Source organism: Aquarana catesbeiana, linkage group LG01 (genome assembly GCF_042186555.1).
Source record: "Aquarana catesbeiana isolate 2022-GZ linkage group LG01, ASM4218655v1, whole genome shotgun sequence".
Taxonomy (NCBI): Eukaryota; Metazoa; Chordata; class Amphibia; order Anura; family Ranidae; genus Aquarana; species Aquarana catesbeiana.
The window spans coordinates 563,506,956-563,651,134 of NC_133324.1; the positions used below are offsets into that span (position 1 = coordinate 563,506,956).

Below are 144,179 nucleotides of genomic sequence, written 5' to 3' on the forward strand. Positions count from 1 at the left end.
AAGCTACTGAAATGCTACTAGAAGCTGGCACAAAAATGTTATTATCAGCATTTTTCATCCAACATTTTTTTTCTAGCATTTTTTTAGCTTATGAAAAACGCTAGTGTGCACGGAGCCTAAGCTTTAAAGCAGAACTCAAAAAATCTATCTTTTCTAGCCAAAGGCTTTAGCTTTAAGAAAACTATCTTTGTTTCCAGCCATGTGACTGTTATTTGTAAAAGAGTCTACTGGCTTTCAGCTGAAAATAGCTGTCATTTTTTTTTTAAATAAGGGTTCTTTTTATGATGCGTTAGCTTTGTGAAAAGAGTCTATAGCGTGTGCATATAATGATCATACAACTATAAGGGTGGTGCCTGGTTTTAAAAAAAAAAAAAAAGGATGACATGTAAACAAATTTGAAGTGAAATGAAAGATGCACACGATGATAATGGAAGAGACGGTTGGTTGCAGGGATACTGGTGATGAAACAGTACAGTATAGAGATGCTATAGTTACACTGGATGAGAGGAGGAGGAATGTGTTGAGGGAAAAGAGAGGAGGGATTGAGGCGTACAGGGAGGGGGAGGTGAGACGGCTGGAGGGAGAGATTCAGAGGAAGGGTTCATGGAGGCAGCTGAGAATACAAGAGATCTGAGCATCCCTCCTGATTTCTGCATCCTAGCAGGTGAGTGCAAAGCAGGTATTTGATGCTACTTTACTGGCCGTCAATTAAAAACAGATCATTATTAAAAAAAAAGCAATGGGTGGGGTTATTTATTTACCATCCTTGATTTTTTTTTTTTATGATCCATATTAGGAAGCCTGTTTCCAGCAGAAAAACATTATTAAAATGATGTCACATTCTGGTTGAATAGACAAAGTGCTGAATGCTTCAAACAGGGAATAAAAAAAATGGTGGAAAAGAATGAAAGAATGGGGGATATATTGGGATTTAGCATGCAGCGGGCTTAGTGACGCTTTCATTGAACCAATCTATTACACTATTAAACAAAGAAATCGAGAGGTGAGGAAGGGGGCCTCTAAACGATTCAAGAATAACAGCGGATGCTGCAGGGCCATAGCATGGCAGAAGAAAGCACAGAATAGCAGATTACGCTGTGTGCATTTATTTTTTTTTATGTTTGAGTCTATGGGGGGTGCGGGTGTCTATTACCAGAAATAGCATGCATATGATTGCAAGTGCAAACTCCACTATGGCATATATTGACGTGTCGCTGTATCTCTAAGGTAACGAAGGTATTGAAGATATGGCTTAGTGGGCTTGGAGGCTCCTGATATCAATCATGAAGAATTAACCGCATGTCAGACAAACAATATTCTATATGTTTGCATGAAAGAGCAGAGATTCTTTAAGGACATTTAACGGTATGCCACTGTCACAGACAAAAAGCGATGTATAGGGCCTCTGAATGATCGAGACGTATATGGCGCGTGTGTAATAATGTAAAGTGTTTGACACCTTACTGGTTTTTACATTTTTGGAATTTTTTTTTTTCTTTCCAGAATGAAGACCACGACAGATTTGTTTTGGATTGTACACTGAGAGACAAGCTGATTTGTTGTGTCTACAATGGAGGTATGAGGGAATAGGCTATAGACAGATTTCTGCGATGGTAAAGACTACCGAAATTAGCTGAAAGAGTTTTCATCTTATGCTCAAGATCAGATACTGAATTTATTCTTGATTTGTTTTATTATTAGGTATTTACTATCTTATTAAAAAAAGTACAGATTTTTGCAGAAACATCATTTTCTATGTAGTTATGGCTAGTTTTGAGAAATGCTTTGTGGACTAGTATGGACGGGGCTTTTTTTCAGCAGGAATGTGGGGGAATGCAGTTCCGGCACCTCTAGCACTGAATGTATGTAATGGCAATGGGTACTGGGGTATGCTGGCAGGAATTTATTTTGTGTGGGGGGTCTATTGTTGCTGGGAGGGGAATTGTTGAAAGAGAGGTCTATTGTTGCTGGCTGCTGGAGGGTCTTGATGCTGGCTGCTGGGAAACTTGTTGTTGTTTCTGGGGGTTTATTGTTGCTGGGCTGGATCTATTGTCATTGGGGTGGTATTTTGTAAATGGGCAGTCTATTGTTGCTGCGGCAGACAGGTATAATGTTGTGTGGGGGATCTATTGTTGCTTGGGTGGGTCTAGTGTTGCTGGAGGTATCTATTATTGCTGGGGGATCTATTGTTGCTGGGGGGGATTTAGTGTTGTTGGGGTGAGGTCTATTGTTGCTGGGGTGGATCTAGTGCTGCTGGGGTGTCTATTATTGCTAGGCGATCTATTGTTGCTGTGGTGGGTCTAGTGTTGCTTGGGGTATCTATTATTGCTATTTTTTCTGGCTGCAGAGGACCATACAAATATCTTAGCACCACAAAAGATACTTGGTTTAGTATTCTCTAAAAGGGCCGGTACTGGGAGGCGGGTAGGGGTGAAACCAAGGGACGGTGCTCAGGGGTGGGTAGGGGGAAAAGGCAAGGAATGACTCAGAAGGGGAGAGTTCCAGCACTTAATCTCTGAGAAAAAAAGCCCTGAGTATGGATAAATCAGGTTGTTACAAATAAAGCAACTCAGGTTCTGAAAGACTGGGATAACTTAAAGAAAATCTGCAGTGTTATTAATATGTTTTAGATATGAATGAACAAATGAATGAATGAATGTGATAAACCCAATGTTACAAATCTTGTAAATGTGTGTGTTTTCCAATTCGTGCTTGCTAAAATAGTTTGTAATTATGTAGGTATACAGCAGCAACTATGTTTTCCTATCACATGTGTACAATGTTACATAGTTACATAGTTGGCGAGGTTGAAAAAAGATACAAGTCCATCAAGTCCAACCTATGTGTGCTTATATATTAATAGTACATTGTATACCCCTGTATGTCGTGGTCGTTGAGGTGCCCATCTAATAGTTTTTTTAACCTCTTTCTTACTGGGCACTTAAACCCCCCTCCTGCCCAGACCAATTTTCAGCTTTCAGCGCTGTCACACTTTGAATGACAATTGCGCGGTCATACAACACTGTACTCAAATTACATTTTTATCATTTTTACACACAAATGGAGCTTTCTTTTGGTGGTATTTAATCACCTCTTGGGTTTTTATTTTTTTGCTAAACAAACAAAAAAGGCAGAAATTTTTGAAAAAAAAAACAAAACATGTTTCATAGTTTGTTATAAAATTTTGCAAATGGGTAATTTTTCTCCTTCATTGATAATTCGCTGATGAGGCTGCACTGATGGGCACTGATGGGCTGCACTAATGGGCAATGGTGGGCACAGATAAGGCGACACTGATGGGCACTGATAAGACGGCACTGATGGGCCCTGATTGGGTGGCACTGACGAGTGGCACTGACGGGTGGCACTGACGGGTGGCACTGACAGATGTCACTGATGGGCAATGATAGGTGGCACTGATGGGCACTGGTAGGTGGCACTGGTAGGTGGTATTGATAGGCAGCACTGGTAATGATGCACTGATTGGTGATTTATAGGCGACACTGTGGGCACTGATAGGCGGCACTGTGGGCACTGATAGGTGACACTGAGGGCACTGAGGGCACTGATTGGTGACACTGTGGGCACTGATGGGTGGTACTGTGGGCACTGGTAGGTGACGCTGGTGGGCACTGGTAGGTGACGCTGGTGAATTTCCACGATCGGGACCGATGTCCCTCTCGCAGCCGCCGGTGATCGGCTGTTTTTTTAGCGCGAGGAGGAAAAATAGCCGATTACCGGCTCTATTTACATCACATGATCAACTGTCATTGGCTGACAGCTGATCACGTGGTAAGGGGTCGAAATCGCCCCCTTACTCCGATCTGTGATCAGGCGAGTCTCATAGACCGACTGATCATAGAGCGCGCCGCATGCGCCCTGCAGGGGCGCGCAGGCCGCTCAAGCACGGGAAGATGTCCAGGGATGCTCTCCCGGCAAATTAAATCCCTGCTGTAGCCGTCTTTCGGCTATAGCGCAGACGGCAAGTGGTTAAATTATTGATTCTCCCCGCTTAACCCACTGCTTGTGGAAGAGAGGTGTAGGTTCTGCTTACTGTATAATAGATGTGCCTGCACAATGGATGTGCTTTATGTCTTCTTAAAGTAATATTAAACTAAAAAATATATATATATTGGAGTTTTACTTTTTTAGGATTTGTTCTGTTATTTTCACTTGATGATCTGGCCAATATTAAACTTCCTGTCCTAGGGTGTCTCTACTCCCTAGGATGGAAAAGCACCTTTGGACAGCAGCACTGTCAATCTGGGGAGAGGGTAATGTTGGATGGACTAGAAAATTTTAGATGGACTTGACTAACAAATTAAGGCCCATTTCACATGTTCATCATCCGTTCAATTACGTTATTTTAAAGAAAACAACAATTCCGTTTACATCAGATTGCGCTATAGTTCAGTTTATATCAGCTCAGTTCAATTCAGTTTGCACCCATTTTTGCATCCGTTTTTTCTTGAGCCTAGTACACACGGGCCGTGTACTGGAGTCGATTGGCCGGCTTCTGTCAAAGGGACATGACTGAAAAAGGTCTGCCCGTTTTCTCCAGATCAGATCACATTGGCTGAGAGCTCTGACCGACGTGTTCTGGCGGGGGGCCGTCCTCCTGTCAGAACACAATAGCAGAGCAGGCGAGATCGCTGTACTAACATTGTTAATACAGCGGTTCCAACCTGAACTGTCAGTTTTTTCAAAAACTAGTAGTGCGTACAAGGCTTAAAGTGGTGTTCCGGCTGAAATTATACTTTTTAAATAAAAATAGGCCTATAATACACAAGCTTAATGTATTCTAGTAAAGTTAGTCTGTAAACTAAGGTCTGTTTTGTTAGTTTATAGCAGGAGTTTGTTATTTTATAAACTTACAGCAGCCCGTGGCCATCTTAAGTCTGGGCATCTGAAGCCAGACTGTATTTCTTCCTGGATCTCATCCTTGCAGATCTCGCACATGCTCAGTGCAGCACAAGCAGTGTAATAGGTTTCAGGTCAGGTTTCCATAGCAACGGCAGTTTCAGAGGAAGTTGCCGCCCCTTCCCAGAAGGCATTGCAAACAGGAAATGATGCGATGGGCCGCGGCCAGGGAGGAGGAAGTGAAAAATGAATACAGCAGATATACAGTAGGTGCTGAGAAAAAAAATTTAAAAATATTCAATTTGTTTGCAGTGCACAGTTTAGTGGGGGATGCTGAAGAGTTGTAAAAGTGGGTGGAACTCCACTTTAAGTTGTTGCAGAGACCAATCAGAGGTGGCAAAGGTGTAAACAAAAAATGTTTCTTCCCTAAAAACAGCCATAAACAGAACAGGTGGTAAAGGATGTAATTTGTTTACATCCATGCAGATCCGTCTAAATGGAAAAGGACACAGCCTTGTTCCTTTTAAGAAAAATACCTGAACGGACACGGATGCAGACTGATGAAGACAGATGATCATCTGTTTACTTCTGCCCACCCATAGACATACATTATGGCTCAGTCTGGATCCGTCTGAAAAACTGACAGACAGATCTGGACTGAACACCCTTGTTAAAGGGGCCTAAATCTGAACTATACTTACCAATTGAACTGTTTAACAAAACAATTACATTTATGCCATGCCTTGAATGATAACTGTAAGGGCTAGTTTACACTTGCTATAAAACATGGCTTCGGACACGCTTTTTTAAAGCACTCTGAATGCCAGTCAAAGCTCCTGTCACTAAATAAAATGGTTAGCTTATAGTCCTGTTTACACCTTGCTTTTGCTTGGTGCTTTGGTGGTGCTTCGGTGGTGCTTCGGTGGTGCTTCGGTGGGGCTTTGATGAGCCTTTGGTGGGGCTTTGGTGGGGCATTGATGAGGCTTTGGTGGGGCTTTTGTGGGACTTTGATGGGGCATTGATGAGGCTTTGGTGAGGCTTCGTGGAGCTTCGATGAGCCTTTGGTGGTGCTTTGGTGGGGCTTCGATGAGGTTTTGGTGAAGCTTTGGTGAGGCTTCGTGGGGCTTCGATGAGCCTTTGCTGGGGCTTTGGTGGGGCTTCGATGAGGTTTTGGTGAGGCTTTGGTGAGGCTTCGATGAGCCTTTGCTGGGGCTTTGGTGGGGCTTCGATGAGGTTTTGGTGAGGCTTTGGTGAGGCTTTGTGGGGCTTCGATGAGCCTTTGCTGGGGCTTTGGTGGGGCTTCGATGAGGTTTTGGTGAGGCTTCGATGAGGTTTTGGTGAGGCTTCAGTGGGGCTTCAAGCGAGCTTTGCCATAGACTTCTATGGGGGCTTTGAAGATGCTTTGAAGCACAACTAAAGCAACATGGGGTATAATTTTTGAAGTGAAGCCAAAGCAAAGCAAAAGCAAGGTGTAAAGAGGACTGTAAGCTAACCATTTTATTTAGTGACAGGAGCTTTGACTAGCGTTCAGAAAGCTTTAACAAAGCCTATCAGAAGCAAAGCCTTGTTTTGAAGCAAGTGTAAACTAGCCCTAACAGTTTTCATTCAAAGCATGTTGAATGAGCCCTTACAGTTACTAGTGTGCGTATGTTAGTTTTCAACTGAACTGTCAAACCATCAAATGACTGGTGTCATAACTGATCACATGTGCAGCACCATAGCAACTGCAGATCTAACAGAAGCTAAGTTGGCAGCTTCCTTGGCTTTAAAGGTTTGGAGGGTTTAGTTCCACTTTAAAGCCAAACTCTAGTTAACACTGTAGGGGGTTACAGCAAAAAAATGTTTTACCTTTGGGATAAAGGTTTTACATAAATGAATAAGGCCCTGTTCACATCAGTTCTATTAGAATGTGTGTTTTTGTGAAAGTGCATCAAAGTCCTGTATGCAGTATCTTTGATGTGCTTTCATAAAATGTGTGTTCTAATAGAGTTTAATATCAACCCACCTAAAAATGAAAGTACAACATGCATACAAACGTGACACAAGAAAACCGCTCCGCACTGATGTGAACCTTGCCTAAAAACTGATCATTGTTAGCACCAGTATCAGTGGTAGATGGCTTGTGTCATGCCTCTAACTGCTATATTTGCTGGACAGATTGGTCTGTTAAAGGAAATTGTAAAATAACAGACTAACTAGCAGGATCTACAGGTGAAAATAAAGGAAAACTGTCAAAAAAGAAAACCAATGCAGCTATGGTATCTAAAGATTGATAAGTATGCCTACTTATCACATACTTTTGTGAGTACAATAGATCCTCTGCTTGAATAAATTGTTTACAATGCTGCACTTAGGGTGGCGCTTTGCTTTCTCTCCCAGCTTTCACAGAGTTCCACTTCTAATCTCCACCGAGCTGCATTCTACAAGTGCTTTACTACAGATTCTATGGACTGTATTTAGTCATAAATTATAAATAACATTTTTTACCCCTTTTCTTTTCATACTAAGGTGTGTAATAGACAGGTGGATCTCACCAAGGCTAATGTAAAGCGCCAACTTTTTTCCTTACTCTAAAGATTGGTAAACTATGATATAATTCATTTTTGTTTTTGGGTTTAATACTACTTTAATCTCAATCTATATCTATAAACTTTGCGTATTGCAAAATTGTTTATGGCCCATCATTATTTTAGCCATCTGCTGATTGGTTATATGCTGCATTTCTTTGACTTGGAATTCTGTTTGGCAGAGAGAGTTTTTTGGGGATGGACAGCTATTTTCTGTTTTTTGTGTTTCTCTGACAAACACGACATATATGTGTTTATTTATTTATTTATTTATTTTAGCATCTGTGCATCGTGAATATCTTATCATAGTTACTCTTGTTTAACCGCTTTACACCTAGGACAATTCTGACATTTCTGTCATACATGTAAAAATTAGCATTTGTTTGCTAGAAAGTTACTTAGAACTCCCAAACATGATATATTTTTGAAAGCAGAGACCCTGGAGAATAAAATGGATGTTGCAATTTTTTATGTTGCACGATATTTGCGCAGCCATTTTTGACACACAAATTTTTAGGAAAAAAATACACTTTAATGAATTTCAGTGCACACAAACACAAAACCAACATTTTTGGTAACATATAAAAAAAGATATTATGCTGAGTAAATAGATACTTAACATGTCATGCTTTAAAATTGTACGCCCGTGAAACAGCACCAAAGTACAGTGCCTAAAATCTCAATAGGTGATGTTTTAAAAGTCTTTACAGGTTACCACCAGTTTACAGTGGTACAGTTTACAGAGTTACACAAGAGGTCTAGAGCTAGAATGATTGCTCTCACTCTGACGTTAACAGTGATATCTCCCATGTGTGGTGCGATCACTGTTTACATATGCACGTTGGACTTACGTATGCACTTGAATTTGCGTGTAATGCCTCGTACACACGATCGCACATTCCGACAACAAAATCCATGGATTTTTTCTGACGGATGTTGGCTCAAACTTGTCTTGCATACACACGGTCACACAAAGTTGGTCGGAAATTGCGAACGTCAAAAACACGGTGAAGTACAACCTGCACGACGAGCCGAGAAAAATGAAGTTCAATAGCCAGTGCGGCTCTTCTGCTTGATTCTGAGCATGCGTGGAATTGTGTACACACGATCGGAATTTCCGACAACGGATTTTGTTGTCGGAAAATTTGAGATCCAGATCTAAAATTTTGTGTGACCTAAAATCCAATGGAAAATGTCTATGGAGCCTACACACAGTCGGAATTTCCGACAAAAGGCTCCCATCGAACATTTTCCGTCGGAAAATCCGACCGTGTGTAAGGGGCATAACACTTTTTTTTACACTGTCCCTGTACTTTTTTTAAATCAACTTTATTGCTATCACAAGAGAAGAACAACGTCCCTTGTGATAGCAATAATCATGACAAGTCCTCTTTATGGAGATATCTGGGGTCTATAAGACCCCATATCTCTTCTAAAGTACATGTAAACCCTGAATAACATTTAGTTAGCTAAAGCGCTAGATTTTTTAAACTTTTTTTTATAAAAAGAAAACTTTCAACTTTTTTTTCCATCCTATGTTTCATCTTAATGCTGCTAATCTCAGACAGCTTCTTTGCAGCCAATTTCTATCTACATGCTGATACTCTAGAAATGGCTGCATGGCATTTCCACATCAGTGGAACATACCTGTACAATGAGTGTAGGCTTTGCCACTTTTGTGGCCTCTGTTGGGATAAAACATGACTGGGTGAAAATGGAGAAAAACAACTGAGAGAGAGGGACAGAGCGTTGTCACCCCAGGGCCGTTACAAGTGGGGGGGAGGGGGTGTTAGGGGTGGATGCCCTTGGCGACACCATTTACTGGAGGAAGGGGGGCGCAGCCAGGGGAAGTGCTTCTAAAGCCTGTGTGTGTGTGACTAACACACCGGGCGGGCCGCTGGCCGGCAATAGCTGTAACGATCGGATGTGCCCAGTGTGATGAGTGCGCTCCTGCACCCGGTGTCCTATCAAAAAGAGTCCTCCATCGGATAGTGTCCGCCCTGTAGTGCGCAGGCGCTGGGGAGACTCCGAAAATCTCCGAACATCAACAGCTGATCATGAGCTCTACACGGCGCAAATGCACTTAATACTACATTCTGTCACACGCTCCCGCACGCTCCTGATGCTCCTACAAGTTTGCAAGGGGCGGTGTGCCTACACAATGCCCACAGCTGGGGCAGTGATAAGGGCGGGTACTTCAATTTTACAATATATGTTAACCCCTTCACGAAAGTACAGGGCAAACAACCGCCCATTTCACAAATCCACCCCCTGGAGCATTGGGAGCGTGTGACAGAATGCAATATTAATTGCGCAGGCGCCGTGTAAACCTCATGATCAGCTGTTTTTCTTCGGAGACTTTCGGTGTCTCCTTTGTCCTCCGTACTGCGCAAGCGATGCGCCTGTGCAGTACAGGGTGGACACTATCTGATGGGGGGACACTTCTTGTCAGAACACCGGCACAACATCAGCATAGCCCAGCCCCTCACTTCCCTGTCAGTGGAGATACCCCGCCTGACAGGCACTCTATAGTCCTGGCCTGGTGTGACATCACTGAGTGGCCGGCCGGAGGCGGGATTAGAGAGGACCTAAAGGAGTGGAGCATAGCTGGAGCTGTGACCTAAAGGAGCCGCTGAGCTGAGGAGGATCCAAGCACTTGTAATCCCACAAGTAAGCAGATTTCCATCTGCATATGGAATTAACTCTTTAGATTGTAATGTTGGGGTGAGGAGGTGGTGGGGGGGGCTGAGGGGATGTTAATTACCAATGGTATTTGTAATATGCAGCATGAGGGGGTTAATGTATTGCCACTGGTCACTGATGCATTAGTGACCAGTGGCAATTAATCAACACCTTTGTGCTGCATTAGTGACACCAGTGTCAATGTTAACACTGGTGCCACTAATGCAGCACAAAGGGGTTAATTAACTGCCACTGGTCACTAATGCATCAGCGACCAGTGGCAATATATTAATCCCCTCATGCTGCATATTACAGATACCATTGGTAAGTGACCACTTGCCGACTCATCACAGTACATATTCTGCGACGGGGTGGCAGCTACAGGCGTATGTCACTACCTGATTGGGGCGCATGCTCCCACCCACCTACTCCCCTCTGATTTGACACAGCAGGAGACTGTCAGCAGATCCCAGCCAATGATTCATGACCGGGACCTGCTGATCAGCTGTGTTAAGTCACAGCCCAGAGCCCTGTGTTGACAATGAATACAGGGCTCTTTACAGAGGGAGTGATCACTTTTTTTTCTTTTCCCTTCAAAGCAGGGAAAATAAACAAATCTGTCTGTAGTAAAAGGCAGCACACATTGCACATTGCTAGGCACACATTTAACCCCTTGATTGCCCTTAGATGTTAACCCCTTCCCAGCCAGTGTCATTAGTACAGTGATAATGCATGTTATTAGCACTGACCACTGTATTAGTGTCACTGGTGATGTGACAGTTAGTCAGTTCCCACTAAGTGTCAGTTAAACCGGGTCCACACCAGCCAAATGTCGGGAGACAACGGGCAGTTAAAAAAAAACTGGCTACCATTTGGCCCGTGTGTATGTCGGTCTGTCAGACAGAAGCCGGCCATTTGGCCATCCTGAGGAAGGAGGCCATGCCTCCGAAATGCTGATGGTTTATATTTTATTACCTGGTCAGCTTCTTAAGTATCCCTGAGCGCTACAGCATGGAAGTATTAGCTCAAAAAGCTGCAGCTGCTGGGTGGGGCTGGAGTGGAGTTCAAAGTAATATGCACCCATTGACAAATGGCCAGAATGCAGACTGCCTGCGTTACTTGCGGGCATTCACCTCTGGGTGCATACTGCCTGTACTTTAGTACCACTAATAGAGTTTAACAGGCTGCCGACATCAGGGCTGGATGGTGCACCTGTGCATTTTGCCTGCACAAAAACACCCTAAAATGCCTATAATGCCGCGTACACACAGCCGGACTTCCCGACAGAAAAAGTCCGATGGGAGCTTTCGGTCGGTCAGTCCGACCGGGTGTATGCCCCATTTGACTTTTTCTGTCGCCATTTCCGATGGACTCAGATATAGAACATGTTCTAAATCTTTCTGTCGGAAATGCCGACGGAGTTTAGCCCGTTGGCAAGTCCGGCCGTGTGTACGTGGCATTAGAATTTATTTTTTAGGCTAATTACGCAATCACCTCAATACAATTAAATTACCAACATGTGGGTAGCTGCCAACATTGATATGTGTCCCTGTACCTATACAAATGCAACAGAAGAAATGCAGCACTACCAAAAGTTTAATAACAATATATATATATATATATATATTGCAAAAAATGTATAGTGAAGAAACTATTTAAATGGTGACCAATAGTCAGGGCTGGCCCAAGACATTGTGCTGCCTGGGTCCAAAAATTAAATGCTGCCCCCCCCTCAAAAAAAAAAAAAAAAAAAACACACCTACTTAAAGGCCCCAACAACCATTCTTTTGTATCATGGTAATTAAAACTAAAATTAAATTAATCAGGAAGTCAGATTTACATGCAACAGCACCTTATCTATATCCAAATGTACATGACATTATGTTCAATTCCAAGGGGTGGGCTAGGGCAGTGTATAGACAAGATGGGTAGTAAATGAGCAGGCTAGGGTAGTATATGGACAGGCTAGGGCAGTATATAGACCGTCTAGGGTAGTATGTGGACAGGCTAGGGTAGTATATGCGCAGGCTAGAGTAGTATATGGACAGTCTAAGGTAGTATTTAGACAGGCTAGGGTAGTATATGGACAGGCTAAAACAGTATAGGGACAGGCTGGGGTAGTAAATAGACAAGCTATGGTTGTATATAGACAGGCTAGAGTGGTATATAGACAGGCTAGAGTGGTATATAGACAGGCTAGGGTAGTATATAGACTGGCTAGATTGTTATATAGACAGGCTAGGGGCACACAAAACTGCTTGAAAAAAAATCTTGGTCGTCGATTTGCTGTGTAAATAAAAGAGAAGGAGAGGCAACTGGGGTTTAATTTGCTGCCCCTCTCAGTGCTTCCTGGGTCAGATGGACCCACTGGGCCCATTGTAGGGCCGGCCCTGCCAATACTGGTGATACCCTCTCCATAAGGGTGTCCCAATCTATGTTTTTTTTACTGTGTTTCCAAATCACAATAATGAATAATATGTGTTAATATAAACAACCAATCTATATATAAAAAAAACAATTTAGTGACGTGACCCCCTTACATAAAATGCATAACATACGGTATATGTCTCTGAATGAACAGTCCAGAAATTAACTCCACTGTATTAATCCTTAGTAGTTCTCTTGCTACTTCCATATACGCATATAAAGCAATTCCATAAAGTGCCATTCTCCTTTAAGTGTGCTTGCAAATCTGTGTGGTAACTTAAAGAGTTCTATGTTAAAACACGCGTGACTCCTCCACTGGTGGTCTTAGCAGCTCCCCTTCAAATGTGGACCTAAATAATATTAGATTGGGACCAACCTAAGCTATGGCTGCAGGTTCTTGTGAAAAAAGCTCTTTTAGATGATGACCAAACCGACCAGCCATCTTCAGAAATCCACTCCTCACAATGTGGGATATAAAATGCTCAAAGGAACAAAATTGGAACCGTCATTGTGCAAACTGTATAAAAGACTCCACATTTATAAAAAAAAATATTTAAAATACACTCACATTTTAATGTGCACTGAATCTAGTGCACCTAGATTAAACTTGCAAAAGCAGGACACTAGCCCGTTAAGGAGCATAAATCATCGGCTTCACCTCTTCAGTACTGATTGACGTCACTTCGGTAATGTGATGACGTCATTGGCTCCGCCCCCTATTAGAGCTTACTATTTGCTGTGACCATTGTTTATTTATAATACTGGTTCTGTTAGTTATAGTGGCTTTTACATGTTTGGGTTCACTTCACTTAAAGTGGCCACATAACTCCAAATACAATTTAGAAAAAGCTTTTTTTGTGTGTAGAAAAACACTACTTATTGTGATTTTGGAGTTTGTATTTTAAAAACTGGCTTGGTAGTTATGAATTTTGTTTGCACACCTGCCTGCATGCAAATTTTCAGCGCTAATACCTTTTGGCACATACAGTATATCATATACTTTACACACCCAAAAATGGAATGGCACTTGCTGATTCTTTTTATTTTTATATACAAAAAACATTGAAACATTACAAACAAATTATTCAAGCAACATCTCATAAAACAGAACAAATACTACAGAGAACCCCCCCCCCAAAAAAAAACAAACAAAAAAAACAATACAACACCCACCCACACCCACCTACCCAATACCTTGGAGTATTGAAAAGGAGAAGTAAAGAAAAACTTTAGTGCTTACTGAAATAAAAATGGGCTAGACGTGGCCACAGAATACAGCTCTCACTGAAAATAAGTATATATATTTACATATAAATATATAGTCACATGGTCACACAGAGCCCAATATCTAATATAGCAATATTTATAATACAGATTGGGATATACCGAAACAGGGGACATAGACTTAAGCCATTGTCAGGTAGCATCAATTTTCCTCATGGAGTTCCTTAGAAAGAATGAAAGTTTTTCAAATGAAATAATCCTATTAAGACCTGAGATCCAGTCAGATACAGTCGGCGGGTGGGGAGAGGTCCACTTAAGCGTAATCTGTCTGCGGGCTACAAAAAAAGTGTGCGCCTAATAGTATTAACAATGGAAGAGGTATAGATAGACTTATCATAATAGCCCAATATGCACATAAGTGGTTCAACTGAAATACTGATATCCAGTAGCCCATTTAGAGTACCAACCACCTCCGCCCAGTATCTCTGGAGTTTAGGACACCGCTACGGAAGATGTATCAGCGTACCTGTATTGCCACACCTAGCACAAGCTGGCTCAGATCTCAAGCCAATGGCATGCAGAAATTGAGGAGTTCTGTATACCCTGTGAAGGATAAAGATCTGGGTCAGTCTATGTGATGGAGAGAAAGGCACCAAAGGCAGAGACAAGACAATACTGTCCCAGGGGCTGTGCCCTGTCAGAACACAACAGCTCAGCGGGGGAGATCAGTGTATTGTAAATAAGTGAAGTGGGGGGCGCTAGACCACTAATTGATAATTATGTCAATATAGTAGATGGACATATCCATAAAAAATCTCAAGTGTAACAGTGACACTGTACCTCTTAAAAAACGTTAGTGCATCTGTATTAAATAGAAGTTTACAAATAGTGCATATATCAAATAATTAAACTTGCCAACATATATTCACTACATATTCACAATGGGGCAGAGGAAAGGTTTCCCACACGGCTCAACCATCCAGTTGCAGCAAGTTTATTCTTGCTAAAGGCTATACCTGACCTTCTTTTAATTAATAAGGTCAACAACTTCTGGTAAGCAGACATCCACTTACAGAGCACTTTGGGTGTACAACGTAGTCGGTGAAGGTGGTTCATCTCTGCAGTGGAAGAAGCATTTTTTGTTATATTTATATATTTTTATTTTTTTGTTTTGCACATTGGACTTTCAGTTGTGTTTTTTTTCAACAGTTCCAAATTTTATTTTAGCACATGTAGTGAATATATGTTGGCAAGTTTAATTATTTGATATATGCACTATTTGTACACTGCTATTTAATACAGATGCACTAATGTTTTTTAAGAGGTACAGTGGCACTGTTACACTTGAGATTTTTTTATGGATATGTCCATCTACTATATTGACATAATTATCAATTAGTGGTCTAGCGCCCCCAACTTCACTTGTTTCCAATTTGCACTAGAATTTCTACAGTATATCTAGTTCGGGGGTTAGCAGCTTTATTAATTCACATATTAATTTTTTGGCTCAAGGTAATCACTTATTCATATTCAAGATCAGTGTATTAACTTCAGATTGTTAGTACAGCGGCTCCAACCGGAACTGTCAGTTTTTTTTTCGTTTTAAGCTGCTGGGTTGAACAAAAAAAAAACTAGTGGTGTGTGCGAGGCTTAAGGGCTTGTTTGGACTTGCAGTTGGGAGACATTAAAAATGCGCAGGTGAGTATGCGTGTGCAAGAGTCCTCAAAGTGAAATTCCAGGCTATAACTAATAATTCTTAAAATACTCCCTCCCCATCCTAACACCTATGCTATCCTAACCCGTGTAAGAAAGATGTACAGTATCTCACAAAAGTCAGTACACCCCTCACATTTTTGTAAATATTTTATTATATCTTTTCATGTGACAACACTGAAGAAATGACACTTTGCTACAATGTAAAGTAGTGAGTGTGCAGCTTGTATAACAATGCAAATTTGCTGTCCCCTCAAAATAGTTCAACACACAGCCATTAATGTCTAAACCACTGGCAACAAAAGTGAGTACACCCCTGAGTGAAAATGTCCAAATTGGGTCCAAAGTGTCAATATTTTGTGTGGCCACCATTATTTTCCAGCACTGCCTTAACCCTCTTGGCCATAGAGTTCACCAGAGCTCTGTGATGTCGCCACTGGAGTCCTCTTTCACTCCTCCATGATTACATCATGCAGCTTGTGGATGTTAGAGACCTTGCGCTCCTCCACCTTCCATTTGAGGATGACCCACAGATGCTCAATAGGGTTTAGGTCTAGAGACATGCTTGGCCAGTCCATTACCTTTACCCTCAGCTTCTTTAGCAAGGCAGTGGTTGTCTTGGAGGTGTGTTTGGGGTTGTTATAATGTTGGAATACTGCCCTGCAGCCCAGTCTCCGAAGGGATAGGATCATGCTTTGCTTCAGTATGTCATAGTACATGTTGGCATTCATGGTTCCCTCAATGAACTGTAGCTCCCCAGTGCCGGCAGCACTCATGCAGCCCCAGACCATGACACTCCCACCACCAAGCTTGACTGTAGGCAAGACACACTGGTCTTTGTATTTCTCACCTAGTTGTCGCCCCTCACCCTTGACACCATCTCAACCAAATAAGTTTATCTTGGTCTCATCCGACCACAGGACATGGTTCCAGTAATCTATGTCCTTAGTCTGCTTGTCTTCAGCAAACTGTTTGCGGGCTTTCTTGTGCATCATCTTTAGAAGAGGCTTCCTTCTGGGATGACAGCCATGCAGACCAATTTGATGCAGTGTGCTGTGTATGGTCTGAGCACTGACAGGCTGACCCCCTACTCCTTCAACCTCTGCAACAATGCTGGCAGCACTTCATATGTCTATTTCCCAAAGACAACCTCTTTATATGGTGCTGAGCACGTACACTCAACTTCTTTGTTCGACCATGGTGAGGCCTGTTCTGAGTGGAACCTGTCCTGTTAAACCGCTGTATGGTCTTGGCCACCGCGCTGCAGGGGTTTCAGGGTCTTGGCAATCTTCTTATAGCCTAGGCCATCTTTATTTAGAGGAACAATTCTTTTTTTTCAGATCCTTAGAGAGTTCTTTGGCTTGAGGTGCCATGTTGAACTTCCAGTGACCAGTATGAGAGCGATAACACCAAATTTAACACACCTGCTCCCCATTCACACCTGAGACCTTGTAACACAACGAGTCACATGACCCCGGGGAGAAAAATGGCTAATTGGGTCCAATTTGGAAATTTTCACTTAGGGGTGTACTCATTTTTGTTGTCAGCGGTTTAGACATTAATGGCTGTGTGTTGAGTTATTTTGAGGGGACAGCAAAGTTACCCTGTTATACAAGCTGTACGCTCTTTACATTGTAGCAAAGTGTAATTTGTTCAGTGTTGTCACATGAAAAAATATAATAAAATATTTACAAAAATGTAAGGGGGTGTCCTTACTTTTGTGAGATACTGTATATATTTACCTATTTTCATGCTGCTCCGGTCCAGTCACATGATTTTCTGTGTCAACCAGTGGTGGCTGCAGGGGAGAGGAGAGAACACTCAACAACAGCAAGTAATGCCTGGGAGCAGGGACATCACCCATAGGCTTCTATGGCCCATCCATTGTCGAGTGCTCCCTACTCTCCCCTGCAGCCACCACTGGCTGACATTGGCAAAATCACGTGACCAGACTGGATCGGGCTGAAAATAGGCAAGTATATACATCTTTCTTACACGGGGTAGGTGTTAGGAGGGGGGAGGGGCATTTATAAGATTAGATATAGCCTGGAATTCCACTTTAAAGTATTTCTTTAGCTAAAATGCTTTTTCCCTCTTTTGAATAGAACAGGGAATGTTTAAAGCAAATGTCAGGTTTTTGCTATCTTTGATCTATTTAGGACATTTCCCTGCATTTCTTATCCTGTAGACACAGGAAATTAAAGGAAATCTCTAAAGCGAGGTGACAGTTGTCACCTGAACAAGTGTTCCTATTTGGAAGATCTCCCCTCTATTCCTGTTCTGTGGACAACTCAGATTTTGGATTTTATCTCCTTAACAGTGGTCACCAGGACACATGTAGGGATGAAAAACTGACATGGGTTCTAACCCATCACCGTTCTGTCAAAAACCGTTTATTTTAGATACACATTAATAAAATGGCCGACAAAGACACAACCCATGTCAGGATCTTGGACTGCACACCCACGGCACGCAAAAACAGTAAAAGTGTTCTGTTTACGGATTATATATTGTGATTTCCTATTCATTTTGTAACTATATGCTTTTGCTCCAAAATACAAAACAAATGAAATTTTCTATTATCAGATAACCTTTCCTGTTTTTATCCTTAGTCAGGATAATACAACCTATCCATGTCATTTGGCTTACATCACTGTATTGATTCGTACAGTGCAACCACATCTGGATAATGTTCCATCCCATAACATCATCTTTACAAAAATAAGAATGATTCATCCTTACTCTTCTCCATGTCCTTTGCTATATCATAGTTGTTGCACACAATAAGATAAGTGTCATTATTGCTTAGAAAATGGGCCAAATGTATTATACGGACAATAATAAAACTAATCACAACATTGATGGTGCATTAGTGTGGGACTCAAAAATCACTGTCATGCCTAACGAGTGTAGAGGTGTAGAGTTGCATTTTTGGTACTCACTCCGGTAAGCCTCCTCACTAACCGGTGGTGGTTCTATTGTCTGTCTCTTCACCTCAACATCAGAGGTGGATCTAGGCTTTGTGAGGCCTTAGACGAAACTTACACATGAGGCCCCAATCACGCCCATAGTGGGGGAAAAATTCAAGCAATAAAAATGGCTGCAAAAAAATGCACAGATCTAGCACACAGTTCATCAGCGCCATTTCCAGGGCACCCTCCTCACCCACCAGACATATGCAGCCAATAAAATATCTGGGGCCCAGCAAGGTGGCAACCCCTCTAAGAATTTCCTGTGTCTTGGGAGAATGGGGAGGGGATGTCACTGAGTCATTCCACATCCACAGAGAAAGTAGAGTGGGGGGATCCCAGCACAGCGCAGGGGGAGCGAGAGAGGGGGAGGGTGAGAGAGAGGGGGGAGGGGGAGGGAGAGGGGGGAGGGGGAGGGAGGGAGAGAGAGAGAGGGGAGAGGGAGAGAGAGAGAGGGGAGAGAGAGGGAGGGGAGAGAGAGAGAGAAAAAAAGGGGGAGAGAGAGAGGAGGGGGAGCGAGAGGGGGAGGGAGAGCGAAAGAGGGGGAGAGAGAGGGGGAGGGAAAGGGGGGGAGAGGGAGAGGGAAAAATAGAGAGGGAGAAGGAAGGGGAGCGAGAGGGGGAGCACGACATTGTGAGTGAGAGGGGGAGGGAGAGTGGGTGAGAGAGAGGGAGGGAGAGAGAGGGGTAGAGAAAGGGTGCGCAAAAGGGGGAGAGGGAGGTGGAAAGAGGAGAGAAGAGAGGAGAGGAGGGGGAGAGAGAGAGAGAGGGAGGGGAGGGAGGAGAGAGAGAGAGAGGGAGGGGGGAGAGAGAGGGAGGGCAGGGGGGAGAGAGAGAGAGGGAAGGGAGGGGGGAGAGAGAGAGGGGGAGGGGAAGAGAGAAAGGGTGGAGAGAAAGAGGGAGGGGAGGGAGAGAGAGAGGGGGAGGAGAGAGAGGGAGTGTTGGGAAGGGGTAAGAGAGAGAAGGAGCGTGGTGAGAGAGAGAGGGGGAGGGAGGGAGGGAGAGAGAGAGGGGGAGTGAGAGAGAGGGCGGAGGGAGAGAGAGAGAGAGAGAGGGGGAGAGGGGGTAAGAGAGAGAGAGGGGGAGGGAGAGAGAGAGAGGGGGAGAGGGGGTAAGAGAGAGAGAGGGGGAGGTGAGAAAGAGGGGGGTGAGGGAAAGGGGGTGAGAGAGATCTAGGAGAGTGCTGGAGGGTGGGGGTCGGAGAGTGCTGGGGGCCAGAGAGTGCTGGGGGCCAGAGAGTGCTGGGGGGTGGGGGCCGGAGAATGCTGGGGGGTGGGAGCCAGAGAGTGCTGGGGGCCGGAGAGTGCTGGGGGGGAGGGGGCGGAGAGTTCTGGGGGTGGGGGCCGGAGAGTGCTGGGGGAGGGGCCAGAGAGTGCTGGGGGTGGGGGCTGGAGAGTGCTGGGGAGCAGAGAGAACTGGGAAAGGTGGAGAGCACAGGAGGGGTGGGGGCTGGAGAGCTCTAAGGGGAGCTTGAGAGGGGGGCAGAAAGAATTGGAGAGCAGGGGGGTGCTGGTGAAATGGGGGCAGAGCCAGGGAGGACAAGGATGGGCTGGAGAGCAGGAGGGGCAGAGCCAGGGAGCACACGGAGGGGCTGGAGAGCAGGAGGGGCGGAGCCAGGGAGCATAAGGAGGGGCCGGAGAGTGGGGATGCAGAAAAAGTTAAATAGGAGGAGCGGTGGGGAGACTGCACATAGTGAAATTGATTTTTCCATATTCCTCCATGCAGCTGCTGAATGATCACTTCTCCTCTCCTTCCTGCAGACATTCAGCGGCTGCATGGAGGAATATGGAAAAATCTATTTCACTATGTGCAGTCTCCCCACCGCTCCTCCTATTCAGGCACACAGGGAGGCTGCACAGGCACTCACCTTCTCTCCGGTCAGCCAGGCAGCATAAGAGCTCCTTCCTCTTCACACTCATGGGGCAGCTCAGCTGGATAGCTTCAGCGACCCCCGCCCCAACTGCAGAACCAAATAGAAGGAGGCAAGTGTGGAGAGGTCGTGTGAGCGGCACAGGCTGAAGGACCGGGATGAGACCTTGACAACATCAGTGATTGATCACAGACAAATTAGTCGGCCGCAAGACCCCTGTGACTGCGGGGCCTTAGGCGATCGCCTAATTTGCCTAATTAAAGAGCCGCCTCTGCTCAACAGTGATGTCACATGGAATCCCACTTCTAGTCACACAATTTGTTTTCACCGTCTGTTCAAAGACTGTTGTGTTTATGTTTCAAAAGAACCTTTATATGATGGCACATGGACTTTAATTTGGGTGTGAATTCCACATCTCTTTTTCATTATTATTGCAGTCATTGCACAGTGTACATTAGTTTGTATATACATTAATTTTTTTCATTTTCTTGAGCGCTGCACAAAATTTTACTGTTCATCTATTTTTTGATTTACACTTGTCTTAGTGTTGTGCTGGCTGCTATTAGATATATGTCAGCGCAATATACACCAATTTTTCTAATAATGTCATTCTCACTGGAAAAGTCTAGGCCAGTGATAGCGAATCTTGGCACCCCAGATGTTTTGGAACTACATTTCCCATGATGCTCATGCACTCTGCAGTGTAGTTGAGCATCATGGGAAATGTAGTTCCAAAACATTTGGGGTGCCAAGGTTCGCCATCACTGGTCTAGGCTGACTATGGACAGCCAGATATATCTCAAGAACATGGACTGGAGAGATGTATGCCCTTCTTCACATGAGTACTTGCACCACCGATTCCCCCATGATACTTGCCCACTGATGATGACAGGGGGTACATACTTGTCACTACAGAGCAATGCAAAAGATCAGGCCATTCTCCACTGTAACCATCATGAAACTAACACTGAGTATAACACACATGGCCAATTATAGGCCTCTTCATCTATCAGTGTGTAAAATCATAATAATGCCTACTTTTTGTTGTTCCCATTGCAGTCCAGTCATTTGAACTTGATTGTGGACACCATGTTTAGCTAGAAACATGTAAGGACAAATCTTGTAAAATACCAAAGGTTAGCTTTAGCATTATAATCTGTTGAGTTATGGGAACCATGAATTCACACATCATCGCAAGTGATCTGTGTGAATAAAATCACCTTAAGCCCCTTTGCACGCGACCGCTCTGATCAGGTCTGCCTGTCAGTTTTTTAGGCGGACCTGGTCAGGCAGTCCATTCATCCCTATGGGCCAGTGGGTGTAAATAGACTTGTATCCATTTATACCTGCCTACCTCCGATCTGATCCGGCCCGCAAAAACAAATGGAGGGGAATCCGTTTCCCTCCATGTAGGCGGATCAGATCAGACGTAGTCGGGTGTAAACAGACAGCCGAGTCAGTATACACCGAGCGGCTCATAGAGCAGAGCGGCACCCACTCTGATCTGATCAGCAGGGGATCTTTCAGCGGGTCGCCTTCTGATCAGAACAGAGTCCATCCCACATAAAAGGGGCCTAAAACATACCTAAACCGAAAAACAAAAATTTAATATATTGCAGCCTACCAATCCTTGGATGTGGTGGCTACATTCGTTTTCTTTTTTTAGAACATTTTACAAAAAAAAACTATTGACCTTGTCAGAAACGTGGTTAGCTGAAAAGACAACAAAAGCAATATTACCTTTTTTTTATTAACTAAAAATCACATCAACTACCTAGTAATTAAAATGTACAAAGGTGGATGTCTTTGAAGAGTGTTCATAACTACCCAAGGACAGCAAGTGTGTTATTTGCAGGATAAACAGGCAAAAAAATGGCTTTAAATCACAAGGGGTATTTTTTACTCATGATGACAAACATGATTTAACCTTTGTACGAAATCATAATACCATTTTTGGAAATAATGACAAATTCCCTGTTATACATAAGGTGCGAATTGTAATGATAGTTTAATTTTATACTATATACAAAATATATATTTTTTAAATATGTGTCTACAGGTTTGCTATCATATAATTGTTTTTCATTTGTATACTTTTATGCAGAGGTGCAGCATTTTATTTTGTTTCTCATATACTGTATGCATAATGCGATGCCCACAAAATTTGCAAACCTACCATGGTTTTATTTATTTAATTCTTTGATATGAAGAGTCACAGCTGCTAATTACTTATTTTCTAATTTACGGGCAATTTCTTTCTGTAAGTGCAAAGTAATCCACCACTACTGTGCTGTTCATCAGGAACATGGTAATGTGTGCGATAAAGCCAAAGGCACACTAGTGAATTCTTAATAGACTTTAATGGACAGTAAGTGCCTTTGCCTTCGATGCCTTGTTGTTTTACAGTGTTTTGTTTGGCACTGGCGATACAGTAATCTTTAATAACTGAGTATGTCATGTTGTGGATGAAATTTTTGTCACAGAATAAATTCTGATATTTAATGATAGGTGTACTGGTGTAAGGGTTATTTCTATATGCCCATCCATTTGAATCCCAAAAGATTAAACTTCTGTCAATGAAAATCAATATGTTTAGCTCAGAATGTGTTAAGTGTGATTGCGGTGCTGCTCCTCCCGTCAATGATCATTGCATTCCAAAAACCTTCCAGTGACAGTTTTATCCCCCCTCCCTTCTGACCCTTTGACTTCCCCAGAATGCTATTTGGTTATTATCCCCTTTGGGTGTAATTCATAAAAATAGGCCTTTGTTTAACGCCCCTCTATGTCTTTACATCATTCTTCTCATACTAAGATTACTTCCCTGCTTTACATGCCATTTTTCACATCTTATTTTTGGCAAAAAAAAGGAATACTACTTGTTAGGAAATTTAAAACGATATTAGTATTGTTCCCATATAGAGTATTCAAACTATTTATTTGTTAAGGGGTTTAAGGGATTAAGTATGTTAGGCCAGCTCTTGCATTATAAATAGATCAGATAGAAGAAAGAAATAAAAATATATAAAAAGTTCACATAGAAAGAAAGATAGGTAGGTAAGTAGGTTAGATAGGTAGATAGATAGCTAGATAGATAAATCAGATATATTAAAAAGAAACAAAAAAAAGAGAATAAAAGAGAAAGGGCTAGAGAGAAAAAAAGAGTGAAAAAGAAAGAGAAAGAAAAGAAAGAGGGAAAAGAAAGCAATAAATGAAAGAGAAAAGAAAGAGGGAAAAAGAAATAGAGAGAAAAGAAAGAGAAAAAAAAGAGAAAAAAAAAGGAAAAGAAAGAGAAAAAAGAGGAAAAGAAAGAGAGAGAAAAAGAAAGAGAAAATGAACGAAAGATAGACTGGGGCAATGACTACAGATTGACGATGTACAATCATAGCACATATTGTAGTTTTAGCCTGGTTTCACACATGTGCGGTGCGAATTGAAGCTCAGGTTTCACTGGGGAGATAACAATCTCCTGTTCAACGGATTCATTGCGTTTTTGCTCAGGATTAGAGAGCAGGGAGAGGGGGAGGGAGGGGGGGGGAGAGGGGGAGGTGTAGTGAGGAGAAAGAGAAAATCCTTGTTCAGAACGCAATGCATCTGCGAATCAGATGCGTTCCCATAGGAGATAATAGGCTTGTAGTTCGCACCGCAATGCCCAAAAAACGCACACGTTTTTTGTGCAATGCGCAGTGCGAATGCAACGCACATATGTGAATCAGATACATTCATATGAATGTATTTTAAAATGTCCTGCGAATTAGATGCGGTGTAAGCCGCATCTAATTCGCATAGGTGTGAACCCGGGCTTAATGTTATTCTTCTTAAAGTGGATGTAAACCCACATCCATATCCTTTCTAAACTACTGCCATAGTGGTTATCTATAAGGATATACATGCCTCCTGCATGTATCCTTACCTGTCAAATGTCTCCCCTCTGTCTGTTATGAGACCCTAAAAACTGCAGATTCTGTGGGTGGGTCTGTTGTCTGGAGCTCGGTGGGTGGAGTCGTGATATCAGTAGACTCCCCGCCCACCTCTACACTCCCCTTGTAAACATGCATTTTCTCCTATGTATTTCTTACACAGAAAAAAGTCACCAGAAAAGTCACCACATGACTTCAGCATGCCCAATCATGCTGAGGTGTGAAGTAGCCAATCCTGGGAGAGCTGGAGAAGAAAGGAGCAGGGGATCTGAAGTACACAGAATGTCTCTCTCAGGCTCGTGAATGAGATATGTAAATCACCTGTCACTCACAGCAAGGGAGAGAAACAACTACTGTCTGTTTTTATCTCACTGAAAAAAAATAAGAGGACTGCTCAGAACTGGATTAACTCTTCATGGCGAGACTGAGCACAGATGACATGGAATCCTATACTGTACAAGGTGCAAGCCTTAATTTAAAAAAAAAATCGGGTTTACATCCACTTTACGTATATATCATCATCTTCTGCTCTGTCCATAGTGCTGAACCAGCGAAGTTTCTTCTGTCCATCTCTTCCATTTCTCCTAGTTTCTGGATCAGCTGTGATTGATTCTACTGTAACCATATTATTATTTATCTGTCAAGCTGGGGCCAGGGAGGGAAAGTCCAGCTAAGCAGAATAGAGGCTGCCTGTTAAACAGGGGAAGTGGCTTTGACTGAGATGGTTCTGTGTTTGATATAATGGCCTTGTTGTTGTGCAGCCTGTGAAGACACATCTTTTCTGTGCTGGATGGAGCTGCCAGGAAACACTCACAGGGGCAGTGTGCAGAAATACTCAGTAACTGACAATATGTTTTTAGTAGGTCAATATTGAGTCTTATAACTCTGTAGAAAGGAGAACATGGCTTTGTCTGTAATGATTGCACACTGCATCACTGGACAATGTTTTATATGATGTACATATAATCACAGCACACATTCCATGATTTTCAGTTGTATTTGTTTCATTTACATAATTGTATGTTGCGGTCTACTCCCCCAGCACTCTGATTATACAGATGTGAGTCTCAGTGGATTTCTTGTATAAACAGCCAATTTGAGGATCTCATTAATTTCTGCATGTGCCCCAGATGGTCAGTCAGCAAGCACTTGTGTCGGCTTTTTAGATGTTCCTCCTGCATGACTGATTTTACCTCACGCATCAACAGAGCTGCAGGGTCACAAAGACATTGGCAGTCATTTTAGAATTTTAACGATGACTGGTTCTGTGCTGCGTCTTACCTCTGTGTATTCTTTATAGCTTTGTAAAAATGTAAAAATACATTCAAATACAGTCATACATTTATATATATATATATATATATATATATATATATATATATATATATATATACACAGTGGGGAAAAAAATGATTTGATCCCCTGCAGCTTTTATATGTTTGCCCACTTACAAAGAAATGACAGAATGTCAACCAAAAATCCAGAAAACACACATGATACAAATGTTATACACTGAGTTGCAGTTCAGTGAGTAAAATAAGTATTTGATCCCCTACCAACCAACAATAATTCTGGCTCCCACAGACTTTCTACAGTATGTGCTCATGTGGTACACAGATTAGTCTTGTCAATGTAAGATGGTGCTCCAAACAACAACTCGTTATGTGTAAAAAAGACACCTGTCCACAGAATCCCTTTCTTCCATTCAAAACTCACCATCATGGGCAAGACCAAAGAGCTGTCAAAGAACGTCAAGGACAAGATTGTAGACCTGAACAAGACTGGAATGGGCAACAAGACCATCAGCAAGAAGCTTGGTGAGAAGGAGACAACTGTTGGAGCGATTATTTGGAAATGGAAGAAATACAAAATAACCATTAATCCCTCTCGGTCTGGAGCTCCATGTAAGATTTTACCTCATGGGGTAAGAATGATCATGAGAAAAGTGAGGGATCAGCCCAGAACTACACAGGAGGAGCTTGTGAATGATCTCAAGGCAGTTGGGACCACAGTCACCAAACAAAGCATTGGTAAGTTAACACAATGCTGCCATGGTTTGAAATCCCGCAGCCCCCGCAAGTTCCCCCTCCTCAAGAAGGCACATGTACAGGCCTGTCTGAAGTTTTCCAATGAACATCTAAATGAATCAGAGAAGGATTGGGTGCTGTGCTCAGATGAGGCCAAAATTGAGCTCTTTGACATTAACTCGACTCGCCGTGTTTGGAGGAAGAAAAATGCTTAATATGACCCTAAGAACACTATCCCTACAGTCAAGCACGGAGTTGGAAACATTATGCTTTGGGGATGTTTCTCTAATAAGAAACTATACTAGGCACTGAGTGTGATAGAGAATGAAACTGCCAACACCCAAAATTCAATATATGAGAAAGTGCATCATACAGCAACCCCTCATGGATTTCCAAGGTAGAACAGCATGTAAAGTGTATTTAAAAAGCAACAAAGCCACTTTTATTAGTACAAACATAGTAAAAAGGACATAAAGCCCTAATAAAATGGCACAATGTTACAACACATACAACATTTCTACATATATACAGCATTCAAGAACAGTTTTACAAACTCCCTAATATCTTAACATGCTGTTTTGCCTTAAAAGTCTATGGGGTGTTTCTGTATGATGCCCTTTGTGCACTTTTTCATGTTTCTCTGCTAAAGGTACAGGCCGCCTTTACCGCATTGAGGGGCCAATGGAAAGTGCCATTATTTGTAAAACCTTGGATGAGAACTTTCTTACCTCAGCCAGAACACTGAAGATGGGTCGTGGATGGGTCTTCCAGCATGACAATGACCCAAAACATATCGCCAAGGCAACAAAGGAATGTCTCAAGAAGAAGCACATTAAGGTCATGGAGTGACCTAGCCAGTCTCCAGACCTTAATCCTATAGAAAATTTATGGAGGGAGCTGAAACTTCGAGTTGCCAAGCAACAGCCAGGAAACCTCAAGGATTTAGAGAAGATCTGTAAAAGGAGTGTGGACCAAAATTCCTCCTGGGATGTATGCAAACCAGGTAACCAACTTCAAGAAACATCTGTGCATGCCAACCAGGGTTTCTCCATCAAGTACTAAGTCGCGTTTTGCTTGGGGATCAAATACTTATTTTACTCACTAAACTGCAACTCAATGTATAATATTTGTTTTATGTATATTTTCAGGATTTTTGGGTGATAGTCCCTATCATTTAAAATACACCTAAAATAACAATTATAGACCCTTTATTTCTTTGTAAGTGGGCAAACTTACAAAGCCTGCAGGGGGTCAAATAATTATTTTCCCCACTATGTATGTATGTGTATATATATATATATATATATATATATATATATATATACACATGTAGCGCTGGTAGATCTATGATCTACCATCTGATAGGTAAATTTAGTGAATTGCTCGATGGGGGAGTTAGATTTGCCTCTGTTCCAGCTTGGCTGACGTTGCGTGTGGTTCCACACTGAGCCGGTGGGTGTCGCTGTTACCATTGGCTGGTATTGGAAGGGCAACGTGTCGAAGCGTATGGGTGCTCCTCTGTCCAGGAGACAACTCGGTGGAGGTGGTCCTCTGAGTTGCATTCTGGGAGAGGGTATTTATGGGACAGACGCCATGTTTTGGGGTTCATTTTACAGCCACCTGTTGGCCCTCCTGACTGACAGGTATCCGTTCCGGAGGCCCGCGTCGCTGCGGCGCATGGGTGGGCCCAGAAGTCTGTCTGGGGCCTACCACAGCAGCCGAGGAATGGTCCTGAGCTGTCTATCCAGAGTGAAGAAGCTGGACAACCGAGAAGATCCCAGGGGAGGACCCGTCATGGAAGGATCATGCAGATTGCTGGTCTGGAGAGGGGCCTGGTGACTCGGTTGGAGGACATATCCTAAAGTAATTCTACAGCATAGTACTGCCGGGTTGGCTTAGAGGTCCAAGTACTGTGTCTGACGTTCACCGCTAAACCAATACATCCTGTGGCAGAGGATCGTACGGGTTTATTTCAATCAAGTCTGTGGCAGAGACTTTTGTTCGTGCTACGTACTGGCTGCTAGGCAAGAGAGAGAGGCCTATCCAGGCGAGCAAAGATTGTGCCCCACAAGGGGATTGCATCCGATTACAATATTCAACTTTAAAAGACGTTCTCAAGAATCCTAAAGAAAGGTATTTGAGCTTCCCTGCAGTTTCCCTCCTGCCTCTTTCCTGCTACTTCCTTCATTACTTGGTTCAATAAAGCATTGAAAACGTACTCAAGTGTTGGTGCTTTTATCGTCCAGAGGTGAACTCAAGGGAACCCTAGACCCGGTGCCGGTGAAACAGGGGTGTCGAGAGTGAAGGTAACAAGCCCGTTTAAACCAGCAGCTCCACCGAGAGTTAGTGCTACACGCGGGGCGTCGTCCGGGATTTGTTGACCATCGATTCTCGCAACACAGAGAGGTGTTTTACCGGGAGTTAACGGTGAGAGCTGGACTTTGTAAAATTTTTCAGGAAGAGAAGAGGTTAAAAGTTGCAGGATTTTATTTCTGAGTGCCTAGGCGGCGGGCTCCAGTGAAAGCCCTGGAGCTACGTGATCAGAAGAACAAGTGGGAGGAGCCTACCCTACTTGATACCGCGTGGGACACGTGTATATGTTTGGCACCAGAGAAGAAGAGAGGCCTCATGATCGTGCTGAGAAGATCAGAGTGTGGCCATGTCTTTTTCGGCGATGCAGCCAATTAGGGGCCAAGAATGTTCCTTGCAAGCACCGCACTGAATACTGTGCTGACCGGAACCCTGCTTACAGATACTGGTGTTCGTCTGAAGCCGCAGGGGAGGTTTGTTCTGTATACCTCAGGAGATATTGAGGGACTGGGCATGATTTGCCATAAATGTGAAGGACTGGCCGTACATCTCCGTCCATTTGGCCGATGTCCGCAATGTGGAGAGTATTTGTTTGTGGTGGAGCAACCTACCATGTCGCCCCGTGCTTATTGGATGGATTGGGTAACAGGTATCGCCACAGTAGAAGCTGCTATTACTACGGAGAGAGAGCGGCAGGCCGTCACTTTGCCTGTTGTTGCCGAAAATGTTCCGGAGGGAGACACTGCTGTTGCCGTCTCATCAGCGGACATTGCTTTGAATTCTGAGTCCACCACGCGTGTCTCTGTTGTACCTGTACAGAGGAAGGTGGGATATGTGAAGGTTTCCCGCGTCCGTGGGCGAGGTCTATCCCCGAGCCTACCCGAACCGGATCCAGTAAAGTCCACGACAGGAACGGGTAAGCAGCTGGTGGGGAATGTATCTGGGACTGTAAATAAGTATCTGCCAGCGGAAGAGTTGGGAGATTCGGAAATAGAATCCATGTGGGATCTTTCCGGTGATGATGACCTGTTTGAGACTATGTCACAAAAGATGTTATGGTCACAAGGCGAAGACATCGCCTCTGCTATGACTTTCCCTGAATGGACAGCCCTGAGTTCTGGGAAGACATCACCCTGTGTGGAGCCACACAGCACTGTAAATGAGACTTTGTCAAAAATTATTAGTTCACTACGGACACCGGTTGGGTCTATGGTGAGCAAATCCTTGGATTCCTGTGTGCTTCCTGACATGGGAAATAACAGATCCTTGCCCAAACTTGCACGTTTGCAGAGAATGTTAAACAAGTGTGTAGCTGTGAAGTATGGCTTGGAGTCCCCCTATGTCCCTCAGGACGTAATGCAAGTGATTGAAGTTAATCAGGAACTTTGGTACAGTGAAGCTGTTTGGGACTATTTGTCTGTGCCTAAGCCTTTCCGAAAGACTAGATGTTCTGTTAAAATGGATGAACGTTTTAGTGGATGTTTTATGCACGGTTACTTCGGTCTGCACATCTATGCTGACAAAGTGGTCATCAGCAGGCCCGGAAAAGATGATGCTGTATCAGGGGCGGACTTACCATTGAGCCACTCGGGAACTGCCCGAGGGCCCTGGGCCACTAGGGGGCCCCATCAGGGTTGCCAGCCTCAGTAAAACCAGGGACAGTATGTATAAATCTGTGTTTTTTTTTACATCTGTCTGTGTATACTGTGTGTACATGTATGTGTATACTGTGTGATTGTATACTGTGTGTGTGTATACTGTGTAGCCCCATAATCTCTGATTGCCTGGGGGCCCCATAATCTCCTATGGCCCGGGGTCCCCATGAGTTATCAGTCCGCCCCTGCGCTGTATATTTCATTACCACAGCGGATAAACTGGAAAAGACACTGACCTTGCCAGATCCCCAGTTTTATTGGTAACTATGGACAAAAGAACTTTGAAGTTAGTTAGTTAGTTAGTATCAGTATAAAGAGATCTTCGTGGTCAAGGTCTGGATATTCATCTCAGTGTTTTAAATCCAAGGACTTCTTTTTGCTAGCCAGATTTCTTTCATGTGAAAAAAATGTATACAGGGATGGACTCCTAAAGATTATTTTTGATCATAGATTATTTGAAGAGAGTCTAATTTTTAAATGAGATTTTGCTCCTGAAGTTGTACAGGATATATGTGTGTATAATATGTTTTCCTTTTCAGGAACCATTTGATCTCCTATCAAGCTGTGAGGCTTTTCAGCTAGATAGATAGTGAGGTTATGTACAGTCATAGGATGGTTTTGTTTATGGACGTGAACATATTGTTTTATAGATGTTAATCTCATAATGTCTTTCCCCTGTCTTTCCTTCTTCTCTATCTAATCCAAGTTTTAAGCTCAAATACCTACTCCCAGGCTTGGGAGTTATTATCATTATTTTTGGACAGACCTTGGGGACGACGTCTATTGTAGTGGGGGGAGTATCTAGCACTGGTAGATCTATGATCTACCATCTGATAGGTAAATTTAGTGAATTGCTCGATAGGGGAGTTAGATTTGCCTCTGTTCCAGCTTGGCTGACGTTGCGTGTGGTTCTACACTGAGCCGGTGGGTGTCGCTCTTACCATTGGCTGGTGTTGGAAGGGCAACGTGTCGAAGCGTATGGGTGCTCCTCTGTCCCAAAGACAACTCAGTGGAGCCGAGGAATGGTCCTGAGCTGTCTATCCAGAGTGAAGAAGCTGGACAACCGAGAAGATCCCAGGGGAGGACCCGTCATGGAAGGATCATGCAGAGTGCTGGTCTGGAGAGGGGCCTGGTGACTCGGTTGGAGGACATATCCTAAAGTAATTCTACAGCATAGTACTGCCGGGTTGGCTTAGAGGTCCAAGTACTGTGTCTGATGTTCACCGCTAAACCAATACATCCTGTGGCAGAGGATCGTACGGGTTTATTTCAATCAAGTCTGTGGCAGAGACTTTTGTTCGTGCTACGTACTGGCTGCTAGGCAAGAGAGAGAGGCCTATCCAGGCGAGCAAAGATTGTGTCCCACAAGGGGATTGCATCCGATTACAATATTCAACTTTAAAGGACGTTCTCAAGAATCCTAAAGAAAGGTATTTGAGCTTCCCTGTAGTTTCCCTCCTGCCTCTTTCCTGCTACTTCCTTCGTTACTTGGTTCAATAAAGCATTGAAAACATACTCAAGTGTTGGTGCGTTTATCGTCCAGAGGTAAACTCAGCGGAACCCTAGACCCGGTGCCGGTGAAACAGGGGTGTCGAGAGTGAAGGTAACAAGCCCGTTTAAACCAGCAGCTCCACCGAGAGTTAGTGCTACATACAGTATCTCACAGAAGTGAGTACACCCCTCACTCTTTTGTAAATATTTTATTATATCTTTTCATGTGACAACGCTGAAGAAATGACACTTTGCTACAATGTAAAGTAGTGAGTGTAGAGCTTGTATAACAGTGTAATTTGACTGTCCCCTCAAAATAACTCAACGCACAGCCATTTATTTGTCTAAACTGCTGGCAACAAAAGTGAGTACACCCCTAAGTGAAAATGTCCAAATTGGGCCCAATTAGCCATTTGGCCTCCTCTGTATCATGTGACTCATTAGTGTTAAAAGGTCTCAGGTGTGAATGAGGAGCAGGTGTGTTAAATTTGGTGTTATCGCACTCACTCTCTCATACTGGTCACTGGAAGTTCAACATGGCACCTCATAGGAAAGAGCTCTCTGAGGATCTGAAAAAAAGAATTGTTGCTCTACATAAAGATGGCTTACGCTATAAGAAGATTGCCAAGAATGTGAAACTGAGCTGCAACACGGTGGCCAAGACCATACAGCGGTTTAACAGGACAGGTTCCACTCAGAACAGGCCTCGCCATGGTTGACCAAAGAAGCTGAGTGCACGTGCTCAGCATCATATCCAGATGTTGTATTTGGGAAATTTTGTATTTTGGGAAATAGACGTATGAGTGCTGCCAGCATTGCTGCAGAGGTTGAAGGGGTGGGACAGCAAATTTACAATGTTATACAAGCTGTACACTCACTACTTTACATTGTAGCAGAGTGTCATTTCTTCAGTGTTGCCATGTGAAAAGATATAATAAAATATTTACAAAAATGTATATATATATATATATATATATATATATATATATATATATATATATATATATATATATATACAGTATCTCACAAAAGTGAATACACCCCTCACATTTTTGTAAATATTTTATTATATCTTTTCATGTGACAGCACTGAAGAAATGACACTTTGCTACAATGTAAAGTAGTAAGTGTACAGCTTGTATAACTGTAAATTTGCTGTACCCTCAAAATAACTCAACACATAGCCATTAACCTCCCTGGCGGTATGATTATGTCAGATTTTTGATGCTGAAAGTGGTACATTGTTTCGCATAGAAATTTGGCATTTTATATTGTAGGCTCAAGGGTCTAGTAGACATCCCAGGTATGATAAAGTTTGAAACACAAAATCAACTCAAAAACACAGAAATTTGCTCAGTTGCAGAATTGTTGCTGTCGTCACTTTCAGTGTCTTATGACGAATTTCCCCACGAATCACTATCGCTCAATTCTGCAAGTGATTCTAATTTATTATTGCTGTTTTCTAGCTGGTCTAAAATGGCTTTTGACGTAAAGGGACACTTTTTGGTTGCTATGGACCTTCTCCAGTTTCCAGGCAGAAAGAACAGTATATATAATATAAAACTGCATGCAGGGCACTGGACAAAGCACTAGGGACAAAAGGGATGTGAAATAATTTGATACAGTAATGTAGTCTGTAAGACTACAGTGTACTGTATGTATTCTGTTTTCTACACTTTTTGAATTTCCCGCCGGGCTCCGCCCCCGCGCGTCGCGCCTCTTGCAGGGAACAGAGGCGGCACACAAAGCATCAGCCAGAAGACACAGCCACCGCACACAGCGGGGGGACATTGCAGGATCCTGGGGACAAATTAAGTAACTTTTCCTGGATACTGCGATGCAGCCCTGAGTGTGGCTCGGGGTTACTGCTCTTGGTATGGAAAATTCACCCCGAGCCACACTCGGGAATACCACTAAGAAGGTTAATGTCTAAACCGCTGGCAACAAAAGTGAGTACACCCCAAGTAATAATGTCCAAATTGGGCCCAAAGTGTCAATATTTTGTGTGGCCACCATTATTTTAGAGCACTGCCTTAACCCTCTTGGGCATGGAGTTCACCAGAGCTTCACAGGTTGCCACTGGAGTCCTCTTCCACTCCTCCATGACGACATCACGGAGCTGGTGGATGTTAGAGACCTTGCACTCCTCCACCTTATCATGTTGGAATACTGCCCTGCGGCTCAGTCTCTGAAGGGAGGGGATCATGCTCTGCTTCAATATGTCACAGTAAATGTTGGCATTCATGGTTCCCTCAATGAACTGTAGCTCCCCAGTGCTGGCAGCACTCATGCAGCCCCAGACAATGACACTCCCACCACCATGCTTGACTGTAGGCAAGACACACTTGTCTTTGTGCTCCTCACCTGGTTGCTGCCACACACACTTGACACCATCTGAACCAAATAAGTTTATCTTGGTCTCCTCAGACCACAGGATATGGTTCCAGTAATCCATGTCCTTAGTCTGCTTGTCTTCAGCAAACTGTTTGCGGGCTTTCTTGTGCGTCATCTTTAGAAGAGGCTTCCTTCTGGGACGACAGCCATGCAAACCAATTTGATGCAGTGTGCAGCTTATGGTCTGAGCACTGGCTGGCTGACCCCCCACCCCTTCAACCTCTGCAGCAATGCTGACAGCACTCATACATCTATTTCCCAAAGACAACCTCTGGATATGATGCTGAACACGTGCACTCACCTCCTTTGGTCAACCATGGCGAGGCCTGTTCTGTGTGGAACCTGTCCTGTTAAACCACTGTATGAACAAGAAAGACCACCAACTCCAAGATTGTATAAGATAGATCTTTAATATAATGGATTAAAATACAAATACAAAAGATCGCATATATGAAAAAATGCACGACATGTGCTACATAAAACAGACCAATATGTATTGTGAGATCGCATACAATATAAATGCCCAAATACCCGACGCGTTTCCGGTGTTTACAATACCTTCTTCAGGGGCCAAGGGTTCAGAAAGTTTAGTGGTCAAAATACATTCTAGAATTGCAAAGAGACACTGTCAGGTAAAACATAACAGTCAGAATATACATATATATCATACATAGATAGCCTATATGATGAAAACAGATCATTGGCCACAATGGCAGGAGATCCTAGTAATCTGATAGGAGGTATATATATGTGTAAGAGCACAGGGCAACAAAGTATATCACAACTAGCAGAGAATAACACAACATACCTGGTGTAGTAATTCAGTGTCAGAGGTCCATATGAGGGACCAGTGAGTTTATATTAACAATGCATACCTCACCGTTAGTGAGAATTGAAAATAATTAATGTGTTGTCTGAAGGATGTGATCTTTTGTATTTGTATTTTAATCCATTATATTAAAGATCTATCTTATACAATCTTGGAGTTGGTGGTCCATTCAAAGTCCCACATAGGGGGCATGCATTTCTATTTCTGTTAAACCACTGTATGGTCTTGGCCACCATGCTGCAGCTCAGTTTCAGGGTCTTGGCAATCTTCTTATGGCCTAGGCCATCTTTATGTAGAGCAACAATTCTTTTTTTTCAGAACCTCAGAGTTCTTTGCCATGAGGTGCCATGTTGAACTTCCAGTGACCAGCATGAGAGAGTGAGAGCGATAACACCAAATTTAACACACCTGCCCCCCATTCACACCTGAGACCTTGTAACACTAATGAGGCCGGGGAGAGAAAATGGCTAATTGGGCCCAATTTGGACATTTTAACTTAGGGGTGTACTCACTTTTGCTGCCAGCAGTTTAGACATTAATGGCTGTGTGTTGTGTTATTTTGAGGGGACAGCAAATGTACACTGTTATACAAGCTGTACACAAAGTACTTTACATTGTAGCAAAGTGTAATTTCTTCAGTGTTGTCACATGAAAATATACAGTAAAAGATTTACAAAAATGTGAGGGGTGTACTCACTTTTGTGAGATACTGTCAAAGTTTAATGTATCAGTGTATTTATTTATTAAGTAATATTACCAAAGTGACACAAAGAGAAAGTCACCAGTGTGCAATGGAAAGGTGTATGGCACTGTTAGCAATGGAATGGTATTTAGCGCTATGTCTAATTCTAATACAGATGACTTCTGAACTGTAAGTAAAAAAGAGGTATGAGGCATTCCATTTAATTTAAGCATGAGGCACAGCATGTAAAAGAGATACAATGGGGTACTGTGTGTGTAATAGACAGGGATAAAGCAGTTCATTCTTATCATAGGGTAAGTAGTAGGCGCAGAGGCAAAGAAACACTAAGTATTAAAGTCCAAAAAAGTCACTGGAAAGTCCACACACTAGGGCCAGCTTATTAAAGAGCGTAGCTCACTCTGTGAAAATAGGAGGAAAAAGGGAAAAACAGGAAAGTGCCACTAAGTGTAGTAGATTGTGATGTGTTTATTTTGCCCCCACGATGGGCTACTCACAAGCTAAAAGACATAAACAGGCTCATCTGAATGCAATGGTGCTTGGTACTGTGTTTGTCATCCATCTGGAACACTTCGGCGGTGAGAAAAAAGTCTTCTGGTTCCGGGAGTCGGAGGAAGAAGCCCGCTGGGGGAACCCAGGTGTCCCAGTGGAACTCAGCGTGGCGGAAGCCACTTGGGCGGTGCTGACATCACGAGTCCCAGGATTAAATGCAACCTGTTTCGCCGCTCTGAAACGCGTCGCATGGAATACTGAGACCTGTGAAGTCAGCACCGCCCAATGGATGACGGACACAGCACCAAGCAACCAGCACTACTGCATTCAGATGAGCCTGTTTATTACTTTTATCTTGTGAGTAGCCCATTATAGGGGCAAAATAAACACATCACGATCTACTAGACAGTGGCATTTTTCTGTTTTTCCCTAATTCTTAGCATGAATACTGAGCATTTGGTGTGCATGTGCTAAAATACAGATCTCTGTAGTGGCATGGATACTGGGGAGTGAGTTTTAAATGTTGAAGTGCAGACCACACAGGTACTGTGGATTCTACATGGTATTTAAAGTGGTTGTAAACCCTCACATATACCCAGTGAAGTGACTGGCTGCAGGTGATACACCGAGATGAAACAAATCCTCCTACTTGGTGCTGAGGTCACGCCGCTGCAAGACCTGGGTCAGCATCAGCCAATTTACATATATGTTGTTTGTTTACTGATAATTTTAATAAATACTATATATTATGGCTGCTCCAGGGTGAGCTGTGTATATCACAGCTGGGACCTTATCGTGGTACTATGGAGAGGAGACAGCCTGGCATTGATGCATACGCCACCCCAAATTACCTCTATTTAAGATAAATGCTTTGTTTGCTACAGTCACTTGCAGTATTATTTCTGGTGAGTGTTCATTTCATAAGGTGGTGGTGTTTGTTCATTCCATACACAGAGTGATTTGTGGATCGTGTGATTGGTGAAAGATCTAAGATTCACCAGAGTCTGTTGGGACTTAATTAATATAGACTAAGAATTTTGCATATTTGCACTAAAGCGCCTTTATGACACTTTATATATGTGCACTTTATATTAACCACTTCAGCCCCGGGAGAATTTTCTCCCTTCCTGACCAGAGCACTTTTTGCGATTCGGCACTGCGTCGCTTTAACTGACAATTACGCGGTAATGCGACGTTGCACCCAAGCAAAATTGACGTCCTTTTTTTCCCGCAAATAGAGCTTTCTTTTGGTGGTATTTGCCTCTGTGGGTTTTATTTTTTGCGCTATAAACAAAAAAAGAGCGACAATTTTGAAAAAAATACAATATTTTGTACTTTTTAAAAAAGCTATTTTTTTCTCATTTTTGGCTGATATGTATTCTTCTACATATTTTTGGTAAAAAAAAAAATGCAATAAGTGTATATTGATTGGTTTGCGCAAAAGTTATAGCGTCTACAATATAGGGGATAGATTTATAGCATTTTTATTTATTTATTTATTTTTTTACTAGTAATGGCGGCGATCTGCGATTTTTATCATGACTACGACATTATGGCGGACACATCGGACAATTCTGACACATTTTTGGGACCATTGGCATTAACCACTTGACCACTGGGCACTTAAACCCCCTTAATAGCCAGACCAATTTTCAGCTTTCAGTGCTCTCACAATTTAAATGACAATTACTCAGTCATGCAACATTGTACCCATATGAAATTTTTGTCATTTTTTCACACAAATAGAGCTTTCTTTTGGTGGTATTTGATCACCTCTGGGTTTTTTATTTTTTTGTGCTATAAATGAAAAAAGACCGAAAATTTGGTTAAAAAAATGCATTTTTCTTCATTTCTATTAAAAATTTTTGCAAATAAGTAATTTTTCTTTATAAATTTGGCCAAAAATGTATACTGCTACATATCTTTGGTAAAAATAACCCAAATTAGTGGATATTATTTAGTCTGTGTGAAAGTTATAGGGTCTACAAACTATGGTGCCAATCACTGAAAATGTATCAATTTGATCACACCTGATGTACTGACAGCCTCATTTCTTGAGACCCTAACAAGCCAGTAAAGTACAAATACCCCCCCAAATGACCCCTTTTTGGAAAGTAGACATTCCAAGGTAGTTAGTATGAGGCACAGTTAGTTTTTTGAAGTTGTCATTTGCAAAATGAAGATTTTTTTTTTTCACACCAAATTGTCATTATAACAGGGTATTTCTCTCACATGGCATGTACATTCCACAAATGAAACCCCAAAATATATTCTGCTGCTCCTCCTGAGTATGGCGTTACCACATGTGTGAGACTTTTACACAGCCTGGTCACATACAGAGGCCCAAGATTGAAGTAGCCCCTTCAGGTGTTCTAGGAGCATAAACTACACATCTCATTTCTCAACCGCCTATTACATTTTTGAAGGCCCTGGAGCACCAGGACAAAGTGACCCCATTTTGGAAAGCAAACACCCCAACGTATAATCTATGAGGCATAATGAGGCTTTTGAACAGTTTATTTTTTTCCAGAAGTTTTTGGAAAATGTGAAAAAAAATTAAAACACATTTTTTTTACACAAAGTTGTCCATTTATAAGATATTTCCAACACATAGCATGTACATAGGAAAAATAACACCCCAAAATATATTCTGCTACTTCTCTTGAGTATGGCGATACCACATGTGTGAGACTTTTACACAGCCTGGCCACATACAGAGGCCCAACATTGAAGTAGCAACTTCAGGCATTCTAGGAGCATAAATTACACATCTAATCTCTCAACCACCTATTACACTTTTGAAGGCCCTGGAGCACCAGGACAATGGAAACGCCCACAAAGTGACCCCATTTTGGAAAGCAAACACCCCAACGTATAATCTATGAGGCATAATGAGTCTTTTGAATGGTTCATTTTTTCCAGAAGTTTTTGGAAAATGTAGAAAAAAATGAAACCGCATTTTTTTTTTTACACAAAGTTGTCCATTTATAAGATATTTTCAACACATAGCATGTACATAGCAAAAATGACACCCCAAAATATATTCTGATATTCCTCCTGAGTATGGCGATACCACATGTGTAAGACTTTTACACAGCCTGGCCACATAGAGGCCCAACATCCAAGAAGCACCATCAGGTGTTCTAGGGACATAAATTACGCATCCAATTTCCTTACAATCTATCACATTTTTGAAGGCCCTTCATATTTCTAACACAGCATGTACATACCAAGAATTACACCCTAAAATACATTCTGCTGAGTATAGGGTAAACAAAAGATTACCTGGGGTTTTAGTAGTGCAATTGTCCACAGGAGGAGAGCCCTGATCCAGGTAGCAGGCAGGGACGTGGTCAGCGACAGTGAATGGAATTGTCCAGGCAGCAGGCAGGAATATGTCCATAGTCAGTACAGGCAGGGATACTGTCCATATACAGTCCAGGGTCAGTGCAAGTAGAGGCGTTGCCATCAGTGCCAAAATATTTGTCCTGGTAGTAAGCAGGAACACGGTCCAAGTAGCAGGCCAGGAAAGAATGGGGACAGGGGTAGAGGCTTCTCCCACCCAAAACTCTTTGAAGCCTCCGAGTCTCCAGACCCTAATCCAGGAATGAGAAAAATAAAAAATTAGTTTTCTTCATCCAGAAAAACAATTCTGGAGCCCATCACATATGTGAGACCCCTTTGTTCCCACTAGCATAGCAGGGTAAAAGATCAATCCAAGAGGCAGGCAAAAAATGTGGTCAAACAGTCCAGGGTCAGTTCCAGAGCAGGCAGAGGTAGGTACAGTTTAGCGGTAGGCAGAAGCGTGGTCGTATAACAGGCCAGGGTCAGTTCCGGAGAAGGTAGAAGTATGTTTAGCGTTAGGCAGAAGCTTGGTCATATAACAGGCCAGGGTCGGTTCCGGAGAAGGCAGAGGTATGTTCAGCATTAGGCAGAAGCTTGGTCGTATAACAGGCCAGGGTCGGTTCCGGCGAAGGCAGAGGTATGTTGTACAGTTCAGTGCAGTGGCATAAGGGGTGTGGAGGAAAATGACAGGAAATGAGAATTACGTTTACCATACTTCCCTAATAATGTAGAGAAGTATGGTAACAGCGGAAACATTCACCTATACAGAGGCCTGGTTGGGAAGGACAATCGGGACAATAATACGTGGTGTCTATTCTAATTCCTTTTTTGGAGCACACCCGGCATTTCTTCTGACGTCTGTGGCCTGTTTCACGGGGGGATTTTGTCAGGAAAGTGGCGCTCGTGGAGTCTGCTCACGGAATCAGAGCGAATAGTTGCTGGTGGGCTTTCAGGGTAAAAAAGGGCGGAAATAACTTCTTGGTAGTGCAGATAGGATACGGGGTTATCTGTAGATTTTTGGTAAATAACATAAGTGTTATACATGGCCAAACTGAAAAAATAAATGGACACTTTTTTATACCAGTGGCGGGATTTTCTTGTGGGTCGGGTTCAATCATCTGATCGTTGAAGTCCACTCCCCCCATAAACAAATTATAGTCATAAACACAAGCTAGTTTCTGGACTGGGCCGTTTCTTCTGGAGACTTCCACAAAGGTGTCATTATGAATTGTCGTCAGCATTTGGACGTTTCGTCTATCCCTCCACTTGACAGCCAATAGCTCCTGGTTCCGCAAAGATGCCGTCTCCCCTCGTCGTAGCCTTTCATTGACGAGTTTTTGCGGGAAGCCCTTTTTATTGGCTCTTACAGTACCACATGCTGGGGTGTCTCTCCGGTGAAGATTGCGGAAGAGGGGCAAGCTAATATAAAAATTATCCACATAAAGATGGTATCCCTTTCCAATGAGTGGATAGACAAGCTCCCAGACCACTCTTCTGCTGGCTCCGATGTACACTGGGCATTCAGGGGGATGCAGTTGGGAGTCCTTCCCTTCGTACACCAGGAAGCCGTAGATGTACCCCGTGGCTCGGTTACAAAGTTTATACAGTTTAACCCCATACCGGGCCCTTTTGCTGGGGATAAACTGTTTGATGCCCAGCCTGCCTGAGAATTTTACAAGGGACTCATCCACGGAAATATTCTGTTCGGGGGTATATAACTGGGGAAATTTTTCAGAGAAATAATTTAGGAGTGGACGAATTTTAAATAGTTTGTCAAAAGCTGGGTCATTTCGGGGAGGACACTGGGTGTTGTCATTGTAGTGGAGGAACCGCATAATCATTAGGTATCTGGATCTTGGCATAAGGGATGAGAAGAGTGGTGGATGGGTTTGGTAGACCAATAGGAGTACAATTGTTTTTTTTGTGTGTCCCTTAGCAAAAGTTAGTCCTAAGAAAATTTTGAATTCCTCTACGGTTAGTTCTCCCCACTCAAAGGGACGGGCGTAACTAGAGCCAGGGTTGCTTACTATGTGCTGCTGTGCCTAGAGGTTACACTGGGCCACAATGGGCGATAGTAAGTCTTCAGTGAAAATCAAATGAAAAAATCAAGCATGGCAAAATCATCGGTGTTCACCTGGACACCTGGCTGGGCAGTGAAAGGGGGGATATTTGCTGCTCCGGAATTAGGGGGAAGCCACAGGGGGTTTTGAAGGGCATAGGGAAGGCTGGCATGGCCCCTATCCCTTTGGGGCTGAGATGACACCCTACTGGTGCCTGGCCTTTGTTGTAGTGGCTCTGTTCTCGAGGTGGACGGCTCTGCTCTCGAGGTAGACGGCTCTGCTCTCGAGGTAGACGGCTCTGCTCTCGAGGTGGACGGCACTGCTCACGAGGTGGATGGCCCTGCGCTGCTGGTAGTAGGCTGCTGCTCCACGCCAGAACGCCTTCTTTTCACAGGCACACATTCCTCTTCGAATTCTGTATCAGACCTGCTGCTTGTAAGGGGTTCATAGGCCGAATCCGAATCGCACTGTTTCTCAGAGAGCTCCCCGCTGCTCTCATCCGTCATGCTTAGACGCTGGTAGGCCTCCTCGCTAGTAAAATTTTTTTTGCCATACTGGTGGCTGGTGAGGCTGCACTGCAGAGCACTGTGGTGGCACTGATGGGCACTGGTGGGCACAGGCGGCACTGATGTGGCACTGGTGTGGCTCTGGTTGCATTGGTGTGCCTCTGGTGGCACTGATTAGCACACAGGCGGCACTGGTGGGCACAGGCAGCACTGGTGGGCGCAGGCAGCACTGGTGGGCACTGGTGGCCACTGGTGGCCACAGGCGGCACTGATGTGGCACTGCAGTGGTGCAGATGAGCACTGATGGACACAGGTGGCACTGATGGGCACAGGTGGCACTGATGGGCACAGGTGGCACTGGTGTGCACTGTAGTGGCACTGGTGTGGCACTGGTGTGGCACAGAGGTGGCACAGGTGGCACAGATGGTACAGATGACACAGATGCCACTGTTGTGGCACTATTGGGCACTGCTGGGCACTGCTAAATAAAAGGAAACTCACAGTTTGGCACACGATCGCTCTCCTCTCCTCTCCTCTCCTCTCCTCTCCTCTCACACTGTATCGGTGTGAGGAGAGGAGAGCGATGAACTTCTGATGACCCTGCATCACTGTCTTTGTTGACATTTGTGATCGCTCCATCATTGGACGGAGCGATAACGTGGTAAAGGGCCGCTGTCATTGGCCCTTTACCGCGATCCGTGTTGTGCCGGGTCCACGCACGGATGTTCCCGTGTGCGCACCCCGGGGGGTGCGCGGGAACGATTCTCCGGGAGGACATCACTGTATGCCCTCCCAGAGTTAACAAACCGCCCTGTAGCCGTCATTCGGCTGTGGCCCGGTTACTAAATGGTTAATACAGCGATCAATGCTATAAAAATGCATTGATTACTGTAAAAATGTCACTGGCAGTGAAGGGGTTTACACTAGGGGGCGATCTAGGGGTTAACTGTGTTCCCTGGGAGGTGATTCTAACTGAAGGGGGAGGGGACTGACTAGAGGAAGTGACGGATCGTGTTTCCTAGCTAATAGGAACACACGATCTGTCACTCCTGTCAGAACAGAACAGGGAAGTGTGTGTTTACACACACTCGTCCCTGTTCTGTGTCTCCTGCTCACGATCGCTCGTGGCCGGCAGTCATCGCGACCGTCGGCACCCCCGCTGTGCAGCGGGCGAGCGTGCCTGCTATCCCGACCCCGTGAGCCGGCGTATAGCTATGACGGCTCGCGCAGGGGAGCCAACCTGCCGCAGTATGACTGCGGCAGCTGGTCGGGAAGTGGTTAATGTTTTGTGTATGTGATACACATATATTATTATTATCACTATGATTGTGTATGTGATACTCTTTCAATCTGGTATAATTCATGCTTGCTGGCACTGCTTTGATTTATGTTTTACATACTGTTCACTGACCGGCCTATCCTTCCACTATGTACTGCTCACTGATTTCTTCAGGTACAAGGCAACTCTGCATCACAACCTACTGATCACCGAACTCTGCTTCTCAAACTACATTTTAGGGCTTGTTCACACCAGGTACAGTGCGGAAACATGCAAAATTCTGTGTTTTCTTGCACCACACAAAAATGTACTACCCTTTGCAGACACGCATGGATGCCACTATTTCTCAATAGCACCCCCATGCATCTAGCAATGCATATGCATTCAGGGCTGCTAAAACGCATTGTACTGCAGTACAATGCGTTTTGGCATGGTGCGATTATAAAAATCTTGCTCATATTTTTTTTTTCTGTTTCATGTGCATAGGGCAGCTCACTGAAAAACATGATGCACAAGTATGCGTAAAAGTGCATTCCCTCCAACATACCTCCTGATGTGAACGAGGCCTCAGACTGGTGTGGTGCGCCATTCTAAAGGGTGCCTTGATTGAAAAGCAGTTGAGAAACACTGGTTTAAAATTTTAGATGCCAACAAAAAGCTGTTGACCCTCTGCACCCCCCGTGTTTCTCATCCTTATGATTAATTGTAATTTTTTATGTGGATGAAATTATAGGGTGAACTCTGTTTGTTTGCATTTTAGGATGATTCACCATAAGGAAGAAATGTTTTATATTTGTGCAGCTGTCATGCTTCAGTGGTTTATTACCTAATATATATAATTGCTTTAACACTAATAATTGTTTATTACCTAATATATAATAATACCACAACTATTGCAATACCAATGTTGTACTGTAAAAACACAATTCTCAAAAAGGGTGCAGTGCTGCTTTCAAAACTCCTTGAGAAACGGGAGGCGGGAGCAGTTGTGAATGGCTAACCAATTAGCTTCTCGCTTTCATTTTTGAAGCTTAACCGAACAAGCTGAAGATAGAATCTGATTGGTTGCCATGTACAGCTGTTTCAGATTCTGTCTGCCCCAGCTTTATAACTTCTCGCCAATGTAATTATGCAGTATTTTATCGATGGTCTTTATGTGTCAATAATATTATGTTCAACAGCTTCCCTGTGGGTAGTATAAAAACTGGTCCCTGGCAACCACACCAGTTTTTTTTTTTTTTTTTTGTCAGCAAGAATTGCGGACTTTTAAATAAAATTCTAAGCCCAAACGGTCCGTGCTTTTCCTTACAGTCCTTTTCACAGTATGTCACTTAGTAACAAGGCTCGGAATGTCTCTCCTCATCTGATCTCTTGCTGGAGATTGGATCCGGGCATCGGGATTGGTTGTTGCCATGATACTTTCTTCTTGCCTTTAAACTAGGATTGGATGACATTGTGCGTGATTTACATAAATGGGGTCGACTGGAGTTCTGTATCCACAGACAGTGACATCACAGAGGCACCACTACAGAAATGATTAATTCTATCTCCGGCTATGGCCTGCAGTGATTAACATGTTCTCTACCGCAGACAATTATAAGGAGAATTCATCTCTGCACGGTTACTGATTTTCAAGGCAGTTGTTAAGTCTCGTGTCAATAGATGTAATCGATTATATTTTTTTCAATTATGTAAAGAAAAAAAACAAAGTCACAAATCTGTTATTCATTTATTTAATTAGCATAAGTTGTAGCATATGTTAAATTCTTCTGGAGACCAGCACAAGATTACGAAACAGGAGATACCTGTTATGCCTTTCAGGATCTGTATTGCCATGGATATGTGTGGGAATTTTATATATAAGTACTACAAAAAATATAGTAAATTCTACTTATTATTATTATTATTATTATTATTATTATTAATATTATTATTGTGAGTCCTACAAATCAGGATCCAATTAAAATATATTTTCAGACCTAAATCTTGGTAGAAACTTTAGACAAGCTTCATTTGCGTTACATTTTTTACTTCCTTTTTAAAGTGTATATCCTTCTACGTGAAATCCCACCTATATGACATTATGTGTGTGCATTTCTGAGCATCAGTTTTTAAATGGTTACCTCTCTATTGCATACAGGTTTGTGCACGGATTGGATTGGTTGGCACACCTGCCTCCTACGATCAGCTGGTCCGCCAGGTAGAGGACTTAAGAAAGGAGAACTCCCACCTGAGGAGGGAGCTGCAGGACAACAGCAGCCAACTGAGCCGCCTTGAACATGACACATCCGACATGAAGGTAGGAGAAAAATGCTGAAAGCAAGAAAATCTGTGAAGTACACGTATGACCCAAGGATAGCATCAGGGATAATAAGAGAAAATAATACTGCACAATAAAGATCAGGAAAATGTATGACAGCTACAACACAAACATTTGCTGGGAGAAATATAAATAGACATACAGGACCAAATTATATATAGTTACATAGTAGGTGAGGTTGAAAAAAGACACAAGTCCATCAAGTACAACCTATGTGTGTGATTATATGTAAGTATTACATTGTATATCCCTGTATGTTGTGGTTGTTCAGGTGCTTATCTAATAGTCTTTTGAAACTAATTCTAATTTTAATGAGTGGCCACATGTCTTATTAAACTCCCTTCCGCGGAAATGTTTTATTCCTATTGTGGGGTCACCAGTATGGTATTTGTAAGTTGAAATCATTTCCCCTCTCAAGCGTCCAGAGAGAATAAGTTCAGTGCTTGTAACCTTTCTTCATAACTAATATCCTCCAGTCCCTTTATTAGCTTTGTCGCCCTTCTCTGAACTCGCTCCATTTCCAGTACATCCTTCTTGAGAACTGGTGCCCAGAACTGGACAGCATACTCCAGGTGAGGCTGGACCAGAGTCTTGTAGAGCGGGAGAATTATCGCTTTATCTCTGGAGTTAATCCCCTTTTTAATGCATGCCAATATTCTGTTTGCCTTGTTAGCAGCAGCTTGGCATTGCATGCCATTGATGAGCCTATCATCTACTAGGTCCCTCAGGTCCTTTTCCATCCTTGATTCCCCCAGAGGTTCTCCCCCCAGTGAGTAGATTGCATTCATATTTTTGCCACCCAAATGCATTATTTTACATTTTTACATCCATATTAACCCTCATTTGCCATGTAGTTGCCCACCCCATTAATTTGTTCAGATCTTCTTGCAAGGTTTCCACATCCTGCGGAGAAGTTATTGCCCTGCTTAGCTTAGTATCCTCCGCAAATACAGAGATTGAGTTGTTTACCCCATCCTCCAGGTGGTTTATGAACAAACTAAATAGGATTGGTCCCAGCACAGAACCCTGGGGGACCCCACTACCCACCCCTGACCATTCCGAGTACTCCCCATTTATCACCACCCTCTGAACTCGCCCTTGTAGCCAATTTTCAATCCATGTACTCACCCTATGGTCCATGCCAACAGACCTTACTTTGTACAGTAAACTGTTATGGGGAACTGTGTCAAATGCTTTTGCAAAATCCAGATACACCACGTCTTTGGGCCTTCCTTTATCTAGATGGCAGCTCACCTCCTCATAGAAGGTTAGTAGATTGGTTTGGCAAGAACGATTCTTCATGAATCCATGCTCATTACTGCTAATGATACAGTTTTTATTACTAAAATCTTGTATACAGTGGGGACGGAAAGTTTTCGGACCCCCTTAAATTTTTCACTCTTTGTTATATTGCAGCCATTTGCTAAAATCATTAAAAAAAAAGTCCTCATTAATGTACACACAGCGCCCCATATTGACAGAAAAACACAGAATTGTTGACATTTTTGCAGATTTATTAAAAAAGAAAAACTGAAATATCATATGGTCCTAAGTATTCAGACCCTTTTCTCAGTATTTAGTAGAAGCACCATTTTTGATCTAATACAGCCATGAGTCTTTTTGGGAAAGATGCAACAGGTTTTTCACACCTGGATTTGGGGATCCTCTGCCATTCCTCCTTGCAGATCCTCTCCAGTTCTGTCAGGTTGGATGGTAAACGTTGGTGGACAGCCATTTTTAGGTCTCTCCAGAGATTCTCAATTGGGTTTAAGTCAGGGCTCTGGCTGGGCCATTCAAGAACAGTCATGGAGCTGTTGTGAAGCCACTCCTTCGTTATTTTAGCTGTGTGCTTAGGGTCATTGTCTTGTTGGAAGGTAAACCTTCGGCCCAGTCTGAGGTCCTGAGCACTCTGGAGAAGGTTTTCGTCCAGGATATCCCTGTACTTGGCCGCATTCATCTTTCCCTCAATTGCAACCAGTCGTCCTGTCCCTGCAGCTGAAAAACACCCCCACACCATGATGTTGCCACCACCATGCTTCACTGTTGGGACTGTATTGGACAGGTGATGAGCAGTGCCTGGTTTTCTCCACACATACCGCTTAGAATTAAGGCCAAAAAGTTCTATCTTGGTCTCGTCAGACCAAAGAATCTTATTTCTCACCATCTTGGAGTCCTTCAGGTGTTTTTTTAGCAAACTCCATGCGGGCTTTCATGTGTCTTGCACTGTGGAGAGACTTCCATCGGGCCACTCTGCCATAAAGCCCCGACTGGTGGAGGGCTGCAGTGATGGTTGACTTTCTACAACTTTCTCCCATCTACCGACTGCATCTCTGGAGCTCAGCCACAGTGCTCTTTGGGTTCTTTTTTACCTCTCTCACCAAGGCTCTTCTCCCCCGATAGCTCAGTTTGGCCGGATGGACAGCTCTAGGAAGGGTTCTGGTCGTCCCAAACATCTTCCATTTAAGGATTATGGAGGCCACTGTGCTCTTAGGAACCTTAAGTGCAGCAGAAATGTTTTTGTAACCTTGGCCAGATCTGTGCCTTGCCACAATTCTGTCTCTGAGCTCTTCAGGCAGTTCCTTTGACCTCATGATTCCCATTTTCTCTGACATGCACTGTGAGCTGTAAGGTCTTATATAGACAGGTGTGTGGCTTTCCAAATCAAGTCCAATCAGTATAATCAAACACAGCTGGACTCAAATGAAGGTGTAGAACCATCTCAAGGATGATCAAAAGAAATGAACAGCACCTGAGTTAAATATATGAGTGTCACAGCAAAGGGTCTGAATACTTAGGACCATGTGATAGTTCAGTTTTTCTTTTTTAATAAATCTGCAAAAATGTCAACAATTCTGTGTTTTTCTGTCAATATGGGGTGTTGTGTGTACATTAATGAGGAAAAAAAATGAACTTAAATGATTTTAGCAAATGGCTGCAATATAACAAAGAGTGAAAAAGTGAAGGGGGTCTGAATACTTTCCGTCCCCACTGTATATTCCCTCATCCCCTCCAAGAGCTTGCATAATCTTGATGTTAAGCTAACTGGTCTGTAGTTCCCATGGATGTATTTTGGCCCTTTTTTAAATATTGGTGCTACATTAGCTTTTATCCAATCAGTCGGTACCATTCCAGTCAGTAGACTGTCAGTAAAAATTAGGAACAATGGTCTGGCAATTACTTGACTGAGTTTCCTAAGGACCCACGGGTGCAAGCCATCTGGTCTCGGTGACTTATTAATGTTAAGTTTTCCAAGTCTATTTCTAATTCTGTCCTCTGTTAGCCATGAGGGTGCTTCCTGAGATGTGTCATGAGGATAAACACTGCAGTTTTGGTTACTCAAGCCCTCCAATTCTCTTGTGAAAACTGAGGAGAAGAATAAATTCAATACCTTCGCCATCTCTCCATCCTAAGTAACCAGATTCCCTTCATCATTCTTTATGGGGCCAATAAGGTCTTTCCTCCCTCTTTTACTGTTTATATACTTAAAGAACTTCTTGGAATTTTTTTTGCTCTCTCTCTTTCGTGTTTTATCTTAGCCGCCCTAATTGCACCCTTACATTTCTTGTTGCATTCTTTGTAAAGTCTGAATGCGGATGATGATCCCTCAGCCTTATATTTCTTGAAGGCCCTCTCCTTTGCTTTTATATGCATTTTTACATTGGAGTTAAGCCATCCAGGACTTTTGTTCGTTCTTTTAAATTTATTTCCCAATGGGATGCACTGGCTAATGCCCTTATTTAATATGCTCTTAAAGCAAACCCATCTCTCCTCCGTGTTCTTTGTTCCTAAGATTTTATCCTAATTTACATCTTCTAGCAAGGCTTGTAGTTTAGGAAATTTGGCTCTTTTGAAATTCAGTGTCTTTGTATTCCCCTTATGTTTCCTATTTGTGTGTTTTATACTGAAGCTAATTGACCTGTGATCGCTGTTTCCTAAATTGCCCCTTATTTCCACATCCCTGATCAGGTCTGTATTGTTGATAATCAGTAGGTCTAGTAACGCTTTGTTTCTAGTTGGTGCATCTACCATCTGACCCATGAAATTGTCCTGTAAGACATTTAGGAACTGGCGAGCCTTAGACGAATGCACGGTTCCTTCCTCCCAGTCTATGTCTGGATGATTAAAATCCCCCATTATGATGACACTTCCCATCCTTGCTGTTAATCCAAATTGTGATAGTAGGTCCGTCTCCCCCTCCTCCCTCAGGTTAGGGGGCCTAAAACATACTCCCAGTATTATTTTCACTTTAGTTTCATCCCTTTGGAGCTTTACCCATAAGGATTCCACCTCCTCCCTAGCTCCCTTAGTGATGTCATCTCTCACATTAACTTGTACACTAATCTTGATATACAGGCATACCCCTCCCCCTTTTTTTATCCTCTCTATCCCTGCGATAAAGGAAATACCCTTGAATGCTTGCCAGCCAATCATGAGAGCTGTTGAACCAAGTCTCTGAAATTCCGACAAAATCTAAATCCTCCTCATACTACAGTATCAACAGTAACTTTAGTTATCCCATCTTGTCCGCCAGGCTCCTGGCATTGGTGAACATGCCACGTAGTTTAGACTGGTCGCATACTGTCCTCTTATTGGGTGTTCTGAGATTGCAAATAGGACTTGTTACTATAATTACCTTGGGGGTATGTACTTTAGTCAACCTACCACTAATGCCCCCATTACTACCCTCTGGAATATGTTCCGCACTGACTATCTCTACCTCTGGACCCTCCCCCCGTCGCCTAGTTTTAAAGCCCCTCGAACTTTTTGGCCATCTTCACTCCCAGCAGATCTGCACCCTCCTCCTTTAGGTGCAGTTCATCTGTTCTATAGAACTGGTGACCGACTGAGAAGTCGGCCCATTTCTTCAGGAACCCAAACCCCTCCTTACAGTGCTGGTCCCAGTAATCTGTCCACCAGATCTGTGACCGGTAGACAGCATACAGTTCGGCGCTAAAGGTCTTTGTCACAGATTGCCCTCTCTGTCCTTCTGAGAATTGAGTCCCCTAACACCAGAATCTGTCTTTCCTTTTCCTTCGCTTCCCCCTCACTCTCACTGGAGGAGTTCTTCCCCTGGCAGCTAGGGGAGTACCTCAGCTCCAACAGTGCCGGTCCCTGACTGGTTTCACCAATGTCACTCAATGGAGCAAACTTATTGGGATGTTCCAGCCCAGGATCGGCCTCCCTGGCACTTTCCCCTCTAACCTTTCCTAACTGTCACCTATCTACTCATTTCTAGTGCCTGCACCTCTTTGTCTCCACCCGCCTCTGTGCTGGCCCCTGCCCGGCACCTGCCAGGTAACAACTAGCTTCCTGACACTAATACGCAACAATACACCGGTACTCAACAATACAATACACAGGACTGTATGTACATGTGGGCTGCGAGTGCACGTGGACTGTGAGTCACGTGGGCTACGAGTGCACGTTGACTGCGAGTGCAGGTGGGCTGCGAGTGCACATGCACTTGCAGTCCATCTGCATTCGCAGCCCATGTGCACTCGCAGTCCATGTGCACTTGCAGGCCACGTGCATAGATTGCAGATTTTGCTGCAGTAATAAGCAGTAATAAAACAAAAACAAACCTTTAATATACTGCAGCTTACCAATCATTAAAGTTGGTTGCTGCATTCGTTTTTTTTTTTTACTTATATTATTTTCACCTGGTAATCCAGCCAGTAACATACTTTCTGTGTTAGGGTCTTCATGGATGGAGGAGCAACAGATCCACCTTTGGACAGCAGCATTGTCAATTTGGGAGATGGCAATAATAGATGCAGTAGATTAAAGTGGTTGTAACCCTAAAAAAAAAAGATCCTGTTCCTTTAAAGCATGTTAAACCACATAGTGCTTATGCAGTGTCATTTGTCCTGTTGTATGCTGTAAAATACCTGGTTGATCCTGCCTGTTCCTGTATCCCCCTAGGTGTGCTGATCACGGTATTCATGGCTGCTGATCCATGATACTGTGGTCAGTTGCCGTGCCTCCGTCAGCCCTCAGTGTTTAGAGTCTCTCCCTCTTCACCTCTCTCCCCCTGCCTGTCACTTCCTAGTGTGTGAGCCAATTGAAAAACCCACCCCTCCCCTCCCCTCCTGCCGCCATTCCGTGTAGCAGTAAAGTTAGTGATTACAATTACTGCCAGCCCCTCTGTTATAGCAAGATTTACTACACAGTGTAGGTGGTTTCTTTTAAATTCCGCAGTTAAATAACTTATTTAACATCACCGATGTGCAGTCATGTGACCACCCGGCTGACATCAGCGATGTGAAAAAAGGTATTTAGCTGCAGAATTAAAAAAAACACAAACACTGTGTAGTGTAGTTTGTAATAGCAGAGGGGCTGGCAGTAATTTTGAGCACTGACTTCACAACCACTTTAAGCCCTGGTTCACCCATATGCGATTTGTGATACGATACTGATTCGCATGACAGGCCAGGTAGCGTGTGTTCTGATGGAGGTGGTTCACATACATTTGATTCAACCACACTGCATTTTGACTGCATTTCTAAAAAGGGTCCTGTGCAAGTTTGGAGCATTGCATTACAAATTCGCAGCCCATAGAAGATAGTGACATTCTGAAATGAGAGTTCAGGTATGAGTGTGTATCTGAGGTGTTTCTGCATAGAAACATTATTTTTTGTTAAACGGTGAACTTATCCTTTAAGTCCACCAATTTACCTGTTTACCAAAGCAATTACATTCAAGGCATGCCATGAATGATAGCTGTTAGACCCCTTTCACACTGGAGCGCTTTTCAGGTGTTTTAGCGCTAAAAATAGCATCTGTAAAGCACCTGAAAAGTGCCTCTCAAGCCACCCCAGTGTGAAAGCCCAAGTGCTTTCACACAGGATGTTGCGCTTGTAGGACGGGAAAAAAAGTCCTGCAAGCAGCATCTTTGGGCGATGCGGGAGCGGTGTGTACACCGCTCCCAAAACTCCCTGCCCATTTGAAATGAATGGGCAGCGCTGCCGAAGTGCCTGCAAAGCGCTTCAGCAGCACGAGCGCTATTAACCCTTTCTTCGGCCTCTAGCAGGGGATAAAAGTGCGCCGCTAGCGGATGAAAAGCGACGCCATAACAGCGGTAAAGCAGCGCTAAAACTAGTGGCGATTTACTGCCAGGGCCTGCTACCGCCACAGTTACTATTGAGCTTATGTTAGCTTTCAACCAAACTGTCATGCCATCAAATGGCTTGTGTCATAGCTGATCACATATGCAGTACTATGACAACAGATCAAACAGGTACTAAAATGGCAAATTCCTTGGCTGTAAAGGATAGGAGGGTTTAGTTACACCTTAAAGCCGAACTCCAGCTAACGCTTTTTTGAGCAGTTATAGCAACACTTTTCTTATCCTTTTGGGATAAAGGTTTTATATAAATAAATTAAAGCTGACCATTGTAAGCATTTCCCTCACTGTTAAATGGTTTTTCCCAACCCCCCAATTGACAATTTTGCTGGACGACTTGGCCTGGTAAATTGAGTGGAATTTAAATATTAAATTAAAGCAATAGACTTACTGGTTGGATCACCAGGTGAAAATAAAGGAAAAAAAGCCTAAAAAAGGAAAACGAATGCAGCCACCACAACCACAAGTACGGTAAGTACTGGTTAGCTGCAATTTTTTGTTTTTGATACAGTTTTAAATCACCTTTTCTTTGCAGACATATAAAACCCGAAGGAAAAAAAAACTAACTGCAGCAAAATCTGCCAACAATATGACTGTGTAACATAATTAGCATACCTAAATATAGATGCTGATATGAGGCATACACACAACAGTTGTTTAGTCTGTGTATCAGTGTAACAAATTAGAAAATGTCCTAACAAAGCCTTATTCTGCATATATAATAGCAGATTATTAACAAGTGTTTCTCAACAACAAGAATCTGCTAAATTTTATCTACCTCGATCAGCATTCTGAAATTGGGACCAGGAAAGAAACTGATGGGAAATCCAAAACGTTACAGATGTTAATGCAACAGGAAGTAAGGTGAAATCATCTAGTGGGGTCTAGTGATGGTTAAATTGAACCATGCCTGAGTTTGATTATCACTCTCCCCAGTCCTCCGCTAATCTGCACTCACATTGTACTTTAAAGTTTCTAGGTGCACTTACTTCCAGACCGCCATGATTCCTGTGCTTCTGTGCTCAGTCATCTATGAAGAGTTCTGTATTCTGGCACGGTTTGCATTCACACTGAAGTGGACCGTTCTGGACCACAAGTGAACCATGCCAAGGACCACCTTGTCTCCAGGCATGGTTTGGAGCACCCACTGTACACAGGTGAACCACACCAAGGGAGCGAACTGTGCCCAGACATGGTTAAAACTGCCAGTGTAAAGGCACCCTTATAAGAGATGTCCCTTCCATTTCCTTTCACTTCCTCTTGTGTCTCTGGGACAGAGGCGGCAAAAAAAAAAAAATCTGAGAGGGGTTTAATGCTAAATATTGCTTTAGTATATATTGCTTATATATAAATTTGCCTAAAACCCCATTTGCCAGTGTGATATAAAAGGGAAAGGTCTTCAACCCCCCGGTCGCTGACCGCCGCCAATCCAAGGCTTGCTTGGGGCCAGGCAGCACAGTGTGGGGGTGGGCGGCGGATGAGCAAGGCTCAATCTTTATTGGCAGCTGCCTGTTTTTCCTCCTGGGCTTCACGTCTCGTTGGGTCATCGGTGGGGCCCTGCTGTGGGCTGTGGATGCAAGCAATCTAAATCCCTGTTGGGGTCTATTGCCTAGTGGTCTGGCAAGAGTTATGATGCCAAGATAACGAGCCAGTACAACCTGCACTGCCAACCTCCCACGACCAAAGGGCACCTGCTCCCCTTCTCCCAGTACCACCTCTCCCTTCCCTTTCTGCAGTCACGTCACTCAGCCAATGTATATATAATTTAGAATTTTATTTGTATCTGTTTGGCTCACCACATGAGCTCAATCTATCATTATTGTTATGGAAAAATTCTTAATATTGTATTATTATTATTATTATTATTATTATTATTATTATGAGAGAAGTTATTATTGGAAAAAAAGTATTTTTTAAAAATCTTTATTTGTATCTGTTTGGCTGATTACATGATTTAATATTATCAATAAGAGTAAATAGAGCTCATGTGATCAGCCAAACAAATACAAATAAAGATTTAAAAAAATATATTTTTTCTTCAAAAACAATAATAATATTAATACTGTTTTCTCATATTAATAATATATTGAGCTTATGTGGTCAGCCAAAGACATACAAACAAAAATTTGCAAATAAATATGTGAGTGGCAGGTGAGGTGACAGGCTACAACCCCATTCCCCCTAGTCCGTGGATTGGGTTATCTTCCACGAGGCTGGTTCTTGGTGCTGGGAGGTTGGGGACCATTGATATAAGGTATGTCTTGTTAGAGAAGTCATACTTGTAAAGAATAATTTATGAACATGAGAGCATAGATTGTCCCAGAATAGTAACACACCTCCATCACTCATGATATTGTTTTTTTCTTAGAGAAAGCTAATGGTTACTATTAATGAGCACTTAGTACAGTAGCAGATAGTGGAATATGCATTACTTTTTCCAGAACCATTAAGTTAGCTCACATGAGCAATTAATGGACAGAGGGGACGGCTGAACGATGTTCATTTGTGAACAAAAAAATCACTTAAAAAGAATATATGTTTGGAGGCTATCTGACTTCAGTGATATGATTAATTTGAAAGACACGAACAGAAAACACCCAGACATTTCTGTATTATAGTAAAACAGAAAAAAAATATTGAACAGTCAACACAAAACTAGAACATCAGATCTGACATGTTGGCAGATTGAATCAGATACTGCTTTCTTATAAATTCTGGGGACTCCTTCATTCACTGGACCAGAATTAGACATTCCCCATCATGGAATTGCTCGCTTTCTGTTGTACTTTCCTTATGCTAACATAATCTCCATAATGTTTCAAATAGAATGTAGACCCCATCCCAGGAGTCGGCAGACTTGGGAACTTGGATAAGAGGTTTCACTTCCAGAGCCCTCAAGCATTTTAATAAACTGTTGGGTTGGTGATTATTTCAGTATCTACCCAAAATGGAAAAAATATTTAGCAAGGCTCAGTTTAGCAACTAATTGTAATGTTTGGACTTAAGCTGCCATAGTTGGATCAAAAATTGTCAGATTCAGCAAGGATAGGCTGAATTTTGATTCATCTATGGCCATTCCATCTCGAGAGAAGTCAGTCTAATGATTGGCTTCTCTCGAATGGGACTGTTGGAAAATTTTCATTCGATCAGCGCATGCAGCCATTCAACTGCAGTGCTGATCAGTGTATTTTGACAGTGAATGATTCCCGCTGTTAGAATACAATAGTTTAGCGGGGAGGATTCCTCTATTCACCTTGCTTGTGTGGATGGCTCTCTGATCAAAAAAAAAAGATCCATCTGTGGCTAGCCTTACTCTTATACTGAAACACTATGGGGTTTATTTACTAAAGGAAAATCCACTTTGCACTACAAGTGCACTGCAAGTGCACTTGGAAGTGCAGTCGCTGTAGATCTGAGGGGAAATGCAAGGAAAATAAAAAACAAACAAAAAATAAAAAACTTTTGCTTGCACATGATTGGATGATAAAACCAGCAGAGCTTCCCCTCATTTCAGAGCTTCCCCTCAGATCTACAGCAATCTACAGCGACTGCACTTACAAGTGCACTTTTCAGTGAAGAGTGGATTTGCCTTTAGTAAATCAACCCCTATGTAACTAAACTTTGCCATTACTTATTACGAAACTGAGACTACAATTCGCCTAGGCTCACCAAAATTGAACAATAGAAGATTGAAAAAACATTTCCTGGTCTGATGAGTCTCAATTTCAGCTGCGACATTCAGATAGTAGGGTCAGAATTTAGCGTAAATAACATGAAAGCATGGATCCATCCTGCCTTGTATCAATGGTTTAAGCTGGTGGTGGTGGTGTAATGGTGCGGGGGATATTTTCTTGGCACACTTTGGGCCCCTTAGTACCAATTGAGCATCATTTAAACGCCGCGGCCTAACTGAGTATTGTTGCTGACCATGTCCATCTGTTTATGACTACAGTGTACCTATCTTCTGATGGCTACTTCCAGCAGGATAATGCACCATGTCACAAAGCTCAAATCACCTCACCACTGGTGTCTTGAACAAGACAATGAGTTCACTGTACTCCAATGGCCTCCACAGTCATCAAAACTCAATCCAATAGAGCACCTTTGGGATGTGGTGGAGATTCGCATCATGGATGTGCAGCCGACAAATCTGGAGCAACTGCGTAATGCTATCATGTCAATATGGACCAAAATTTCTGAGGAATGTTTCCAACACCTTGTTGAATCTATGCCACAAAGAATTAAGGCAATTATGAAGGAAAAAGGGGGTCCAATCCAGTACTAGCAAGGTGTACCTGATAAAGTGGCCATTGAGTGTGTATTTATATACTAAGGTACAGTAGGATGAATTATCCATTGGATTCCTTTATCTTTCAGTAACTCGAAAGCCAAGCTCTTCTCTAGAGGAGATGGTGGAACTGTGCCTCAAAACAAGGGCAGTGGGGTAATCATTAATCATGCTGAGCAGAATGGCTCTGGACAAAAGTTTACAAGCTCTGGCATGCTCATTTTTGCGTTATTAATTATATTGATGATATGTTGGTTAGTTTTTAGATACATCTCTAAGTGTTAAAGTTAAAAGTGTGTGAATTATGACGGTTTGAATAGCATTAAAAAACTTTTATGTATAGGAATAGATTCTTTTCCTTTTCTTTACAAAGCACTGTTGTTAGGGTTTTGACACTTGAAAGGATATTTCATCCATGAACTGGGCACCACTGAAATGGCTAGCGATGTATTCATCTCCCTCTGGCATGATCGGAGATTCAGTAAAGTTGACCTATTCTTTGTATGAAAAACCTCTAAATAGAAAGATAGTTAAACTTGTAAGATTTAATTTTAGTTTAGTTTACGCATGTATTTATTTTGTTTGTTTTAGGAGGTCCTTAAACATCTTCAGGGCAAGCTTGAACATGATGTTGGCACATCGGCAAGTCAATGTGACATACTGGATCAGATGAAAGGTAAAAAAGTAGTGTAAATTAACAGGATAGCTTGAGATACAATGAACAGTATGTAGGTTCAAATATGTATTACAGACAAAAGGATTCCCTTCAGCTCTTGACTTTTCATCTGCATTTTTCTACCCAATCACTCTTATTAACCAGTTGCACTTTGCAGTAATAAATACCATTGTTTAATATGTTTATGTGTGAAAAATAATAATGTTTATAATTTAGTTATTTTAAATCTGGTAAATATGTAATTATGCAAATAAATATTTTGTGTTTTTTATATCTAGGAAACCGAAGATACAATTTTTCAAAATATTTTTGTCATTTTTTAACGCATCTAAATATAAATATTGCATATGAATATTTCCTAATTATCGCTTGCAGCCAGCAGGTGGACTTTCCACTTTATACTGCTGCTATGTTGTGATTAGCCTATGTTGTTAACCAAAGCCAATTCTGTTGCTGGGACCTCTGCCATTTTTAATTTTAGAAGGAGACCTGCATACACCCGGAACAAACGATGCAGGGTGAAGTGGGTATGCAGTAAACTAGAGGTATAGTGTTTTGGGGTAGATTTTGTTATATAGGCTCAATTTAGGGTTTGTTTAAAACAACTCTCAGCATATTTGTGCAATAAACTGTTTCAAACTTAAAATTTCAGCCCTCAGCCCCTATGTCACTTTTGTGTCCTGCAGTCACATACGGACTGTCAAGAGGAATTACAGCGTGCAGCAGGGGACCACTTGCAGTGGATGCAGTCTTTAGTGATAGGAAGGGATGTCTCAACTTGGATTTCAGAGACTTGCATATAGCTTGGAGCCATGTTGAGTGGGGAAGTGAAGCCTTGAACCTTGTCAGAAATAACCTAGCCCCACTCCCCTGTGTCTAGCAGCCTCTTTGACCAGGCAGGAATCTTTTGCTGGAGAGGAAGAAGGAAATGTCCCTAAATCACCCCATGCCCAGAGTTTTAGTGTCATCTTCGCAAAAAAAGCTGGCTTTGGACCTGCAATCATTTCAGCTCATGTAGTTATCCCCCTTTCACAAGTTATTAGCCTGCTTTTATTTATTTTATTATTTTGTCCATCCATCCCTGCCCTCCCCCAGCATTTGTGGCAATTGTCACTGAAATATTACACTCTAATGTTAATTTTATGATAAAACCTGCCTTGTCTCCCCTTCTTACATTGAGGCCTGATAAATCTGCTTACATACCGTACAGCCACTGTAGAATATCTGTGGCTATTGTGTCTGAAAAATACATTATTTTTTTTTAAGATAAACCCTGCCTCAGCTCTCCCTCCTAAATTGCAGCTTAAAGAAGCTGCTTGCATACTGTCCAGCCACTGTACAATGTGTACAATATAGAATCAGGAATTCTTCAGAGCTAAGCACATCAGGGTTCTTTCTTAACAACTGGTGTTTGCTGATCTCTCACTTCATCCTGACACCTGCTATGGAAGTTTTAGGCACCAGGGAGGAACAGGTAAGTGCAGGACACATGGCAGGGGAGGGGAGTGATTGTACCTTCACTTACATGTACATGTTGTTAAGCCAAGATAAATCAAGTACACATCTAAAGTATGTAATACAAACATGGTGTTGCTGATCTTGTCTGTGAAAATCATCCTGTTCTATAACACCACATACAGGTTAAAGGCATCTTCCAAATATGTAAACTGAAGGATTGGTGTTTTGCCCATGTCGCCCTCAAAGTTGCATTAAAAGGAGGTTTCTTCTTTTTTGCATTAGTACATGTCCCTTATGGCAGTGCCCAACTAAGCGTGCCCTTTTTTGATGATCTCTTGACTATTAGCCATGAAAATGCCCCAACTGATTATCAAGATTCATCCCCAACAGACTTCAGTGGGGTTCATTTTTAAGTTTGGAATTTTCAGACTTCAGGCAGAATTCAATTAACCTCCCACGAACCAAACCTTGGAATCAGAAGCTCAAATTCCATACAAAATTGAATGAATTAGCTGATATTGTTTAAGTGCAAAAGATGCAGAGAAAATATCTTTTATACTCATGCTCCCCCACTCCTGATGTCAGACTGAATGCAACCGGGGAAGGTTTAAAAGTAAAGATGGTGGGACTTCAGTACACCTCTGCTGTACAAATCAGCAATTGGCAATGCTATCTTTTACTATCACAAACCAGGAGTTTAAAAAAATGAATGATTGACTCTTTATTTGTTGAGTAGTCTTGACATCTTCTTTTTAGAGTCAATTTATTATGCTAGATATCATTTGATTTGCAGGCTTAAAAAATAAAAGAGTTAAAAGAATTTAACCCACATTTATTCTCTGCAAGGTGATGCCCATGGTTTATACAATCAATATGCAACCGCTGGTTCTTCTGATACCTCAGTGATCCTGGGCCGGGCTTCTGCAGCATCATCTCAGCAATCAAATAATCCTCAGAAGAAAGAAAGGGCAGAGGGTAGTTCGATTGGGACTTTAAAAGCAGAACTGGAAAGGGAAAGGTGAGAAAATAGCTAATTTAGAAAAGCTACAAAATGTAATTTTCTGTATTATACAAGAAAACATCTTCAAAAGTAAAAACTGACAGGCACTAACATGTATAATATACTTACTATAGAAAGTTGGTGTATTTGGATTTAGCTTTGTTTGGAGTGTGAAAGCATTAGAAACCTTGTCAGGTTTTACTGCTGTCTGTGACCTGACTGGGGAGGCTACCTTTCCAATTTGTTCCGGTGACCATTATCACAATCTGAAAGTGATGAAAAATCCCAAATTTTGAGTTGTCACTGGAACAAGGGCAAGTCTTCTAATGGGGACACTTGGTGGGGTGACAGCTGTGTAAGAGGGTGTTGTGTCCAGTAAAGTGAAGGGAAATTTTTCTGAGGAGACACAGATGGCAAAGAAAAACCTTGGCAGGGGTTTTAACCCTTCTATACCTTATCCAAAACGTATTTAATTTATCCAAATAACTTTTTATTGGTTTTAGATGTATGTCAAAGCAGTAGAAAGTCCCCTGGAAGTTAATGGCATAATGTGCTAGTATGCACTGCAAAATAGTAACATAAGTAGAAAAACACACCAACATGCATAAGCTCCTATATAGAAATACAACTCTTATTCGCATCAAAGTCAAACAATAACAAACAAATTACTAAAAAGTCTTGACCATGTGTCCAGCAGCCCCCCTCAGCCCCCCTAATACTTATCTGAGCCCCATCTCAATCCAGTGATGTTGCATGAGAGTCTTGGCTGTCCGGACTCTCCCTCTTCATTGGCTGAGACAGCAACAAAGCGCCATTGGCTCCCGCTGCTGTAAATCAAAGTCAGTGAGCCAATGAGGAGAGAGAGGGGGCGGGGCCGTATTTTCCATGTCTGAATGGACACATAAAGCTGCGACTCAGCTCAGGTGCCCCCACAGCAGGCTGCTTGCTGTGTGGGCACTCAACAGGAGGGAGGGGCCAGGAGTACCAAAGAGGGACCCAAGAAGAGGAGGATCTGGGCTGCTCTGTGAAAAACCACTGCACAGAGCAGGTAAGTATGACATGTTTGTTATTTTTAAAGGCGAAAAAAACAAGACTTTAGTATCATTTTATGCTTCAAAGATTTGCTATGAATACAAATTTTGATCAATTCCTTAAAAACATTTGTTATTAAATGCTGGAGTAGAAAGCTCTAGCACATCTAAAGTCTTTTTAAAAATATTTAAAATTCTCTGGCATTGATAGTATGTTCGACAACAACTAGACATGTGCGATTCAGTTTGTTCAGATTAGTTTTTCGGACTAAAGCCGGGTACACACTAACAGTTTTTTTAAACCCGCTGGGTTGCACAAAGAAAAACTGTCAGCTCTGGTCGGGAGCCGCTGTACTAACAATGCCAGGTTAGTTCAGCGATCTCCCCCCGCTGAGCTATTGTGTTCTGACAGAGGGACGACCCCCCCACCAGAAAACTTGGATCAGAGTTTTCTGCCACTGGCTGAGAGCGATGATCGGGAGTCGGTTGGCTGCTGGTTTTCCAGCATGCACGTCTGTCAGAAGCCGGCTGAACAGCTGGCTTCTGTTGGACAGACTGACATACACACTTGCCGAATGTCAGCCTTTTTTTTTTTTTAATTGGCTTTTGTCTCCCAACATTCAGCCCGTGTGTACGGGGCTTTAAAATTAAATTTTCGGAGATTCGGCTGTATCCAAACTTCCAAATGGGCATAGTAATGAATCTGAACAAATCCCAAAAAAGTTATATTGATATTTTCAGATTTATTTGAATCATTCAGATTCATTAAGAAGGTGGTTGTTAAGGCGTGGGTGGCCGCTGTGTCCTTAACAACCATGACTCATCTGCTGTGAACAGGATTCCCCACTGTTAGCAGAATGTAAACAAAACAAGTGCCGGTTAGAAAAAAAACAACAACGTGGGTCCCCCCCAAAATCCATACCAGACCCTTATTTGAACATGCAGCCTGGCAGACGAGTGCCCCCCTCCATGTTAATGAGGTGATGGCCTCTTCCCCACAACACTGGCCCAGTGATTAGGGATGACTTATCGGAATCCTGGAAGTCCCCTTTAACAAGGTGGCCCCCAGATCTTTGCCCCCTCTAAGTGAATGAGTATGGGGTACATAGTAAAAGGTCAAAAGTAAAAAAAAAACACAGAGACAGTTTTTGACAAGCGCTTTATTAAAAAACCTAGGTGAACCCACCCCCATGTTTACCTGTCATTCAGTGAGTGACGGGACACAAGACTGGTCGTGTTTATTGGCCAGCAGGCATTCATCGTGATTGATGTTGGATCTATTTCTGGGGCTTTTTTTTTTTTTAAGGGGGCTTCCAGAGTCTGATAAGTCACCCCGTACCCACATAACCACCAGACCAGGGTTGTGGGGAAGAGGTCCTTGTTCTTATCGACATGGGGACAAGGTGCCTCGAGCCCCTCCCATGTAGGTTTGGGGGGGGCTAGCTCATCCGCCTCCCTTTCCTGGCCTGCCCAGGCTGCATGCTCGGATAAGTGTCCGGTATGGATTTTAGGGGTGCCCATTCCATTTTTCTATTTTGGCTGGGGTTCTCCTAAAAACCCATACCAGAACTAAGATATTTAGTTTCTCTTTTTCAATTACGATGTGGAGTTCCTAACCAACACTTGTTTTGTTTACATTCTGCTGACGGCAGAGAATCCCGCTGACAGTAGATGAGTCACGGTTGTTAAGGATGTGGCGTCCTGCTTCTTAACAACAAGGCTTTTTGGAATGAAATTAACAAAATACTGAAGATATGAAACAAATTCCAAAAACTAATAGGGTCTATTAACAAATGCATCCGCAATGAATTCTTCAATTAAGGAATGCATTTGAAAATGAAACTAAACAAAATTTTCCGGCATGCACATGTCTAACAACAATCAAATTGTTCAGCATGAATATTAAGAGAGTAGCTAGAAGTCTGTCAGTCCACAAATAGCTTATCTAAAACAATGATTTATTTTCCCAGATCTCTATTGTTGGGAGAAATAGACAAAGAAGAAAAAGAGAAACTATGGTATTACTCCCAACTTCAAAGTCTGTCCAAGCGCTTAGAGGAGCTGCCCCAAGTGGAAACGGTATGCATGGTGATCTTTATAAAAAGTATATCAAAAATATCATGCACATATTAAATTTAGAGGGTTAGAATCTTTGTCAAGCTTTGTCAGGGACAAAAACCTGATAGAGGCGATAACTCTTAACCACTCTATCCTAAAATTTAAGAAATTGGGTCTGTGTACTTTTCCACTAAGATACAAACAACTATAAACTGTAATATTTAAAGGTAATAGATTATATTAGTAAACTGTAAATACTATAAGTATATATAGTAATGCTAATGAAGTGAACCACAGTTGTCAATTGCCAGTTGTGTTTTACCATATTGTGCAGTTCAGCAACAATGGGTCCCTGAAAGTGATTTTAAAGGGATGGGTATCTACTCTTCACAGTTCTCTCTGATCACCATTTGTATGTTCAGTTCTCAATGCAGATTGACCTGATCCGTCAGCAGCTAGAGTTTGAGTCTCAGCACCTGCGCTGTGTGTTAGAGGAAAGATTTGGTACAGCAGATGAAATGATGCAAAGAGCACAGGTAAGGTCTAAAAGTGTCAGATAACAGTAAAACAGAACAAAAAGCAATACATATAAACCATTTACATGATGCTTTGACAAGGATTGATTTTTTTCCTATGGTTTTGAAAAACTCTTAACTTGTCCAAAAGCATATAAATATGATTGCCTTCCCTCCAATTACAGTGCCTTGAAAAAGTATTCATACCCATTGAAATTTTCCACATTTTGTCATGTTACAACCAAAAATGTAAATGTATTTTACAGAGATTTTATATAATAGACCAACACAAAGTGGCACATAATTGTGAAGAGGAAGGACAAATGGTTTTCACAATTTTTTACAAATAAATATCTGAAAAGTGTGGCGTGTATTTGCATATGTCTAGCCTTGCACATCTAGAGAGTGACATTTTTGCACATTCTTCTTTGCAAGATAGCTCAAGCTCTGTCGGATTGGACGCACAGCGTCTGTGAACAGCAATTTGAACAGCAATTTTCAAGTCTTGCCACAGATTCCCAGTTGGATTTAGGTCTTATTGCTCACATATACCAGTTATGGGCCAATTTCCTGTAACAACACCAGGCTAATGAAAACCAACTAGGAGGATTCAATCGAGGAACTGTGAAGTACCATAATTGGCTCGAGGCCAATCCATCGGTAATCCTGATTGCTATGCTCAATGAACTGTTCATGGTCTGGTTCTACCAGTGTGATTCTCTCACAAGCCCTATGGCAAACAATTATATGGTGTATCACTTGAAGTGCCAGAAGATTGCCTCTAGTTAGGAGGGTACATGTTAGTGGACTTTGAATTACCATGTTGCAGACAGTCCCTCCTGGATGACAAGTCCCAGATGGGACTATTCAACCCAGTTTAGCCTCTTTTAGGCTGCTCCCCAGTCCGTTGATCTGTTGATATGATAGTGGGTTACCCAAAGGATTGTGGAGTAGAATCCAAGTGGCCCCCACCGTGCATTTACCTCAATTTAGCTTTGCACAGTGCAGGGACTCCGGTCCCCCTACCTTATCCCCGGATCCGGTTTTGGGCAATTATAATGAGAGACTGAATGCACTACGCATGTATGTGAGATTGCAGGCCCTGTTGTGATGTGTGTGTGACAACATTATCCACTGTTTTTAATCATTGGTGTCTGGATATATGGGCTATTTTACCCAATATACTTTTTGCTAATTGGTGAATATTTTTCAATACAGTTCATTTTTTCTACATCCCATGGTTGGTTCTCCTTATGAAACTCATGTAAGGTGAGGTGTTCTGAAAAGGTCACCTCTACATTGATTTCTAGATTGCTATTTAGTTGCGTAGGTACCCTGTCCGAAAGGACATATCGGGTTAATTAATTAATATTAATAGATTCCCAGAATTTGGGCTATGGCCCTCCTCTAAAGTTTTTAATGTTTGGTGGATTTAGGTCTGGACCTTGACTGGGCCATTCTAACACATGAATATGCTTTGATCTTAACCATTTCATTGTAGCTCTGGCTGTATGTTTAGGGTCGTTGTCCTGCTGGAAGGTGAACCTCCGCCCCAGACTCAAGTCTTTTGCAGACTCTAACATGTTTTCTTTTAAGATTGCCCTGTATTTGGCTCCATCCATCTTCCCATCAACTCTGACCAGCTTCCCTGTCCCTGCTGAAGTAAAGCATCCCCACAACATGATGCTGCCACCACCATGTTTTATGGTGGGGATGGTGTGTTCAGGGTGATGTGCAGTGTTAGTTTTCTGCCACACATAGCGTTTTGGCCAAAAAGTTCAATTTTGGTCTCATCTGACCAGAGCACCTTCTTCCACATGTTTGCAGTGTCCCCCACCTGGCTTCTCACAAATTGCAAATGAGACTTCTTCCCATCTGAGCTGTGGATCTCTGCAGCTCCTCCAGAGTTACCATGGGCCTCTTGGCTGCTTCTCTGATTAATGTTCTTCTTGCCCAGCCTGTCAGTTTAGGTGGACGACCACGTCTTGGTAGGTTTGCAGTTGTGCCATACTCTTTCCATTTTTGGATGATGGATTGAACAGTGCTCCGTGATATGTTCAAAGCTTGGAATATTTTTTATAACCTAACCCTGCTTTAAACTTCTCCACAACATTATCCCTGACCTGTCTGGTGTGTTCCTTAGCCTTCATAGTGCTGTTTGTTCACTAAGGTTCTATAACAAACCTCTGAGGGCTTCACAGAACAGCTGTATTTATACTGAGATTAAATTACACACAGGTGGACTCTATCTACTAATTAGACTTGTGAAGGCAATTGGTTCCACTAGATTTTAGTTAGGGGTATAAGAGTAAAAGGGGCTAAATACAAATGCCATGCCACACTTTTCAGATATTTATTTGTAAAACATTTTGAAAAACATTTATCATTTTCCTTCCACTTCACAATGTGCCACTTTGTATTGGTCTATCTCTATCACATAAAATTCCAATAAAATAAATGTACGTTTTTGGTTGTAACATGACAAAATGTGGAAAATTTCAAGGAGTATGAATACTTAACAAGGCACTGTACTTCAGTATCTGAAAACAGAAATGGGACAAATTTATATACAAATGAAATCCTTTAGTAGTCTACCAATGGAAAGCCAGCGGTTCTTTTTGGGCAGGGGCAAATAGGGGACAATTTACTATGCCAGCAATGGGTTAATGGAGAAGGTGAGACTAGAGAATATAACTTCATCCTATTTCAAAGTCAGGTCCTCATTGGAAGATGTGTCTGTAAAAGATAGCCAAATAAGCTTGTAGATTGATGATGGTGTGCATTCCACAATGCCCCGGTACATCCATCCTTAGGGGCAATTCACTGGTTGCGTGAGAAGAACACTATTTGTGCTGCTGCAAAGTATTTGCTAAGGTTGGGAATGCCTAGGCCTCCAGCAGGTTTTCAATGATATAGGATATTGCTGGCTATTCTTGGCCTACTGGAGTGCATGTTGACTTTCAATATTTTCTCATGCTGTGTTCATAAGATGTGGCTACTGGCTAGGTATGGACCCTGAAATAGTAAAGAATTTTGGGTATGTTTGACACTCTAATTAAATATATACCAACTAAACCAGGATATTGTGGGAGATTACCAGGCAGAAAGCAAGCCTGACAGTTATTTAAAGTGGATGTAAACCCAATTCATGAAATCTGAGCTGGGCACATATGTCTGTAGTGTTTACTTATCTCTCTCCAAAGTCCCATGTGTTTCTTTTAGCTCTGTTATCAGCCTGATAACTTCTGACAAGTTCTCCAACACAGGAGATAAAAGCAGCCTGAAGTTTGTGTAGTGGGAGGATGCTATAAATAGATTAGCAGAGTGCTGCTCTATTCAGGGCAGAGCTCTGTACATTACTTCCTTCCTTTGCCAATGTAGAGTGGGGGGTGCCTTTCCTCTAATCAGCTGTCTTGTCTGTATGCCAATAATCCAATCCCAGTGCTGAACAGATGTGCACTTTCTAAAGATACAAAGATGAAGACAGCAGATATACATGTAAAACTCATGTAGGGAGATTTATTTCATCCCTGTATCATCTGAGGCTGTTCACTTCACTGGTTATATGTGAGGGTTTACATCCATTTTAAGTACGGAAGGATATTTGGAGTTTGTATAAGGAGGTGGATCCCCAAATAAGGTAGGGCTGTGGCCCAGGTGAATTTATAGGGTCTGTTAAAGAGATTCAGGGCTCAATTGTATACTTCATGGCTTTGAATAATACCCATTTCCAAAGAAACCAAATATAGTAGAAATAATGTTTTTTTTGAGAATGAAGATCTCAATGATGGAGCTGCTTATTTCTTGCTATAGGATTTTGTATGACCATAACTTACAGTCTACTTATTACAAACCTTTTTGTAGTATTAAATGTACAGAAAGTGCACGCACTCAATTGTTTTGTGAAATAATTTTTCCAAAAAAATTCTTATAAAAATTCATATTAAAGCTTAACTCTGTGTTTTAATCAACTTTAAATAATCCACTAAACCAACTTTAATTGATGTTTGATTTTTGATTAATAAGTGCACGATTTCGCAGACAGTTTTGATATTTTATATGTATATTGGATTGATTTATATATTGTAGTTACATACATAGTTAGTCAGGTTGAAAAAAGAAACAAGTCCATCTAGTTCAACCATAAAAATAAATAAATAAAAAATAATATCATACAATCCCATATACCCAATCCTATACCCACAGTTGATCCAGAGGAAAGCGAAAAACCCCAGCAAAGCATGATCCAATTTGCTACAGCAGGGGAAAAAATTATTTTCTGATCCCCCGAGAGGCAATCGAATTTTCCCTGGATCAACTTTACCTATAAATGTCAGTACCTAATTATATTATGTACATTTAGGAAAGTATCCAGGCCTTTCTTAAAGTGGTGTTCCGGCCAAAATTATACTTTTTAAATAAAAATACCCCTATAATACACAAGCTTAAAGTATTCTAGTAAAGTTAGTCTGTAAACTAAGGTCTGTTTTGTTTGTTTATAGCAGCAGTTTGTTATTTTATAAACTTACAGCAGGCCGTGGCCATCTTAAGTGTGGGCATCTGAAGCCACACTGTATTTCTTCCTGGATCTCATCCTTGCAGATCTCGCACATGCTCAGTGCAGCACAAGCAGTGTAATAGATTTCAGGTCAGGTTTCCATAGCAAGGAAGTTGCCGCCCCTTCCCAGAAGGCATTGCAAACAGGAAATGATGCGATGAGCCGCGGCCAGGGAGGAGGAAGTGAAAAATGAATACAGCAGATATACAGTAGGTGCTAAGAAAAAAAAATTTAAAATATCCAATTCGTTTGCAGTGCACAGTTTAGTGAGGGATGCTGAAGAGTTGTAAAAGTGGGTGGTACTCCACTTTAAAGCAATCTACTGAGCTGGCCAGAATCACCTCTGGAGGGAGTCTATTCCACATTTTCACAGCTCTTATGCCCCGTACACACGGTCGGATTTTCCGACGGAAAATGTGTGATAGGACCTTGTTGTCGGAAATTCCGACCGTGTGTAGGCTCCATCACACATTTTCCATCGGATTTTCTGACACACAAAGTTTGAGAGCAGGATATAAAATTTTCCGACAACAAAATCCGTTGTCGGAAATTTCGATCGCGTGTACACAAATCCGACGGACAAAGTGCCACGCACGCTCAGAATAAATAAAGAGATGAAAGCTATTGGCCACTGCCCCGTTTATAGTCCCAACGTACGTGTTTTACGTCACTGCGTTTAGAACGATCAGATTTTCTGACAACTTTGTGTGACCGTGTGTATGCAAGACAAGTTTGAGCCAACATCCGTCGGAAAAAAATCCTAGGATTTTGTTGTCGGAATGTCCGAACAAAGTCCGACCGTGTGTACGGGGCATTACAGTGAAGAAACCTTTCCATATTTGGAGATGAAATCTCTTTTCCTCTAGGCGTAAAGAGTGCCCCCTTGTCCTCTGTGTTGACTGTAAAGTGAATAGCTTAAAACCAAGTTCACTATATGGACCCCTTATATATTTGTACATGTTGATCAAATCCCCCCTTAGGCTCCATTCACACTAGCGCGTTTTTTGATGCATTTTGCATTTTGCAGAAATGCATGGGAATTTTTTAACATGGGTTCCTATGGAACATGTTCACATCAATGCCTTTTTGTACCTCTGCATTTTTGGAAAGGGTCAGGGACTTTTTTTCATGCAAAATGCTGCGTTTTGCATGTAATAGAATTCTATGGACCAGCATCAAAAACGCAAGTGCACCATTTTTGCAGTGTTTTTACAGCATTTTTGATGCTTTTTTTTTTTTTTTTTTAGACTGTATACAGTCTAAAAAAAAACTGAAAAAAAAAATGCAAAACGTGGCAAAAACGCCGCAAAAACGCTGTAAAAAGGAAAAGGCTACAAAAACGTTGCTCAAAAACGTGGCAAGCATGACAAAAAAAACTCCAAAAACGCTCAAAAGCAACATGCATAGGTGTGAATCGAGCCTAAATTGTAATACAGTGCAATTTATTTTTACATAATTTTGCAAGGTTGGTGTACACTTTGTGGTACCGCTGTCAGTGAAATTGGTTGGTGTATGGTGAATGCAGAAGTTTTCTATACATTTTTTTATACAAGTAAAAGACCTGCTTTAATGCAACACACTTGTGTTAATGCAGTGATAATAGAGTGAACTCAGCCTTAGACCCCTTTCACACTGGGGCGGTTTGCAGGCGTTATTGCGCTAAAAATAGCGCCTGCAAACCGCCCCTAAACAGCCTCCGCTGTTTGTTCAGTGTGAAAGCCCGAGGGCTTTCACACTGAAGCGGTGCGCTGGCAGGAGAAGAAAAAATCTCCTGTCAGCCGCTTCTTTGGAGCGGTGAAGGAGCGGTGTATTCACCGCTCCTAAACCGCTCCTAAACCGCTCCTGCCCATTGAAATCAATGGGACAGCGCGGCTATACCGCGGTAATACCGCGGCTATAGCCGCGCTATACGAGGGGTTTTAACCCTTTTTCGGCCGCCAGCGGGGGGTTAAAACCGCACCGCTAGCGGCCGAATACCGCGGTAAAACAGCGCTAAATATAGCGCTGTTTTACCGCCGACGCCCCCTACCGCCCCAGTGTGAAAGGGGCCTTAGTGTCAGTAGGGTGATAAAAAGAAGAAAAAAAAACATTCGGTGGAGGTGGGATTTGGTGAACAGTGGGCGTGGGGGAAAGACATTGATGGTCTGTAGGGGTAAAGCACCTACCTTGCACTGCAGAGAGTGTCCAGCACTGCTGCTCTCTCTTGACCTCCTCCTGCCACAGGAACTAGGCACCTGCTATATGTGTCAGGCTTGAGATCGCACCACAGGACAATTTGTTCAAACAGTTGGAGTTGGGTGCTGGAATGAGTGTTTAGGTCTGAGAGGCAGCTCATACCTTCAGGACACTGGCATTGTTCTAAAATCTTGGGAAAGTCCCGTGGACTCTGTGATGGTTGGGGGCATTTCCTTTCTAGGGTACAAAATTTATTTCTGAGGCTTTGAAACTTGCAGTTGACACTCTGCATGGTCTCTGAATGTATATGGGCATATTACATACAGACAGCCTAAAATATGTGTGGAATCTGATGTTACATACAGCTAATTTCCTGACAGTTTGCCAACTTTTATTACTGACAGTAACTTACAGTGCCAGTGTCTGGGTACTTTTTCACCTGATGACTTACATAACACAAAGAGAAATGTTCTGGAAGCTGGAGGCATTTTTTGTACACAGAGGATATACAGAAAACAAAGACAGTCCCTGCATATTAATCGCATACAGGTACTCCTCACTTAACGACCAGGTTCTGTTCCCATGACCAAGTCGTTAAACAAATTGGTTGTTAACCACTTCAATACCAGGCACCTTCCTGCCTAGGCCAATTTTCAGCGCTGTTGCAATTTGAATGACAATTGCGCGGTCATACAACACTGTACCCAAACAATTTTTTTATAATTTTGTTCCCAAAAATAGAGCTTTCTTTTGGTGGTATTTGATCACCTCTGTGGTTTTTATTTTTTGCGCAACAAATAAAAAAAGATCGAAAATTTTGAAAAAAAACAAGTTTTTCTTTGTTTCTGTTAAAATATTTTCTAAATAAGTACGTTTTCTTCTTCAATGACGGGCACTGATATGGCTGCACTGACGGGCACTGATACGGTGGCATTGATGGGCACCGATGAGGTGGCACCAATGAGGTGGCACTGACGGGCACTGATGATGGGCACTGATAGGTGGCACTGATGGGCACTGATAGGTGGCACTGGTATGCGGCACTGATGGGCACTCATAAGCAGAACTGATGGGCCCTCGTAGGTGGCATTGATTGGTACTTATGGGTGGCACTGATGGGTACTTATGGGTGGCACTGATAGGTGGCACTGATGGGCACTGATAGGTGGGCACTGATGGGCACTGATGGGCACAGATGGGCACTGACAGGTGGCACTGATGACACTGATTGGTGGCACTGAATAAACTGATTGGTGGCATTGCTGGGCAGACCTGAAACATGTTGGTGCCAATCAGTGCCCATTTGTGGGCACTGATTGGCACAGATTGGGCACATTGGGCACATGTGGATGGCCATGGGGTACATACCTGGCCATCCACATGTTGCCCCTTCCCTGGTGGTCCTAGTGGCGATCCCTGGTGGTCCGGTGTGATGATCTGAGGGGGGGCTGCGCTGATAAACAATCAGCACAGAACCCCCTGTCAGGAGAACCGCCGTTCGGCTCTCCTCTACTCGCGTCTGTCAGACGCGAGTGAGGAAAAGCCGATCAACGGCTCTTCCTATTGACATCGTGATCAGCCGTGATTGGACACGGCTGATCACATGGTAAAGAGCCTCCGCCGGAGGCTCTTTACCAAGATCGGTGGAGCGGTGTGTCAGGCTGACACACCGCTCCACCGATCGCCGCGATGCGCGCCCCCGCGGGCGCGTGGCAGCATGTTATCCTGCTGGACATCATATGACGCCCAGTCAGGATATCGTCAATCCGCTATAGGCCGGGCGGGAAGTGGTTAAACAAGGAGTCACAAGAAATCAATATTTTAAGCATTCTTTACTACTGTACAGTACTGTATTGTGAAAAAAAGTTCTAAACACAAAACTCCAGCTTAATAACGTTGTTTTCATTTGCATAAGTACAGAACACAAATGAAAATTCTGTACTGTACTGTACAATACAATGATATAGTACAGTACAGTTCAATGAGCTGGTCCTAAGTCCGAACTGTCATTAAACAGGTAAGTCGTTAGAGAAGTATCTGTATACACTCAATGCGCCAGGATGAATTAATTCTGGTCATAGATTTAAAGTACATGTCAATGGAATTTCATGCATTAGGCAAAAATCTTACTCAAGTAAGGACATTAACGAAAGCAACTACACAAAACACAATTTATATTTATGCCCAAAGAGATTTCATGGTCTTCAGATTGTATATTTGATTCTTTAACTTCAAAGCCTTCTTGGGATCCATTAGAATTTGTTGTTATAACTCAGAAAACCAAGAACACAGGAGTGCTTTTATTTAATCTGTTTCAGATATAGTATTAAGGTTTATTATGATCCATATATACAGTAGATAAAATTATGTATTATATGTCATAATAAAAGAGATTTCTAGTCATCTTCTTTTCCCTCAAACCAAGTGTTATATTAAGCGTCAATACTAAGTGGTCTCTAGTGTATAGCACACATAAAATCAGACCGATCACATAAAGCCATTTGTTTCTGTTACATACAGTATGTCACAAATATGAGTACACCCCTCACCTTTTTGTAAATATTTTATTATATCTTTTCATGTGAAAACACTGAAGAAATTACACTTTGCTACAATGTAAAGTAGTGCGTGTACAGCTTGTATAACCCCCCACTCCTCATAGGTAGAGACTTTCAGAGCTGATCGTTGAATCATTCAGGGCTCTGCTAATCTATTTATTTCTTCCTCCCCAACACAAAACTCAGGCTGCTTTTATCATATGTGACGGAGAACTTGTCAGGAGTTATCAGGCGGATATCAGAAGAACGGAGCAGGAGAAACCTATGGGACATAGTGCTTTGAAGAGAGATAACAAACACGAAAACACGGCAGATAAATGTGCCCAGATCAAATTTCATGAATCGGGTTTACATCCACTTTTACACAAAACACAATTGGTATAGAAACCAAAGCCCTAAGGCAAATTAATTTACTCTACTGAAGGCTCAATAAATAATAGGAGGATTAGTCCCTCTGAAGTGATCCATTAACAGTACCAAGGAATTGATACAATAAATTCCTAGGGGGACATGGTGATGGAAGCCACCGTCTCCTTACATTTTATCCAAATGTCCCAGACCTTGGAGAATTTAGTAGGGCATCCTGTAAACTCATATGTATATTTATACAGTGGCACCATTTTATTTACTATGGACTTCCAGAAATTAGATGTAGCAGTCTGAGGGGATTTTCAGTTGAGGAGTATAGACGTAGGAATAGTAATGATCCTAGAGTTCTCATGGCTCTGGATGTGGCCAGCAAATGAACAAGACCCAGTATACAGACATCAATAGATAAGGGCACCGAAACAGTCGTGACCGAATGAATACAATTAGAGATATCTGCTCAAAAGGGCTTAATGCCTGGACATTCCCATAATACATGTGTAAATGTGGCTGGGTCATCCGAACAATGTCAACATCTAGATGGGTGTGAGGGAAAAATCCTGTGCAGTTTTTGGGGGGTAAAATATACTCTATTGACAATTTTAAATTGAATCAGTCAGTCCCTGGTAGAGACCAATTGTTGCATGGGATATTCCCAAATGTCTTCCCAGTCCTCGGAATCTAGCTCCGGAACCTCCCCGCGCCAGCACTATAATGCCGTGTACACACTATCGGACATTCTGACAACAAAACCGTGGATTTTATTCCGATGGACGTGGTCTCAAACTTGTCTTGCATACACACGGTCACACAAATGTTGTCGGAAACGTCAAGAACACGGTGACGTACAAGACGTACGAAAAGCCAAGAAAGATGACGTTCGATAGCCAGTGCAGCTCTTCTGCTTGATTCCGAGCATGCATGGAATTTTGTGCGTCTGAATTGGGTACACACGCTCGGAATTTCCGACAACAAGTTTTGTCGTCGGAAAATTTGAGAACCAGCTCTCAAACATTTGTTGTCGGAAATTCTGACAGCAAATGTCCGATGGAGCCTACACACGGTTGGAATTTCCTACAACAAGCTCACATCGAACATTTGTTGTTCGATGTGTGTACGATGTGTGTACGCAGCATAAGAGTTTGTCAATGCCTTCATGTATAGTAAGTTGAAGTACTTTGTATATGGTAGGGAGAGATTTCACCAGGGAGTCATTCCACAGTAGAGGCTCTATCCCTGATACTGTAAAGGAGGCAAGTTGAGTAGAGAATTGCAATTGAAAAGCATGGCACAATTGAAGGAATCAGAACAGATATGAGTTCGCGATTTTAAGGAGTCAAAGGTTTGAAGGGCACCACCTGCATATATTTGATTAAGATACTTGATTCCCTTGGAAGCCCATATATTAGATCTGGAAAGATATAGAACTAAGAAAGTGAGGGGTTCAACCAGAGAGGTGTGTGGGGTGACCACTGGTGTGATGACACAGGGTGTTGCAACTGCCAACCCTTAAAAACAGCCTTCATGGACTGTGTGATGAGGAAGGGGGACATACATATATATTAATGGGCTACTGTACATGAAAATATACAAATGTTATTGCATAAAATAATATGACAATGTCAATAGAAGTGGAATGGATATAAAAGACATGAAACATTTGTTCATCTTTGATAAAAATATTGTAAGTTACTTGTATTTAAGTAATAAAAAATAAGGCTATTTTTGAAGTGTGCACGGTTAGGTCAAATGGCTATTCCTACAAATAACTTAAGTTTTCATAGAAATAAATATGTCAGAAAAGGAAATGTCCTGACAATCAAAACATCTTTAAAAAGACAAGGGCATGGGCATTGGCATCTCTGATTTGCTCCTACTAGGCAAACAAACAGGTTCATTTGACAGTAGGGCCCATAAAACAACCAGGACTTGACTTCCCCACATTATCCTGCTGTCTGACCATCCAAGATTCCGGCATGTATTTCAACCTTCTGAACAAATCAAAACGTACGCAGATCTGTGCATGTTCCCTCACGTGACAGCACTCGGCCTGCCAGTTTGCTATCAAGTGGTGCATTATGAAGAGGCGGGTGAAGTGTCAAATTTTTACTTCATGTCTGGAAGTACTGTTTTCGTATGGTCACTTCTGTAAAGCAAAACCCTTACTTTGCCTAGTATGGGCAAAGTACAGGTTCACTACAACAAGGCAGTACATACTAAATACATTGTGTCTGCTTTTACAGTGTATAGTGTACAGTGTGCAGTGTACAATATGCTTTAGATGGCCTAACACCAACCAATAGAATGAGCAGCTGAAATGTTTGATCAATAATCCGATTTATAGCACTGATGCCCTAACATTATTGTATTTTTTTTATAGATAATTTTATATTTGTTTTCTCCAAATATAAACAGATTTGCTTGACATATGTGGCCTAGTTTTTGCTGGAGTTCATCCATGTTGTGTAGGCATCCCCAATAATTTGCTGGATGTTAATAGAAAAATGTATTGCCTATGCAAGAAAAGGCAAAAAATTGTTCTGCTTAAATTTGGTAAAAGAAAAAGTGTTCAACGTATATGTCATAGGAAAGATGTGACTCATAGTAGAACATATTGTCAATTTTAAAGTATTTTTTCTGTAAATTAATGGTTCACATTCATATTTTTATACACTACAGCTAACTTTTATTTGGCTTTAAGAAGGTTACTCTTTGTCTCAATGGGACACAGTTGACAAAAAACCCACCAAGAATTTTAACAATTCGCTGCTCTATCCATCATCAAACATGTGTCTTTAGATAAACGTTAACATTTTTCTGACATACAGATACTGACCTGCTTTATCTAATAGACTGTTAAAAGAAAGGTGCAGGATTTAAAAAAAATAAACTTACATACTCACCTAGGTGGATGCAGAATTGATCGGATGCTTCATCTGTCCTCTGCCACGTCTAAGACCGAGAACTGAGCGATCAAACACCGCTGATTGCTCAGTTCTCAGTCTTCACTGAGCAGACAGCAGTGAATGCCAGTCACTGACTCTCTGCTCTGCCCCTCTAGAGCTGGATCGCTGGGCTATGAAGGGGGTGGGAGCGGCTGGCTCAGGCATCTGAGTAGATCCTGATATTAAAGTCGGGATCCCTTCAGAGCCTGGACTGGCTGAGTGACATAAGCTGACAGCAGGCTTTAGCCTGCTGTCAGCTTAATATGTTTCACAGGAGTTCAGAATGAAGTACACTCCTGTGACCTACTGTCATGTACCTTGGTTGGAGGCCGAGTTGACTAGGGGACTTTCCTTGCGGCTCTGGTCTGAGCACCCCTGAATGTGGTGACTGAGTTTCAAGGCTCAAAGAAGCATGGGTGTCTCAGGGGTGTCTGTAGATTGGTAGCAAGTGATTGCCATGATCAGAGACATGGTCAAGGCAGCATGGTCAGGAAGCAGGCTGAGGTCAGTACCAGGGAAGCAGGCAAAGCAAGGTCCAGTAGCAGGCCCGAGGTCAGCACCAAGGAAGCAGGCAAAGAATAGTCAGCGGTAACTCGAGGTCAATATCCAGAATCCACAGAAAAAGGCGGGTCAGCAACAAAAGATCAATCGGCAAAGCAGGAACACAGGAACAAGGATCACAAGGAAGCTAAAGAACATCCAGCGATTAGCACACACCAGGACCGCCTTTAAATAGGCAGCTTGGCACCAATGCACGTGGACATGCACGGTGATGCGCACTGGCGAACACAAATGTCCCTATGTGTCAGTGCACGCTGGATACTACCCCAAGCTCGTCTGTGTGCTGGTACATGTGCACGAGCATTAGTTGCACGGGACAGAAAGAAAGCCTTTACAAATTGAGGAGGAGAGTCCATATTTGACATTTCTTACCAGAACATGTGCCCCTTTTTAGATGTTTCCTCTCCCCTGCTATTTTGGTGTCAACTGTAAATTTTTGAATTTCTTATCACTTTCTCTCCCAGTAACAACCTTTCCATTGGTATGCTCATGATTTTAACTTGGTTTTGTCCTGTTAGATTCGGGCTTCCCGTATGGAGCAGATTGAGCAACAGCTGGAAGAAATGCAACGAATGGAACAAACTATAGAGGTAAAACATTTCTTTTTGTGAATTAATTCACTGGTTCTCATGTAATTTAACATAAATACAGAATTAAAACAGGGTTATTGGTGTGGCAAGGTCCCAGGCCTCCTTTAGTCTAGTGAGAACCTCTAGAGTTAGGGACAGCTGACATCCTTCTTTGTAAAGTGTGTTTCAAGGCATGGTGGGTGTAGTGTAAGGTAGATTCATGGGTGCCAGATACTTTTTGAATGCAAAGAGATTTATTGTCTCTTAAACTGAACTGTGGGAGAGAGGGTTCAGGGCCAGGACACCCTTTAGTAGTTGCGAAGGTTAATTAGCAGACACCAAGACTTCTATAGGTAGACAGCCATGCAGGAAAAGGCATCCAGCAAGACACCACATCTGCAAGTGTAGGAGCGCTGTCTGCTAAGGCAACGATCTTAAACAGTTTGTAACAAAGGTTACAATGAACTCTTTACACACCTCCACCCAGACAGCCATCCAGGTGGCACTGAACCCCGATCGCCTGACCTCACCTAATTAAATAGGGTCTCCCAGCAGGCCAAGGAACCTAAGAAGATCCCTGCCCATTGGCTGAGATACCCCATCTATTCCTAATCTGTCCTTGCAATGCCCTTGTCTTATATAATGTGACCAGATACCCGGCCATCTAGTGACAGAAGAGAGAAGTGCAGCAATCCCACAATTAGGGTGGAATCAATTGATCCCCTATCAATCGGCCAATGAGACTACGCCTGGCAGGTAAATTTACTAGCAGCCCTGCCTAAACATCAGGATGCTACATCGGTATCACATGTCACTTGCCCATTTAATCCTATTTAAAGTTCCCATGCACAATATTAATATATGGACCAAATTACTAAAAGCCATTTTTACACCAGGAACATTTCAGTATATTGGTGCAATCACAGGAGATACTGCTGTTTTATAGCATGCATAGTGCAAACATTTGAAAATCATATGGAGGGACACCTTAAAGGGATAGAGGATAAAAATGTTAAGCGTATGTAGGCATGGCCAAAAAGTGGAAAAGGCCAACAAAATGGGTATCACTTCATGGTGGTTGGCTTTTAGTCTAGCAACTTTCCCCCTTTGCTTTGCTATATTTTAGACAAAATAGAGACTGGGGTACATTGAAGATAAAGTGAGAATACAGTAAGTCCCATCATTGTCAGTGGATACAGTAATAACTCCCAGCACTGATGTCAGTGGGTGCAGTAATAAACACTAATAAACACTAGAATTTTTTTTTGTTTTAACTTAGCTCTGCACCACTCTTCCACTGCTTGCTTCTACACGCTTTTCTACAGCTCGACTCTGAACAGCCACCATTTGCCTTTGCACCCCTTCTCCACAACCCGTCACCCAACTTTCACCTAGGCACAGCTCTCCTTTGCATGTCTCATTCACAGCTCTTTTACACCAATTGTCCAACACTTGCCTCTACACAAATTATACAACGCTCGCCTGAGAATCACTGCTTCAGTTAAACGGTTCAAAACACAGTTACTTGCACTTATCCTCATAAACAAAACCCTCTTAGTGAACTCCAGGGTACCTCCGGTCAAACAGGTGAACAGCCAGCTGGAGGGATCCCAGTCCCGAGAATACAGGGAGGACAACCTACTGAAACTAGAGTATTCTGGTAGCAACCCAATGAATTGTGGGAAAAGTGTTAAAGGGGCCTGCATCTGAGCATGGTGAGTAAACGGGTACTCCAGTACATGTTTATTTGCCTATTTTGTATTTGACATCTTTTCTTATGTCTTGTCAGTTTACATTTCAGCTTTTCTGTAAGGATTCTCTTTAGTAGAAATGTAAATATTATATGTCAATTGATTTACCAATTGGGCTAATTCCAGATTACTAGTTGTCAGGATTTGTCTGGCTTTAGGTCAGTACCTCAAAAAATATCTAAAGCATATGATTTAATGGTTAAACATCTGTCAGGAGTTTTTGTTTTCCTCTCCGTGTCCCACTGAGGAGATTCCACTTCACTTCCTGTCCTGACACAATAGGTGAGACAATTGAGAAACAAATCTCTCTAAAGTTGAGGGAAAATCCCTTCTTAAACTGGCTACATATTATACAATTTTCTTGTACAATTTTGCTTTAGATTTACCAAAACCACATAATATGAGCTCAAACCTAAACACTTTCAAATTGTATGCAATAAGACAGGCCCTTACACTACATAGTTGAAGGTAGATCTAAAATAAATTGAACAAGACAATTGCATAATGTGTAGACAGGTTTAGACAGCGAAGATATCCCTAATCTCCATGATCCCTGTGGTAAATATATAGAATGAGTCTCTTTAGGGTGGATAAAATACAGCAATTAAATGATACCAGGGCTTCAGCGACTCCCCATTGCATCCAAAACTGAAGAAATAGTCTTTGTCTTTAGATTTAGGCCCAGTACACAAGTACCAAAAATTGTCTGGTTCAGCAGGAACCAGCCCCTTTTCCGTACATGTGTACTGCTGTCTGTTCAACAGTAGCGGGTCTAACAAGTGGCTTCTGTTGAACGGTCTTGCTGGAAAACCAGCATTCGATCTTTACTTGCAGCCAAAGTGGCTGTAAGCGCTGATCAGTGTATTCTGATGGGGGGGGTGTCACCCTGTCAGAATACAATAGCGCAGCGGGAGAAATCCCTGTATTACACATCATCTTGTTCATGCCAGGAATCTGTCAGTTTTTGTATTTTTGTTTAACCTGCTGGGGGAACAAAAAAAGAAACTGAATGTGTATACACAGCTTTACTCTAAGCATTTGGACCACAATAATAGCCAAAGAGCTAGCACTTTCAGAAGGATTAATCTGCAATGGCCACCTCCATATACTCTCTGCACAAGTCTACTTTTATTGCATTGCTTGAAAACTTTTAAGCAGTTTTGTCCAATCTGCAAAGAGCAGGAATTCTGATTGCCTTAATTCATGAATTGTGTGATTCTTCATCTGGGTAGGTTTGCATGAAAATATTCAGACCAGCTGAAAAGTCATAATTGGACAAAAAAGACAAAACACCAATTCCTGTGATCAGATTGTGAATAAGGCTGCTTCCACACTGGAGCGGGAGGGCGTTGATGGTAAAACGCCTCTATTTTTAGCTGCGCTTTACCGTCGTTTTTGCAGAGGTTTTTGGCTGCTAGCGGGGTGGTTTTAACCCCTACTAGCGGCCAAAAAAAGGTTAAAACGACCTGCAACGTGATGTTACAGCTGCGCTTTGCTGGTGGTTCAGCAGTGCTGCCCATTCATTTCAATTGGCAGGAGCGGTGAAGGAGCGGTGTATACATCACTCCTTCACCGCTCCAAAGATGCTGCTTGCAGGAGTTTTTTTAACGTCCTGCCAGCGCATCGCCTCAGTGTAAAAGCACTCAGGCTTTCACACTGAGACTGCAGGGGAGGTGTTTTTCAGGCGCTTTACAGGCACTATTTTTTAGCCCAAAAGCACCTGAAAAATGCCTCACTGTGAAAGGGGTCTAAGAGGATTGTATAACCACATTTTAACAAAGTAAATTATGTTCTATCCCCCCAGCCTTGTGCAATCCTTGAGACTGTGGACAGACCAGTTCCAGAGAATATTTCACAACCAGAAGACAACTCAGGTCAACCAGAAAATAAGGTACACATGGAAATGATTTACCCATAAAATGTGTATTGATGGAAGTGAAATGTAAACATAAATCAGTTGCACAGGCCTAGGTTACAATGGTAGCTGACTGTCATTGCCTATTTTATCATAGGTAGAGGTGGTGTTCTGGCTTTTGTCAATGCTGGCCACACGTGATAAGGATGACATGTCGCGCACTTTGTTGGCCATGTCCAGCTCACAAGAGAGTTGCCAAGCCATGCGAAGATCAGGCTGCCTTCCACTGCTACTCCAGATTCTTCATGACACAGAACAAGATGGAAGAACAAAGGACTCTCAGAATTTCAAAGATGCAAGGATGAGAGCCAATGCTGCACTCCATAATGTGATCTTCTCTCAACCCGATGAAGGACAGGCCAAGAAGGAGATGAGAGTCCTCCATATTCTTGAACAGATACGTTCCTATACTGAAACTTGCTGGGATTGGATGCTATGTCACGAGCAGAAAGATGGTGTAGTAGACAGTAGCCCAGGTACCTTGCAATAACTTTAAGTTGTGTACAACTATTCCTAAGAGTTTAGTATGAACTGAATGTGTTAGATATGTAAGATAACAGAGACTCGCTAAGCAAAGCATTACATTATTATTATTATTGTACAGGATTTATATAGCACTAACGGTTTATGCAGAGCTTTACAAAATGGAAGACAGTACAGGGACAATATGATGCAATACAAATGCATCAGAGGGCCTTGTAATAACTGTGAGAGATGAGCTGATGGAAAAAGTAAAAGTTTATAAGTTAAAGACAGGATAGGTTTTCAGGAATTGCCTAAAGGTAGATAGAGTGGGAGATAGACAGATTGGGGTAAAGAGTTCCAGAGGATGGGAAAGGCTCTGGAGAAGTCCTGGAGGCTTGTATGTGAGGAAGTGACAGGGGTACTAGATAGCAGGAGGTCTTGGGAGGAGTGAAGGGAACATTTTGGTTGGTATTTTGAAACAAGGTTAGTGAGTGCAAATTTGTGGATGGTTTTGTAGGTTGCTGTTAGTATTTTGAATTGTATTAGTTGGGTAAATGGAAGCCAATGGAGGGATTGTTAAAGAGCTGTAGCAGACACTGAATGGTTGGTAATGTAGATGAGTCTGGCAGCAGCATTCATGATGGACTGAAGAGGGGATAGCCTAAGTAAAGGTAGGCCAATGAGGAGAGAGTTACAAAAGTCAAGTCGAGAGATAACCAGGGAGTGAAATAGAAGCTCTGTGTTGTCATTGATTTTTGAGAGATTTGGAAAGGGATTATTATGGGACTGAAAGGAGAGTTCAGAGTCCAGGATTACACCTAACATCCCAGCATGCAGAGATGGATAGTTGTGCCATCGATCGGCATGGGGGAAGGAAAGATTATGAACTCGGTATAGATTGACTTGGAGGTTATCCAAAGCACATGTCAAATTCCAATATTCTTTAGCCCAATATCTTTAACTGAAAATAGCATAATGTAATGCTGACAATATTCTTACTGATGTATAGCAGAAAATTACCTATTAATGCAAAACTGAAAAAATCTAAATGCAGAATTACCAGAATATACCATATACTGCATTGCACCTGTCTTCAGAAATGTCAACTAAAATGCTACACTAAGCCTGGGTTCACACATGTGCGGTGCAAATTGAAGCTCAGGTTTCACTGGGAAGATAAAAATCAGTTGTTCAGAGGTTTCTCTGCGTTGTAGCTGCGGATCAGTGAGCAGGGAGAGGGGGAGGTGTAGTGAGGAGAAGGAGAAAATCCATGTTCAGAACGCAATACATCTGCGAATCAGATGCGTTCCCATAGGAGATAATGGGCTTGTAATTCGCACCGCAATGCCCAAAAAACGCATAAGTTTTTTTGTGCAATGCGCAGTGCGAATGCAACGCACATATGTAAACCAGATACATTCAAATGAATGTATTTTAAAATGTCCTGCGAATTGGATGCTGTGTAAGCCGCATCAAATTCGCATAGGTGTGAACGGGGGCTAAAAGTTTTGAAGAAAAAAATGTATTAGGAATAATTAGAAAATTAAACAAATAATAATAGTGAACAGAAGAGAAATGCAGAAAGTACAGTCAATTTATAAAGTGCAGAAGTCATGAGTATGTCTGGAGCATGCATTGTGTGGACTGGTCAGTTTAGGTGTGCTTATATTAGTGCTTATATTAGTGAACAGTTGTGAAGTGCCCTTCTTATATCGGTGGTCAGTGGGAGAAGAGCCATCTTACATTGCTGATTTACTGGAGAAGTAGCCTCTTATATTGGTGACCAGCATAGTACCCTTTTACACAAGTGTTTAGTGTAGTGTTTCCTTACCATGATGTCAAGTGGTGAAGTGCACCCTTACATTAGCAATTCAGTAAAGAGGTGCCCATTACATTGATGATCATTGTAGTAACCCTGACATTGGTGATTCATTGAAGAAATGGCCTCTTACATTGGTGTTCAATATAGTATCTCCCTATATTTGTGGTCAGTGTAATGTTTCTCAAATTGGTAGTCATTGGCAAAGTGCCCTCTCTCATTGGTTGTCAATGGGAGCTTGGCAAAGGAGATCAATAATATCAGTTTTACGGGACATACTAAAACATTTAATTGAAAATGGCTTAATGTAGCTTAACGTGTAACAAAGTGCCTAAACCTCAATCAATTGTCTTGAAACTCAGCACAGCCAAACTTCTCAACTTTCCAAACCTATTCTAGAAGTTTCATGCATTTTGGTGTTCCACAAGGCAAACTAGGGACATTAAGCTTGTTTTTTGGGGAACTTAATGTGGCTTAACGTACACAAAAGACCTTAGATATTAACCAATTTCCCCCAAACTTCACACAATAGAAGACCCTGTCTATGTTAACATACTCAGAACATTTCAGATAATTTGGTAAATCACACCAAAAGTTATTCACATTAAGCTATATTTTACAATGCTAAAACATTTAATGTGAACAGCTTAAAGCAGAGGTCTGCCCAAAAAATAAATAAATAAATAAAAGCCAGCAACTACACATACTGCAGCTGCTGGCTTTTAATAATAGGACACTTACCTATCCTGGAGTCCAGCGATGTCGGCACCGCAGCTGATGTTTCCTTCAGCTGTTGGGTGCTGCCGCCACCATTGCGAGTAAGGGAACCTGGCATTGTAGCCTTACGGCTTCACAGTACGGCTTGAACCCTACTGCGCATGCGCAAGGCCCCGCTCCTTTCTCCTACTGGCCCAGCGACAGGGGAAGGAGGAGGGAGGAGGAAGGAGCTCCGCGGTGATGTCATGGGCTGCGGCGCGGACTCCCGGAAGTGGGAACAGGATACCTGTCAAAGACAGGTATCCTGTTCCCCCCTCCCCGAAAGGTGCCAATTGTGGCACCGGAGGGGGAGAGGAGACAAATGAGCAGAAGTTCCACTTTTGGGTGGAACTCCGCTGTAATGTAAAAATAGCTTAACGTACCATAATGTGCCTAAACCTCAATCATTGGTCTTGAAACTTTGCCCAACCTAAGTTCTCAACTTCCCAAACCTATCTGAAAAGTTTCATGCATTGTGGTGTTCCACAAAGCAAACTAGGGACATTAAGCTTGTTTATTGGGGAGCTTAATGTGGCTTAAAGTACAAAAAAGAGCTTAGATGTTAACCAATTTCCCCCAAACTTCACACAATAGAAGACTCTGTCTATGTTAACATACTCAGAAAAATTCAGATCATTTGGTAAATCACACTAAAAGTTATTCACATTAAGCTATATTTTACAATGCTAAAACATTTAAGAGCTTAATGTAAAAAGAGCTTAACGTACCATAATGTGCCTCAACCTCAATCAATTGTCTTGAAACTTTGCACAGCCTAGGTTCTCAACTTCTCAAACCTATCCAAGAAGTTTCATGTATTTCGGTGTTCCACAAGGCAAACTAGGGACATTAAGCTTGTTTTTTAGGGAGCTTAATGTGGCTTAACGTACAAAAAAGAGCTTAGATGTTAACCAATTTTCCGCAAACTTCACACAAAAGAAGACTCTATGCCAACATATTCTGAAAATTTCAGCTCATTGGTAAATTACCACAAAAGTTATTCACATTTAACCATTTTTTTACAATTCTTTAACCAGTTGCAGACTTTGGGCGTACTAGACATGCCCAAAAACATGTCATCAGTGTACACAGGGAGTGCCTAGTACATCCAGTCCTATATCCAGATCTGCTTCTCAGTCTAGTCCTCCAGTCCTTCCCTGTCTCAGTACCCAACAATTCAGCAGGAGCTGTTACATTGAAACATTGTATCAATTGTAACTTTCTGTGTTTTGCATCTACAGATCAAAGGGATGAAGTTCGATTTGCAGGTGAAGAGAGTTAAAGCAACCTTGACAAATAAAAAAAAAAAAATGTTTTTTTCTAATTAAATGTTCCTCTGTTGAACCCCTTATTAACCCTTTAGTTTTCTCTAATCAGCACTGATTAACTCTATATTCCCCTTCTCTATTCAATTATAATTTTCCTGTTTATTTTTTCTTTTCTATTTTATTAACTAATAGTTAAACTTTTTTTTTGTTTTTGGTTACTTTGCTCATTAATATTTTTTACACCTTCTTAGATATATTTACACGCATCACACTGAAAATAGCGCAAAAATTTAAAAAACCCCACTTTACTTCATTTGTAAATAACTTTTCAATGTTTTGTGTAAAATCATTATTTTAGTGTTGTTTTACACAGGACAAATTACAGAATAAAATGCATATTTTTTTATGTGCAGTAACACTATTTATGATTAACCACTTGACCACTGGGCACTTAAACCCCCTTCCTAACCAGACCAATTTTCAGCTTTCGGTGCTCTCACATTTTGAATGACAATTACTCAGTCATACAACACTGTACCTATATGACATTTTTGTCCTTTTTTTCACACAAATAGAGCGTTCTTTTGGTGGTATTTAATCACCGTCGGGTTTTTAATTTTTTGCGATATAAAAGAAAAAAGACTGAAAATTCGGTAAAAAAATGAATTTTTTTTTATTCTGTTATAAAATTTAGCAAATTAGTAATTTTTCTTCCTAAATTTTGGCCAAATTTTTACTGCTACATATGTTTGGTAAAAATACGTACAGATTGGTGTATATTATTTGGTCTTTGTGAAAGTTATAGAGTCCAAAAGCTATGGTGCCAATATCTGAAAATTGATCACAGCTGGAGTACTGACGGCCTATCTAATTTCTTGAGACCCTAACATGCCAGAAAAGTACAAATACCCCCCAAATGACCCCTTTTTGGAAAGAAGACATTCCAAGGTATTTAGGAAGATGCATGGTGAGTTTTTTTGAAGTTGTCATTTTTTCCCACAATTCTTCGCAAAATCAAGATTTTTTTTCTTTTTTTTTTCACAAAATTGTCATATTAACAGGTTATTTCTCACACACAGTATATGCATACCACAAATTACACCCCAAAACACATTCTGCTATTACTCCCGAGTATGGTGATACCACATGTGTGAGATTTTTACACAGCGTGGCCACATACAGAGGCCCAACATGCAGGAAGCACCTTCAGGCGTTCTGGAGCACCCAGGCCAATTCTGACATTTCTCTCCTACATGTAAAAATCATCATTTATTTGCTAGAAAATTACATAGAACTCCAAAACATTATATATGTTTTTTTTAGCAAAGACCCTAGAGAATACAATGGCGGTTGTTGCAACTTTTTATCTCACACAGTATTTGCGCAGCAATTTTTCGAACACGTTTTTTTTGAAACTTTTGTGCTTTGAAAAAAAACAAAACAGTAAAGTTAGCCCAATGTTTTTGCATAATGTGAAAGATGAAGTTACGCTGAGTAAATAGATATCTAACATGTCACCCTTCAAAATTGCACACGCTCGTGGAATGGTGCCAAACTTCGCTACTTAAAAATCCCCATAGGCGACGCTTTAAAATTTTTTACTGGTTATATGTTTTGAGTTACAGAGGAGGTCTAGGGCCAAAATTATTGCTCTCGCTCTAACGTTCACAGCAATACCTTACATGTGTGGTTTGAACACCGTTTTCATATGTGGGCGGGACTTATGTATGCCTTCGCTTCTGCATGCGAGCACACGGACAGGGGAGCTTTAAAAAATTTTTTTCTTTTTATTGTTCATTTTACTTTATTTATTTTAGTTTGATGCTTTTTTCCAAAAAAAAAAACATTTTGATCACTTTTATTCTGATTACAAGGAATGTAAACATCCCTTGTAATAGGAATATGGCATGACAGGTCCTCTTTACAGTGAGATATGGGGTCAATAAGACCCCGCATCTCATCTCTAGGCTGCGAAGCCTGAAATTAAAAAAAGAAAAAAAGATCCTGGATTCGATTGTAGCGGTGAGTCGGTAGAAGCACTGGAGGAAGGGAGGGCGTCCCCTCTCGCCTCCCGTAAGAACGATCAAGCAGTGGAATATGATCATTCTTATTGTGTAGGGAATCGCCAGCTGAAAAAGCTGATATCTGAATGATGCCTGTAGCTGCAGGCATCATTCAGACATCCCCGCACAAAGTCAAGGACGGGAAGTGGTTAAAACGCATTTTTTTTTTAACACAAAGTTGTCCATCTATACAATATTTCTAACACATAACATGTACATACCAAAAATGACACCCCAAAATAGATTCTCCTACTCCTCCTGAGTACGGCGATACCACATGTGTGAGACTTCCACAGCCTGGCCACATACAGAGGCCAAGTACAGCTGAGTATGGCTGAGCATGGCAGGGTATCGCTGAGTATGACTGGGTATGGCTGAGTATGGCTGGGTATTGCAGAGTATGGCAGGTTATTGCAGAGAATGGCTGGGTATTGCAGAGTATGGCTGGGTATTGCAGAGTATTGCGGGGTATTGCAGGGTATTGCGGGGTATTGCGGAGTATTGTGGGGTATTGCGGAGTATTGCGGGGTATTGCAGAGTATTGCGGAGTATTCCGGGGTATTGGAGTATTGTGGAGTATTGTGGAGTATTGCGGGGTATTGCAGAGTATTGCAGGGTATTGCAGAGTATTGCGGGGTATTGGGGGGTATTGCAGAGTATTGGGGGGTATTGCGGGGTATTGCGGGGTATTGCAAGGTATTGCAGAGTATTGCGGGGTATTGCGGAGTATTGCGGGGTATTGCGGAGTATTGCGGGGTATTGCAGAGTATTGCGGGGTATTGCAGAGTATTGGGGGGTATTGCGGGGTATTGCAGAGTATTGCGGGGTATTGCGGAGTATTGCGGGGTATTGCAGAGTAGTGCAGGATATTGCAGAGTATTGCAGGGCATTAGAGTATGGAGGGATGGCTGAGCATGGATGGATGGATGTGACTGCAGTTGTCACAGAGCAGCGCTGTGGGCACTATAGATCCAGCCCACAGCGCTGCTGCCATCCGATCCCTCCCCCTCTCCTCTCACACTGTACCGATCGGTACACAGAGGGGAGGGAGGAACCGGCGTCATGACATGACGCTGGTTTGTTTACATGTGATCGCTCCGTCATTTGATGGAGCGATCGCATGGTAAACGGCCGCGATCAGCGATCAGAGGACCCGGCGGTCACGGATGTTCTCGGGTGCGCGCCCCAGGGGGCGCGCGAGAGCGAGATTCTGGGAGGACGTCCATGGACGCCCACCCAGAATAAGTAGCCGTCTTTCGGCTATGGCCGGTCGGCATGTGCCCCATATTTTTTATGTGCAGTAACACTATTTATTTTTAAACTTATGCCCCGTATACACGATCGCCCACGACTTTCCGACAACAAAACCATGGATTTTTGTTCGAAGGTTGTTGGCGCCAACTTGTCTTTCATACACACGGTCACACAAATGTTGGCCATCAATTACGAACGTGGGAACGTGATGGCGTAAAAGACGTACAACGAGCCAAGAAAAAGGAAGTTCAATAGTCATGAATATATCCATTATGATCGCTAGTTTTACAAGACCGAGCACTTCCGGCTCGTACTTGATTCCGAGCATGCGTGAACTTTTGTGCGACGGACTTGTGTACACACGATCGGAAAGTCCGACAAAAACGTTTTGTTGGCGGAAAATTTGAGAACCTGATAGCCAACATTTGTTGGTGGAAAGTCCGACAACAAATGTTCGATGGAGCATACACACGGTCGGACTTTCAGCCAACAAGTTCACATCCTGTCGGAAAGTCCAATCATGTGTACGCGGCATAACACTGCTAAAAAAAAAAAGAAAAAAATGCCTTTTGTTTCGTTTTATTACATTTAATTGTCTAAGGATTGCAAAAAAAAAAATATTGTTGCAGGACAATATTCACAAAAAGAAAGCCTTGTTTGTCCTTAAAATAATGCATGTATTACGTTGTTATCTTAAGTCAGGGGTAGGCAAGCTCGGTACTCCAGCTGTGGTGAAACTTCAAATCCCATCATGCCCATGCCTCTAGGAGCCATGCCTGTGATTGTCAGGGTCTTGCAATGTCTCATGAGACTTGTAGTTTCACCACAGCTGGAGGGCCAAGGTTGCCTACCCCTGTCTTAAGTAATGAAAAAATTATCGTAGAATAAACAGGCTCATAGCAGAAATTTGAAAATTGCTCTGGTCCAGTAGGGATAAACAGGTGTGAGCAGTGCAGTGTCTTGGTCTAGGGTGGCACTTTGTGGGGAGCGGCAAAAAAGCCGCACCCCCGCACAAAAACATCCCCTCTGTGCAACCCCCCCCAACCCATCCTCCTGAGTCCCAGCTCCGGCAGCCTCCTCCCGCTCAGATACAACCTCCGGTGTGCACACATGTGGCGTCGGCAGCCACTGAGGTGCCTGACCAGTGGTGGAGTGATCTGCAGCCTTGTGTGCTGTGCCAGGGTCTGGGAGCCTGGACGTGTCTTCAGACATCAGGAAATCCCACCCACTGCTTCACCATGCAGTGCGACATGCCACCCAGACTCAGGTAGGACACTATTGTAAGGCGAGAGTGGAGAGGAGTGTATGGCAGCCAAGGAGGGAGTGTCAGGGGGTGCAAGGCTGTGAAGTCTCCTCATGCTTTGTTTGGAGGACTGGTGGCAGCCCTCTCTGCTGGGACTTGTAGTGCCCTCTGTGGGGGGCTGAGATATGGCAGCCCCTTATGCTTGGACTTGTAGTGCCTTAGACTGTGGAGGGGACTGAGGATCCCCCACAGAGGGCACTACAAGTCCCAGCAGAGTGGGCTGCCATTTTTCAGTCCCCTGTAGTCTAGAGCACTACAAGTCCCAGCAGAGCAGGCTGCTCTTACAGAACAGGAGAAGGAGCTGGGGGGGTTGTACTGGGAGGGGAGAGAAGGAGGCACAGGTTTGAGATGAGGGAGGATTTTCTCTGAAAGTTAGGATTTATGCTGGGAGGGGGAGATGCTGAGGCTTTTTGTTAAGAGGGGGTATTTATGCTGGGAAGGGGAGATGGGAGAGGATTTGTGATGAGAGGGGGGATTTATGCTGGGAGGGGGAGATGGGGAGGATTTGTGATAAGAGGGGGGATTTATTCTGGGAGGGGGAGATGGGGAGGATTTATGATGAGAGGGGGGATTTATGCTGGCAGGGGGAGATGGGAGAGGATTTGAGATGAGAGGGGGATTTATGCTGGGAGGGGGGATTGGGGGAGGATTTTTACTAAGAGGGGGTATTTATGCTGGGAGGGGGAGATGGGGAAGGATTTGTGCTGGGAGGGGGGAGATGGAGGAGGATTTTTGCTAAGAGGGAGAATTTATGCTGGCAAGGGGAGATGGGAGAGGATTTATGCTGGGAGGGGGCAATGGGGGAGGATTTGTACTAAGAGGGGTATCTATGCTGGGAGGGAGAGATGGGGGAGGATTTGTGCTGAGAGGGGTATTTATGCGGGGAGGGAGAAATGGGGGAGGATTTGTGCTGAGAGGGGTATTTATGTTGGGAGGGAGAGAAGGGGGGGATTTGTGCTGAGAAGGGTATTTATGTTGGGAGGGAGAGAAGGGGGGGATTTGTGCTGAGAGGGGGATTTATGCTGGGTGCGTGAGATGGGGAGGATTTGTGCTGGGAAAGGGGAGGTTGAGGCAAGGGTTTGTGCTGAGAAGGGGATTTGTACTGGAAGGGGTTATATGAGGGTGAGGATTTGTTCTGAAAGGGGCTATTTTTGCTGCTAGCGGGGGGATGGAGGGGGCAGGGGCCTGGAAGGGGTGTGGTTTACAGATGATAGGGCGAGTCTTAAATAGGAAGAGGTGTGGCCTTGGCAGAAAGGGTGGGTCGTATTTAAATTAGGGGGTGCATGAATTTCATCAGGCCTAGGGCAGCACAAAACCTAAATACACCACTGGGTGTGAGAGCTGGTGAAGTGGTTAAACATGTAAAAAGAGTTAATTTACTATTATGTGCCTAAGCTTTAACTAATTGCCGCCCGCCCACCGTCAAATGACGATGGGGCAGTGTGGCTCTTGTTCTGGGACGACATCATATAATGGCGATCGCAGCTGCGCAGGATCGCGGCCACCTGGGTTGGTAGGACACGTCTCCACCCCGATCTCTGTAAAGAGCCGTGGCTCTTTAACCATGTGATCGGCTGTGTCCAATCACAGCCGGTCACATGTAAACACGGAGATGACGGTAATCGTCGCTCCTCGTCTCACACTGACAGATTGTGTGGCGAGGAGAGCCGATCAGCGGCATCTTCACACAGGGAGACATCTACATATGTAATCAGGACACTGATCATCAGTGCCCTGATTATAATATAGTGCCAACAGTGTCACCAATCAGTGCCCACCAGTGCCATCAATCAGTGCTCACCAATGCCCACAAGTGCCACCAATCAGTGCCCATTAGTGATGCCAGTCAATGCTGGCTATCAGTGCTGCCTATCAGTGCTGCCCATCAATGCCCATCACTGCTGTCGAACAATGCCCATCAGTGTCGCCCCCATCAGTACCGCCTATCCGTGCTGCCTATCATTGCCTACCAGTGCTGCCTATTAGTACCCATTAGTGCCACCTAACAGTGCCCATCAGTGCCGCCTATCAGTACTCATCGGTGCCACGTATCAGTGCTACCTATCAGTGCCCATAAGTGCGGCATATTACTATGGCTAGCTATTATTATGGCTAGCTGCCATAACCCCGGTATCCCCGTTTTCGTGCGGCGACCGGCTTTCAGATAAAAGTGGTCCCTGCGGCGGATTCGCCGCGAGATCACTATTATCGGTGGCGGGAGAGGGCCCCCCCTCCCGCCGCGATCCGGTGCCCTCCGCCGCGATCCGGAGCCGTCGGTAGCGGCGGAGGCGATCGCGTCCTCCTCCGTGGTTTGTCTGGAGACGAGTGAGGCTAAGATGGCACTCACTCGTCTCCATGACACTGCTGGGCGGAAGCGACGTCAAAGCGTCACTTCCGCCCACGCCTCTTAAAGGCACATTTTTTCAAATGTCATTTTTCTAAATTACTTTTTTTTTTTTTTTTTTTTTATTGCATTTTAGTGTAAATATGAGATCTGAGGTCTTTTTGACCCCAGATCTCATATTTAAGAGGTCCTGCCATGCTGCCAGACTGAAACCATCCTCTAAATATCCCGTTTTTGCTGAGGTGATCGCTGGAGGTCGATCGATTGTGGGGAATCAGCTTCTTCTGCTTATCCAAGCTCAACTTGACCCGTAGGGGTCTTTACTAGAGGTGAGAGCCTGGGGAAACAAGTGGCGCACTTTGGATGGTGATAGTGATTGGATGAAGTGGACAGCGATTGTTTTTTCTAAAAATCTTTTTAAAAATCTCAGAAAACGGCTGTAAAACAGGTACTTCCGGTCTCAGCCGCGATCGGAAGTGACAACACCTGGCTCCTCCCTGACACGTTGCGTCACTGCTCACGTGACTTCATCAAAGGGTGACCGAGGAGGAGCCAGGTGTTTTCACTTCCGGTCACGGCTGAGACTGGAAGTACCTGTTTTACAGCCATTTTCTGAGATTTTTAATGTAAGTTATTACATGTGTTTTTTGAATAAACCATTTTAAATTACTACACAATGGAGCCATCCCTCTTCTTTACTCCACCTTGCTATGATCAGTATTTTTTATTTTTCACCATATTGAAGATTTGTCACTTTTCCTTATTGTTGCGACACATTCTCGTTAGCTGTTGATATTTTGTGTGTCATTTTTCCTTCTTTGTTTATGTTAGTTAGCGCCACATACCATTTTATTTTCATTAGCGATGAGCAAATACCACCAAAAGAAATATCTATTTGTGGGAAAAGAAGGACATCAATTTTGTTTGGTTACAACGTCGCACGACCGTGCAAATGTCAGTTAAAGCGACGCAGTGCTGTATCGCAAAAAATGGCCTGGTCATTAAGGGGGCAAATCCTTCCGGGCTGAAGTGGTTAACCAATAGCCTTGAAACTTTGCACAACCAAAGTTTTTATCTTCCCAAACCTATCCTGAAAGTTTTATGGATTTTGGTTTCCCACAAGGGAAATGAGTAACATTTAGCTTAAAGGATATATAAAGGTTCATTTTTTAATTTTTTCAAACAAATATGTTATATTTACCTCCTCTGTGCAGCTGGTTTTGCACAGAGTGACCCCGATCCTCCTCTTCTGGGGTCCCTCAGCGGCGCTCCTGGCTCCAAGTTCTTTTTTGTACAATAAGCTACATTAAACTCCCCAAAAAAACAAGTACAGCACCCCCCTGACCCCCAGAGGCATAGCATGGACAGCCAAAGGCAGGGAAGGCTGACATTTTGATCTTGGGCAGATCCTAGGCCAGTGAAGGGCTGTGCGATCAAAGAAAAGTTTGGCACAAGTCATTTTAGGTACATTTTTGAATGCTTTATTGGAGAACTCAATAACTGACAGAGAAGGTATAGGGCTGAGAACATCCATGGCAAAACTAGATTAGAAGAGAACTCCAGACTCACCAGTCCCTTTCAGTATTCCACAGTGCAGAATCAATAGGAGCACATGCTGGCACTGGGTAATAGAGCAACAGCTGAATAGGGATGGACATAAGATTACAACCCCTGGCAAAAATTATGGAATCACCAGTCCCTGAGGATGTTCCTTCAGTTGTTTATTGTTGTAGAAAAAAAGCAGATCACAGACATGGCCAAAAACTAAAGGCATTTCAAATGGCAACTTTCTGGCTTTAAGAAACACTAAAAGAAATCAAGAAAAATAATTGTGCTGGCCAGTAACAGTTAGATTTATAGAACAAGCACAGGGAATAAATTATGGAATCACTCAATTCTGAGGAAAAAATTATGGAATCACTCTGTAAATTTTCATTACAAACACTAACACCTGCATCAGATTAAATCTGCTTGTTAGTATGTAGGTAAAGAGGGTAAATCATCACACAGTGTTGCACAAGATGTTGGTTGTTCACAGTCGGCTGTGTCTAAAACATGGACCAAATACAAACAACATGGGAAGGTGGTTAAAGGCAAGCATACTGGTAGACCAAGGAAGACATCAAAGCGTCAAGACAGAAAACTTAAAGCAATATGCCTTGAAAACAGAAAATGTACAACAAAACAAATGAGGAACAAATGGGAGGAAACTGGAGTCAACATCTGTGACCGAACTGTAAGAAACCGCCTAAAGGAAATGGGATTTACATAAAGAAAAGCTAAAAGAAAGCCATCTCTAACACCTAAACACAAAAAAACAAGGTTACAATGGGCTAAGGAAAGGCAATCGTGGACTGTGGATGATTGGATGAAAGTCCTATTCAGTGATGAATCTCAAATCTGCATTGGACAAGGTGATGATGCTGGAACTTTTGTTTGGTGCCGTTCCTATGAGATTTATGCAGACGACTGTCTGAAGAAAACATGCAAATTTCCACAGTCAATTATGATATGGGGCTGCATGTCAGGTAAAGACACTAGGGTGATGGCTGTCATTAAATCTTCAATAAATGCACAGGTTTACATTGAAATTTTGGACACTTTTCTTATCCCATCTATTGAAAGGATGTTTGGGGATGATGAAATCATTTATCAAGATGATAATGCATCTTGCCATAGAGCAAAAACTGTGAAAAAAATTCCTTGAAGAAAGACACATAAGGTCAATGTCATAGCCTGCAAACAGTCCGGATCTCAATCCAATTGAAAATCTGTGGCGGAAGTTAAAGAAAATGGTCCATGGCAAGGCTCCAACCTGCAAAGATGATTTGACAACAGCAATCAGAGAAGGCTGGAGCCAGATTGATGAAGAGTACTGTTTATCACTCATTAAGTCAATGCCTCAGAGACTGCAAGCTGTTATAAAAGCCAGAGGTGGTGCAACAAAGTACTAGTGATGTGTTGGGGTGTTATTTTGTTTGTTTGTTTTTCATGATTCCATAATTTTTTCCTCAGAATTGAGTGATTCCATAATTTATTCCCTGTGCTTGTTCTATAAATCTAACTGTTACTGGCCAGCACAATTATTTTTCTTGATTTCTTTTAGTGTTTCTTAAAGCCAGAAAGTTGCCATTTGAAATGCCTTTAGTTTTTGGCCATGTCTGTGATCTGCTTTTTTTCTACAACAATAAACAACTGAAGGAACATCCTTAGGGACTGGTGATTCCATAATTTTTGCCAGGGGTTGTAGTAAGATCTTCAGTAGGAGAGACACCAGACTTGCTCCTTAGGTCCTTTCCAGTAACAGATACCTCCAGTAGCCATCCAGCGTCTCTGGTTCTCCTCCTCAATCAGCATGCAAGGCCTCTTCTAGGCTTGAGGCCTAGTCAAACCTTTCCCACACTTGAGCATTCCCATCTTCAGGACAAGCCTGGATGTAGGCTGTATGAAGACTGAGCACATGGCAATTCTCCCAAGTATATATGCACTTCGCCATTATGCACCACTGGCCAAGAAACCCCTAGTGATTGGCTAGTGAGCCACACACACGCATAATATTCCCCCCATTGGCTGTCCCAAACTACGGCCACTACACAAAAGGTGGTAGGGGCTACACAAGCTTAATGTCACTCACTTGTTTTCTGGAAAACAAAAATCCATGAAACATCTAGGATAGGTTTGGTGAAGCTGAAAGCTTGGGTTGTGCAAAGTTTCAAGGAAATTGATTAAGGTTTAGGCAGTTTATTGTAAAAACCCCATTAAGCTCCTCAAAAAACAAGCTTAACACTCTAATTTTCTTTGTGGGAGACCAAAATCCATGACTCTTCTAGGATAGGTTTGGAAAGTTAAAAACTTAGGTTGTGCAAAGTTTCAAGACAATTTATTAAAGTTTAGGCACATTATGGTACATTAGGCTCTTTTTACACTAAGCCACATGTTTTGGGATTGTAAAATATAGCTTAATGTGAAAAACTTTTGGTGTGATTTACCAAATGTTCTGACATTTTCAGAATATGTTGACATAAACAGAGTCTTCTATTGTGCGAAGTTTGGGGGAAATTGATTGACATCTCAGCTCTTTTTGGAACATTAAGCCACATTAAGCTCCTTAAAAAACAAGCTTAGTGTCCCTAGTTTGCCTTGTGGAACACCTAAATGCATGAAACTTCTAGGATAGGTTTGGGAAGTTGGGAACTTAGGCTGTGCAAAGATTCAAGACAATTGATTGAGTTTTAGGCACATTATGGTACATTAAGCTCTTTCAGTGGCGTCACTACAGTTGGTGTCACCCGGTGCGGAAAAAATTGGTGTCACCACCCCTCCACCAATTATAGTCCCTCTTCAGTACAGACCCCCTCCCTCAGTACAGACCCCCCCACTAAGTACAGACCCCCTCCATCAGTACAGACCCCCCTCCATCAGTATAGACCCGCTCAGTATAGACCCCCCTCAGTACAGACCCTCCCTCCATCAGTGCAGACCCCCCTCAGTGCAGTCCCTCTCAGTGCAGACCCCCCTCCATCAGTGCAGAGCCCCCCTCCATCAGTGCAGACCCCCCTCCATCAGTGCAGACCTTCCTTAGTGCAGACCATCCCCCTCCATCAGTACAAACCCTCCCCTCCCATAGCGCCCTCCCAACACATGTCCATTAGCATTACATTTTTACAGACCTCAGAACAACGCAGGATAGGCACAGCAGTGTGTCCCTCCTCAGACTCCCTCGTCCTGTGTAGATGTGGGAGGTGGCTTCAGTCTGCTCCACTGTGTAAGACAGGGAGACAGACGGAGAGATGCAAGAGATCAGGGTAGGGGGTGAGGACTGTGCGGCATTAGCGGTGCCGCTGCCCGTGGATGTCACCCCTCTGGCAGGTGTCACCCGGTGCGGGCCGCACCCCCTGCCCCCCCCTAGCAACGTCACTGAGCTCTTTTTGAATTAACCACTTCCCTACCCGCCCATAGTCATATGATGTCCACAGATGGGATCTCCCATCCTGGGTGGACGTCATATGACGTCCTGGGATTCCCGGCCGTCTAGGGGGCGCGCGCCCGCCGCCGGGAGCGCGCGCGCCTGCCGCGTTCCTCGGGACCCGGTGCGTGTGCCCGGCGGCCCCGATGTCCGCCGGGCACCCGCGATTGCCCGTTAACCGGGCCGGCATGTGGATCTGTGTGTGTAAACACACAGATCCACAGCCTGTCAGCTCTGAGGAGAGCGATCTGTGTTCCCAGAACGGAGGAACACAGATCGGTCTCATCCCCTAGTGCGTCCCCTCCCCCTTCAGTTAGAATCATTCCCTAGGAAACATATTAACCCCTCCCCGCCCCCTAGTGGTTAACCCCTTCACTGCCTGTCAAATTTACACAGTAATCAATGCAATTTTATAGCATTGATCGCTGTATAAATGTGATTGGTCCCAAAAATGTGTCAAAAGTGTCCGATGTGTCCGCCATAATGTCGCAGTCACCCAAAAAAATCGCGATCGCCGCTAAAAAAAATAAAAAAATATATATTTTTTAAAAATGCCATAAATCTATCCCGTATTTTGTAGACGCTATAACTTTTGCGCAAACCAATCAATATACGGTTATTGCGATTTTTTTTATCAAAAATATGTAGAAGAATACGTATCGGCCAAAACTGAGGAAAAAATGTGTTTTTTTTTAAAAAAAAATTGGGATATTTATTATAGCAAAAAGTAAAAAATATTGTGTTTTTTTCAAAATTGTCGCTCTTCTTTTGTTTATAGCGCAAAAAATAAAAACCGCAGAGGCAATCAAATACCACCAAAAAAAAGCTCTATTTGTGGTGAAAAAAAGGACGTCAATTTCTTTTGGGTACAACGTCGCACGACCGCGCAATTGACGTTTAAAGTGCGACAGTGCTGAAAACTAAAAATTGGCCTGGGAAGAAAGGGGGTGAAATTGCCCGGTATTGAACCGGTTAAGCTGTTCACATTAAATGTTTTAGAATTGTAAAATATAGCTTAATGTGAATAACTTTTGGTGTGATTTACCAAATGAGCTGAAATTTTCAGTATATGTTGGCATGGATAGAGTTTTCTATTGTGTGAAGTTTGGGGGAAGTTGTTTAGCATTTAAGGTCTTTTTTGTACAATAAGCCACATTAAGCTCCCAAAAAACAAGCTTAATGTCCCTAGTTTGCCTTGTGGAACACCAAAATGTATGAAACTTCTAGGATAGGTTTGGGAAGTTGAGAACTTAGGCTGTACAAAGTTTCAAGACAATTGATTGAGATCTAGGAACATTATGGTACGTTAAGCTGTTTTTACATTAAGCTGTTCACATTAAATGTTTTAGCATTGTAAAATGTACCTTAATTTGAATAACTTTTGGGGTGATTTACCAAATGAGCTGAAATTTTCAGCATATGTCCCTCCTCGTACTCCCTCCTCCTCCTGCGTAGATGTGGGAGTTGGCTTCAGTCTGCTCCACTGTGTAAGACAGGGAAACAGATGGAGAGATGCGAGACATCGGGGTAGGGGGTGAGGACTGTGCGGCATTAGCGGTGCCACTTTTGGTGTGATTTACCAAATGAGCTGAAATTTTCAGAATATGTTGGCATAGATAGAGTCTTCTATTGTGTGAAGTTTGGGTTAAATTGGTTAACATTTATGTTTTTTTTTATACATTAAGCCACATTAAGCTCCTCAAAAAACAAGCTTAATGTTCCTAGTTTGCCTTGTGGGACACCGAAATGCATGAAACTTCTAGGATGGGTTTGGGAAGTTGAGAACTTAGGCTGTGCAAAGCTTCAAGACAATTGATTGAGGTTTATGCACATTATGGTACATTAAGCTCTTTCAGTGGCGTCACTACGATTGGTGTCACCCGATGCAGAAAAAATTGGTGTCACCCCCCCTCCACCAACTATAGTCCCTCTTCAGTACAGACCCCCATCCCTCAGTATAGATCCCCCCACTACGTACAGACCCCCCCTCCAGCAGTATAGATCCCCTCCCTCAGTACAGACCCCCCCACTAAGTACAGACCCTCCTCCATCAGTATAGACCCCCCTCCATCAGTATAGATCTGCTCAGTATAGACCCCCCTCAGTACAGACCCCCCTCCATCAGTGCAGACCCCCCTCAGTGCAGTCCCCCTCAGTGCAGACCCCCCTCCATCAATGCAGAGCCCCCCTCCATCAGTGCAGACCCCCCTCCATCAGTGCAGACCTCCCTCAGTGCAGACCACCCCCCTCCATCAGTACAAACCCTCCCCTCCCATAGGGCCCCCCCAGCACATGTCCATTAGCATTACATTTTTACAGACCTCAGAACAGCGCAGGATAGGCACAGCAGTGTGTCCCTCCTCGGACTCCCTCCTCCTGTGTAGATGTGGGAGGTGGCTTCAGTCTGCTCCACTGTGTAAGACAGGGAGACAGATGGAGAGATGCAAGACATCAGGGTGGGGGGTGAGGACTGTGCGGTGTTAGCGGTGCCACTTTTGGTGTGATTTACCAAATGAGCTGAAATTTTCAGAATATGTTGGCATAGATAGAGTCTTCTATTGTGTGAAGTTTGGGGTAAATTGGTTAACATTTATGTTTTTTTGTACATTAAGCCACAATAAGCTCTCTAAAAAAACAAGCTTAATTTTCCTAGTTTGCCTTGTGGAACACCGAAATGCATGAAACCTATAGAATAGGTTTGGGAAGTTAAGAACTTAGGCTGTGCAAAGTTTCAAGACAATTGATTGAGGTTTAGGTACATTATGGTACAATAAGCTCTTTTTACATTAAGCTGTTCACATTAAATGTTTTAGCATTGTAAAATATAGCTTAATGTGAATAACTTTTAATGTGATTTACTAAATGAGCTGACATTTTCAGAATATGTTGGCATAGATAGAGTCTTCTATTGTGTGAAGTTTGGGGGAAATTGGTTAACATTTAAGGTCTTTTTGTACATTAAGACACAATAGGCTCCCCAGAAAACAAGCTTAATGTCCCTAATTTGCCCTGTGGAACATCAAAATGCATGAAACTTCCAGGAAATGTTTGGAAAGGTAAAAACTTAGGCTGCACAAAGAATCAGGGCAATTTATTGAGGTTTAGGCACTTTATTACACATTAAGCTACATTAAGCCATTTTTGCATTAAATGTTTTAGTATGTCCCCAGTTTTACTTACCTGAAAGAGGAGCTGCTCTGCTGCTTTCAAGCTGCTAACATTGACTCTGCCAAGTGATGTCAGCCAAATCGTAGTAAAAAACGCAATGGGCGGGGTCCTGATGACCAGTATTGTTGGTCAATTCAGGTAACAGGTTACCGGCTCACCTATTAGGATATGGCTGAGCTCATGGGCATGCGTTTTTAAATGACAACGTTGTCAGTTTTTACCACATGCAATTTCCTATTGTTTATGCTTTCCTTTCAATGATAAATATTTGTTTCTACTAATTGTTCTAATAAAGTTATATCAGGTTAAACCGCAGTTTGTTCCTTTTCCTTCACTGAAGGTAAGGACACCTTGGGTCCTATTCCCACTCCCCTTTTATTTTGAGAGTGATGTCAGCACCAGAACTTTGCAGACACCTGGGGTTAATTTACTAAAACTGGAGAGTGCAAAACCTGGTGCAGCTCTGCATAGAAACCAATCAGCTTCCTTTTTTTTGTCAAAGTTTAATTGAACAAGCTGAAGTTAGAAGCTGATTGGCTACCATACACAGCTGCACTAGATTTTACACTTTACAGTTTTAGTAAATCAACCTCACTGTTGGAGGGTAAGGACTGCTTTTAAGACCAGCTGAGATGTCATTCTCTACAGACAATCCACTCCCTTATTACCCGCTTTTGTAGAGGACCAGTCTCACCACCCTGCAAATGGAATGCCACTGCTCTGCAATATACTGAAAGTGCTGGTAAAAATCAACGTAGAGTAACCACGGGTTGGCCAGTAAACAGACTACTCACACATATGAGTACTCACCATGGCATCATAGATGTGAATAATGAGGTTTGAGATTTACCTATGCTAAACTTTTAAAGCTAAAAGCCCTCTTTATAAGGATATTCTCAACAAAATGTCTGCTGTTACCTTTATTGGTCATAAAACCATCCTCTGTGTGCTTCTTTTTAACAAGTTTGGTTTGTTACTGGTACCCAACATCTTAGCCAAGATCCGCAAACTGCTAAATCTATGTCCAGTGAAAAGCACTGTTATTGAGAGTGGCAGTTGGCAGGCCTTAGCCTGAAGTCAGTGACAAAGTGAAAATAGTATCAGAGGGGCACAAAGAGAATAGTTTTTTAGCTAATAGAAGACATCTTGTGGTCCCTGCTCTTAAGCAGAACTTTTAAAAGTCATAAAGCAAAGAGCTGTGACAGGACAAAAACCTATAAAACAAATTCATTAATTGTCTTACATTTTCGGACTTGTTAAAAGCAAACAATTGCAAACGTGTCATATTTATTAAACACATAAATATGTGGCATTGCTGCATCTGAAGTTGCAAACTGATATTTTTTCAGCTCCCGTGCCCGTGGAACCGCAGATCTGCCAAGCAAGCTGTGCCATTATGAAACTATCATTTGATGAAGAATACAGAAGAGCAATGAATGAACTAGGTAAAATGTGTATTATGCATTCATTGCCCAACCTCACTAAATAAATTACTGACAAAATTACGTTAAGCTGTACTCTCTACAGTTTTAAAAAACACAATATATAAACACAATAAACACTATATATATATATATATATATATATATATATATATATATATATATATATATATATATATATATACAGTTGTGCTCATAAGTTTACATACCCTGGCAGAATTTATGATTTCTTGGCCATTTTTCAGAGAATATGTATGATAACACAAAAACTTTTCTTTCACTCATGGTTAGTGTTTGGCTGAAGCCATTTTATTATAAATCAACTGTGTTTACTCTTTTTAAATCATAATGACAGCAGAAACTACCCAAATGACCCTGATCAAATGTTTACATACCCTGGTGATTTTGGCCTGATAACATGCACACAAGTTGACACAAAGGGGTTTGAATGGCTATTAAAGGTAACCATCCTCACCTGTAATATGTTTGCTTGTAATTAGTGTGTGTGCATAAAAGGTCAATTAGTTTCTGAACTCCTGACAGACCCTTGCATCTTTCATCCAGTGCTGCACTGACGTTTCTGGATTCTGAGTCATGGGGAAAGCAAAAGAATCGTCAAAGGATCTCCGGGAAAAGGTAGTTGAACTGTATAAAACAGGAAAGGGATATAAAAAGATATTCAAGGAAATGAGAATGCCAATCAGCAGTGTTCAAACTCTAATCAAGAAGTGGAAAATGAGGGGTTCTGTTGAAACCAAACCTTGGTCAGGTAGACCAACTAAAATATCAGCCACAACTGCCAGGAAAATTGTTCGGGATACAAAGAAAAACCCACAAATAACTTCAGGTGAAATACAGGACTCTCTGAAAACATGTGGTGTGGCTGTTTCAAGATGCACAATAAGGAGGCATTTGAAGAAAGATGGGCTGCATGGTCGAGTCGCCAGAAGAAAGCCATAACTACTCAAATCCCACAAAGTATCCCGCCTACAATACGCCAAACAGCACAGACAAGCCTCAAACCTTCTGGCACAAAGTCATTTGGAGTGATGAGACCAAAATTGAGCTTTTTGACCACAACCATAAATGCTACATTTGGAGAGGAGTCAACAAGGCCTATGATGAAAGGTACACCATTCCTACTGTGAAACACAGAGGTGGATCGCTGATGTTTTGGGGTGTTACAAAGGCACAAGAAATTTGGTCAAAATTGATGGCAAGATGAATGCAGTATTTTATCAAAAAATACTGGAGGAACATTTGCATTCATCAGCCAGGAAGCTGGGACGTACTTGGACATTCCAATACGACAATGATCCAAAACACAAGGCCAAGTTGACCTGTCATTGGCTACAGCAGAATAAAGTGAAGGTCCTGGAGTGGCCATCTCAGTCTCCTGACCTCAATATCATTGAGCCACTCTGGGGAGATCTCAAACATGCAGTTCATGCAAGACAGCCCAAGAATTTACAGGAACTGGAGGCTTTTTGCCAAAAGGAATGGGCAGCTTTACTATCTGAGAAGATAAAGAGCCTCATCCACAAATACCACAAAAGACTTCAAGCTGTCATTGATGTTAAATGGGGCAATACACGGTATTAAGAACTGGGGTATGTAAACTTTTGATCAGGGTCATTTGGGTAGTTTCTGTTGTGATTATGATTTAAAAAGAGTAAACACAGCCAAACATTAACCACGAGTGAAAGAAAAGTTTTTTGTGTTATCATTCATATTCTCTGAAAAATGGCCAAGAAATCATAAATTCTGCCAGGGTATGTAAACTTATGAGCACAACTGTATATATTATATAGAACTGGCATACATAACTACATTAGCCCGTGCAGAAGCACTTATTATGGTAATGGGATGGGAATATTTCGAGCCAATCTGGGCTCTTCTTTTGCCCACTTCTGTCAGACAAAACTTTAAATATGCTTACAGAAGCAATGTGATAGCCAGTGACGGCTGGTGCTCAAAATTTTTGGTGGGGGCGCAAACAAACTAAAAAATTCTGAAAAATACTGAAAAAAACTATCAATTGCAGCCACTGTGCCCATTAATTGCAGCCACTGTGCCCATCAAATGCAGCCACTGTGCCCATCAAAGGTCGCCACTGTGCCCGTCAAATGCAGCCACTGTGTGCATCAGATGCCACTACTGTGCCCATCATATGCAGCCACTTGTGCCCATCAAATGCTGCCACTTGTGCCCATAAAATGCTGCCATTTGTGCCCATCAAATGCAGCCACTTGTGCCCATCAAATGCAGCCACTTGTGCTCCTTCAAATGCTTCCACTTGTGCCCATCAAATGCTGCCACTTATGCTCATCAAATGCAGACGCTTGTGCCCATCAAATGCAGCCACTTGTGTCCATCAAATGCAGCCACTGTGCCTCATAAATGCATTGTGCCCGTCAAATGCAGCCACTTGTGCACATCAAATGCAGCCACGGTGCACCATCAATGCACTGTGCCTGTCAAATGCAGTCACTGTAACCGCCGCCCGCCCGCCCGTTTTCTGACTGCCTGGCACCTACCCCCATCTTGGCGGGGGATCAGGCAGCGGGTGATGGCGGCGAACTGTGGGGTGGTGGGATGAGCAGCGGATCAAGAGACAGCTCCTGTGTCCTCCATTTGCCTCTTCCTTCATTAGGCTATTCATTCGCTTTTTTAACACACCTGGATGGACTGCGAGCGCAATGTTCTGCGCTCCGAGTCCACCTTTTTTGAAGCCTATTAGAGCCTATGGCTCTGATCAGGTGCTTAAAAAAAACACCACCGCCGCTGTAATTCAGGCGCCCGGCATCTGAAAAGGGGCCGGACGCCTGAATAGGGGGTGGCTACAGCGGCCTTGGATAGATTCATGCTATGCATGAACCTGTGCTATGCATTAATCTATACATTCTACACAGAGGGGGTGGCGTGACAGAGGGGGCGGCGCACCCCTAATGGACGCACCGCCAGTGGTGATAATCAATGTGATGTTTCTCCTGTGTTATCCAGTCATAGCTCAGAGACAGGTTGATGCCCAAGCTGTATTGTTTAACTGCAGCAGAAAAATGTGGGTTCACCAATCTGGCCTTGCTCTCTGACAAAGATGACTTCGATACAAGGCTAATCACAATTACAATGATGGTTAAAAAGTTATGTATATATTTTTTACCTGTGTGTTTAGCTGTTTTCTCGGAGTTCAGCGTTAATGTATAAGCAACAATATATTACAATCCAGCTATGAAGTGTAGCAGAATATTTGCCCAGCAAAAAACATCATCCTTCCCATTTCCATAATCCTCTCATCCAAACCATAATAACCACCGAATATAGAAACCAGCAGTTCTGCATGAGGAATCTGTGTCTGGTGCTTTCCATAGGTGGTCTACAGGCAATTGCAGAACTCTTAGAGGTAGACTACCAGATGCACAGAATGACCAGTGATCCACTCAGCCTGGCTCTAAGACGATATGCAGGAATGGCCCTTACTAACCTTACTTTTGGGGATGTGGTGAACAAGGTGAGAAATAAATAAAATTTTTAATGTAGAATTAACATTATTATGGAACTCATTTATAACAGTGTCTTTGATAGTCTGTTGTCGCTCTTTGGCAAAATTGTCTTCTTTTTTTATGTAAGCTGTATGACAAATGAAATGTATTTCTGTGAAGCAAAACTGATGTTTTTGCTTATAAGCACAATTGAGCCATAGCAATTTGAACTGGTGCACTATAGCCGTGTTTTGACTGTTATGTATTTATTTTACATTATGTAAGAAAGAGCTAATGCAAATCTTTGTGAAGCTGTAACTTTTCTACGGAATGCAGTATGCATTATGTGCATAATTTAAAGCAACAGAGGTAAAATAGCCTACTGAGAGGATATTAAGGCCTACTGAACTTCTTGTACATAGACCTACAGGAGAACTAATACGTCAAATGGATGTTAAATTTACAATAGTTGCAGACCTGTCTGTGTTTAACTTCACAGGCACACTATTTCTCTCTATCCAAAATAAGGACAGTTGTGTTCCTTGCTCAGCATTGAGAAATCTGATCATTTAGACACAATGGCCTTGACTTACCAAACAGTGACAACACATCCATCATAAAGTATCTAATTTATCTGTATACATTTTATTGTTTAATAATATAATTTGATTAATCAAAGAGGGGGATTTTACACAAGTTAACATAAGATTTTCAGCATTTATTATTTCCCATATCCCTGTACAGTATGTTGTGTTCTTTAAGATGCACATCTAAGAGTCTTTTTAAAATAGCCATACTGCCCGCAGCCACCACCAATTGTGGAAGAGAGTTCCACATCCTTTTTGCCCTGACAGTGAAAACCCCCCTGTGCAGTTTAAGGTTAAACCACTTCTCCTCCAATCTCATTGTGTGGCCCTGTGTCCTCTTACACTCCCTGAGAGTGAATAGTTTTTTTTCCTATGCTGGGATCACCATTGAGATATTTGTAAATAGCTATCATGTCCCTTCTCAAGTGTCGCTTCTCCAGCGAGAATAAATTTAGTTCTTGTAGTCGTTCCCCGTAATTTAGGTCCTCCAGTCCCCTTTTTAATTCCGTTGCCCTTCTTTGGACTCTCTCCAGTTCCAGCACGTGTCTTTTGAGGACTGGTGACCAGAACTGGACACTCCAGATGTGGCCTAACCAGAGTTTTATAAAGTGGCAGGATTATCATTTTATCCCTGGAGTATATCCCCTTTTTTATGCATGCTAAAATTCTGCTGGCTTTGGTAGCTGCAGCTTGACATTGCATGCTATTGCTCAGTCTGTCATCTACTAGGACCGCCAGATCTTTCTCCATCCTTGATTCCCCCAGCGGTTCTCCCCCTAGTGAAACTGAGATTTAGCTATTTATCCCATCCTCTATATCATTAATTAATAAATTGAATATAACTGGTCCCAAGACAGAACCTTGGGGTACCCCACTTAACACTCCAGACCAGTCTGAGTACACATTACTTATCACCACCCTTTGGACATGCCCCTGTAACCAGTTTTTTACCCAAGAACAAACCTTATGGTCTATGCCTGCAGACCTAAGCTTGTAAATGAATAGTTTATGGGGTACTGTATTAAATGCTTTTGCAAAATCCAGATACACCAAATCCACAGGCCTCCCCCTGTCTAGATTACAGCTCACTTTCTCATAGAATGTTAGCAGATTGGTCTGTCAGGAATGGCCCTTCGTAAACCCATGCTAATTACTACTAATGATACTTTTTTCTTCTGTAAATTTTTGGATATAGTCCCTTATCATCCCCACCAATAATTAACTTACTATTGATGTTAGGCTGACTGGCCTGTAGTTTCCAGGGATTTGTCTCTGCCCTTTTTTGAATATTGGTACCACATTGGCTTTTCTCCAATCAGCTGGTACAATTCCTATCAGCATGCTGTCCGAAAAGAATAGGAACAATGATCTGGCTATAACCTGACTTCTCTGAGGACTCTCGGGTGTAAGCCATTCAATCCTGGTGATTTATTTGTGTTAAGCTTATCTAGTCTTTCCTTGACTCTGACCTCTGTTATCCACAAGGGTACACCCTATGATGTGTCACTATTAGTACTGTCGTGGTCGGTATACCCCTCCTTTCCCTGCATAAAAAACTGAGAAGAAGGCATTTAGTACAGTTGCCTTCTCTGTGTCTTCTGTAACCATCCTCCCATCCTTATCTTTTATGTGGGCAATGTGCTCTGGTCTTGCCTTTTTACTGTTAATATATCTAATAACATTTTTAATTAAAAAAATGATCTGGAGCTGGGCTTTAATTACAAAGAGTTACTGGAGCTGGAGAACAAAGTTACTTTTGCAGTGGGGTCCACTCCATGAAGATATATGCTCATTTTGTCCAGGTATAGCACTACCCCCATAGGACTAGCTAGTGCCCCTGGTCCCCACTGCTGCACAGCCAGTCACACAGCATTTCCTTCATATATTCAATTTAGGAAATCAGTCCTTGGCATGTTTTTGATGTTTTATTAGGGGTTGATAATTTGGATGGGGTAGGGAATCATGGGATGCCCAAAAAATGTCCAGAGCTATGAGCAAAAGGTTCAATTCCTCCCTATTTACAAAAAGTCCACTTATCCTTCTTCCTGCACAAACATGGTTTCCTCAGCAAAGCACCTGCTGTTCACTCTTGAGGGGATTAACAGTTTTGTGTTAGCTCAGCAAAGGTCCATTACTGGCAGGAACTCTCAGTTCCTTAAAAAAGTAGTGCAGTGAGCAAACATTTCTCTTTCTGCTTCCCTTGTGGCCACTGATCCCAGCTTCACTTGCTTGTAGAAAATTGCTAGCTCACCTGGCTGCCAACAGCTATGCCTGGCTTATCTTCCTCCCAGTCCTCCTGACTGACTTTCTGACCCAGTCCTGCCTGACTGGCACACTTCCATGGAGATTCCCCAGGGCAAGAATGAAGACTAAGCTCACTGCTGTCTTTCAAAGAGTATTGTTACAGCTGACAGTCTCTCCACTTGTGTAGTCCCTGCTCAGTGCTGATCTCTACTCACTTATTTGCTCTGTCCCACTCCCTCTCCTGAAGGTTCTCCTTCAACTGCCTCCACCCCTCGATATCACCCTTCCCCGGCAGGGGGTTCCCTCAAGGGCCTCTCCTCAGCACTCCATCTCTATTTTCCACCTGACTCCCCAGCTGGAATGGCCCATGTCTAACTATAGGATTGTCTCTGGCCCCTGCCAGCCCACTTCTGGGGACCGGCCGAGGCCCAATAAATATTCTTGGCAGCTCCTCCTAACCCCCCCCCCCTCTAGTTCTAGAAGGTTCTTCAACCTTCCAGACACCAGGGGGAGGCACCAGAGACCTGTCAGGATGAGTCATCCAGCCCTGAACTCTAGTGAACCCTGACCTAATTAAGACTCACAGGCTTTAAACATGAGTCAGATACATTTTCCTAAACCTGCCACTTCTAGTAGCACACACTAGAGGGCGCTACATACTTAGATAGGAATACGGTAAAATACTTACCTTATTCTACACATTTGCAGGCTTTCTCCTCTTTGTAAGAACAGGCCCCAAAGTCACTAGTCTTCACTGCCTGACTTTTTGCAACACCATCACAAATAATGCAGATTCTGTTTTGTACGTGAGGATGCTGAGAACCCATCTGCATCCCAGGAGTAACAGAGAGTGGAAGTGAGCAATGGCTGCCTTGGGGGAGCAAGGAATAATGTATAAATCATGCTTATTCCTATCCCCCAGAAGAAGCAAGCATTTACTCTTGACATGCAAAGGGGGCCCCACTGCAGGGGTAACTTTTTCCCCAGTATTCAGCTTTACCATTTGCTCATCTTTTCACCTGGAGCATCCTTGTGAAAAGCTGTTATCACTGAAAATGTTCCCCCTCTCTCCAGGCATACAAATGACAGTTTAGAAATGGGGATACCAAATACCCACTGTGCTAGGTTGGTATCTCTAAGAAGCAGGCAAAAATGCTTTTTTTTTTTTTTTTCATAAAAAAAAGGGATGTCAAATTATTTTCCAAAAGAAATACTATTCTAGTGCAAAGTACAGTAACAGTATAGGAGTGCTCCAAGAAAATTGGTTGTTATCATTCATTTCAGTTACATAAAATGAGTGCTCATCTTGGACGCAGTATTAGAAGTATTCTATATATATATTTTTAACATTTTTTCATATAAAACTTAAAGATCATTGTATATAATTATGAAAGATCAAATTAATTGTATTACTGCGTTAATAATTAAGAAATACTTATGTACGTACATTGTGGCAGCCATATACATTCATAATTTATGTGACTTCTGCTTCCACCTTAGTAGTTCTGCACAATGAATATGCCTTGCCAACCCTCTTATCCCATTGCTAGCCTCATGTGTGAAAGCTTCAGGTTTCAGTTTACTGGCCATTAGTGAGTGATGGCCATTGTTCATTACAACTTTTTACTAACAGGTATCATGTACACAGCTCGCAATGCCACACTTCATACCCTGCTCAACTATAGATTCCAATAAGGGCACCAAGGAGGGTTCATTCATTTGTGGATTTAGCAGTAATTTCATGTTTATTGCTGTCCTTTTTCCATCATGGAGTTACCACACCATCTTATAATATTGTCAAACTTGGGAACAAACTGTAACAATCCTACATTTTGCCCTCACTGTTCTGTGGTGATTATACCCAGGCTTTGAAAATATATTTTACTCTTACCTGCAAGATAAAATATTGATGCTAAATGCTGCTATATTCTTTAATAGGTGTCCTAACAGGGTAAAATTGGAATCCCAGATACCGATCCAAGTAAATATGGTCACCCGTATTTACAAAGGGAAGACTTGTCAAGGGATCACTTGCAACTAATTCAAGTGAAAGACTATATTTCATATAAGGGGCAAACCATTTGACCAACTTGTTTTTCTATTTTCCCCTTATGTTAAATCACTGCTATTCAACATTAAAAAAAGGCAATGTATTTGTATAACCTGTTATCCTAGTTCATCAGCAGATGAACATGAGTTAGAGATTTCACATAAAATCTTGAAAACAGTCATATTTACCAAGCCTTGTCTTCTCACAGGCGACATTATGCGCTCGGCGTGGCTGCATGCAGGCAATTGTTGCTCATTTGGCTTCAGAAAGTGAAGAACTTCAGCAGGTAAGAAGGTGTCTTCTGCATGAATTCTCTTTCTAAACCGGTGGATCAATATGAAGGCCTAATATGTCAACTGTGTGTATATTAAAGGTGGCATCAAGCATACTAAGGAATTTGTCCTGGCGAGCGGATATTAACAGCAAGAAGATTCTGCGTGAAGTGGGCAGCGTTATAAGTTTAATGCAGTGTGCATTGCGTGCCAACAAGGTAAAGAGAAAAATAGAGTAATACACAGTTTCACTTCATCTGCTTAGTTTACATATTATATATATTTGGAAAGGGTCACATAAGTTATTTTCCCAGGGTCCTCCCATTGCCACATGTGCTCTTTTGGGTGCACATTATTTGTGGTCATTGGTATATGGTGAATGTCACCTCAGCAGACATGCAAATATGCTTGATTATGTACACAGGCTGCTGTCCTTCAATGCTGCCCAGTAGTTAGCTCCTAGGTTTTATAAAATTCTGGCATCAACACAGCCAACACCTGTGGATAGTGTTCCGTTTTCCTGTTTTAGGTTCCAGTAGATGCTCATTGCAGATCTAGCCTGACCTACAAATCTTTGCTGTTGACCCTAGTCTGTTCTGATTCCATGTCTCATATTACAATCTGGTTTGACAATATGGGGAAGATTTACTAAAACTGGTGCACTCAGAATCTGGTGCAGCTGTGCATGGTAGCCAATCAGCTTCTAACTCAAGTTTGTTAACGTAAGCTTTGAAAATAAAACTTGGAAGCTGAATTCTATGCAGAGCTGCACCAGATTTTGCACGCTCCAGTTTTAGTAAATCTCCCATAATGGATATTTGTTCTCCTGATGTGGTCCTTGTCCTTTCTTACTGCCTCTGGCCCCCTGATGAGGACTCCTAACTTGATCGTTTAGCCACATCTTCTAGCCCTCTGCTACCACTGCTGACCTCTAAGATTGATGTTAGGCCTGTCTGCAACTGCACTTGCAAAGTGAACAGTTTACTTGGCTTTAGTAAATCAACCCCAAAGTCTTAAAGCAGACCTTCAGTCATTTTTTCAACTTTCTATCTATTAAATCTTCTGCCCTTGTTGTTTTAACTAGACCTTATACAGCCTTATACCTTACTTATACCTTATACAGCCTATTTCCTGGTTCTCGTCTGGTCATTAGCCTAGGCTTATGACATCATGCGCAGCTCTCTCTCTCTCTCACTCTTGTGAGACTTTGCCAAGAAGGGAGGGGGGGGGGGTGAGTCATAAGAGGGCCAAATAGAGCTGCAGGGCTGCAGAGCTGGAGGTGTGCTTCTGTGTGCCTTTGTGTAAATCCAGGAAGTAAAGACAGCAGCTTCAGCTTCCCACATTTAAAATGGCTGCAGCCAGAATTAGTGAAGGGAGATTTCTGCAGCATATTTGGCAAGTACAGCATCACAGTATATATAAAATAATATGCAATGTGGTTGGAGGGAAGCTTCAGAATGGCAAAGATATTTTTATTACAAATTATGTGAGCAGACTGCAGTTCCTCTTCAAGCAGATCTAAAAGATCGATCAACTTGGGTATAACCTTGAACTGTTATAGCCGATAGCTAGCTAATAATCACTGTGCTAGCACATCATTCCCCGCCCCCCTGCTGAGAGAGCATAGTGACCCGTGGTTGCAGGAAAGAAATTTGCTCCATCTATGGCCGGCCTTACAGAAAAAAGATGACTGCTATAGGTAAAGAGAGCTCATCATATCTGAGGCATTAGCCAGATTGTTTGGTTAAAAGGTTTGCATATGTGCATCATGTTTTTAAATGAATAATGTTTTTTGTTTTTTTAAATTCAAGATTTGTCTTTTTCCTTCCTCAGGAGTCCACACTGAAAAGCGTGTTAAGTGCGTTGTGGAATTTATCCGCTCATAGCACTGAGAACAAAGCCTCTGTCTGCTCAGTTGAAGGTTCCCTTGGGTTTCTGGTGAGCACCCTAACCTACAAGTGTCAGAGCAACTCCTTGTCCATCATAGAGAGTGGGGGAGGCATTCTGAGGAATGTGTCCAGCCTTATTGCCACCCGTGATGACTACAGGTAAATCATCTTTATCTCTTGATTACCCTCTGTTATTTGAAAAAAAATATAACTGAGCCTTTACAACCGTGTAATTGGGCATGTTTCCATTGCCTCCATTGTCACACTGCAGCAAGACAGCTTAGTAGTACCCAATTCTTGAACAGGAAATGAAGCCAGTATAAGGAAAAGAATTAACATGGGGTTGACATTTTGATAAAGAAAAAATATATCCATCAATAGTGGCATTTATTAGCTAGAGGCAGTTTGGTTTTAAATTCTAACTTCAGTAAAATATTTTTTTTTAAAGTTGACAGCATGGGAATGGGTTAGAATCTTTCCTATGTGTTTATTGCCATCTGTGTCTTTATTTGAGAGATTTCCCCTAACTTTCTGGTAAAGGTTGACACCAGGACAAGAAGATAGGGGGAAAATCTGCAGTGGGAACACAGACAGCAATTAGAACTTGAAAAGTTTGTGAACTCTTTAAAAAATGGTGTATATTATGGTAATTTGTGACTCCACTGGAGCTTTTTCCCCTTACTTTCTGTCCCAGGTATGGGGAATGGAATTTGAGGGGGGAATCTCTCTAATGGAATCAGCAACAGCAGCAAAACGTTGCAAAAGTAATATAATTTTCCTCAAAAAATTAATTTTTTTTGACTGGAGCTGGGAGCTTGTCTTCTTTGCAGGGAGCCCTTTTAGTGCATTACCTTAGGGCCAGTTCACACCATAGAAACGCAGTCCGGATGCATTCCAGGTGCTTTTCTGCATGTGCATTTTTGATGTGTTCCAGTGTGTTTTTGATGCAGTCCAGTGCTTTTTTCCCCCCTCTTTTTTAAATAAGGACAAGTATGTTGCAGTCTGTTTTTGGTGAATTTAGGTGCGCTCCAGTGCGTTTTTGATGCGTTTTACAGCATTCCAGTGCAGAAAAAATGCAGCATGTTCTTTTTTTCTGGAACTGGAACGCACTGGAACTGCAAGCACTGGTGTAAACTATGCCATTGGAAACCATATAACCTACTTTCCATGCGTTTTTGATGCAGAAAAAAACTGAACTGGCCCTTAAAGCAGAAGTCAAGCCAAACAGTTGAAATACATATATGGTTTGTAAACTGTTTCCTCACTAAAATATTTAGAATTCTGCTCAGGCATTTTTATGATTTACCTATAGTAACTCTGCAACTATATAACCAAAGGTGACAGTGTTCTACAAAACCTGCAGTCATCTACTCTGAAACAGTATTACCATGCTGGTGCCTTGCAGCTGCATTGTTCCTCTGTGGGCTCCATAGTCCTCACAGGGAGAGCAGGTGTCTGAATTGACACTGCAATCCCCAGTGACCTTTGGTGTCCATCTTTGGTGGGGCAACCCTTATAGATAGGGAACCCTGCCAGGGTTTGGCATGCTTTTGTGGGTGTTGAGGATGGATAGGACAGGTACCCCGCTGGTTAGGGAGAGAGAGAAGCTTAGGGAAAGGTTCCTGCTCAAGGAGGGACAGAATAGGGACATTGCTGTATTCCTCTTATTTATCCAGTCACCAGAGCTGCTGCTACCATCCTCCTGTCAGCCTAGAATAACCGCTAGCTGTGTATTGCCAGTCAGCTACCCCTCTAGCAGATGCCATCCTGGTAAAGTAGGCCCTGCCTGCAATAGTGCCTTACTGTGTACCTGTGAGAAACACCGCTGCATTTTCTGTGCCAATGTTGTTTGACTTCAACTGCAACATGTGCCATTAATTCCTGGACTATTAGCCTATCTGGACCTATGCAGTATTAGAGCAGAGTAATAGACACTGACAGTGTTGTAATAACACTGTCCAATAATAACACTAGACCAATAGTGCTAGCTTTGCTGACGTATTGCTGTCACTCTGTACTATAGTATTTCTTCAAATATAAGAACTTACATCTATTGTAGGTCTCTGTGTGAGTGTTCCCCAGCTACTGGGTACCACAACTCCTGGCCCTGCCCATATTATGTTTTACAGCTAGTCAAACCATATATACTTTAGTATAACCATATCTATATCTGATTAGGATTATGTATATACATAACACTGGTTGGAAAATGAATTATACTTTGTTGTCCACCATTTATCGGTATTTCACACCAGTTCACATGTGTTGGTCATATGTATGGCTCTTATTGATTGGCACTATCTGATATAGTTGTTGATGGACATCAACTTTATTGTGTTGCCAGTAGCAGCTATCCTCTAACTACCCTGGCCAATAATGGTCTATTTAATAACCAACCATATTATTATTGAACAGGAAATATCAGATTACTATGCTGGCATATTTTATTAACAGCAGTTAATTTGCTTAAAGAATAAACACTTTTGGAAAACATAGAATTTGTTAACAACATAATAAAATATCTTTAATTGTTTTGTTTTACAGGCAGATCCTGCGTGAGCACAACTGTCTCCAGACTTTGCTGCAGCACCTAAAATCCCACAGCTTGACTATTGTTAGCAATGCATGTGGGACTTTATGGAATCTATCTGCTAGATGTCCACAAGATCAGGAACTTCTCTGGGATTTGGGTGCTGTCAGTATGTTACGCAATCTCATCCATTCCAAGCACAAGATGATTGCCATGGGTAGCGCAGCTGCTTTGAGAAACCTTCTTGCACATCGGCCTATAAAATACAAGGATACTTCTGTAATTTCTCCAGGATCTTGCATGCCTTCACTGTACATGAGAAAGCAGAAAGCTTTGGAAGCAGAACTTGATGCAAAGCATTTGGCTGAAACTTTTGACTCTATGGATAAACAAGGACTAAAACCTCAACCAATTAAGGGCCCTTTACGACACATAGAGAGTTTAGTAAAAGATTATGCCTCAGATTCTGGCTGCTTTGATGATGATGAAATACCAAATACTTCCATCAGTGCTGAAACAGGAAATTCTTCTGTACTCTCTATGTACTTAAACTCCTCATTTACTCAGGGGCAGAATGTGCCAAGAACTGGGTCTTTGAGGAAGGGTCTAGACACAGAGAAAGCCAACAGCATTAAACCAGATCAAAAGAAATGCCAGGATGAGATCACTATTGCTGACAAACTGGCTAGTTGTACAGTGGCAAAAATAGAGCGATTGGTAGAAGATATCTCCACAATGCACACTTCCTCTGATGACAGTTTCAGTCTTAGCTCCGAAGATCATTGTGTTGACTGGCCATATGGCTCTGATGAGCTTCATGAAGCCAGGGCTCAGTCTTGTTCTCCTTGTAGACTATCGGAGAACAGTGGCTTAGTAAGGAGAGAAAATCTAAGCAGAGCTCAAGCCCTTTTGCGCTTGAAAACAGCATACACAAGTCTCTCTAATGATAGTCTGAACAGTGGGAGTACAAGTGATGGATACTGCCCTAGAGAACATATGAAACCATGCAGTAAAGCTGCATTTATGGATTACAAAGAAGACCTGCAAAGGTATCAGAAACGCCCTAGTCGACTTGATTTAAAAACTATGTTTGGCATAAAGCCTGAAAGAAATGACATGAATGATCGTGTTAAACAAGAGCAGAACATGGCAGAACAAAGTGGACAAAGCGATCCTAGAAAAAGACAGCTATCTATACCTGGACTAAAGAGTATGGCTTTCGAACAGGCAGAAGAAGAACCAGCTATGGATAAATCCAGCAGCAAATTTCCTGTAGACACCTCTGTGCATACCATAAAACTTTCTCCTTCTTACAAGCATATTTCTGGACTTGACAATTTAGCAAAGAATGGGACTGGATTTGCTGGTAATATTTTGCATCATACACTTTCCATGAAGAAAAAGGCCTGGCTGCACCCATCACAAACCCCTGATACAGTTTCAAAAGCTTTAGAAACAGCCTCTGCTCACTCCTCCTCAAATGGAGAGCAAGAGTCCCTGCAAAAATATGCAGTTGAAGGGACTCCCATATGTTTTTCTAGATGCAGCTCCCTCTCCTCCCTTTCATCTGGAGACAACCTCTTGGATGGACCAAGCCGCAGTGAAAATGAGATAGACAGTGACTCCTCCTTGGAAATTCTTGAAGTGGAGGATGGCCAAATTGATCTTAATAAGTGCAATCAGGGCCGACAGAAACTTGTGGGGAAAAATGATGTTTCTCCCAGTTCATCTCAGCCTATTGCTACTCCCCCAACAAAGCCAGAAAAACATTTCCTCCGGGACCTTTCACCTTCGAGGAATGAAGATATGACACCATCAAGCTCCTCAGAAAACTACATTCAGGAGACACCATTAGTGATGAGTCGCTGCAGCTCAGTCAGTTCTTTAGGAAGCTTTGAGAGTCCTTCCATTGCTAGTTCAATTCAAAGTGATCCATGTAGTGAGATGATTAGTGGAACAATAAGCCCCAGTGAGTTGCCAGACAGCCCTGGACAGACCATGCCACCAAGCAGAAGCAAAACTCCAAGTTTTGACCCCAGTAACTACCTAGAAAAGGAGGCTAGTCAGTTTAACATCCAGTGGGAAAACAACGTGAAGAAGTTCATGGAGATAACTGATTTTAAAGAAAGGTTCCAGATTCCAAGAGATATTGACTCAATGATTTACTTTACAGTGGAAAAACCTACAGAAAACTTTTCATGTGCTTCCAGTTTAAGTGCTCTTCCCTTGCACGAACACTATATCCAAAAGGACGTGGAACTTAAACTCATCCCTCCATTTCCTGAGAAAAATCCTTTGAACTTTGTAGCACATGAAAAACATGGAGACAGTCATGAAGACAGAATCCTGGGATTCATGAAAAAATCTGAAATTGATCTTGTTTCAGATGATGATATTGACATTCTGAAAGAGTGTATCCACTCTGCTATGCCCACAAAGCTTTGCAAAATGAAAACATCAATGCTTTCTGGACACCTTGTGAATGCTCAGACCAAAAAACCAGTTCAGCTACCAGTGTACATGTTGGTTCCTGCTCACTCACAGCTGGCAGTAAATAAAGGCTTTTATTCCAAAAATGAATTAATTAATGATAACTCTTCTTTCACAGACTCGGCAGAGGGAACACCTGTGAACTTCTCCAGTGCAGCTTCTCTTAGTGATGAAACTTTGCAGTACCCTATTAAGGAAAGTCAAGATCTCAGACAAAGGCCAAGTAGTCGAATGCAAATGAGAGATTTAGGAGCAGTATTAGATCATCATCAGAGAGAAGAAAGAACACTGTTTTCAACAGACAATTTTGCAGGACTAACAAAGATCAATAACAAAGCTGGCATATCTACAAATAGTGCTTATACTTTGAAACCACCTCAAACAGCAGACACAATAAAGGGCACTGAAACACGTCATAGAAATCCTTCCAAATGTACTGATAGAGTATCTGCTTCAGCTAGTCCCTCAAGACTAGAAATAAAGCAAGGAGAAAATGTTCATGGGAATTTAGCTTTCCAGTCTTTTTGTCATACTACACCAACAGAGGAAGCAGTATACTGCTTCTTTGAGGATGATGTTAATTTGATAAATTCAAGTAAAGATGTCCAAAGGAAGAAAACTGAGCCATCTAAATCTCCACGAAAATATCAGTATTCTGGAAAAACAAAGCGAGAGGCCAAGGAGCCTGTAAGCAAAAGCAATTTGTCTACTTCTAAGTTCAGTAATTTTATAGAGGATGAACCTATGCCTTGTTACTCTCTCAGCTCTTCAATGAGCTCCCTCAGTGACATAGAGCCTGTAAGCAGCCAGTGTAAGTTGAATAAACCCGTTAAAAATTCCTCTTGGCAACAAGGTTGGACATCTAGTAGTCATACTGAGAGAAAAGACTCCTCAGCTAACTTCACATCGGATGAGGAAAAAAGTTCTTCAGTGATGCCCAGAAAGAGAAGGCTCTCAGCTCGGAAAAGAAAGCACAAACTTAAAAATAATGAGAAAAAAGAAGTTCAGCTAACCACATCTGGGGAAAAGACACAAGAAGAAGACTTGTCTGATCTAGATAGCGTTGACTGGGAAGCAATTAAGGAGGGGGCTAACTCAATAGTCAACTGGATACATCAAGCTGCAGCTTCTATTTCTGGGGAATCGTCAGCTATTTCTAGAGGCCCATCTTTTGACTCCCTTATGTCTAGTCCTTCTGTCTCCACTCGACAAAGTTTGTATGGACAGCACAAGCAAAACAGGGATAGGTCTCTGAGTTCCAAAAATGGGGCTTCGAGTCAACTATCTAGTAGTAGTGAAAGCTCCAGAAGTAACAGAGGAAGGAGAGTGTTTAATAAAGGCCAAAAGCAAACTTCTAATATTCCCATGGTCCTGCGTGGAAGGACAGTAATTTACATGCCAGCACAAGATAAAGAAACAGGTAGCAAGCAATGTTACCAGTATAAACAACCTCAGGAAGATACAAAAGTCACTAACTCTATACGTTCTCGGAGTCTTCACCGCCTTGGAAACTCTGAAATCGCAGAGGAGATGACCTTGCCAAAAAGAAGTGCAACACCTCCAGCTCGTATCGGTACTGTGCCATCTCAAAGCTCCTCCAGCAATTCAACACCTTCTCGAAAAGCACAATCCCCAGTGACTCCACCTTCTCCAAAGTCAAAAGGAATCAGGAATCCTCAGACTCCTGGAAATAAAACTCAGAAGTCCCCTGTACGAATCCCATACATGAGGAAAGCAAGTCCTCGAGCTCCACCTGGTCCATCCCCACTGGCTGTGGAGTCTTTTACTGCTAGTTCTCGTCAGAGCCCAAGCAAAAGGCCCACTGCCCAAAGCAGTCGACTTAATCAAATGAGAAACAGTGAGACTGACAAATCAGGAATCCTGCGTCAATTAACGTTCATCAAAGAGTCCGCAGGAGGAATGAAGCGACAACATTCCGATTTGTCTGTATCGCAGAGACAACACAGGGCTCCCCCCCGAAGCAATGCTTCTTTACCTGCTGTTTTTCTCTGTTCCTCCCGCTGTGAGGAACTCAAAGCACACAAATGTCCCAAACCTAAATCTCCATCACCCCCAAACCGTCCACCAAGAAGAACAAGTTCTGAGAGTCCATCTCGACTTCCTGTCCGAAATATGCCACCACCACCAGAGCCTTTCAAAAGATATTCCTCTTCCCCTCACATTAACCTTCCATGGTCACGTGTAGAGGGAAAGGCAGGCCATAGCACCTCCAAAAATGAAGAAAAAAGAGTTCCAAGGATTGACTCTTCTCCAGGCTCAGGGAGAGCAACTTGGAGAAGGATCCGTGATGAAGATATCCCACATATACTAAGAAGCACTTTGCCTGCCTGTGCATTGCCACTTTCTGAGGAGCATAGTGAGCCACGAAGGAAAACAAGTGATGCTGTAGTCCAGACAGAGGACATCAACATAACCAAGACCAACTCCAGCACCTCACCTACAATAGAGAGTAGAAATAGGACCAGCATAAACTCAACACTTATGTCAGAGTCAGGGAAGGGGACCTCATCTGTTGTGAACTTGCCCACAAGCAGACACAACTCCCCCAGTAGGGCAGCCAGAGTTACTCCATTTAACTATGTACCAAGCCCTATTGTAACAGCCACAAAGGAGGCAGTTGGTAAAGTAACTAGTGAGTGATTGCAGAGACAAGAAACACGTATTATAAAGGTGCTCCAGTAAAAATTGCACAGAGTATGAGGTCAAGTTCCAGTTTGTAGGGCCTGGATATTTTGGCTTGTTGCTTCCTTACTGTCCTGCTGCTGACCCGTAAAATCAGTGCATGTTGAAAATGAGACATGCACCGTTTTATGCCACTTTCCAGAGGTGGTCACATCATAGACTTTTGATGCAGATGACTTTGGCACTTTATGACTACTGACGAATCTGAATCTGTTCTTATGGGCAATAAAACACCAATCTGCCATTGCTCTACGTGAAAAAAACATACTATTGGGGCTTGTTTGCTAGAGAAAAGGCTCTCCTACCATATATGAAATGCTGTCAGATCTTTGATGCCAGTACAAAATAAAAATGTAAGATGTTTGGGTGACCACAATAAATTTTGCATTGTTTCCAGGTAAAATTCTAAAGCCATTCTTTTAAGATAACATGTCATCTTGAATTTTAATTGGTAAACCCGTTGAAAACCTTAAAAGTAAACCTGAAAATGCTTTAAAGCAAAGCCTTAATCTGTGTGTAGGCTGCATGATCATACACATTTCAAACGCTGTTGTAAACTGTAACCATAGCACAGCTTAAAAATAAAAGGGGATATACCAGAGAATGGTAGAAAAGAGTGCTTGCTCTAAACCTGCAGACTGATAATGACATTATAAATGCTTCAGCAATCCTTTTTCCCTATTGCCAAATTAAAGTTATGTACATTTTACAAATGTTAAAGAAAGCAACTGACTATCACTAGTCTCGGGAATTTAAACTCTGTACATTTGGAACATTTTTTGCTTGTTTTTGCTCTTTTATGGTATACAAATATGTATCCCATGTGCCAAGCTTTTTAGAATTTAATTTGTCACTTGTAGAATATCATATTCTATCTTTAATTAGTCAAGGCTAGAAAGTGATATTATACCCTAATGTGTGAAACTCAGACCAATTCACTTTCATCGAGCTGAGAAGGACACATAACAAATGTACACTCTGCTCCCAATCTGCAGCCAGTATGAATATTGCATATGTTTATGCAATGCTATTCCTTACTGATTTTTGCTTATTAGCATGGATCAATGGTGTAAATTGCTGGAGGTGCGCAGAAGGGAGTTTGTCAAGGATTCATTTGTAATGCTAGCACAAAGCAGCAGCTTTGCATTTCATTATTTTTAGCTTTATTTTATTGGTAGTAGAAATGTCAATTTTGTTTATTCTATATGAAATGTAAAAATAAAGTTGCAATTTATGAAAGTTACTGGTGTGTTCTGTTAGCTTTATTAACTTCCCTAATTTTCATGAATTGCTGATTATAATTGACAAGACTCCACTCTGTAATGGTCTGGAAGATTTCCTATTTCAGGATATGTAAAGTATACAAAAGGGACAACAACAGATGGACTTTTAAGATACCTGACAATATGTAGTATAAAAAGTATTTTTTATTTATATTTAATAATAAAACATAAAAAACAAAAACATTAAAATAAAAGGAATAAGCATTTTCCCATCAATATTAATGTCTGATAACCTAATTTCAGATAGTTTTAATCCTAATCCCAGTCACACTACCCTCTCCTGAATAACTACATCAATATATACATACTGAAATCAATCAAAATAGAGGTTAAAATATGTAGAGTACCAAACTGGGTGTGGAAATAGCTTTCAACTCAACATGATTCCTGGAAAGAAATTTGTTCTTCATGAGTGATATGAATGGGGTAAGGCTGGAACATGCCTGGGGAAAGTAAGATGGTGCAGATTCAACATCACATGCCTTCTCTCTCCCAGAGACATCTACACACAGCTTCAGATCCGAAAGCTCACAATAGATCTTTCCCAGCATTGAGCACTATTTAAACTCTGGTGTGTCAGACAGCCCCATGACATGCAGCCCAGCTAAAATAAAACACAGAAAGAGGTATTAGGAACAAAGCAGTAACAGGGAGCCTATCAATTCTCCAAAATAGCAGGCAAAATTAAATAAACTTCCCCCATTGAGAATTACTCCACTTCTAGTCAACTTGATGTCTACAAACAGGATCCACAATGTCAGACAATGGTGATGGGAATGGCATGACAGCAGTGCCCAGTAGTATTACTCCAGAGGGAAGCAGGCAACCTGCCACCCCTGAATTAATAAACCTCTTATACCTGGCAGGATTTCTGCTGCAAGAAATACTGAAGTACACAGGACTAGGCCAGGACTTGGGTGATTGTGCCAAGATATTGTGGGGCCTGATTCAGTCAGAAGGGATCCCACCTGCTCAGTAGACAGAACTGGCTATTAACATCTTAGAGGGGGAAATCAAAAAGGTTAATCCTGTACCTCGCAACGGAACATCAGGATTCCCTTGACAAGATAGTTATCCAATTAGAAGTGGTGTTTAACCAAGTGGTAACCAGTCGGTAACTTCATCGACAGACAGCAGAGAGTGGGAGAATCTACTCTGCAATATGCACTGGAGCTGAAATACATAGCAGAAATATGCCATAGGGAAAGGGTTTAAGTAGAATGACTGGGCTGGGGGGATGCAGTCAGATGGCTAAAGGAACATTTTGTAGGTGCACTGCTGTCAAAGTCAGAAATTTCTTGCAAGTAGAAGATAGAAGCAACCCCAATTTGAGATTATACCAAACTGTTATCAGCAGCCATAGCATGTCAAGAGCAGAGATATATAGGTTCAGGTGCTTCTATGATTGTCACATATGAGAAATGGATAGACCCACCTGCAATCGAAAAGCTGGCTACATGGGAAACTGACAGAAGGAATGACTCACCTACAGACAGAGGTATCTACATTCAAGCTCAGAAAGGAATAATCCTCTGAGGGGCAATGAGGGCATGCCCATTCATGGAGAAAGTGAAAAGCATCTTAGGAACATCCAAGGCAGACAATGTCACCACCCCCTTTGAGGGGCTGTTAAATAGGACCATCTCCAGAGAGCCCTCTACAATTATACACAGTAAAAGCTATTAAACTAGAATGCCCTGCTGCCAGGAGTCAAGTAGCAGGGTGGCAAAGTGGAACGATTTCCCATCCAATAATTGAAGATATGAAAGATGAATCTAATGAGCTAGAAATCCCTGACATGACTAGGAGATAGTCCTAAGAGCGGATTTCAGGTGAACCCCATCTCTTTTCCTGGAAGAGGATACCTGTGCAGCAGCACAGAGAGAGGAGGATCCAGGGGGTTGCCCCATAATAGAGATGATGCGGTTAGTTGGCAAGAAACCAACAAACTGCTGTGTGGTCCTTTCTCTTCCTGTGGGATGGTATACTGTGCCACAAGCAAAAATTTTCCCCATGACTCTTCAGTGACCTATCAAGGGCCCGGGCCCTTTCTGTGGCATGGAGAATCCAAATGGAAGCGGGACACTGGGGTGTCCACAAATCGTTCACCTGGTTCAAGAAACAAACCTTGTGTGTGGATCTGTTCCAGATGGCTCAACAAGTTTACCAGCACTACTCAATATCGAAGGGTGCACAGGCTCGAATTCCACCTCTGACTTGGCACACGTCTGCCCCAATGGAAGTACTGGCAATTTAATTTCTTATACTTGAGATTTGAAAAAATAGATACAGACCATCATGTTCTAGTCATGTTGGACAACTTTACACAGTATTGTATTGGTAGCAGTACCACCCCATGAGCAGACCACCTCCCAGATAGTGTGGAAGCATTCCTGCTTTTCTTTATGGCTGTCCACTGAAGACACATTCAGTCCAGGAACCCTGTTTTGAAAAATAATTCTCCCGAAAACAGTGCCACAAACTAAAAATTAAGAAATCACACACTAGCTTTTACCACCCATAAGGCTATGGGGCATGTGTGACGTTCAGTCACACCCTGATACAACTGCTGAGAGGCTTAGCTTGTGAGAAACTAAGGAAATGAGCTCAATACTTAGCCGAAGTTGGCTGGAAATACAACCGTATAGTACATTCTTTGACAGGCTTCTCACCCTATGTTATATGGTGGTATCCTCAAGATAGATACAGACAACATTTAGCACACTTCAACTTCCTGGGTTCAGGAGTAAAAATGACATCTGTCTGACATCCAACAGTTTATTAAAGACCGGCTATAGGTGGAGCAAGGGGAATTGGAAGCAACAGACCTTCAACCCATGTACAGACTGCTAGTCTGATGTAAAGGCGCACACAAGCAATGAAAACTGCAAACATTGTGAGAAGAAATCCCTGAAGTTGTCCTACAACAGCCTATGATATCCAGAGAAAAGAAACTGGAAAAAAAACAAGAGACGCCTACATCAAAAACTGCTCAAACATACTGAGACCCACAGACAGGCCCATTAGGGGTTTTTCATAGAACCTGTCCAAGTTTGTGAGCCACAAACATCTCTGCCAGCAAAGGTTCAGTGGAGGCTGCTTCCTGCTAATCCACCATTATCTTTAGGTCTCCCAGGAGAAGTCATGGGTCCTGACAATATTATACAGTCCAATAGACTTCCAGCTCAAGTTAATGCTGCTAAAGTGGATCCCTCTGAACCACTATCCACTGATGTTTCTGAGGACAGGGGCACATTGGTACCAAGACTTAACCCTTGAAGCATTTCCAGAGATCTAACTTTGGCAGACCCTCCATGAGTTTGTATGGTTTGCAAACTTGCCATGGACAGCAAGTTTAAATGGGGTGGAGTGTAGCAGAGTGGCCATTTACTCATCATGCTCAGATGCAGGGGCAGGTCCCTTGAACTCCATTTCTCACAACTCCCTGGGTTCATGGAAACGCCTTAGCTTTACTTACTCAACAGCTCATGGAGGCCACACCTAATGAGGCAGAGGTAGCTAGGTAAGTAATCTAGAGCTAGGTGAGAGACCCTCCACTGTCAGAACTGGCATGTAGGCAGTTTGGCAAGAGCATAATAGCATACAGCTTCTCCAAAAGACCCAGCTAATGTGGGGAGTAGGCCAGGGGGCACACTGGGCATTTGCCCAGTGGGCTTCCGGGCCCCATGTCCTATCAAAATCCAATCCGATGTTGATCTGAAACCATGGCTTCACTCCTCTCCCTTCTATCATCATCTTCCAACTCTGGTGGGGCGGGGCTCTGCCGAGTTGTTCGGTGACAGCTGTAAGGCCCGCCCCAGCGGTGGACTGACCAGTAGGGGGACCTATGAGAGGCTACTGGGTAGATGGGGCAGGATGAATTCAGCAGAATGGATGGCGTAAGCGGGCTTTGGGTCTGGTCTTGAGAGGAGAAAGATGGACCGAGAGAGCCCAGGGAGGAGGAGGACACTTCCTGGACTGATAAGAGAACTCTGGCTGTAACGGTGGGAGGAGGGGAGGGAGAGAGACTGTAGAGCAGCTGAGAACCGCAGTGTGAGAGCCTGCCTTCTGTATTTACTTTATGTAGTGGGGGGCCTTGTGTTTGGTGTTCTGGGGGGGGGCATTGTACCATAAAGGGGGACCCTCCATGTGTCCCAAGGAGGGGTGTGTGCTCATTATAATGGGGATGGGGGCACCTGTGTGGGTGGGTGGGAAATGCACTGTACTTCATATAATGGTGGGACAAGCCATACTTGTGAATAGCAGGTATGCTGATTACCCCCTCTCCTCTCTCTCTTCCCCCCTCTTTCTCTCGCTCCCCTTCTCTCTGCCCCTTCTCTCTCTCTCCCCCTCCACCCACCCCCCCCTCACCCCCCTCTCTTTATCACTCCCCTTCTCTCACCCCTCTTTCTCTCTCCTTCTCACTGACCTCTTCCTCTCACCCCCTGTCTCCCCCTCTCGCTCTCTCTCTCTCACCCCCTCTCCCTCTCACAACCCCCCCTCTCTCTCTCTGACCCCTCACTCTCTCAACCCCCTTTCTCACCACTCTCTCTCTCTCCCTCTCTCACCCCTCTCTCTCACCCCCCTCTCTCTCTCAGCCCCACTCTGTCCCTCTCCCCTTCCTCTATCTCTCTCCTACTTTTCCATCTCTCCATCACTCTCTCCCTTCTATTTCTACCTCCCCCTTCTGCCTCTATTCCTCCACCCCTCTTAGTTTCTAAAAAAGTAGTGGGGAGTTGGCAACCCTGTCAGAAAAGAGCTGAGTGGGAGTTGAATGGCGGGACATGGCAACCCCTCAATCATCTGGAATCTTTACTGTGCTATGTAACCAGCAGGCGCTACCTACATCCCCCAAAAACCACACCCAATGCGCCGCACTTCTTTCTCTAGTGTTAGAGCCCAACTTGTGATCTTGCACACAGGCTCACAGCTTTCATAAAACTCCCCTGGTTGCATTATAAAGATGGCTGCTGCGTGGCAGACATCTTTAAACTTGGAAGTGCCCAGCAGCTTCTACACAAAAAAAATCACCCAAGATGCAGTTAGAATAGGCTTAAAGTGGTTCTAACGCATGAAGGTAAAAACCCTTCTGTGTGCAGCAGTTCCCCTAGCCCTCCCTAATACTTACCTGAGCTCCCTCTTGATCCAGCGATGTGCATGAGAGCATCGGCTCTCCGGGGGCTCCCCCTTCTCATTGGCTGAGCAATTGGCTCCCACTGCTGTCAATCACAGCCAGAAAGCCAATAAGGAGAGAGAGAGGGGCGAGGTCGAGGTGCAGCTCTGTGTCTGAATGGGCACGCAGAGCAGCTGCTCGGGAGCGTGCCTACTTGGGTGCTCCCATTGCAAGCTGCTTGCTCTAGGAACACTTGATGGGAGGGAAGGGCCAGGAGTGCCACCGGGGGACTTGAGAAGAGGAGGATCAGGGTTGCTCTCTGCAAAACCACTGCACAGAGCAGGTAAGTATAACATATTTGTTATCTTTTGTATTTTTTACCTTTAATATCACTTTAAAGTGCATTTGCACCTTTACAACCAAATTGAAATAACAAACAAATGGCCAATGCCCCCACCTATAACAGGCTTTTGCAGCAAGGAGCACATGGAAGGGTGACACATGTCAAACAAAACCAAAGAAAAATCCCAGTTCAACTTACCGATCAGCCTGCAAAAAAAAAATTATCCTGTCTAACAGCATGTGTTAGAAACAGGGGTTTCGTTTGCACACATTTGCAAATATATGCGTAAGCTGCAGAGCCACTTCACAGCACCCCAGTATTATCTGCAGTCCTAATTATTACTTGTTCTCATTCCCCAAGCATAGCTTTAGAAATATATTTAAAAATTGTCTCTTTCAAAATCATATATAGACACCTACGCTAAATGTGAATAATTTCTATATATAAACAAGAAAGAGTAGCAGCTACCAAGAAATGTGTTGTGCTCAAAAACTCTCTAGAAAGAAATAAATTAATACACTTGGCAGAGCTTAAAGTAAATATATGTGACCTTTAACCATACTAAAATTCATAAACAGTAATTCTTGAATAAAAATTCTAAATATCATGCACAGAACCATTAAAAACAATTAAAAAATCAAGTGTCCATAAAAATATTGTGCCTTCTTCAGATTGGGCAAATATTGCAAGCAAGGTGCTTACATACAATAAAGTGCTTCCAAAGTCTCTAGGTGTCTCCAATTACATTTTTCTAGGTGCCACTCAGTGCTCCAATTAAACAATATTAAAGTTTTATTTTTGCTCACACCCATGTTCCACCACACTCACCAGAGGTAAATGACCTTTATAGTGATAAAGGGCTGACAGCGCTCAGATTTTAGGTTCACAGTCCAGCAGGGGAACAATTCACTTCACCAGTACTATCTCTGGTTCTTCCTCTCCAATGTTAACATCATGTGCGAATATACAAATCACACAGGGGGATCCCATAGCATAAAACCATAAACACTTTATTAAAAAAAAATGATCACATAGTAAAATGCACTCAAGGTGACAGGGTGGCAATATGTCGAGGCACCATAAATTATCACTTTAATATTATATGGGAGAGGCCCCTGCTCTGCACAGCTCTTCCTAGAGCCAGCATGCGTTCCACCACCTGGAAACTCCAGACCGGAAATTACGTTGATGTGGTTACTGCGGTTTCCACTGCATTGTGATCATCCTCAGGGGCTAATGCAATTGGACTTTGCTGCAACATTCATCTGAAGGTATTTCTATTAATAACTATATATACCTGGCTATATGTGCACAATCCAACCATGACTCCTATTGGGCCATTTTCTGACAATACCTGTTTGTACATTGGATGTATATACTATTATTAATCTTTTCTTATACAAAGCTTGTATTTTTTCCATACCAGTGTGCATCTATATATTTATGGTTAATATTACATATATGTTAGTTCCTCTGCTCCCAATTACTTTCATTAGATTATTGGTTAATTTTCCAGGAAGGGAATGTCCTCTGTTCAGAGGTCCTGTCCCGGTTGGAGGAACTGCCAACTTTGATATCAAACCCACTCTTCTCCGTAGTGAAGGTTCTGGTTCTCTTTTTTACCTACAGATTTAGTGCACTATCATGTTTGGGGAGGGTAATTTCTCATAATTGAAGGGAGAAGGGGTGACGTGTGAGCCCTGGCGATGGGCTAGATAAGGAGAGAGTACACCCCACCTCATCTGGGCTCTCTCCTTCTTCCCAGCACCAGCTTCCAGCTTTAGCAATGAGTGATACTGCTGTTCTCTGATAGGGCCTGGATCACCTGCTGGTGGCACTATGGTTCCCTGGGCGGAGGGTTGTAGTTCCAGTGTCCACCAGCGGGTGTTTTCCAGCAGCCAGCAGATCCCAGTAATCAGTTTCTACCTGGTGCTGGCTGTTGGGAGGGTATTTTGTTCCTCCTGTACTAGTGCCTCTCAGTTCAGTGTTTTGCCTGCCAGCCAGATGCATGCTAGCTGTTAAATCCTGAGCCTGATTCCTGCCTGATCCTGACCTTGCTCTTGCCCTGCATCCTGTATCCTGCTGCCTTGTACCTGTTCCCCTTGTTCTTGATCCTAGCCCTGGTTTCCTCCTTCCTTGCATCTACAGTTTTACCCTGTGATCGGTGTTCCTCATTTTATATATATTGTATATAAGATATAATGTAATATATTTTGTCTTCGGGTTATGGTTCATTTGTATCTTTACGTTTGCTGTTTTTTCTGCTTGCTGGTGTTTGGATGTGTTTTACTTCATTGTAAATAAATCTTGTTTAAGTCATATACAGTACTCATATAAGGTCCTCAGCAGATGGTACCTGGTTTCTTCTAGGATTCCCAATCTAAAGCTCACATATCCTAATACTTGCTTCAGGGGATGTAGCACAGAGGGTGATGCTATGCAGATATAATGATCCTGGCCCTTTGTGATCAGAATTTGGTATACATTTATAGATTCTTCTCCACATTTTTTCATACCCAGGCCCGCTGATTACCCTGGCATGCCTTGTTACATACTAAGCTAGAACAGCTAGATCGATCACAGGAGAAATTGTCAAACTCTATTCAGGGCCCTCTTTAAAGCAGGGCAAAAGGGGCAGCTGCCTTGGGCCATCATTGTTGTAGGGCCCAAAGCAGATGCCTCATACTTGTCAACTATCCCAGTTTATATTTCCTTTAAGTTTTAATCCCGTGCTGTGTCCCGTGCAGCCCAGCTCTGCCCTATTGCCATGTACAGATGACTCACCTGCAGACCCTGTGTTTACATGTAAATAACCTGCATTCATATGTAAATAGTGGCGGCATAAATATGGAAATAGCTGTGGACTGAAGCTATTGATATGTAAATAAAGGCAGTATTCATATGTATATCATGCCCCCCTGATCACTTCTGCTGAATGCTGCCCACTGGGGAGGTAAAGGGGCATGCTTGAAAGTCCTGCCTACAACTGTGGTCATTGAGCCTAACATCACCCTGTTCTGCAAAGGTAAGCAAATTGCCCCTTACATTGGTGGTCAGTGTATATCCCCATTACATTAGTGGTCAGTGTAAATCCCCATTACATTGGTGGCCAGTGTAGAAACTCCACTTTATATTGGTAATCATTAAAAAAAATCCAAACTTGCATTTGTGGTCAGTTTCGAATCCTCCCTTACATTAGTGGTCCACGTAGAAGCCCCCTTTAAATTGGTGGTGAGTGTAAATCCCCCTTACTGTGGTGGCCAGTGTAGATGTAAAATCCCCCCCTTACATTGGTTGTCCGTGTAAATTCTTCATCATTACATTGGTGATCAGGGTACATTTCCCTTTTACATTGGGGGTAAGTGCAGAATTGCCCATACACTGGTGGTCAGTGTATATCCCCCTTTATATTGGTGGTCAGTGAAAATCCCCCATAACATTGGTGGTCGGTGTAGAAGTGTCACCTTACATTGATGGTCAGTAAAAATCTCCTCGACAATGATTGTCAGTGTAAATTCCCCTTTACATGGAGGTCATTGTATATTTCCCCTTACACTGGTGGCTGGTGTAAATGCTCCTATTATACTGGTGTCAGTGTAGAAATCCATCTTTATATTGGTGGGTGGTAAAAATACCCCGTTACATGGTGGTCAGTGTAAATCCCCCCTCACATTGGTGGTCAGTGTAAATCCTCCCTCACATTTAGGGATGGGCCGAATACCCCTGTTCAGTTCTCACCAGAACTTTCAAACACCACGAAAGTTCGGATCCGAATAATGAACCCCATTAAAGTCAAAGGGACCCGAATGTCAAAAATCAAAAGTGCCCATTTTGAAGGCTTATTTGCAAGTAATTGGGCATACAATGGTTATAGGGGTCCGGGTCCATCCCTGGGGGACATGTATCAATAAAAAAAAAAAGTTCGTGAAAAACGTCATTTTTAAATGAGCAGTGATTTTTTGATTTTTAAAGTGAAAGCATAAAAATGAAAAATTCCTTCCAATATAGTGCCTAGGGGGTCCCCTTAGTCTACCTGTAAAGTGGCAGATCTGTACCATGTCTAGAATCTGCTGCAGCAATAATTGCATTTATAAAGCCAAAAAAAATTTAAATTTTCCCTGCAAGCTGCCTTTATTTTGCTCAGCAACAGCTGGGGAGCCGGTGTGTATGATGAGGCCATAATATAGTGCACTGGGAACAAGATTAGAGATTTTTTTGGATACATTCTGGTGTCACTTTGACTTTGGATAGAAGTAACGGGTGAGTAAAAATTGGTCTTTGTGTGTCGGTGGCGCCTTCCCACTGTAACCCTATAGAGGTAATCTTGATGAAAGCAAGAATTGGCCTTGCTGTAAAAAATTGCAATGATATGCACCTGTCAAACAGGTGCAGAAAAATTACTCTTTGGGTGTTGGTGGCGCCTTCTCACCGTAACCCTATAGAGGTACTCTTGATGAAAGCAAGAATTGGCCTTGCTGTAAAAAATTGCAATGCTATGCACCTGTCAAACAGGTGCAGAAAAATTACTCTTTGGGTGTTGTGCTCATGAAACCTATACCAAAAACATTCTTCCAGATGAAATGACTGAACACCCTCAAAGCTAGGCAGCCTCGAAGTCCTGCAGAGATTCCACATCCCAAAAAGACTTAATCAGTGACATCAGCATCAGGGGCTTCATAGCTGGTAATTCAAGACTGATTCATTTTTATAAAATGGGCGTGGCCTGACCAACGTCCTGCGTCATCTCCTAAACAGATCGTACCTACAATTTTTGACGGTTCAAATTCAGATCTTTCATGCTATATTGACATTCTCATAATGTGAGTACCATTCTATTTATCTTTGAATAAAAGTTTTAAACGTTTTCACACTATGGGCACCCCTTCTTTTTTATGTTAACATAAACACGATCCGGCAAGCCAGAGACTGCTGCACAGTGGCACAAACTGTGACCGTGCAATACCCCTGCAGGGGTGACAGTATCCGGTGAGTGTTTGCACAGTAGGAGCATGTTTTAAAGGCACAGTCACGAATAGAATACTGGAATAAGAAGATTGTTTTTCACAATATTGTTTTACCAAGAGGAAAAAGTTTGCAGGCACAGCATAACCTGGGCCTTTCGAATTTGGACTATTTAAAACAATATTTGTTTTTTTGTTTTTTGGATCACCACCTGTTTCTGAGCACAAGTCACTTTATCACTGCCTGGACCTCATATTCCTTCTTCTCCCTTCCCCTCCATTTTTCCTCCTCCCCCTCTCCCCCTCCCTCATGGACATTTTGATGAATGTATGTAACAATTGTACTTTTTGCTAGTAGTACCACTTGGTAGATGGTGAGCAGGATTAGTCAGCCACTATCTGAAGGAAATCATTCACGCAATATTTTCATATATTATTTATGGTTTTGTTTTTTCGGGATAAAGTGTTTTGGGAATTCAAGTCATCCCAAAAACCCCACACTGGTCTATTAGCAGGTGATAAGCACAGAGGTATGGTACCTTGCCTGATACCAGAATACACTTTGCTAGTAGTACCACTTGGTAGATGGTGAGCAGGATTAGTCAGCCACTATCTGAAGGAAATCATTCACGCAATATTTTCATATATTTTATTAATATTATTTATGTTTTTGTTTTTTCGGGATAAAGTGTTTTGGGAACTCAAGTCATCCCAAAAACCTCACACTGATCTATTAGCAGGTGATAAGCACAGAGGTATGGTACCTTGCTTGATACCAGAATACACTTTGCTAGTAATACCACTTGGTAGATGGTGAACAGGATTAGTCAGCCACTATCTGAAGGAAATCATTCACCCAATATTTTTGTATATTTTTTATTAATATTATTTATGGTTTTGTTTTTTCGAGATAAAGTGTTTCAGGAATTCAAGACATCCCAAAAACCTCATATTGGTCTATTAGCAGGTGATAAGCATAGAAGTATGGTACCTTGCCTGACACCAGAATAGCGCCACACCCACATCTGACTTTCTTCCAGCACAGCTTTTTCCACCTAGGTGGCAACTGCATCTGTGGAGGCAGCAATTCTGAGCTATAGTTGCATTTATCTCCACTGCGCGGATTCACCATTACTCTTCTATCTAATTTTTTTATAAAAGTCAAACGGTCCACGGAGTCTGTGGACAGACGCGTTCTATGATCAGTAACGAAACCTCCTGCAGCACTGAATGCCCGATCTGAAAGCACGCTGGATGCAGGGCAGCCCAACAATGCAATAGCATACTGGGCAAGTTCTGGCCAGTGGTCTATTCTCATGACCCAGTAAGTTAGTGGATTGTCAGCTGGAAAGTTCTCCAGCTCTGTTTTGGCCCAGAGGTAATCGTCCACCATGTGATGCAGATGCTGCTGATGGGATGTGGAAGCTGACAGCCCTGGGCGGTGAGGACTAAAAAAAATCCAAAATGCCTCACTTAGACACCTTCTCCAATGCTCCTCTCTTGACCAACATAAGACTAAAAACTACGTTTTCCACAACACTGTAACATACTGGAGTCAGGAAAAACGTTCAATAAAATCCTCTTTAACGTCTCCCCAAGAGATTTTATCTTCTGCACTCTCTGTGGAGATGGGATGAGCTCTGAGACCTTCTCCTTATAATGGTGGTCAAGGAGGGTTGCCAACTAGTAATCATTCTTCTCCTTTATGCTACGTATTCTTGGGTCCTTTCGCAGGCTTTGAAGCATGAGGTTGCCCATGTGCCTCAAATTTGCCGAGGCTTGAGAAGCAAGCTCCTCTGGGTCACTCAGGATAACAGCATCTGGAACTGCCTCCTCCCAGCCACGTACTACTCCCAAGGGTCCTGGGATTGGAAAGCCATCGCTTACAGATTGACGCATGTCTTCCTCTTCTTCGAAGCCTATGAAAGTGCCAGAATCCTCCTCCTCATCCTCCTCCCCTCTCTCCTCCTGTGTTATGTAACATAGGAATGATGGTCTCTGGATAAAGTGGGCCTTGAGAGGAAAGGAAGTCCTCCACTTCCTCCTGCTGCTCTGCCTCCAGTGCCCTGTCCATAACGCCATGCACAGTCTGCTCCAGCAGGAACAGAACAGGGATTGTGTCACTGATGCATGCACTGTCACTGCTCACCATCCTTTTGGCCTCCTCAAATTGTAACAATACAGTGCATGTATCCTTAATGATCAGCTATTGGCGTGGGGAAAAAAAGCTGAGGCGGCCCGAGCCTGTCATCGTGCTGTACTGGCACAAGTACTCGTTGACAGCCCTCTGCTGCATGTATAGTCACTGCAGCATTCCCAAAGTTAAGTTCCACCTGGTGGGCATGTCACAAATCAGGCGGTTTACGGGCAGGTGGAATTCCCGCTGAATTTCAGCCAACCGAGCACTGGTTGTGTGTGTCCGCCTGAAATGGCTAAAGACCCTTCTCGCCTGCTTTAGTTCACGGAAGGGGTCAGAATCCACCAGGCTGAAAGGCAGAAGTTGGAGAGCCAACAGCTTTGACAAGCTTGCATTCAGATGCTGGGCATGTGGGTGGCAGGGACTATTTTTTTTCCGCTGCAGCAGATGGGGCAGAGAAATTTGCCAGCTACAGTCTACAGCTGGTGGTGTGCTGCTAGGACCTGGGACACCCTGTCCTATACCATCATCCCTGTCAGTGGAGGCTGCAGAGAGGTAATGACTCGGTATCACAGGGGCAGACTGAAGTGGGTAAGGAGGAGGAGGAGAAAAAGGGACAGATTTGTGCCCCTTTGTGTGGCTTTTAGGTGCCTGGACGTTGGTGGTGGTTGGACGTTAAATGCCTTGTTAAGCATGTGGTACCCAAATGGTTGGTGTTTTTGCCACGTTTGATGTGCCTGAGACACCGTTTGCAGATAGCAACAGTGCGATCTGCTGAAAATGTGCTGAAAAAGGCCCAGACAGCTGAGCTTTGGGGAGTGGGCGGGAGATAACAGCTGCAGAATGTGATGGAATAGGGTGGCTGCTCTCTACTCTTTCTTGATGTCAGCCTCCTTGGGGTTGTGCCGCCTCACCTTTAGTTTCCTCCTCTGCTCTATCTGGCACCCAAGTTGCATCAGGGACCTCCTCCTCATCATCATCATCATCTCCATCATTACCACTGTAGACAACTTGGCAATACGCTGCGGCTTGGGGAACATGAATGCCAATTTGTCTACCAGTGTTCCTCCCTCCCATTAGGCTCATGTTCCTGTCATCCTCAACCTCAGAACCAACATCTGAATCCAGTAATGGCTGGGCATCATCAAGGAGCAAGTGGCTGACGCTGTGGTTAAATAACTCAGCTGACTCCTTAATGGTTGATGTTGGGGCTATGGCAGGTATAGATGCGGACAAGGAGGCAGGTTTATCCACTGTGGCAACGGCAGGGGACTGCACACTCGTCTCTGCTTGTGTGACAGAGGATGAGGAGGGTTTAGTAAGCCAGTCCACCACCTCCTCTGCATGCTGTAGCTGGATAGCACGGGCAAACTCACTAAACAGAGGAAATGATGCCCTGCCTGAGGATTGACCACTACGTCCACCTTTGCCTGTGGACACATTTGTTGCTGCCCCCCTTACAGTGCCTCTCCTTGTTGTCCTCCCAGACATTATTGGGAGGGAGGGGGTGGTCCTTATAAGCAAATGTAAAGAATAAGTTGAAATCTGTACATAGATGCACTTTAATCAATGTAAAAGAGGTGTTTGGTGCACTTTCATTTGAGTACTCACACTACACAGACACACTTCACAGATACACTATAATATACTCCAATATAATGCGCCAAATGTACAATGTCGAAAAGGAACTATATGGCGTTAAACTGGCAGTAACGCACATAGAACTATATGGCGTTAAGCTGGCAGTAACCCATGCAAAACGATATGGCGTTAAACGGGCAACAATGCACACAAAACGATATGGTGTTAAACTGACAGTAACGCACACAGAAGTAAATGGCGTTAAACTGGCAGTAATGCACAAAACTATATGGCGTTAAACTGGCAGTAACGCACACAAAAAGATATGGCGTTAAACTGGCAGTAACCCACACAGAAGTAAATGGCGTTAAACTGGCAGTAATGCACACAGAACGATTGGCGTTAAACTGGCAGTAATGCACGCAAAACTTTATGATGTTAAACTGGCAGTAACGCTCACAGAACTATATGGCGGTAAACTGGCAGTAACGCACACAGAACGATATGGCGGTAAACTGGCAGTAACGCGCGCAAAACTATATATGGCGTTACACTGGCAGTAACGCACACAGAAGTAAATGGCATTAAACTGCCAGTAACGCACACAGAACTATATGGTGTTAAACTGCCAGTAACACACATAAAACAATATGGCGTTAAACTAGCAGTAACGCACACAGAAGTAAATGGCGCTAAACTGGCAGTAACGCACACAGAACAATGTGGCATTAAACTGCCAGTAACGCATGCAAAACTATATGGCGTTAAACTGGCAGTAACACACACAGAAGTAAATGGCGTTAAACTGGCATTAACGCAATTAAATAGACGGTGTTCAACCATCACTACACTGACGCTATCTGAACTGTCCCTACTCTAGCTATACACTAATGTAAAGATTATTGACACGGTCTCAGTACACTACACGGGAACTATCTGAGCTGTCCCTACTCCACACTAATGTATGAATGACACGGTCTCACTACACTACAGTTAAACTATCTGAGCTGTCCCTACTTTAGCTGCACACTATGCAAAGCTGAATGATGGTCCTCCTCACTACACTCACACTATCCCTAGACTGACACTAAACTAAAATTCTACACAGACAATTGAAGCAAAATAGCACAGTATAACACACTAACTAATAGCACTGAACAAAGCCCTGTTTTATCTCTCTCCACGCCAAAATCACACTAAAAATGGCTGCCATTGAAAGAATACTTTTATACTGTGGGGCAGGAATGAGCCATGATTGGATAAAGTCATGATGACAGTGTCCAATCATGACTCTGACAGCGCTCTGTGCCCTGATTGGCTGAAGCTTTCACTGCTTCAGCCAATCAGGGCTTGCAATGCACTGTTCAGCACTGCAATGCATTGGGGTCGGTTCGGAGGGCCAACCAAACATTTGAATGACCCGTTTGTTCGGCTGTTCGCAGAACGACCGAACAACGAAAGTTTGGCCCGAACTTATGCTCGGGCCGAACCATTCGCCCATCCCTACTCACATTGCTGGTCATTGTAAATTCCCCATTACATTGCTCGTCGGTGTAGAATTCCCCACCATATACTTGTCAAATATTTCCAGCTTTGCTCTACACGATTCAGAATTTGCCACAGCTTACTGTCTCCTAACTAATCCCATCAACCCTCCCAGCATTGCCACTGATCACACCCCCACCCCTACCCCAGCATTTCCACTGATCCCAGGAGTCCTAGGATCCCTAGTTTTCTGTCTATTGATGGGTCCCCTCACCTCCCAAGTCCATGTTGTGCAGGCAGTTAGATGATGTACTGTAACCTTTAGCAACCAATGAGTGAGCAGTAATGATGTGCACTAACCTCTTGCAAGCAATCATTAAGCGGTAAAGATATGCAGTAACCTCTAGCAACCAATTAGTGAGTGGTAGGGATGTCCAGTAACCTCTAGCAATCAGTGAGCAGTATTGATGTACAGTAATCTCTAGCAACCAATCAACAAACAGAAGTCATATGCTGTAACACCTAGCAAATAATCAGTGAGCCTTAATGTGTGCTGTAATCTCTAGCAGCCAGTCAGTGAGTGTTAATGATACGCTGTAACCTCTGGCAACCAATCGCAATTGCTGCCTGATCTGATTCAGTAAACTGATTTTGAGTCTAGCTGCTATTTATTGTATGTCTCAGAGCAGGTGGAGAGCAAAATTGCATGGAGGGGGGGGGGGGGGGTCGCAAGAAAATGTTTGCCCTGATCCAATCAATAATAAAGACGGCCCTGGCTCTATTTTATTAGCAGCTAAGCAAACCATGGAAAAAAACAGTCTATTCCTTAGGAGACGTTTAAGCAGCATATGAATCATTTCTAGTAAATTAACAATTCCAGCATCCTTACAGATCATCTTATGACAGTTGGATACCTTGGCTTGCCACTAACCTTCTCTCTCCAGACCACATGACACTGACCCTAGCATAACTTACTGAATGCCTTATGGACCACCTGGGGGCAGGCTCACTCCATTCCTTGTCCTCTGCCCATCTTTCTCCTTTCTTGCTTTGTTCTATGTTTGTGTTTCCCAATAGTGTTATTCCATCCCCATACCCACTCCCCTTCCCTACACTACTGTATTTCCCCCCTCCTTTCACCTTTTCCGTGTTGGCCCATTTTTCCCTTCATTGTAATGCTATCATTGTGTCAATCTAGGGCAGTCTGTGTTGCTCTCGGCACAACCTTCCCACACAGCTTCACTCTTACATAATCATCTAATAAGCACCATAATGGTTTGTATCTAATATACCTTTACAAGGTAATCTGTATGTCATGTACTGTGGTAATGCAGTTGCTTTTTTTCACTAAAGCTTTATATCTATGCATTTACTTGTGTTTACTGTGCCTTGTATTGTATAACCTTAAACCAGTTGCTGACCGCCTACCGCATATTTACTGCGGCAGGTTGGCTCTATTGCTCAAAATCATGTACCTCTATGTGGTTTTGTGCGATAGCCACTGGGGGGCGCACGCGCAGCTGGAGCAGCGATACGGAGGGGAGAGCCAATCAGCGGGTCCGGCAGAAGCGATGTCCTCTGGCCTCCCGCGATCGCTCCCCGCAGGGATAGAACAGCGGTCTGCTGATGTAAACAAGGCAGACCACTGTTCTGTCAGGCATGGACACTGATCTTGTGTTCCTGCTAATCAGGAACAATGATCACTGTGTCCATGCAGTGAGCCCATCCCCCCCACAGTAAGAAAGCACAAACAGGGAACACACTTAACCCTTTGATTGCCCCTGATATTTACCCCTTCCCTGCCAGTGTCATTGCATATTTTTAGCACTGATCACTGTAATAATATCACCGCACACCAATTTTATTTGGGTACAGCGTTGCATGACCGCGCAATTGTCAGTTAAAATAATGCAGTGCTGTATCGCAAAAAATGGCCTGGTGAGGAAGGGGGTAGAACCTTCCGGAGCTGAAGTGGTTAAAACTCAATAAATGTATTAAAATGGAAACAAAGAATCTTTTATTTTCACAGGTATCATGTTTATTGGCATGTAGCTTGCATTAGCCAGCAAAGAGAGGAGTAAAAAAAAAAAAAAAAAAAGCACGCGCACATTTGCATTATACTTATCCCTATTTATATAGTGACTGCAATATGAAGTCCTATTTACACATACTTTGTGCATTGCAATTTTTTTAAAGCCACCCTAATGCAGCTCGTTTGTGCACACAAGGCAAAGCAGGAAACCTGGGTTATGGTGTGTGTGTCGGGGGGGGGGGGGCGGTATAATTTCTAACCTAATAAAAATGGTCTGTTATGCTTATCCTCTACCCTCCCAGTCACTAACCTGAAACAAATATGCAACAAGTGGCATCACAGTGAAGTTTGAACTTCAGATCATCATAACTGTTCCAGGTCAATTACTCAAACGGTAATAATGCCAATAGACCAACATGACAGCCAGGCAGCTTCCTGTTCTTTCAGAAGGATAGGTTAGCAAATGCAGCTTCCATTTTTCTCTAAATACTATTCGTTTTAATACTGATCTGTGTTTGCAGTGTGCCAGGGAATTGAGAAACTGCACTGGTACACTAGTAAAGTATTGTGACTTGGTGCCTATTATTTCTGTAAAGACTGCACATATTAGATGGAGTTTGAACAGTGAGACTTTAAAAATTGGCTAAAGTGAGCATAAATGAATTAACATAAAAAGTGTATATAAGCAGAAAAAGCATAAAGTTAAAGTAATTGTAAAAGCAGAAGGTTTTTGTTGGCTGGAACACCGGTTTAAGATGTCTTTTTTTTTTAAAAGTCAGCAACTACAAACACTGTAGCTGCTGACTTTTGATAAGGGCACTTACCTGTCCAGCGAGCCCGTGATGTCGCCCCCCCGAGGTCGATCCGTCCACCGGATCGGGTGCCGGCGCCGCCATTGCAACTCGTGGCTTCACTGCCCATTTCCTACTGCGTGAGTCACACGGCGCTTTGTGAATGGCCCTGTCCTCTTCTGGGACACACACAGGTCCCAGAAGACAACGGGGGACCTCGCCGAAGAGGAGGAATTGACGAATAGCTCCGTGGACTTGGAATAGGCTGATTGGGAAGACTGCCTAGCAACGGGGGTTTCTGGTAAGTAACAAAAAAAAATTTTTCTATGTTTTTTAATTTATTTCAAAGAAAATTTTAATGTATAAATGTGTTTTAGGGTGGATCTCCGCTTTAATGCATTCTATGTGTGCAGCAGACCCCCCTCAGCCCTTCTAACACTTACTCGAGGTCCCTCTCTGTCCACGATTGTCTCAGCCATCCGAGATTCTCCTTCCTGATTGGCTGAGACACAGCAGCCGCGCCATTGACTCCTGTTGCTGTCAATCAAAGTCAGCTAGCCAACCAGCGGAGCGGAGTCAGTGTCCTTGTTTATTATCCGATTTTACTTTCTCCCTCTGTCCTTTGTCCTGTTTAGTGCTAGTTAGTGCAGTCCTAGCTAGACCCTCCCTATTTCTTTCATGTTCCCTCAGTCAGTGTTAGTACTTCAAAGAGACAGGGCTGAGAAAAGTCATTATCTTTTTACACTTCCAAAAACTGGAAATACATTCTCTGTACTGCAAAAGTAAAATTGAGTTGGGTTCAATTTCTGTGTCTTATTGAAGAGTTATGCTGCCTGTGGATGGTACCAAGCCAGCAAGCAACCATACTGTCTGGCCAGACTGGGTCTAAAGGAGGTACTGTATGTCAATGCATAACGTGGCAATTGAAACAAAACAGCTGTGTCAGGGTTCGGATCTGAACCTGAGACCTCTAGACTGTCTGGCTCTTCTCCCTGTGCTCCCTGAGATGCTGGATAGCTCTCTGCCTGATCCCTTGGACTACCTTGCCTTGTATCTTGTTTCTGGTGAACCTTGAACACTTGCTCCTCACATGAATTTCCTGATTTAAGCCAGGTCTCTGCACTTCCTGCTTGCCAGATTATTGTGCTCTTTCAAAACAATATCTTGCTCCTTTGTGTACCTGCAGCTGTCCTCATCTTCGCTACCACTTGTTATCAACATTGGCTTGTTCAATAACTATGATTCTGTCTGATCCTATCCAGCCAATACTCATTACAGGCATACCCCACTTTTAAGTACACAATGGAACCAGAGCATGTATGTAAAACAAAAATGTACTTAAAGTGAAGCAATACCTTTTTTCACTTCTCAATGCATGTACTGCATTGCAATAGTCATTTACAGGCATAATTGATTACCTAGGCAAGCTGGCCGACCCCAAAATCAGATAAACCAGAAGCAGTGCCATGTCAAGCTGACCAAGATTTTCCATAGACGCCAATGTTAAAAACCAGGAGCAGTGCCATGTCAAGCTGACCAAGATTTTCCATAGACGCCAACGTGTCCGTACTCATGAGTGTACGTAAAACAGGGTATGCCTGTACCGAATCTTGGCCTGTTCATCGACTACACTTCTGCTTGTTCCTTATCTGCTTTATCTACTATCTGACTCCCGCTTGCTTTCTTCCTGCTGGGGCAATTCTGAGGGCTGTGACCTGGCAGTAGCATGCAGCAGAATCAATGTCCATCATCATGATCACTGGTGAAGACTGGCTAGTGCTTAAAACCCGCAATTTGGGTGAGTCTGCATCATCTCTTAGTGGGTCTGTTCATGTATTAATCCAGCTGACTACTAGTGAATCTCTCATCTGCTACAGCTGCTGGCCTCTGGGCTTGACTCTAGACGACCGTGACATGCTGTACTTTGGAAAGCAACAGGAATCTAGGCCCATTATGTTTTATGGTGCATCGAACACAATACATCAGCCTTTTCAGGGCTTAAAAAAAAAAAAATCAAACCTGAGTTAAACAAAGGGATCTCATAAAATGTAAGTTGTCATGTTTCTTTTAAGCTATGAGAGTTCAGATGAACTGTTCAACAGCTGGATCATTTGATTATACAGTGGTGCTAAACAGAAGATTCTTATATAGAAAAAAAATCTATAAATGTAGTGTAGCGAGGTCCCAGGCCTCCTTTAGTCTAATGAGAACCTCCAGGGCCAGCTGACATCTTTCTATATAGAGTGGGTTACAAGGCATGGTGGGTGTAGTGCAAGATCGATTCATGGGCACCAGACTCTTCTTGAATGCAAAGAGATTTATTTTCTCTTGAACAGAGCTGTGGGAGAGAGGGTCTATGGCCAGGAGACCCTTGGGTAGTTGCAATGTTAATTGGCAGACTCTGAGACTTCTACAGGTAGACAGCCATGCAAGGAAAGGCATCCAACAATACACTGCATGTGTAGGAGCGCTGTCTCTTATGGCAACAGTCTTACAACTTGTTAGAAACTGTGTTGTAACAAACTTCTTTACTTCCTCTGCAATCACCTCTTGTAGATCTTAGCCCACTGAGTTCCCAGTCTCTCTCACTAGATTTGCTGATTCACTGCCACTGAATCCCGTGAGCTCTTCCAATCTTCTCATTCAGTATCTTCCTCAAGCGTCACCCCCGCTTCCCTGCTGGGTCCCTGGCTTGGCACTCCAGATACTCCTCAAGCGTCACCCCACTGGCCTGCTCAGTCCCTGGCTTGGCACACAAGACTGCTCTGCAAGAATCACCTCCGCTGGCTGGGTCCCTGGCTTGGCACCTGAAGTTTTCCAGATTCTTCACTGTGCCTGGTTGGTAAGAATACTGCTCCGGTACTTGCTTCAGCTACTCACTGTGGTCCCTGGTAATAAGGTGGTTGGTCCCTTTAGTGGCGACAGCTTCCCCTCTACCGTCGACAGGTTCTCTGGCCGGCAGAACCGTCACTTCTGGTTGGACTGCAAGCCGCAGTCCCAACCCTACGCTGTTCTCTTGCTTTTGGATAGGCCCTCAGACAGCCTAGCAGCCAGATGTGCCCGGGATAGGCCCAAACTCCGGCCTAGCAGCCAAAAACACATCCACCCAGACAGCCGTCCAGGTGGCATAGAACCCCGATCACCTGACTCCACCCAAATATATAGGTTCTCCCAGCAGGCTAATGGGCCCAAGAAAACCCCTGCCCATTGGCTGAGACATATACTCCTAATCTGTCCTTGCATCACCCTTGTCTTATCTAATGTCACCAGGTACCTGGCCACCTAACGACAGAAGAGAGAAGTGTAGCAATTCCAGACTTCGGGTGAAATCAATTGATCCCCAACAATTGGCCAAGGCAACTATACCTGACCGGTAAATTTAAGAGCAACCCTGAATAGACATCAGGGTGCTACAGTCGTTTTTCTTAAACTTATGTAAATGCAATCATTCAATTTTTAAACGTTAATATATTATAACTGAACCCTGGGAACCCTCCTTTTAGACGCAATGACTAGCGTTTCCCTTTTATCTAACCTAATGTCTCCAGAAAAAAAGCCATGGAAAGTCAGGCTTTGAGTACAGTTTCCGCTGTACTCCCTGTTCCAGCACTGTAGCTGCCATTGGAACGAGTGCGGCTTCTCCTTGTGTGTACACTGAAGTCATGTTAATGTCAACAAAGTTGCAATGAATAAAATGATAATATTAACGCCAGTACGCCACCCTTGAATGATAGTGTGCTTATGAATGCCTGCAGCGAGGGACTATTCTGGCAGCTCTCTAGGACCTAGATGGATGCGAGGAAAAGAGAGGGGAGGTGTTCTGTAGTTCTAACACTTTCTATCCTAGCATCACAACACTGCTCCTCCATAAGCCAGGAAGTGTTTTGGTGGCAGGATCGCCAGGTTAAAAAAGGGGGAGGAAAAAAAAAAAAAAAAGTATGAAAATAATACTGTCACTCATATCTTTGGACTTGTAAGCTGCAATTTATTACATAATTCATGACCACCATTTGTTTATGGATCCCAGAACCTGATTCCCTCCAATGTTTGATTTTATTTTATTTTATTTTTTTACTATAAAAACATTTTTTAAATCCTAACTCAGGCTCGATTCACATCTATGCATTTTGCTTTTGAGCAATTCTGCAGTGTTTTTTGTGGTGCTTGTCGCATTT

General features: G+C 42.8%; 1 protein-coding gene across 1 annotated transcript; it reads left to right on the forward strand.

The window, feature by feature from the left end:
* The first annotated feature begins 305 nt into the window (after nucleotides 1-305).
* Nucleotides 306-121,521, forward strand: APC2 (APC regulator of WNT signaling pathway 2). Its single transcript, XM_073596700.1, has 16 exons — nucleotides 306-664; nucleotides 1,504-1,576; nucleotides 45,457-45,615; nucleotides 57,639-57,723; nucleotides 60,028-60,199; nucleotides 63,183-63,291; nucleotides 63,693-63,806; nucleotides 77,467-77,538; nucleotides 81,073-81,159; nucleotides 81,281-81,659; nucleotides 101,939-102,034; nucleotides 105,403-105,542; nucleotides 110,603-110,680; nucleotides 110,768-110,884; nucleotides 112,500-112,714; nucleotides 115,100-121,521. Exons 2-16 carry the CDS (start codon nucleotides 1,571-1,573, stop codon nucleotides 120,234-120,236), a joined length of 6,966 nt encoding a protein of 2,321 aa, XP_073452801.1. The 5' UTR covers nucleotides 306-664; nucleotides 1,504-1,570; the 3' UTR covers nucleotides 120,237-121,521.
* The last annotated feature ends 22,658 nt before the right edge of the window (nucleotides 121,522-144,179 follow it).

What these genes read in the sequence shown, in the direction of transcription:
- APC2 (XM_073596700.1), top strand. An exon ending in CATACTGGATCAGATGAAAG is followed by an intron (nt 57,724 to 60,027) that starts GTAAAAAAGTAG and finishes ATTCTCTGCAAG; the next exon opens with GTGATGCCCATGGTTTATAC. An exon ending in GTGCATTGCGTGCCAACAAG is followed by an intron (nt 110,885 to 112,499) that starts GTAAAGAGAAAA and finishes TTCCTTCCTCAG; the next exon opens with GAGTCCACACTGAAAAGCGT.